We start from the raw sequence: 144179 nt of genomic DNA, 5'->3' as shown, positions 1-144179 counted from the left end.
CTGAGGACAATGTGAATGAAAACAAAACTAAAAGAAAATAAACAATAAACTTATCTCGTTGGAGAAATGTTGAGTTTAAAATCAATAGTAACTAGAGAGAAGCAAAATTTTTAAAATACAATAGATAAATATTTATTATTTATATTTATGGAAGTACCCATCAGAAAATTTTAAAAAGTTTTCATATAAAGAGTAAGAAGGGATCAGGTGGATTTTGTGGTGAACACTCCTCTTCATTGAGAGCTCATCTGTATTATTTTATTCCAAGCACATCATGTATTAATTTGAAAGGAATACAACTCTAATTTGCTATTTTATATATGCTAATATCCCTTAGATTGATCCTCTTTAAAATGTTGTGATTGTAGATCCTGTACTTATTTTAGTGGACACTTAAATTTGATGTTGGTCAACAAATAGGATATCAGTCAGGTATGCTTCCCAGAAACCCAAGGAGAAAAATGTTACAAAAATTCAATTTTGATTACATTACAAAGTCAAGGACTGATACTTCCCTCTCCATATCTCTGGGCCTTCTCCTTTCTGTGAACTTCTATTATCTTTTCCTCTCTTTCAATCTGGTCTGATTTCTTTTTTCCAACAAAGTTAAAGTAACCTTGACTTTATATGGCCTTTATAAAGTGTTGAAAGGAATTTGTGTTTTAATATGACTCATACAGTTTTTCTCCATTCAGAGAGCTTCACTGTGATTTTTAATTTCTTTGATGATGTGAATAATATCTTGACTTATTGGAAAATTTCCTTGAAAATTGACTTGACATTTTTTATTTTGGTGGCTGAAGTTATTCAGTTACTTTTTAAAATGAGCTCTTTCAAATTTAAAATATTATGTCATTGTATAGTGATTGTTAGAGCATCTAGGGTTACTTTTGCTCTATATTGATCTGCTCAGTGGGTTCTCTATGATAAATACTCGAAAAGTTGACCTAAATCATCACGTACAGTTTTTTCTATCTTTACCAGATAATTTCTTCAATAAATTGACTCTCCTGTGTGTCACACTGGATTTTGAATAACGCATCTCCTGAGTGCTACCCTTGTAGGAAGCCTATGGAACAGTATATATTGTTGAATTTGGAGGTCCCTCCTTATAATAACCATGAGGAAATTTTACCCTAGAAATTAACTTTTGTATGACCAAAACCTAAGTTTCACATCAGATATTTTATTTATCAAAGATCATTTTTATAATGGGCCATGAAAAACATACCAAAACACTAGTATGATACATTAACAGAGGATAGGTCTATAAAAGTCCATTTATAGTTTACTCAATGTAATTATACTTGTTTTTAAGGTGGTTTAAGAGGATAAAGTTATTCGATCTCACTTTTGTTTGTATAGTATGTAGCTGGGTAACTGCCTTTGTATTGCCTCATAGTCTCAATATTATGATTAAAATTAAAATTGTTAATTAAATTCATATTTGGGATGTCCAGGCTCAAGACCATGGCAGTTTATGCCTCGGTTATTTTCCCAATATTTCCTCAGAAAAACAATAGAACATAACAAGAAGGGTAAAATAAAACTACACAAACTCCAAATACTATAAGTAAAAAAAGAAAAATTACAGTTCTGTCATTCCCGATTTTTCCAAATTCCTATTCGTATCATTTTCCTTCTTTAGCGTTTTTTTAAAGAAAGGGCAGGTTTGTGGGAGTGAGCCCTTGACCTGTGGGATCTGATGCTATCTCTAGGGAGATAGTGCCAAAGTTGAGTTAAATATGGGGAACACCCAACTGGTGTCAGAGAATGACTTGGTGATGTAGAAAAACCACACATACTGAAATTTTGGTGTCAGAATTGTAAAACAGGTGAAATTATTTGTAATAATAGCTATCTAATCAAATGTAGCCAAAATAGTATGTTATAAAAATATTAATGAGATATTTTACATTCTCTTTCCACACTGAGTCTATAAAAGCTGATGTGGATTTTATACTTACAGCACATCTCATTTCAGATCGATTCACATTTCAAGTGATCAATAGCCATCTGGGGCTGGCGGAAACCATACAGGAAAGCAAATATGTAGGCCACTTTTATCTCCCCTGTGAGAAACTGAACGTTATTTTTTTCCCTCTTATATCAACATATTCCAAATATTCTCTTAGCTTGAATGACTACAGAATGTATATCTATAACCAACATTATGAATTCACAAATGATAGTTTTGCTGAATATAGAATTTTGACAAGTTCTTTCCTGAATACGTTGTACCATTTCCTTTTGGCTTCAACGGTTTCTGATGAGAAATCTGCAGTAATTCGAATCATCACTTCCATATACACACACACACACACACACACACACACACACACACACACACGTACACACCATGCCATTTTTCTCTGCTTTCAAGCATTTTTCTTTCTCGTTAACTTTCTATTTAATTTTGATATATCTAGACATGTATTCCTTTGGGTTTATTCTGTTTGGAGGCTGCTGAGTTTATTGACTTTGTAGGTTTATATCTTTTCAAAACTACATTCTTTTTCCTCTCCTTTTGGGATTCCATTGAGGTAAATGTTATATATTTTGTTTTGTCCTGTAAGACTGAGGATCTGCTTATGTTTCTAATCCTATGTTTTCTCTTTTTAGTTTATACTGAATAATTTCCCTTTATTTTTCTTTCAGTGCCTGAGACTCTTCTTTCTGTTGTCTCCATTATGCTATTTAGCCCATTCAGTGAGTTGTTATTTAATCATTCATTTTTTAATTCTAAAACGACTTTATTTCAATAGTATTTTTCATGGCTTATTGGAGCATTTGTAGAATGGCTGTTTTAAAGTTTTTGTCACAAAATCCCAACATCTGTGTCATCTCAGTGTTAGTATTTGCTGATTCACTTCTCCATGCAAGTTGGAATTTTCTGGATTCTTCATATCCAGACATATTTTGGATTGTTTACACTGGTTTCATAGTTATTTCAGGCTTCTCTAGGATGCATAACATCATACCACAGACCGGGGGGAGGTTAAATTACAGAAATGTATTTCTTATAGTCCTGGAGGCTGAAAGTCCAAGAGGAAGGTATTGGCAGGGCTGATTTCTGATGAGGCCACTCTCCTTGGCTTGCAGACAGCTGCCTTCTTGCTGTGTCCTCATGTGGTTATTTCTCTGTGCACACACTTCTCTGCCTCTTCCTCTTTTCATAAGGTCACCAGACCTATTGGATGAGGATCCCACTCTTAAGACCACTTTAACCCAAATTACATCCTGAAAGGCCTTATATCCAAATACAGTCACATTGGGGTTTAGGACTTCAACATATGAATTTTCAGGAAATACAAATCAGTCTATAAAAGTAGTATTCAGAATTCTGGTTTCACCCCCAATATTCCTATACTATTTACTTTTTAGAGTCCTCAAATAATTGACCCTTCATTCTATCCAGGCTTTATAGTTGTGATCAATAAAACAGAGTAGAGTATGCTTATCAAGAACAAAAAATATTCTCTCTTCCTTTTTAAAGGTGCTTTTCATAATAGGAATATTAGCCCTACATATGTGATATGGGATGTAAATATTTTCTTCCAGTTTCATGACTTAAATAAAAAACTGTTATGAAGGGGTTCCTGAGTGGCTCAGTCCGTTGAGCATCTGACTTCAGCTCAGGTTGTGATCTCAGGGTCTTGGGATAGAGCTCTCTGTGGGGCTCCCTGCTTGTCCCTCTGTCCCTCCCCCACTAGTGCGCACTCTCTCTCTCTCTTTCTCTCAATAAATAAAATCTTAAAAAAAAACTCTTATGAAAAGAGATCCCTGGATCTAAGAATCACTTATGTAAGTGACCTGTTCAATATCCTGCTATCTCAGTTGCTTGAGCTATTGACTCTATCTTTCCAAAAGCTCACCTCAACCACATAGTTCCATTGTCATGTCCTGGAACTATAGGATACACATTACAAAATTTGATTTCAAACATCTCCCTCTATGAACATCAGCACCTCTAGCCCACTTACTCCTGTGATACTAACCTATCAATTCGCTGAGCCAATTGAGATATTCCTTTACCTATCACTAGTTTATTATTTTAAAAAATTGACCACCCTGTCCTTATGTCATCACCAATTCCCTCTCCTGACTTGGAATCGATAGCTCAGCACTATAATTAATCCCTCTGGAACAGTCTCAACTTCCTTGCCTTTCTCCCCTACCAACACAACTCTGCTGAAAGCTATCTGCTTCACCTGTATGAATCTCACTTCCTTTTTAAAACCAAAGGTTTCAAATCATCATTCATCACAATCAGAGAAGCTTCCTATAGGTCCAGGACACTTGTTCCATTTCCCAAGATGATTATTCCATTCCTAAATTCCTTTCCTCAAAACTTCAGCAGCACCTCCCCAACGCTCAGTGTCTGTTGGTGACTTTGCCTCCTTATTTGTAGAGGAAAACAGTCATTAGTACTTTAAAATACCTTCCTGCTATCACTAGTAACTCTACTCCACTACCTACATCTGCACATACATGCCCTTCATTCCCCTTCTTGTTACAGGGGACATAGGTCTACTCCATCTGAAACAAACCTTCCATTTGAACTATAAAAACCCTACCTCTTCCCAAAGCCTAGTGTATTTTTATACATTATAAACCCCTGTTTAGATTCATTATAAATTTAAAGGAAAAACCTTTAATAGCATCTATAAAACACAAAATATCAATGAAACTAAAACCCTCCCTTGCTGATTTAGCTCTTCAGCTCTTTAGTTTATCTTCTGTTCATCTTCACAGAAAATTTTTCTTAAAAAAGATACTTATTTTTACTGTGTCCTCATCCTAAGGGGGGGAGGGCTAAGTTTCCCACCAGCAATAGTATGTAACTTCCATTTAGTTCAAATCGTTATTTTTTTTTTTTTAAGATTTTATTTATTTGACAGAGAAAGAGCACACGCAAGGGGAGTGGCAGGCAGAGGCAGAGGGAGAAGTAGGCTCCCTGCAGAGCAGGTGGAGCCTAATGTAGGGTTCAGATCATGACCTGAGCCCAAGGCAAACACTTCACAGACTGAGCCATCTAGGCACCCTCAAATAGTTATTCTCATTTTTCCTGCAAATGTTGGATTTACCGTGACATTTGATGTTTTCTGATCAGAGACACAGGACAGAAACTGTGTTTTGACATGTGGAATTCCCTCAATCTACTCAATTTACCACATAACCTAAGCCCTTAATTCTCATTACTGTCCCAAAGCATCTCTGATTGGGTTACCAACTGTATACATCATGTAAACACAATGCTCAATTTGCTACCACCATGTTACTCGACCTATTTACCCATCATTACAATAAATAAGACATCATAAGGATACAGTCTTTTTTCCCCCCAATTTGTATTGAGATGCCTGGCACATCATAATCCTTCATTTTATTGTGTTTTTTTTTTTAAATCAAGATGTAAAAGAGGTTATCAGCAACATTTGAAATGAATGATCATTCTCATTTTCTTTAACTCTAAGGTTTCTCTGATCCTATACTTTCTTGTATGTTTCCTATTGTACATTGATTGGCTCTTCCTTTATTTTGTCTTTTATAGGCTTCCTGTTAGACTTTTCCAATATACATATTTAACTTATGTCCTACTGGAAAATCTGTTTTCCACTATCATACAGCTCATGCCCTATGTCAAAGCCTTACAGAAGTATACTTCAATTTTGACCTCATCCCATTAAATGTTATAAACATAAAATTCACTGTTTTTATTTTTGTTTAAAAAGATCAATTATCTTTTTAAAAGATTCAAAATTAATATCTTTCAACATTTACTCACTTATTAACCATTTTTGGTAATTTTCATTTTTTGTTGATGTATATCCACACTTCCCTTTGGCATAATTTTTCTTCTTCTTGAAGAGTTTCCTTATTTTTACAGTCTAGATTTGTTGTCAATTATCTTAACTTTTATTGGTCTAAAAAAGTTTTAGTTTTCCTTCAATTTTGGAAGACATTTTCTCTAAGAGTATAGTTTGACACATTTTATTTTTAAGAGTTTAAAGATATCTCTCCATTTTCTTCTGGCTTGATTCTGAAAATAAATCTGCTGAAAAGATTCTGAAAAAAGTTGAATGTTTATGCCTTTGTATGTAATACATCCTTTATTCTCTGGAATATACACATACATATATACGTATATATAATTTATCACTAGTTTTCGAAATTTTATTAATAAGAGCTTTATTGTAACTTTTCATATCTTCTCTTAAAGTTTATTGATCTTGGAGTTTTATTTTTTATCACATTTGGAAAAAAAATTGTCTATTATTTCTTTAAATAATTTTCTGTTCCTATTGTTTGGCACTCCGGTTTCATGTATATCGCATTATTCTATATTTTCCCATCAGTATTCAATATTCTCTTGTTTTTTCAGCCTTTTTTCCTTTATTTTTGTACTTTTAGATGGTTTGTCTAGTAATGTTTTCAAATTTACTAATATTTCTTTGGCAGAGTCTAATCTACCATCACTGCCATTTGTGATATTTTTCATTTCAGATACTGTATTTTAATTTCAATCTTTTTATATTGTCTATTTTCTCATCATGTTCATGTTTTTTCTATATTCTTGATTGGCAGTTTTTATAACAGGTGTTATTGGTTTAATTTCATCATTTCTGCCATTTCCAGATCTATCGACCAAGTTTATTCTGAATGTGGATCATATTCTTTGCATGGCTGGTAAGTTTTGATGGGATGCCAAACATGAATTTTATGTTATTAGGTGCTGGATTGTGTTATATTTCTTTAAATAGTGTAGGTGTTTATTGGTCATATAATAAAGTGATTTGTGATTAGCTGGCTCATTTTCATAATTTCTTTAAGATTTGGTAGGATGATTGCTAAAGAGATGCCTACCTGATGTCTGTGGATTGTAAGGTCTCTCCGTGTAGGCTGATGGGGACGGGAATACTTATGTCCTTTGTGAGATCTAGGAATTTATGGTTTATTACATTTTGGCAATTCTTTCCCCACCCTCATGCAGTTTCACCTCATGCATGTGCAGATCATGCCATTCAGCCAAGGTATCAACGACCCTTCTGCAGACATCTAGAGCACTCTTTCTGAAACACTCTCTTCTCTAATACTTAGCCCTGCAAATACTAGCTGACTCCGTTTCCCTGAAATGCAATCTCTGTCCTCAATTTAGCAAAATTTCTGGGCCCTGTTTGAGTTCCCCTACTTATTGGGCAGCCTGACAACTGCTTTCAGGTGGTAAGCTGGAAAGCTAGTAGGGTTCAGTTCATTCATTTCCCTTTTGGTGGGGATCACATCCTTGTAATTAGGCATTGCCTATTGTGCAATGTCTGAAAATAGTTTTGTATGTTTTATTCAGTTTTCTAGTTATTTATTGGCAGGTGGCAATTTCTGTAACAGTTAATCATTCATGGGCAGCAGAAGTCCCCCTACCAGATCTTTAAATCTTGGGACACTCCAGAGCAATGCATTTAATTTTCTCTACTTTCTTTTTATACTGTTTCTCCTAAATGATCTTATGCAGCCCACTTGCTTGGAATATTATTTATATATGACTCAAGTGTATATTTCAAGTCTTCTCTCTTCTCTCTGCTACATTATATTCAACTGCCTATTTAACAGCTCATCTGTTAACCCTCTCAGGATTATTCTGACCACAACAGAACTATTGATTCTTTGGCCTACAATACACTGACCCACCATTCACACAGATATTAAGGCCAAAAACCTAAGAGTCATCCCTGATTTCTGTCTTTAATTCTCACGTCCACCCCATCAATAAATTCTGAAGCCTCTGCCTCCAAAACATATTATTTTTTACATTTCTATTTTCATTGCTATAGATTTAGATCAAACTCACAAAACTAATCAGATAATGTCATCCCCTCCTTAATACTCTCTTTCAAAATACAATGAACTCAATTTTTTTTATGGTCTATAAGGTCCTCTGTGATCACCAAATTCTGTTCCTTCTCCTCCCATTTACTATGATCAGGCTACACTGGCCTACTTTCTGTCTTCTGAACACAAAGTTGCTCCTACCTCAGAGACTCATTCTTTATCTCTTTCAAAGCCTCTTCTATATTTTGGTATGAACAACACTTAGGGGACAATTTATATATATATATATCTTCCCTCTGCAGAGACCAAAAGAAACCATACCTGCCACTTTCCATAACAACACCACTTTTATCCTCTATATTTTCACTGCATTTATCAATGCTTCCTTTTATGTTCATTTGTGAATTTATTTTCTCTTTTCTTCAACCAGAATGAACATTCTTCAAGTGTTGAGATGATTTATTTTACAAATCAATAAATTATCAGTGCTTACAAGAGTGCCTGGTGCATAGTAGGAACTAAATTCATACTTAGTGAATACATGAATACATAATTATGTTTTATTGTAAAAGTACAATATGTGGATGCATAAAGCATTTTGACATAAAAAATCTGCCTATTGTGGGGTAAGAGTTGTGTTGGGAATTTTCTTTTGATATACAAAGTAATTTTTCTAAAGATGTTATTCTGACTTTTGATTAGAACTAAGCCAGGAAATGAAAAGGCCTTGTTCCAGTCAGGCTTGTGGAAAGAATATTATTCATGATATTCTCACATTTAAAATGTAAAGAAAATTATTTAAATATACAGTATTTATTTTCCTTCCATTATTTCCTGCCCTACAGCATAATTATAGAGACTAAAGAATAAAAACCTTTCGGGAATGTTTTCGAAAGAATATTTTATTCATGTCTGTTACATAGTAATGCCAAATTATAAGAGTTCGAATAAGAAGTGTTTTTACAACTTATTTTTATAACCTATAGAACTATTATTAACTTGGGTGCTTTCTCTCTATTCCTACATCTTGAAGACTGAGTTTGCCATTAGTTTTATTTGTATTGCAATGTTTCTTATTCTGACTTTACCATGTTTCTTTAATTGGCTGAACTGAACCTTTCTTAGCTCAAATCACAGGGAACACGGCAAGGTTCTGAGTGAAGTGAGAAGCTTCTCTGCTTGACCCTTTTATGATTTTGATAAGTTTATTGACATTTCTAGTGGACATGCTTATTAAGAGGCAACTCCAAGTGAAATGAGCAAGCACTACACACGTTAAACAGTCACACTGACTCTCATCCTTTTCAAACAAAATAATTTGTCAAATAGCATGGAAAGAATACGAAGTGTCCCCAGGAATTTAGAGGAATTCTTTTTTCACAAATATACAACTTCAACTATTGCTACCATATATATTGAAATAAGACCTATTACAGCAGAAAGAACAGACTTTGGAGTTAGAGAAAATTAGGATAAGAAATGGGGATTTGCTATCATTAGAATTTAATTCAGTTGCATAATTTCTTTGAGTTCTAGTGTATGTAAGTGTAAAGTATGGGAGAATATCTAGTTCATTGTATGGTGATGAAGATGAAATGAGTAATGAAAGCAATCAGAAAACAGCCTGACACGCAGTTAAATAATCAATAGTTATCTATATTATCACTTTTATCCATCCAAAGTTTATAAATGTCTTCCTTTCAAATCTGTTATGTGAAAAACAGAGAAGCATATGTTATTGAGTACATAGTAACACTTCAGTAAAATTAATCAATTTTTATGACACTAGTAAGTGTCAGAAGAAGTGTTAGAATAAAAAGTATCACAGGCAGAAAATCTGACTTCTTCTTGCCTAAAATTTTACTTTTCCTTGTTTGTTTTTGTTCTGTACCTGCTAAGGGCTGACATCTGGGGGCATTCTGAAAATATCCTTTTGACAAACATTTATTAAATACTCATTACCCAGAAAGATTTGTTAATATATCCAGCATCCATTCATCTATCTATTCATTCTCTTTCAACACATACTTATTGATTTATTTAGTAATTTACACCAGGAACTGGGAGGGGCTAGAACTGCTTTGAGGGACAAAAAGCAAACATCCCTGCTTTTTGAATTTTATATTCCACAATAAGAAACAATCTTTATCTCTATCTGGTATTAAAAAGGGGTCGAATGGCAAAGGAGTGGGAATGCTACTTTGGATAAGATAGTCAAGAAAGACCTTTCTGGGACAGTGACATATGAGTGATAACCATATAAAGTGAAAAAGAGAATGGGACATAGTCCCAGCTTCTGGTCTGGTGCAAAACACAGGCATGGATCATGATAAATTATGTGACCATCATCATCACAAAATTACTGTGACAAAATGTTGAATGGAAAGTTTTGACCAATGTGCCAAGATACGATAAACATCAGATATCAAATGAGTTCTGAGATGGACCAAAATGCAATTTTTAAGGGAAATATATATTAACAAGTTGCAAAGGCCCTTAATCCTCTCACTCATCTCAAGGATGGGGAATTACAATAAATGTTATGAGGATGAATGTAGGAATAGGAATTTCATAGAATATTATGGAGATTCTAGCTAAGAACTTTGGAGAAAGAAAGTGTCACAAACAGGGCACTGAAGGATAGCAGTTTTTGTTTTCTTCTTCTTCGGTAGGAAAGCAAGGAGAGAAAGGGCGTCTCAAGCAGATTCAACAAGTCATACGAAGCCAGTCATATGTAAGAACTGGTTATGTTGCACCACGATAATTAAGTGTGAGGTCCAGAGGCTCAGTGAGAGGCCTGAATGGGAGGCTGGAGACAGATCTCAGAGAGAAATCTTAAGAAATTTTATCTACAGGTGATGGGAAGCCAGTAAGAGTAGTCATGTGGGTGACAGACAATTTCAGGGTATGTAGCACACCCCTTCGAGAGGGTCTTAAATATCCATAGAGCTGAAATATTCTCTCTAAATGAAACATCCTGCAACCTTCCGGCCTCATTTTGTTCTCCAGTCGTATTGACCTAAGGCTGGCATTAGGGATTTTGAGAAATTATAGGCTTTTTCACAGAACTTTCAGAATGAACCTACCAATGCAACAGGCTTCAATAAACACACTAAAACAGGCTCCGCGGTGGTCCCCTCCTTCACTGCACCTTGCCTTCCCCTGAGGCTCAAGGATTTTCTTCATATCCCTCATTAAAATACAGTAACAGTGAATGGTGCACAACCACAGAGGGCGGTGGAGGTAACCTGAGGGCTAGGGTGATATTCTAATGATGAACTGCAAATACTGTTGCCAGGCACCTGGCATTCATATTCAAGGATCTTCTTAATCCAATTTCAGAGATAGGTAATTTACAGTTTCACAGCAGTCAGTGCAGGTTTCCATTTCTGGTTCATCCTTCCTTTTAGGAGAATTTAGCTGTTCAGTCTCATGTGAAAAGGCTCTGTAGGGCTATTCCCCAAACCTTAGGGAGACCTGAACACCAATCCCTTCACCCTGAACCTGGAGAGACTTTCACAACATGTCTCAGACTCTGGACTTGGGTTCCATGCTAGAATTGGCCTCAGGGACAAAAGCAGCTCCTCAAACTTGGTTCCATGCTGCTATCATCTGAATGTCTGTGTTTTCCCAAAATTAATTTATTGCAATCATACCCCTCCTATGATGGTATGAAGAGGTGGAAAATTTGGGAGGCGAGGAGGTCATAAAAGTGGAGCCCTCGTGAAAGAGATTAGTGCCCTTATAAAACAGACCCCAGGGAGCTCCCTAACACCACCCACCATGGGAGGACACCACAAGAAAATGGTGGTCTTTGAACCAGGAAGCAGGTCCTCACCAGAACTGGACTGTGCCAGCAACCTGATCTCATAGTTCTGGCCTCCAGAACTGTTAGAAATAAATTTCTGTTGTGATAAGTCACTCAGTCTCTGGAGCTTTGTTACAGCAGCCTAATGGGACTCTGGACTTGCACCATTCTAATCCCAGTAACTCCTGACACTCTTATTAGCGTGGTTTTTTAATTTTGTCCAGCTTTTCTAAGTTGACCAGCTTATTAGGATTGGGCCACCCTACCCATTCCATAAGCTGCATTATCCTGAGATACCTTATGTTAAATGCAAATATGCTTCTCTGCTTAAATCTATTCAATTACTACCTATTACTTTTACAAAAAAGATCAAATGTTTTTAGATCTATAGAGCTTTTCATGTTCTGTACTTGCAAATCTCACCAGCTGTATTTTGTGCCACTTTCTCATTGTGTCATTGAGCAACGCAGGTCATCTTTCAAATTCTTGGAATAACCGTGCTTCCTAGGGCCAGGGCCTACGCACTTGGTGGCCCCTAAGCCTGTGACGTGAATCTCTTTTTCTCCATTTAATTAATTAGTATTTACCATTCAGATGTCAGATTAGAATGCTTCCTCAAAGAAGCATAACCTCACTCCCCAGATATCTTTTATTACATCCTCTTAAATAACCATGTGTTTTGTTTCAGAGCACTTTTCACAACTGTGGAATTGTGTTTATACTATAGATCTCCCATGCTAGAGGCATGCTCTGAACCCGTATGTTTTTTTTACTATCATGTCTAATGCTTCGTATCATACATTCCTTAGCAAATGATCAATTCGTATTTGCTAGATGGCATTACTGGGGACCACCTTAGAGACTGTTCACCATACGGTGATGATTACAAACCCCCAGATGTTGAAAATTTGTTTAATAAATTATGACATGAGCACCCAAACATGAAGAATTAAAATCAACATCTGAATACATATGACACAGTCATGATTTTATGTAAAGTACTGGATAATATAATTTATGCTAAAAACATTTTGGAAAGGAAAGCTCCAGAACATCAGGCTTTGCTTCACAATGCTGTTTTTTGTTTGCTTGTAATATTTCCCCCATTTTCCAACTCATTTATGATGCATTATTTGCACAAGTTCAAAAATATGAATTTTATCCCTCTTCCCCCCAAAAAAGCCCAAATTGGCTTTTTCTAGAACTCTTCTTTATTTCTTCCTCTTCTGGATGGCAGAGGATTGACAGAGATCCTGTCAATCCTATGAATCAGCAAGCCTTTCATTTGTGTTTGTCAAACGTCAAGAAAAGCTGAGTACTTGCAGGAAACGCAGTGACCCTTGACAGCTCCCTGCCTTTGCAGCAAAATCTCAGTGGGGCTGAGAGAAACCTTTCTGGGACAGCCATCTCATTTCCATGGCAATTAAAAGCATTGAATACAGAACCAAAATATCCTTAGGTAGAAAAACTCCACCCAGGTACAGGATCAAGAAAGTACTGACTTTTTAAGAGGGTCCATACTGTGGATAAACTTGAAACATCCTTTTTAAAGTATTTCCCTATTTAACATGTGTCTAAAAGACATACATAAATTCATTAGATACAAGCTGAGTTATTAGTTTTGATGGATATAAAAGCACACAAAAATTACTTCTCTAAAATGAAGAAGCCTGTGGGGTTGTAAGAGTTAAAATTCATTTTTAACTAACAATTATTCTCAAAGTTAGTGACAGTGCTGAGCCCCTGAAAATTATGGAGCTCATTTCACAATGTTGTGAAATGATGATATACTTAATTCCCCAACGGATTGATTAGAATGATACATTTTATATTGTAAGTTGCCTAGAAGTAGTAAGGGAATCAAATCTACATACAACAACATATATTATAAAACTTAAAACTTTGGGAGTTACTGACTGGACATTTTCAATCTGTTCTCTGGAATGTTCGTGTGTGTGTGTGTGTGTGTGTGTGCATGTCTGTGTGTACATACTGCTGGTAGTTTTCTTTTACAGTTTCTAGTTTAGTATGTTTATTAATTTTTTGTCCAGATTGAAGAAATTTATATCAGTTTCCACTTAATTAATATTAATAATGTTGGGAAAGCTGGATGGACATAACATGCATCTCATCTATCTTTTCCAGTCAGTGGGAGAGAATCACCGAGCAGACCTGCAGAGGCTTAATCGGATGCATTGTGCTCACGATGGAAAAGCTCTGAGAACCCATATTTTATTAGGCTGCACCATGCCTGCCATTTGCCACAGGTCAATGAGCTGAATTTCAGGCTGAAAACTGGTGTACACTGGTGATTTGGGGTGGGGGAAACATTTTGCTCTCAGAAATAGGTTTTGATTATAGTTGAATGTAAAGAACTGATAATTTTCTCCTCAGAGGCTCTCATTACACAGCACCATGAGAAAAATGTCAGGAAACAGCAGATAAGAGGAATAATTTCTATCTGACTTCCCATGCAATATGTTAGAGTAAATTCCCAGCAATAAAAAAAATTATTATAATCTGTTCGATAAGGAGCATGAAAATTACTGTTCCTATTTAGTCAGTGGCCTTTTCCTTGTGTCTAATCTGAAAAACATGACCTTAAATACTATTTGGGAAGGAAGCCGGGTGTATTAGTTCCTGCATTTACTTTGTCTTACCAATTTTGTTTAATGATCTCGATACATTCAACGGTAGCAATCCTCAAATTTTACTTAAGCTCCAACTGATTAAGTTCATAACTTCAAAATTGTTCTCCTTTGCGTATAGCCAGTTAATATTCTCTGTTTTTAATTGGTCTTATGTTGTAAAGGATCATCCACGGATGGATATTTCTCTTAAGTAAGAGATGTTCTGAAGCCCGCAAATACTGCTCGGTGTATTGGAGCTTTGAAAAGGCAGCACAAATATCTCGAGCCACGTAGACAGGAGAGGGAATTTACTATTACCTCTATTTCACATGTGTGGCTTTGAAGAGTACTTAAAGGGAGTAGGAAGGGATGAAATTTAATAGCGGATATTTGATGAGCGCCGACGTTTGCCCACATACTTTGACAGGCTATTATAGGTTATATTTAATCACCAAACCAACCCCTAAGGTGTTGTTTTGTGCCATCATTCCACATGGGCGAATGGGGACACAGAGACGTCACAGAGTTGCAAGCTGTAGGAACGGGCTTCAAATCGATGTCTGTCTTGCCTTCAAGGCACCAGACCAGAGTTTGTACATGGTGTCAGATATCTACAAGAATCTCTTCATCTCTCAAAATCTGATTGATTGAAATGGCCCACACGCTACTGAAGCATCTCTTTATAAACCTTCCACCCTTTGCCTCCCACCCATCTATATTCATTTAAAAAGCTAAAATATAATGAATCATCGAGCCTTACATTGGAAACCGGGGATGTACTGTATGGTGACTAACATAATATAATAAAAAATCATTAAAAAAAAAAAAAGCTAAAATATGCCACACTTTTACAAACAACTGATAGTAACCTACATTGTGAATATTTGGACAGATGACTCATCAAACCAATTATTAAAATTCTGTCTTGAAGTATTATATATTATGCATCTGGTTCAAAGTGTTTATGGCAAAAGAAATTAAAAGCTATCGTATCAGACTGATCACACTTCCTTGGGCTAAACAAACAAACAAACAAACAAACAAAAGCAACGATGTTTACAGGAAACCGAATTTACAAAATTTGTCCTGAGTATGGTGGCATTCAAATCTGGCATCTGTCCTTACGTTAAATAAATGAAGCAGTAATATTAACAAGTTAATTTATGTAAAGTAAAGAAATGTATTTAATAATAGAAAATGGAATAAGTACTAAAGTATCGTCACTTGGTCTTTTGGATGATTCCAACTTCAAGTACCTTCTCTGTTAGCTGACAGTGGTTGGAAGAATAATGCTAAAGGCAGAGAAAGCCTTCCTAGGATGGTTGGATCTTCACTAGAGCCTTAAAATGGACAGAAGTGAAACATGTAACCACACTTCAGTATTATTAATTTGTAGCTCCGAACGACAATGACTATCATTTATTGGCCACTGTTTTGTATGTCAATAACTTTCTCTAGAAGAGAGAAATGGAACTGATTAAAGGATGCTTTCTTCCATAAGGTAGCATTAGACCTACCTGGAGAGCAAAGCGTCTAAATATTTAAGTGAAAGTAAAGCAGATAAATAATTTCTCACTTAATTCTTGCCGTACTGTGGAAACTCAATACATAATTATAAATAATAAATTATCAAATGAATTGATAAAATATCTCTTTGGACCATCATGGGTGAATACCATATGTCAGGGGCTACCTAGAGTCCTACTATCTAGTTCCATTACTGAATGTCCTATCAGAGAAAGTTCTATTAGTTATTTAAAGGGAAAATATGTAATAAAGTTCCTGATGACTGTATGTACACTCTAGTTAAACCACGAACTCATAGTTATTTCTCCTTGCCTCTCTGTATATTTTCCTGTCTTCAGAGTGAGGTCCAATACCTATCCTGATTATTCTTTAGTTTCGTTTTGTCGCTGAGTTTATCACAAAGGAATTTATAACCTATTCCATAAAAAGTTTTTCCATGGGAAAGAAATAACATTGTCTTAATAAAGAGACCAGAGTTCACTGAAAGAGTAGGAGGGGCGCCTGGGTGGTTCAGATGGTTAAGCACCTGCTTTCAGCTCAGGTCACGATCACAGGGTCCTGGGATCGAACCCCACATCAGGCTCCCTACTCAGCAGGGAGTCTGCTTTTGCCTCTCCCTCTACTGCTCCCCCTGCTTGTGCTCTCTCACTCTGTCAAATAAATAAATAAAATCTTAAAACAAAAAAAAGAAGAAGAAGGAGAAAACGACTTGCAGAAATCCCTATAATCAGTTCAAGAAGGTTGTCAGAATAAAATATTCCTGTTTGCTAGGTTTTAAACAGTACTTCATGTCAACCTAGCAACAAAACACATCTCGTCAAATCTAAAGTTTGACACTGACTTTTGTTGTCAAAGTGTTAGAAAAGTTTTGTGCTCCAGCTAACACTGTTGATTCTGTATATGTGTGAGGATAAAATACATGAAAGGGGCGCCTGGGTGGCACAGCGGTTAAGCGTCTGCCTTCGGCTCAGGGTGTGATCCCAGCGTTCTGGGATCGAGCCCCACATCAGGCTCCTCTGCTGGGAGCCTGCTTCTTCCTCTCCCACTCCTCCTGCTTGTGTTCCCTCTCTTGCTGGCTGTCTCTATCTCTGTCAAATAAATAAATTAAATCTTTAAAAAAAAAATACGTGAAAGCATTAGTGTCCAGATGAAGAACAATCTTCCTTTTGTAAATGAAAAGAGGCCAAAAAATCAGACCACAAAGTATAAACCAGACCGTGTGGTCAGTAGCTATTTTGGAGGGTTATTTTTCTAACAAAGGGACTTTTGGTCTTTAGAGTCACGTGCAGAAAGAAGACAAAAATCTGAGCCTCCCTGAGACACAGAATTGGAAATAAGACCCAACATTAATCTGAGATAGTCAAACATTTTAAACTGAATGAAAATATTAACTATGAAGGAAAGCTGTTCACTCTATTCAATTTACAGAGAGAAATACTTTTTGGTTTGGCCTGGACTCTGGGTTAAAAAAGGGGGGGGGGGTAGGGGCGCCTGGGTGGCACAGTGGTTAAGCGTCTGCCTTCGGCTCAGGGCGTGATCCTGGCGTTATGGGATCGAGCCCCACATCGAGCTCCTCTGCTGGGAGCCTGCTTCTTCCTTTCCCACTCCCCCTGCTTGTGTTCCCTCTCTCGCTGGCTGTCTCTATCTCTGTCGAATAAATAAATTAAAAAAAAATCTTTAAAAAAAGGGGGGGGGCAAAACTACTAAATATTTCTAAAAATGGGTCTATACTCATATGGGCTACAAAACTCAAATGGATATGTATTAAAATGAGAAGGTTTATATTGTTCATTATTATTACTGTTATTACTACTTGTGGACATATAATGAAGTAGTTGCTATTTACTGGGGCTGTATCACAATGATCCTGTAAAAATAACTGTGTTTAGTTTGCATATGCAGGAACTTAGCCTCAGAGATCAGTGAGCAAGCATCATAAAGCTTGTCATCTGTGAACCCAACAGCTTGGATTAGATCTTGTCCAGAGCACATATTAGTGTGAATTTGGACATGCACTTTACCTTTGTAAGCTTATATCTCCTCAATTATAAAATGTGAATAAATAATACCTAGCTCATACAATTGCATGGCTAGTTACCTGGTTGCCTACGGTTACCAATAGCATAGGGCACATAGGTAAAATCCAAAGCAGACCTCTTCTGGAAATACTCCCAGCATTCATCATATGAACAACTGGGTATTAACAATGACTCATATGGCCAGAAAATCCCATGAGGAATATGATCAGAGAATGAATTTGGCATAAAATTCAAATAATCAAGGCAAAAGTTCTATGCTTTAAATATATTTAGCTATAGGTACCAAACTGCAACGACATCGAGTCATGTTCTGAAAAATCTTTACAATGTATGTAAAAAAGTTCTGCCTGAAATTAATAGTACAGGAGTCATTTTATAAACCTATGTTAAGTAGGCGGAGTGAAATATCATTCTTTCATTAACAAGATGTTTGGATATGAAAGTGTGCTGGAACAACTGTATTGAAATATCATGTGTATTTGCCATACATACTATAGAAGAAAAGTTCATCTATTACATATAGAAAAGTATAAAAAGGAAGTGGGTCCAACTACTCACATTATACATTTTACTTCCTATTTTAAATTGCAGATATTATTTTTCATTATGTAATCAAAGATTATTTCAAATTTTGTAATTTTCCCTTAATATTAGAGTGGGTTTTTTGTATATTACAATATGCGTTAAGTAAACACTATTTTAATGGGTACATATTCAGGTGGATATAACATATTTGCATACTACTTTATTTTTTTTAAAGACTTATTTTAGAGAGACAAAGAGTGAGACAGAGAGAGCGCATGCGAGGGGAAGGGCAGAGTGAGAGAGTCTCCAGCAGACTCCGCCCTGAGCACAGAGTCCTACATGGGCCATCCCACCACCCATGAGGTCTTTACTTGAGCCGAAACCAAGAGTCAGGCGCCTAAGGGACTGAGCCACCCAGGTGCCCCTGTATACTACTTTCAAGTTAGTCTTGCTTTTCTTTTTCTATTTAATGGTTTTCTGGTTTATTATTACCTATTATAATATGTATTTGTATTTAAAGAAAATGTTTATATATAAAAATTGTCAGGTATTTCAGATTGCTTTCTCAGGATATGCTTGAAGAGCTGAAAACCCAGGTAGGTTGAAGTGTATGAACATCCTTAATACACAGTACCAAAATGCAAGGTTTTATCTGTACCAACAATCAGTAAGAAAGTTCAGTATTAAGTATCAAACACTTAGATAATTTGCTTAATCACTTGACCACAGTTTCTTTTCAAGTAAATTAAGGAAATCAGATTTGTACAGTGGCTCCTAAGGTCCACACTTATGTTAAGCTTTTTAAATTTTTATTACACTTTTAAAACATATCTAATTACAAGTAAAAAATGCCCAGAATGAGATCATTAGCATGACTACAAAGAGTTAATGTAAATAAGTTCAACTCAAACAAAAAGCAGGTTTAGGAATATCTGTCTTACATTAGGAATGTTACTATGCAATTTTATTTGGGCTTTTGGTTTGTGGAACAACACTCTTAAATCCAGTTCATGCCTTTGGAGACACTTAGGATCTCTGAACCCTCTGTTGGTACTTACTAGATGACATAACCCTACACTTTCTTCCAGAAACAAGATTCTGCAGCACAAAGAAAAGTGCAAAATAAAATAACCAGAGAAAGGAATGATTCTATGCATCTGTAAAAGGTCAGAGAAAATGCCAAATATAAGAGAAATTCATAGATCTTAATTCTTGTTATTTTGACCAAACTCAAAAACTGCCTTTTAGATTCTTAGGGAGACTAATGCAAATTATATATGCTGTAAAGAAATAAGAATCTATTACAAACCATCAGGAAATCATTTAAAAACTGGAACAGAATAATCTTTGATAAATGGTAAGGAGTATTCCATCTTTAAAGGAGTTAGCGTATGAACTTGATTTTAGTGCTCTTATAAACATTAATTTCATTATGAAAGGTTGTAATTTACTTTCCCCCTAGGGAAGAAAACTCTGTTTGTCTTGGATTATATTTGCATTTCTTTTTTAATAGCCTCATTTCGTTTTTGACATGTAAAATATTTATAGCGCTGGGAGGTCTGGTACTTTTGTGCTGGCTTAGTAACAGCTATGAAATCACATCCTATTCATGTTCACACCCAGGAATGCAGGGACCCACTCAGTGGCCCCAGATCAATTATGATGATTGGATAGCCACACTCTAAAGTTTCATGTAGATATTGGCTTTTCTCCAGAAAGTACTAATTCTAAGAAGGAGTTAGCACTTTTTATTGGGAGACGGGGTTATTTTGTTTTATTTTAACTTTTAGAGAATTCTCAAATTGGAACCACCTAACGTTGTCATTTTGATCATAGAGTGGGCTTCATCCCGGAGTTGGGTCCCCTCTTTTCATTACTACTACTGCTGCCCTACCTCGGGCTTGATTATTTCTTGTCTGGTCAACTACAGTTCTTGCTAGTTCCCTAAATCCCCCTCCCCCAACCCTGTCCTACATCTGCATTGTTCAGCTATTGTCACAAAAAGATGGTGTAAAGAATCACCCAAAAATGTGGCGACTGAAGCTGCAATTTATTATTACTCATCTGTCAACATTAGGCAATTCATAGCACCTCCTCCTTGCAATCTGTTCTTCCTGCCCCCCACTCCCATCTTGCCAACTGCCAATGCTCCTCAGAAGCTCTTCGAGCTTCCTTGTTGTGCATGTTTCTTTCAAAGCATGGATTAATTCAAAATATTTATTTAATGCCTGCTGGAGTAGACATTTGGGATAAATTGATAAAAAGAGCAAAGATTCCTGCTCAGTGCTTTAATTACTGAATTTTCTGTCTCTCTTCTACTCTTACACTAAAAACTTCTGAGATTACTTACTTACCTTGTATCTGCAGGGCCTAGCAGAGTGCTTGGAATATGTTTGGTGCTCAGTGATTGAATGAGTGAATGAATATATGTCTGAATAAGTAAATGTGCTACGGGATCTTGATTAAACTCTTCCGGCCAAGTTCCTTTGAAAAGTTTTTCAATATCCCATCTATGTTGTGATTTACCTAGTGTATTTCATGCTGGGGTGGACCACTTTTTAACCCTTTATTATATATTAAGAAAATTAATTTCAGTAATCATTCCAGAAAAGATAAAGTTAATCAGTAAAATACATTATAGAAAACAAAGGGGGAAAACTAATAAGTTGAGACTTAACATCCATTAATTTTTCAGAAGAAAGTATATATTTAATGGTCTGTCACAATAATGAGTATAACAATACAATTTCTACTTACTTTTTCCCTAAGTTTTAAAATATGCAGTTACTTAAAAAGAATTTTCTATTTAAAAGGTATTATTCCAGTTCAGTAAAATATTTTACAAGTTAAAATTTGCACTTAGCAAAGACAGTATATCACGATTTGCACGTAACACTATTGTAAGCAAGTTGCTTTTATTATTTTTTTCAAATTCTCTACAGACAACGCCCTCAACATGTACACGTGAAACAGACTACGCTCACCGCCTCTGCTCTCTTGGTATGTCATGGTGCCTGTGTAAGGATGAAAAAAATTGTATATACACACCCAATTACCTGTTCTACCATAGTCAGGGAATGAAGAAATGACAAAGACACTTCTAGAATAATGAAACAAAGTTATCCTCTGAAAATAAAACTGATCAAATCACCACAAAATGGTGAGAAAAAAAAGGCCCTATAGGGAAACCCAGTCCATCCCAAAGAATGAATTGTCAAGCCCTCGTGAGACTCTGTTCCATAGATAGAACCCAGAGAAACCCCCTTTCTTCTTAGCGAGTCAGTTGTATTAGGCTCTATTTGCATGAGGTTCTCTGAGGATGACTCACAGAAAAAGGACCTGACAAGTAAGGGCTCGTGACCATCTATTAAGCCTGGTCAAAACACCTCGATGAAACATCATTAGAGTCAGAAAAGGAGAGACGTTTAACTGCCCACCTTGAACACCTGTTTTAACGCTTTCAGTTGATTGCCCGTCAGAAGGGGAACTCAACGCGGGGCAGATTTCTGAACAGAGAGGCCATCGGAGTGTGGAACAATCACAAGATGACCGATCAAATGTGCATGGTGGAGAGTGACCCCTGCACCCCTAGTGGACAGAGGAATGAATTAAGGGCATGGATTTAAGGAGGCACAAAGCAACATCTGAAAAATCAGGAAGATGTGAGACTGTGGCTTGTTTTTACTGAGTTGTTCGTTGAGGCTGAGCCTAGAGGTGATGAGAGGTGATGAGAGCCTGTGGAAGACGACCTGGAGTGCTGCTAGGGAGCTGAAGATGCAGGAACCTATGTGACAGGCCAAGAAATGTGGATTCTCCCCTAAGGCTAGTGGAAAGCAATGAGTGTTTTTAGCCAGAAATGACACGATGAGATTTTGTTTTCCTTAGCTGGGTGCATCTCCAACTGTAAATCAACTGGTGTTCTAGTTTCTAAGTGAGTAAACACTGACAATGTGCGGCATGAATAGTCACTCAGAGCCTAGCTCATGGCCGGGTTAGCAGGGGGAAAAGTCATGTTTCTGATTACCCTCCCTGAGGCCTTACCTGTCTTTGACATTTCTGTAGCTGTAACTATATATATTTCAAAATCATTCAGTCATGTCAAAAACTCCTGCATAACAATGACTGAGATAGAGCTGTTTACTAAAATGATTTCTGAGGGAGCTTAACACTGACGTTACCTACGCAACGTCTTAGTTACCATAAGGATTTTTTTCTTATAAACGCTTGGTGATCGTACCTATGTAAATAGATTTTGAGATCAGTTTGAACAACCTTCTCTTTTGGGTATTACAGATAATTCCATAGTCAGACAATTTCTTTACATTTTACTACCAAGTGAAGAAAATCCTGGACCCGACATCCTCAGGAATGAGCCCTTTTCCAATTTTGCCAGTATGATTTGTGCAGGTCCTACAGATCCTTGTAATAGTATTCCTTCCTTCCTGTAGTAGGCTTAGCAGAACCTTGTCAGATGATGTTGTGACTCAATCATCGTCATTAATCTGGGGTCGTATGTTGCCTTGTATTGCCCTGGTCTCTAAATCATCTTCATGAAATGGCTATGTGTTAGCCTCCTACCAGAAAGAAATGGGCCACTCTTGCAGGACTAGAGGATCTAGAAAGATTTCAGGTTTTGAGGTCTTTGGGTTTATCATTCCAGGTATCCCAGCTTCAAGTCTCAGATCCACCCCTTCCCAACTAGGACCCTAAACCTGACCTTAGGTCCTAAACCTGACATTATGGACTTGGCTATGACTGAGAATTCACCTTCTGTGGGATTCTGCTATTGGTATAATTAAGGTTTGGACCTCATCTTCAGCTTTTCCTGCTTTCTGATGTGAGATATAGTCTGTTGATGTCCTACTAGGGAGATCCTCTGACTTTCACACTTTGCCTTCAACTGTTGAATAAGCATTCTTAGTTTTGCCTTTTCTTCCTGCAGTGCATTAATGGAACTCAGTAACGGCCAGCAGATTCCACTTCCCTTATAATTAGCCCTTTCCCTTAACCCTTCAAAAGCCTTAGATATTCCACTGGCCAGCTCACTGCTGCTAAAGATGTTAACAAATGCAATGCTGCAGAATGGAAGGGACTACCAATGCTCCTCCTACCAGTGGTTAAGGAGTCCCCACTGCAAACCTGCTGGCAGGTGATCCAACTCTAAAATATCCTTTTCAAGTCTGCTTCCTCAGACACATTCAGGAACCACTGCTGGGGCACGTGGGTGGCTCAGTCGTTAAGCATCTGCCTTCGGCTCAGGGCGTGATCCCACGGTCCTGGGATCGAGCCCCGCATCGGGCTCCCTACTCTGCTGGGAGCCTGCTTCTTCCTCTCCCACTTCCCCTGCTTGTGTTTCCTATCTCGCTTGCTGTCTCTCTCTCTCTCTGTCAAATAAATAAATAAAATCTTTAAAAAAATAAAAAAAGGAACCAATTACTAAAAATCTGGTTCTCTGGGTAACAAACTCAGGTTGAGATATTTGTGTGCTGGGTGTCTGTTCATTGAAGAAAAAAAAAAAAAGGAAAAGAAGTAGGATCAGAAAGAGAAGCTGAACTGAAATGCATTTGCAAAAAAGGCCCCAGCTGATTCCAGGGAGGCAGTGCAGCAGTGCCTAACCTTCAAGTTACCCCACTTTGAGCAAGAGGATATTCCTTTATACCCCCATCCTTCTTCATCATGGACTAGTCAGCAGGGTTACTATGTCCCCAGGAAGCAACTCAGTCTTGGCTGAGGTGGTATATTAGGGAGCAACGGCTCCCCAAAGCAGATTCCAGCTGGTTCCAGCCAGTTAACATCCCCAGAAACTGAGAGAATGTGTGTCTCAGTCTTGGAATGGAGTTTGACTGGTTCACCACAGCATCCACTTAGACTGTATAACAACTTAACCCACTTCGATAAACCTTTTAGAAAGGAAGGGGAAAAACTGATGTCTATGCAAACCTGGTAATGGAAATAAGTAGTAGATAGTCAATTATTTAGAATGGATGAATGTTTCCTTTCTGAAGATTTTTTGAAAGAGATTATCAATTCTGAAACTAGGAGAAAGATAAATTTCCGAAGGGAGATAGATGGATGGTGGGTAGATATCTAGTTATTTCTATCTTTCATTCAGTTAATATCATTGACTTCAGAGAATGTTTTCCAAATTGCAGGATTCTGTGAGTTTACTATCGTCAGTATACTATTGGCAAAGCTATTCATTTTGTCAACAATTAGCTTTCAGTGGTGTCTACCTATCCCTTTAAAATCCCATTTTAATAGAGGTCTTCAAAACTGTTGCCTTCTATAAGCACTCAGTGGCACCTTAAAATGATTAACATTTTCAATACCCAACAGAATGCAGTGGTTTCTGTATTTCCTGAATCTATCACACTATTAGCACTGACACATTTTATTATATCACCTTCATGTAAAATAAAACAGTACCTTGTCCACAGTCTTCTCAGACACAAATCCTAACCAGAATGCCCTTAAGTGTTCTTCAGCTCGATTAATTTTAAACCTGCAGCTTCTTTGTACCTCTCGGCCACTGATCTCCCTTTTCTCACTTCTGCTCTTACAGAATCCACTCGCTCTAAGCACAGAGATTCCACCCTCTCCCTTTGCTTAGATCATTTATTCTAGAAAACTTGGGATTGAAAATTCTCTGTCCCTTTGAGATATAAATCTTTAAGAAACACTTTTGCTAGTTTTGTGACCTTAGGTCTGTCTTTCTCAAAGACCTGAGAGCCATCTCTTTAAAATGTAGTCATTAAGGGGCACCTGGGTGGTTCAGCTGGTTAAGCGTCCAATTCTTGATTTTGGCTCAGGTCATGATCTCAGGGTTGTGAGATCAAGCCCCACGTTGGGCTCTGCACTGGCCATGGAGCCTGCTTAAGATTCTCTCTCTCCTTCTTCTTCTTCCCCACTCTCCCTTAAAAAAAAAAAAAAAAAGTAGTCATCGAAGAAAGTAGCACCCCTGTCTCCCGGGTTCTGTGGTAGGGTTGGAGCCTAACTACACTGGAGATTTGCTTAAATTATAGAACAACCTCCTATCATTTAAAATATGACAAAGTTTACTTTTCCTTTGAGTAACACCAATAAGCAAACAAATGTGACCCCCCATCCCTTAAAAGTTCTCCCCACCCCTTTGCTCCAGCTGAGTTGAGGTAAGACTGCATTCTGGGCCACAGCCCTGAAAAAAAGTACCTTTCGTCTTTTTAATATTGACTAGTACAAGCTTTGCTTTGACAATCTATAAAATTACCTAATTCTTCCCATAATTTATGTCTTATCTACATTTCTTATTTCTCTATTTGTTTTACTCTTACAAAACTCAAAATTTTTAAACTATCTTTGGATTATTAATTTAATCTAATTTAGTCATATTCATTTCCTCTTTAAATAGATAGCAATATTAATGTGCTTATGCAATAGATTCCCATTCATAGATATTAATGTAATTTTAAAGAAAATTCATGCAATTCCCTTTTAATTCACTAATCATCCTATCCATCAAGCCATACCTGTGAACTTTTTTTTATCTTACACAAGATTAGTAACAGATTGTTTTATATTCCTTTATTTAGACACTTCTATTCAGATCATGACAAAAAAAAAAAGACAAGAGGTAACGAGGTCACTAGAACTACTAATTAACTACTGAAAAGAAGGGCAGTAACACAGGAAATGCTGGATATTAAGGGTTGACTGAACTAGAGCTAAAAACTAAATCATGGGATTTTAATTTTGAAAGAATTTGAGAGATCTGGTTAAAGTCTATCTTCTTCATTGTGCAGGTAAGAAAAGTCAAAATTATGATAATGAAATTTGAGTATTCCAATATCAACAAACTATTGATCACCATGGGAACAAAACCTGACCCTGAAATCTCTGATCTTTGCACCACACCATTTCCATGAATTTTCTTTCCCCACCCCTCAAAGCGTACCTAATGAAGCAGCTCTAATAAAAGTAATTAAAAATACACATGTTTTCTAAAACCTTCAAACCAGGACTAAATTAGAATGAATAAAATCATCAAAACACAAGGTGACTGTTATCACTGTTCATTCTCTGCAAGAATCACTATCATTCTCAGTGTGAATTCAATCAAGGTAATGAAGGGACTCATCCATGCATTATTTCCATTGCCTCTCTCAGACTAAGACATCTTAGTCTTACTGTATCTTATTTCTATAATCTCTCAATATAACACCAAGAACTGATGAAAGAAAAACAATCGTTTCTCCTTTTTCTTGCATGTGTATTGAATGTTATTGTACACTTATTATGTGTGAAGCACTCTACTAAGTGTTACACCTAAAAGAGTGAATTAGATATATACTCCACCCTGATGGGACCTGACCATCCCACGGGGTAAATAGTATTCATGCAGATTGTGTCATAAGTGATTGCTTAGTCATAATCTCCATAAGATCTATAAAATAAGAGCACAGAGTGACACCAGATTTGTGTACCTGAAGGGTGGACATTAATTAGAGTAAATAGTGAAGGAAATACTCCGAGAGATTTGGAGGATGTGAGAATTAACAGTAGGATAAAGCATGAAGGAGAAGCAATAGAAGACCTTGTGTTCAAGGTCCTTGAGAAGGGAAGATGGTCCTTGAATCACTGGAGGAATGGAAAAAGGCCAACGAAAGCAGAGTTAAGGAGAGAGGGGAGGTAGGCAGATGTACTGAGTGAAAGTGGACAGAAGGCGGGGAACAGGTGAAGGAGATTTCTCACTATGTAAAAGATTTTGGTCAATATAAGAGCAGTTGAAAGTATGATCCAGAGTAGTGTGTTGAAGCGCTGGGCTGGAAGAGACATGATCAGATGTTTCACCCTTTTTAAAGTATTGTTTTCATTCCACATGGGTTATATTAGAACTGGGCAAAAACAAATGGCAGTGGGGGGGGGTAGTTAGGGAGAAATTGTAGTGATTCAGGTAAGGTATCCTTGTTGATGTTAAATCTGCAAAGTGTTACATTACTGAAAACAAACAAAAATACACACTTGTACTCTAAGAGCTCTTAGTGTTGTGATATATTTCATCCTAAGCTTGTATTTATTAACCTCTCTTTATAATTTTTGCATTCTCATAATCTTATTACACTTAGTATACTTGTTTAATCTGTCTGAATCAATTAAGTTCTAAGTGTTTTATCATGGGACTAAATAAACACAAGGGTTATTCTGATTTATATATAGTCTTGGAAGTGTACCATTCAAAACACGCATATGCACTGCTTACTGAACATTTCTATTTGGGTATCTAAAAGACCTTTCAAACAGACTGTATTCAAAACCAAATTCTTAATTCCTTCCCTGACACTTCAAAGCTGCATGTATCAAAGGCCAGGAAAGGCCAATTCCATCCTACCCACTGCTCAAGTTAAACCTCTTGTGGTCATCATCATGTGTTTTTCCCTCTTACTAAAAGCATCAAAAAGTCCTGTCAGCTCTAACTTCAAAGCATATTCAGAATCCTACTACTTTTCACTATTGCTACTAATACCTATGTCTCTTGCCTGATTGGTTTATCACAATATTTTCTTTTTTTAAGATTTTATTTATTTATTTGACACAGAGAGAGAGAGAGAGTGAGAGAGCCCAAGCAGGGGAAACAGCAGAGGGAGAGGGTGAAGCAGGCTCCTTGCAGAGCAGGGAGCCCGAAGGGGTTCAATCCCTGGACTCTGGGATTATGACCTGAGCCGAAGGCAGAAGCTTAACCGACTGAGCCACCCAGGTGCCCCTATCATGGTATTCTTCTTAGAATCCTAGAGAAACCCAGAGGAAATATGGGGGTCAAATACCAACAAAAAGCAACTACATAACACTCTTCCCTTTTCCCTTCCAAGACCTACTACTGATGGTCAGAGGTTTACCGATTTGCTCGTATTAAAGTTAGTAACATAATATAATAAAAAACATTAAAAAAAAAGTAAAGTTAGTAACAGGGACAAGATTGAAAAGAAAGTCTTATTTTTTTGTCTCTACTTTTGTGGACTTTGAACTTTCTCACATCCCCATTTTTCAAGAAACCATGACCACATTAGTAGTGAAACCGAGACAGAGCTATACTAAATGAGGTTATTGTCTAATGCTTATTTTTCAATTTAATGAAATTTAAGATAGTGAAGAGCTATTATCTCCCTTTCTAACTTTCTTTCTCATCTGGCTGCACTGTTCAGTTGGTTTAAGTGACCTATTAGGTCTTTGCCATTTATTACAGCTTTCAGTGATTTACAATATTTCCCAACTGCATGCAATCCATTTTGCTTTAAAATTATTGATGAAAATAGTCCAAATTAATGTGGCATGCAAATTAATGGAGTGGCATTCAAATTTTATAAAATATTTCTAGACTTCAAAAGAGATGTTTTTGGTATTAAATAATTAGATTTACTTAGGATCTAAGAGAATGCAAATGTGGGGAAATGATTTTTTTCCCTCGTAATTTTGACAGCAAAGAAGAATTACAACTTATGATATCTTCTATCTTAATACCTGATCTCTGATGCCCATTGTCTTCTACATCTTGAATTGAATGGTGACATCTGAATGATTAAGCGTAAATTTTTATGGGAATATAGAGTTGAATGAATCATGTATTTCCAGAATCATCATTATAGATTAAGAATACAGGCTTTAAGCCTGATAGTTTTTAGCTCTTTTGTTTATAAACCATAGTTCTTAGCAAAATTTAATTTTGAAGGTTCAGATTCCTTTTCTGTAGAATCTATATCTTAAAGGGTCTTGGAATTAATTAGACACTATATGCAAATTGCATTGCAGTGTCATGTGCAAAGTGATCCCTCAAACTGTGCTAATTATTATTATTATTCGTGTTCGGAGGTAAATAAAACTGAAACTTTCTTGAAGAAAAATATCAAAAGATGTTCTGCTATGCAGCAAAAATTATAATAAATTCAATAGGGAAAATGTCAGTGTTTTCCCCTTCACCCAAATAGTAATTATGTATACTAAGAAAATATATCCCATTTTTTCATGCCTTTAGCCCAATTAGATTGTGAATTCCTGCACAACAAGAGCATTGTGCTTCATTTTTATATTACCTATTGCCTTCCCCCACTTCCCACCGAAAGCCTAGCCTCACGAACATTCAGTAAATATTTGTGAGAGGAAAATAATTAACAAGGAAATAAAGTATTCATACATTTCAAATTTTCTTCTGAAAACTGCTCTCACACCAAGCCTCCTTGCAGGGACAGGAGGTACAGAAACAATTGTCAGATACTTTCTGAAAGCATCCTCATTGTATTCTTGTCCTCAGTATTCAAGACAGACGTTAATAAACTAAAGGCTCCAAGAAATATACTGTTAAAGGACCTAGCATCTCCTTAATTTCCTTGATGACTGGCCCCCCTTTTTCATTTAATATATTCATAGAACTACACGTGACAAGCACAAATATAAATCTTCAATTGTGGAAAACATAAAATTGCATGGTCTGGATTGGTACGGTAAAGTAACTGCGTAGTTTGAAACAGGGCTAAAATAAAGACCTAGAAGCTGTCCTTCCAGATTTGACATTCTGATTAAAGAATATCAATAGTCTTAAATTTCTATTTTGTAATCAGGAAGCCTTAGGGTTTTTAATTTCATTTTTGTCACATATTTATTTACTGAACATGACAGCATTTTAAGTTGGCTTAAATTTTATTCTAGTTCTAAACTGTATTGTCTAAAGGGTAAGGAAAATAAATAAACACAATGGTGTAATCCATAGAACACTGCTCTGGAAGACCCAAGTTCCCATGGTTGTAATCTCGGTTCAGTCACTGAGCTGCTGTGTAGGCTTCGCCAAGTCCCCTCATTCAGGACAGCAATGGCAGTATTGTTAAAACTGATAGTCATTGTTCCGATTCCTACCTTTTTCCTTCAGAAACCATACGCATATCACAGCTTTGTGGATGCCCATCAAAGACTGCCAGGAACACAGTTACAGTCCAATAAAGTTGGATTTATTGACTTGTGATAATGAAGGGGGGGGAGTGCCATTGGAAGAGTGGGGTTCTCAGTAAAAGAAAGTTAAAAGGACGTATTAAAGATTCAGGAGTGTTAGATTAGGGGGAAGATTTCAGAAAGAAGACTTTTGCTCTTAAATGGGTATATTCTGGAATCAGGGTTATTTTTTGCTTATGTGTCTTTATTCATCTTAAAGGCAGGAGGAATAAAATAAGTCTAAAGCTATAACCATTAACAAACAAACAAAGAGAAGTAATCACTCACATTAGCCATGAAAAAGGATGTTTGGCCATTTGGGGGTTTTGAACAGTGTTCCTGCTTTTGCCCATATTCAGGAATGCTTATAGAATCATTTTGTTTTGGTCTTATCATCATAGCACAGAGTGGTCTTGTTTGATGTTACTGTTCTATGAAACTATTCGTATGCAACAGAAGAAAAGTATGGCCGATTTGAGAGTGCCAGGCCAGATTTTGGAAACACCAAGGTCTGTGCCAAACTAGCTCTCTGCTACCAGGGGGTGTTTTTCTCTTCTTTCAACACAGCATACTGCATTACATCTTTCATTACAACTGCAGTGTATGCTTGTCTCTTTCATTGAATTTTGAGACCATAAAACACCACTATTAATTTTTATTCTCCTTCATATCACCCATAACCTATGGTACTGGACCTTCCAGACACTAGGTGTTGAGAAATTATTAATTTGCATAGGAGTAAATTCAAAGATGGCTCTTTCTATTATGGTCCTATGAAAGTTTAGGCCAACTGTGAGAACTGGCCAACTACAAAGTTCAGAGGAATCACAGAAATCCACAGAAGAACAACCTCACTTCTGAAACCAACTGCAAGTTCAAAGGTTTCCCCAAACTACTCTTGGGTCTGATAATTCACTCCAAAGACCCATAGAACTGACTGAAAGCTGTAATACTCACAGTTATGGTTTATCATAAGAGAGGGATACAGATTAAGGTCAGCCAAGAAAAAAAAAAGAGAGAGAGAGAGAGTCATGGAGCAGAGTCCAGGAGAAGTACCAAACACAGAACTTCCATCATTATCTCCTGGTACGCTCCTGGCACTGAGGTGTGACCAGGCTGAGCTCCGACAACTAGGGAAGCTCACCTGAGCCTCGGTTTCAGAATTTTTACTGAGGCTTCATTATGTAGCATGATTGATTGGATGTCGATGTGGTTGACCTGTTTCTAGATCGACTGATACTTCATCACCCCACCGAAATTATATTTTTGGTCTTTCTGGCATATCCAGCCCCAACTCTAAACCACACTGTTATGATCTGTCTACAACAAGGCCCCCAGGCAAACAAAGATTACCTCTCAGGAGGCAAGGGCAAAGGCCAGATTTCTTTGGGGGCAAGGTTAAAGTCTTTACTACACAGACTCTCATTTCAAATACCTATCATGAAAATTATTCTACCAGAGTGGATCTTTCTATATCCTGAGGTATCCCCATCCTAAAAGCAGACCACAAGAATGGCTAATTTCAACAAAATCATTGCTTATAGAAAAATAGATCAGAAATAGATCTGAAAAACATACTACAGATAAGGAAAGTACAATCCAAAGAGATAAAGCCCATTATCACCAACAGTTTGAGCATTTCCACTATTTTTCATTCCCTCTGAGTTTCATTTTCCTCCTCTGCACTTACTCTCAAATTTTAGCCATTCTTTCTTTCTTGAGTAAGCCATTAAGAGTAGGATTTTTCTGTTATCAATAGTGCTCATCTTTCTTGAAAGTAATGTTCTTTTTGAAAAATGCATATGACCATTCATAACATTAAAAGAGCCCAAGAATGTTCTCAGATTCTCCTTAGCCCTCCTCACATATATTTTGCTAGGTTAACATGAGATATACTTATTTATGCATGATCCCTGATTTCTCTGTACACCTCCATTGGGCTTTTTCAATACTATATAGGGATTGTTTATTTAGCTGAACTGGATATGAACTTTTGGATAAATATGAGCACTGTGTCCTGGCTGTCATTGATTAGACTGGGTAATACTGTGTTTGAAAACAAATGTGCATGTAAGGAGTAGAATGGTAAAGTGGTTGTTCCAGAAACGTAACAGTATGACATCATTCATTGAGCATTTTTAATATCTATCAATTGCTGGATGCTGTGGTCCAACTATAGTCGCTATAAAAATGGGGCATGATCATTTTACTCCAAGTTCAGGTTATAAAAGTTACATATCTACATGTTGGAAGTACATGAGCCATTTAAAATCAAGTTCACCAGCCATTTCTCTTGCAGGAAAAGGTTATGATTAAATCAACTTTGAGAAGTTATTCTTGAAATTAATAAGAATTTGAATGAAAGGTGAAAGAACTAGGCAGTGGACTCCCAGTCCCTCACTCCTGAGCTCTTCTGTGTTTTTCTTTAAGAGCAGGACAGACTTCCAGATGAATGGCTCTTTCCTTAGGCCAATTCTGAGGGTCTCTTCTTGGTTGCACCCAACATTGCTTAGTATTGCATGTTCATAGCCATTCCTCTCAATCTTTCCTCAATTTCTCACTGAAACTCTGCTACACTTTGCTGATTTTAGGACTCTAATATGTACTTCATGTCAAATTATATCAATGCAATGAAGTTAGACACATTCATCAAAGGTTTCAGGAATATTAACACAGTAAAATAAGTCATGAATTTAAATTTGTGATTAAATATTATCAGAGGAGTCAGATGGCATTTCCAGTTAATAATCATCCATAAGAATTTCCAATAGACAAGTTGTCTCTACTAAGGGGTTGCATGATGAATGAAAAGAACAGAGTATGGATCTTGTGCTTGTTCAGATTTAAGGTCCAACAGTTACTAACTATATGAATTGGACAGATTTACTATACTCTTAAAGTTACCTACAATAGGAAGCAACTCTTTTCATAATACTCAGAGCATTATTTTAAGGCTCATGATAAAAATGAATAAATGTTTGTGCAGTACTTTGAAGCTGCTAAATATTCTATTTCCATTTTAATTATTTTAATGCAATTTTCACTAATTTCACAATTATGAGTCCTATGAATAAATGGGATTTTAAATTGGGTGGGGCAGTCTAACTGGCTTAGAATAGAATTATCATGGCTCATAAAACTAACAATATTAAATACTCATTGAAAGAAATGATGAACAATGAACATGTTCTTAAAGTACTACAAGAAGTGATTAGTTTAATTTTTCACTACCTTTGACCAGAAAGAAGTATATCAGAAATAATCGCATGAAGCATTAATTTTGGCTTTAATTAGATATGTTGATGATGCACAAATTTCAATGTAAATCATCACACCCTAATTCCTAAAGAAAGTTGCCACGCATGCATGGTTTTACATAACAGAAGAGTTAAGATTAAGGAAGTTAAGATGAGTGGGAGATACAGGTCTCCAGTTATAGGAATGAAAGTCACAGAAGGAATGCCGTCAATGATACCGTAATAGCATTACATGGGGATAGATATTAGCTACACTTGTGGTAAACAAGGCATAAGGTACAAACTTGTTGAATCACTATATTGTATACCTGAAACTAATGTAACATTGTGTGTAATCTATACTCGAATGAAAAAAGATTAAGAAGTTAAAACAAAAATCAATGGAATTCATTTTATTCCTTAAGTGGGTAGGATTGTTGGTGATACTCGTGATAAACAGGATGCAGAAAGTTGACCTTTCACTTGGAAAAGCATTTCAGTGGGGGGCTGGGGTTAAAAAGGCTAATCATCACCAAAAGAGTAGTTGAAGTGTTCTACTCAATTTAAACAGTGGTCTACTCTAGAGCAATACAGTCTTTGGGTAAAGAATAAAGTAGAAAGGGATACAGAAGGAAAGAAGAATTGGAAGGGTAAAGGACAGGTTAGTGGGACAGAGTCTGACTACAAAAAGAAGAGAGAGAGCAGCATTTCTCTCCTAAAATGATCTCCTTTATACTGGTATCTTAAATCGCCACTTAATGTTAATGACCTCATAGCTCCAGTCCTGTTCTCTCAGGAGCTCTTCATTCAGGCATAGAAGTACTTGCTAGAAGTATATAACATGGAGCCACAGACATGCCGTATATTCCAAAACCAACGTCTATCTAGCTCCCATAAATCTACTCTCTATCCTCTATTATCCAGATCTGTAAATTTCACCACTGATTCATTCAACAACTAACTATTCATTGATTAATATATTCTAGGCACTACGGTTAGCTTATAGATAGAACATAGGCTGAATGCCCTCAAGTATAGCATAATGTAATAAGAGATTTGGGACGTTATAGGGAAGTCAGGAAGTCATTTTATTTGCCTTATTTTTACTTCAATATTTCATCATTCCCAGCATCTAATTAGACAACAGGCTCTATTAATATTGGCTCATTAAAAACACACACAAAGCTCTGGTATTAGAGGTATATATACTCCTTGTTCATTTACCATTAACTCCCTCTGGATGCCATTGACTCTTACCTACCTTGACTGCAAAAACCTCAATAGCAATCACCCTATTTTTAATTCACCAATCTTCCAAACACCTGTTACCAAATTTCCTGCTGTTGAAATCATCTTTTGATCATGCAAATATAATCATGTCATAATACTGACTGAAGTTATTAAATAACTCTCCCTTAACAGGATCAAGCCTTAAATTCATTGGTCTGACAAATAAGTACTAACTGCCTAATTAGTACTAAAGCCTGCCACTTAAGTTCCAATCTATATTTTACAGCAAAAAACAAGCTACTTGTTCAAAAGCATGAAAGTATTTCTTACACTTCTTAGATTTTGCATATGTTTTTTCCTCTGCTCAAACTTCCATCTTCAAGTTTGTAAAAGTGAGAAAAGAATTTTCAACTTTTAAGCCTCAGATCAAAAGTCCTTGAATTCTGAAGCCTTCCCACATTCTGCCAGGCAAAAATTATTTAATTGCTTTCTCTATGCTATCGTTGCCTTTTCTCTATTTCAGGCAAAAAAAAAAAAAAATTACTGTTTTTTCTTCTAAACAGTCTATCTCATGATTCATTTATTTCTTATTTATACTTTTTTCTGCTATTGTCCACATGCATTTGAGGTGACTTTTATCTCTCTTGAGGTCAAGAACCATACAATAGTTTTTCTATCTCCATATTGCTTGATGGATATAAGGTACAAATAAACATTTTTGAAAGGAGATTTAAAAGGATGGAAAACAATCAGAAAAGAAAAGAAAAAAATATCTCAGCTTAGGAGAGTCAGTAATTATTTTTTTGAAGATTTATTTATTTTTAGAAAGAAAGCATGAGCAGGGGTAGGGGGAGAGGGAGAGGGAGAGAGAGAATCTCAAGCAGAATCCCTGCTGAGTGCAGAGCCCAACAGGGGGCTCAAACTCACAACCCTAAGATCATGACCTGAGCCAAAATCAAGAGTCAGATGCTGAGCCAACTGAGCCACCCAGGTGCCCCAAGTCAGTAATACTTTAAATATTTCAATAACTCAAGGGATAACAATTACAGAGTGCTTATTAAATAATTTTCCTCAATAGCAACTGAGATCATAAGACTAGTAACTATTAGATATCAGAGTGAGGATTTGCTTAAAAACAGCATAATCTGAGAAATATATGAATGACAGAAATATGCATATATAATTCCATACCCCCCCCCACACACACACACATCAGATGTATTACATGAACTCTAAAGTGGCCTTTATTCAGTCTGGACTTTTTTGTCATTAGTCTGGCTTCCTTGGAACAAATAAGCTATATAAGTAGTGAATTAAACCTCGATGCTCATCCTTGATTTAAAAAAAAAAAAAAGCAATGAAAAGGAATCATCATGTACGGTGAACTATAATTTTCTAGGCACCTTCCCAGTTGCTTTGCATTTGTATTTCAATTCATCTTTCTACCAAATCTGTGAGGGAGGAATCACGACTCCCATTTCACAGATGGAAGCATGGCTGAGACCTGAATAAGGAGACCTCACTAGCACTGACGGATATTCTATGGACCAGAAAATACACATTGGTCTAAGGCCTCAGGGCATAAGAAAAAAGTAATCACTCTGAAGTGAATTAAGCAGCCTGTGGTGATAGAGGAGACGCCATTTTAGGAAATTTTCACAGGGAAGGTACTACAGACCTGTCCAACAACCTTTAGCATATGTTCATTTTCTTCCCCAGTGCGAAGAATCAGAGTTTGGCAAATTAGGCATCCTGATTGGTTGCACATCCCTGGGTGATTTAGAAGTATCTTGAAGAAAGAGTATGGAATGTTTCTGAATCCAATAACAGGCACATGTTTCATCTTGATTACCTAATTGATTCTACCAACAAGGAATAAAAATGGCCGTAATAAGCGGACTGCCCAACGCAACAATAAATCCCAGGCCTAGCCGTAACACAGAACCAACAAATGAAGCATCATTCTTTATATCCTAAAAATATTAAAATGGAAAAAGAGCATTTTTCCCTCTCTAACGTGGCCCGCCAAGGAATGAGCATGACAAGATCTACCACCTTAGTGCTTTAGAAACTGGTCATCTAGTCAATGAATATTTACTGACACTCTTGGGCCAAACTCTGCAAAAATCTGGGGGCACAAAAACAAATAAGCAATGTCTCTTCTCTCTGAGAGGCTCACAGTTTAGTAAGGAGAAAGGAAGGTAGGCAAGGACATAAAATTAAATCTTAAATGTTAAATATTGTAATGGAAGCCAGTATTGTGAAAGCAAAGTCATAAGCCAGTGGGAGCCTTACCTTAGCACTCACGAGCTACCATGCCTTCTTTATGTGCTGCCTTGCATTAATTCGCTCTAATTTTCACAGCAGAAGTTTGCAAGGTGAGTATAATTACCCGGATGCATAGATATAAGGTAACAGAGACTCAGTTTAAGCAGTTGGCACAAAGTCACAACAACCAAAGTGGAGAAGCTAGAGTTTGAAAACTCTTGTATGTGGCCTCAAACAATTGGTTTAGGGGCATACTGCCTCTCAAAAGCTGCTTAGGACTCTTTCCTGCTTTACAATGTGCTTTCGCACATATGACAACAGTTATCTCTTGATTTTAGTGCTGCAGTCACTTTAATACTAACTCCTGCACTTCACACCTTTGCAACCGTGCCCATGTTACGAAACATCTCTGTGCTTCAGGTCCCACACGTGTAAAATGGGAATAATAACAGTACCTACCCCATGGTGTTACTTTAAGGAATAAATAGGTTATGTGCTATAGATTGGAGGTTGGCACACCTTTTTTTTGTAAAGAGCCAGACAGTGAATACTTTAGATTTTGCAGGTGATGCCGTATCTGTAATAACTACTCAATTCTGTTGCCATAGCATAAAAACAGTAATAAATAATATGAAAATGAATGTGTTTCTGCAAGTGAAAAAAACACAAATTTTTATTTGCAAAAAAAGAGAGCAACATTTAGCTTGCAGGCTGCTAAGTGCCTTATTCAGGGTCAAACACATAGTATATTTATTAGGGTTGAAGCCTGCATCCAATTTTCTAAATTTAAATCTGGTGGTCTCTCAAAGGGTGACTTGAATAAGTCCAGTGACCTTTTTGATTGGACTATGAAGAGCATCCCGTCATTACAGTATGTTGCATGAGAAATAAGTGCACCTTTTCCATTTCAGGCTCCAACTGCTTACTCACTGAGGCAGAAAAACAGGGTCTCAGATGGAAAAACTCTGATATGTTGATACAAATGTATGATCACTCACTTTTGCTGACTCGAGATTTCAATACAGAGAAAAAGCATAAAAGCAAACTCATTGTCATAGGTTGCCGGCAATTTTCAATTAAACCTCACATAATATGGTCTCAAGTGATCCATCACTTGAGAATTCTGATCTTTCCCACTTTTATGCCTCTAAATCCTGTGGGAAATGTTTGAAATTTCCACCAATCTTTGGTTATCCTACCCAACCTTCAGGCTGTATCTCAAACCCCACCATTATTGGCATGTCTGGCCATTCCTCCAAGCACTCTTGCCCATCATTGCCCTCATCATTAATAATATCTTGTATTTCTTACTTAGTTTTACTATTTACAAAGCCCTGAAGTCTCTCAAGTACTCTGTTGCTTTGACATCAACGGCACTATTGAGGTTAATTATTTTACGGTCAACTCTTCTCCAACCAGAAAGAAAAGTCCATGACACATGGCCCCATGTCAGGGATGATCCCTAGATTTTCCTCTAGAACCCCGGGTTTGAATCCAGCCTCTGCTTGGAATCAGCTTGGCTCTCAGCAAGTTGTCAGACTTTTCTGATTTTGCTTCTTTGTCTGTAGAACTGAAATAATACCCATGTCTCAGTATTATTTTTAGGATCTGTAAGATGAATGCTAAGAAACTTGCTCTGTGCCTGTGATCTCGTTTTTTTCTCATGGAATATCTCCTTTCCTCTACTTTGTTTCCTTATGTTGCCTTGCGGAAAGTAGATCCTTTGGATTTGTTAATTGTTTGATAAACACGCTATTACAGATCTGACCGTTCACTGTACACTTGTTCATAAGAAATGACTTCGTAAAAAGAATTCTTTCTGGGGCGCCTGGGTGGCACAGTGGTTAAGCGTCTGCCTTCGGCTCAGGGCGTGATCCTGGCGTTATAGGATCGAGCCCCACATCAGGCTCCTCTGCTATGAGCCTGCTTCTTCCTCTCCCACTCCCCCTGCTTGTGTTCCCTCTCTCACTGGCTGTCTCTATCTCTGTCAAATAAATAAATAAAATCTTAAAAAAAAAAAACCAAAAGAATTCTTTCTGTACTCTATCTTAATCAAAATACAATGGTTACGTGCTAGCTATCAGAGAGATGCTCCGAATGGCGCGCATTGCCTTATGTGTCCTTTAAGATACATTTTAAAATTCATTCTCTTTTACTCAAACCACACAATTTTTATACACATCATTTTATTTACAGCAAAACTGCATTCTTTTGGCCTTTATGACTAAATAAACAGATTCTCTAGGTTTATCTACTCTATTTATTATTGCACATTTCTCAAAGTAATTTCTCTTTTGTCTTCATAAAAACTCACTGAAATAAGCAGGGAAGGGATTTATCAATCCGCTTGCCACACAAGGAAACATGCTGATGGAATTACAGTGGCGACAGAAACGTGGACAATAAAAACAGAACTTGGATCTTCGGACACCCAGTTCTTAAAATATGTACCACTCACTGTTGCCACAGCAGGCACAAGTCAAGGAAACACAGAGAAGGTAGAGGAGAACATGTGTTCGCAAAGATAAGAGCTGCACTAACCACACAGAAGACGCGGCGCTACTTTTAAGCAAACCGCCCCCCCCCCCCCCCGAGCCGCTTCAATTTTCTGAGGTGGGTGATTTTGAGGAGGTAAAAAACACAAATATTTAGAGAAGACGCAACAAAGAAAAACAAATTGCTGGACAGGTAGATGGTTTTCTTTCATTTTTTTACTACAAATTATAAAATTGTTTCACAAACACCAATTCCTACTGATACCAGAGGGCTGCTCCTAATATTAGAAAATATTTATAAAACACGAACCATATTCCAACATTGTCTTATCCAGTGAGGAAGACGCCATCCCCATTTTACAGATAATAAAAATTGAGACACAAATTGGTTAAGTGACTATCCCAAGATCATATCGGGTAGCAAATATACCCAGGATTTGAACCTAGGAATTCTATCTCTGGGGCCTACAAGTACTCTACTGTTTTGATTCTCCAGAAATGTCCTTTATTATTCAAAATCCCCAAACTAATTCCCAATTGCTAGATTTGGGACTTATGATATTACTCTGAGGACAGTGAGTCTCCTCACTGTGGTCTCTCCTTCCAAATAGCTGAGAGCCTCTCAGTTTGCCCCAGTTTCTGTGAGAAAACAGTGTCCTCTCACAGAGGAAATAGTGTGGAATGTAGTTAAACTAGAGTTTACCAATTTGAGGGAAAATGCCCATATTGCACTCATGTCTTTTCTTCTAAACATCATCAAAGTACTTGAAAGCATATGCCTGAAGGTACCGACAGAAAAATAACAGAAGGGAAAAGTACCACATTCCACAAGACAGGGCCTCCTGAGAAGAGTCCACATTTGGGCCTTCACTATCGGACCTGACCCCAGTACTGAGAGAAAAATTGGGTCTGTGGAAGCGGGTTGCATGGCGGATTCTCTCCTGTTTAAATTCTTTTTCTTTCAGTTCTAAAAATGCTGAAATAACCAGAGTTCGTTTCTCCATATGTAAAATGGGGTTAAAAATGGAGTGTCAGTTAGAATCGATAGAAGAAAGTTGTGTTACTGTGCCAAGCATTTATTGAGTGCCTAATAATGGTCTATATGTATGCAAATATATAAACACATATTCTCAAGTCTCACCAGTAGGTAAAAAATGCTTCACTCAACTTCTCTGGGGAGGCAATAAAGGAATATGGTTAATATCAAGAACACTAGCATTAGAGAAATCTGAGTTTGGAACATGGCTCTCCCATGACCTGATTGTTTATCTTGGGCAAGTTACTCATCAATTCTCCTTTAAATATTTTTTGTTTGTTTTAATTTTTTTTTTTAAGAGAGAGAGCACGCATGCAGGGGGGTTAGAGGGAAAGGGTGAATCCTCGAGGAGACTCCCTGTGGAGCCCGATGCAGAGCCTGATCCCAGGACCCTGAAATCATGACCTGAACCGAAATCAAGAGTCGGACGCTTAACCAACTGAGCTATCCAGGCACCCCTCTCCTTTCAAAATGAGAAAATTATTATAATTTATCACTGTGAACATCAATGAGAACATCTGTAAGGGTTTAGAATTGTGTATGATGCACAGTAGTGAAGTCTGTGACCTCTTTTATCCCCTACAACATAACTACTTTCATAATTCACATTTTAGAGTTGTAAGTTCCCACTTAACGATTTCTAGGTTCCATGTATTCCTCTCCCAAACATTTCTGCAAATATCGAGATGTGCAGGAAAAAATTAAGTTCCCTTTAGAAATGTATGGGACCAAGAGGGGGGTGAGGCATGGTAAAGCATTTCTCATTGATAATCAACAGTCCAGGCAGATTGTCACCTTCTCTGCTTTGCTCCCCCTTGCTTGAGAAGTTCAATTCTGATGACTGTCTGATTCTGCTGCTTTCATTAATTTTCTTTAGACTCCGCGTATCTCTGGGTTATTTATGGCCCCTGTCTGTGCCACTGCTGATTTAATATTTCCTCTCCTCTAGGGCAGAACTTCTCAAATATCTGTGAGAAAGGACTGGTGATTATATTTTTACTTTTCAATTCATAGCTGTATTAGTTTCCTTTACTGTCTTACAATTACAAGGCTTAGAAGTCCAAAATCAAGGTGTTGGCAGGGCTATTAACTCTTAAACCTGTAGAGAGGAAGAGGGGAATTCTCCCTTGTCTCTTGCAGCTCCATTCTCCCTGTGTGAGTCTGCCCTCGGATGGCATTCTCTTGTACAGCTATGCTCAATGTTACTTTTTTTTTTCCTTAAGATTTTATTTATTTGACACACACACACACACACACAGAACACAAGCAGGGAGAACAGCAGGCAGAGAGAGAGGGAGAAGCATGCTTCCTGCTGAGCAGGGAGCCCAATGTGGGACTCGATCCCAGGATCCTGAGATCATGACCCGAGCCGAAGGCAGATGCTTAACTGACTGAGCCACCCAGGTGCTCCTCAATGTTACCTCTTCTTATAAGGACAAAGTCACATCGGAGTAGGGCCCAGCTTAATAACTTCATCTTAATTTAATTATATCTGCGAAGATGTAGGTACAGATACTGAGGTAAGGATCTGACATCTTTTTGGGGGTGTGTGTGGGGTTGGGAACACAATTCAACCCATGACAATAGCAAATGGATCATTTTTGTCAGTATCCTATTCAAGGAGACAAGGCCACTCAGCCCCTGCTTGAATATCACAGCAATGCAAATGGTTATTAAAATCTTAAATATTAATTGATTTCTGTCTCCTCATCACTATCCGTTAACAGTTTGTAGACTGACACCCCAACCACATTTTGGAAGCACTGCTGAGGGACAAACTGATGGGGCAAAAACACTAGTTGGTGAATTCTACATTGGAGCAAAGAGATTGCATATGCTTAAGAGGAGCCCATTCAAGCATGCCAGGAGGACAGATGGGGTTGGTAAGTCCACACACCGTGCCATCCCATCTCTGAATTGTTCTTCACCTTATTTTCAATGTAGACGGCTCTTGTTCATCTTTTAGGACTCAAAATAGGCCCCAGCAAGTCTAATATAGAGAGGTCTCCTCTATATTCCCAAAGTAGCCTGGCACACTTCTAGGCTACCACTGTAATAGTCAACTTACTCCCCTTCCCCTCAATAAGGTCAATCAGTGTCTTTTGAAGGCAAGACTCAGGTCTTACTCTGATTATCCCCAATGTCATTTTGGTGCCTGGCTCATGTCATGTGTGTTGTTTACATTAATACATGGATAAATGAATTCATTTCCTTTCCTGGAAAAAGTACTGCCCATCAGACTGGACACATCTGGTGAGATGTTGGTACCATCATGAACAACACCAAATTTAGAGCAGTCATCTTCAGATTCTTAGGGACACAAGTCTTCCACGAAAACAATAATGAACACTGAAGACCTTTCCAAGTATGTTTAGGGAGACCATATTTCTCAATACGAATTATCTCGCTGACTTGTAAGATACCCTGGTGTTTGTTATATTTGAGAGATATGCTACACCCAATTGCTTACTTTCAATGATATATCTAACATAATCTACACTCCTAACCTCTTGTTTCCCAGTATTTGGTATTTAAACAGTTACCAGAGCAAAAGTAATGATTTCTTTGTCCTCAAGTTTGGAGGATATACTATTGGCTATTGGAGAGTACATATGGGGTTTTTCATTTTTGGTACACTGACTAGAGGTCCATTTACCTTTATCCTAGGGAGTAAACCTCAGCACTGAAATTGGTTGTTAGATATGATGGTTTCTCACATCAGTGATTCGTAACCCCAAGTCCACGGAGAATTGTCCACAGGAGCAAGGAAGTTGAAGCTGCTGTGCCTTGAAAACAGTTGGCATTCAATATTTGTGGAGCTGTTTTGAGCTGAATGTAATAGACTTGCCTACACTCTCATTAGGCCTTTCTTTTTCTAAAATCAATTTGTCATCATTTTTTTATAAAGCAGTTCACTTCAGGAAGTTGCATTCTAAATTTGTATATTGCCAAAATTATTCTATTCATTCTTCTCAACGGGCAATTATGAGCCATTAAGAGACTAAAGAATGTACTATTAATCAAGTCAGGGACTGGTTGATTTATCATTGTCAGCTTCAGGTGCACATTTATCAAGTTTCTTTTCCAAAGGTCACCGGAAAAGGTGAGTACCCTTCTCTTTTCCATGATAGTGTGGTTGTAAGAGGCACAATAAAACCTTTGCCTAGGGATCAAGTAGGAATTAACTTCTGCTGATTGGTTTCATCCTAGCAGGACAAATGATGGACACACCTGACTGCGAGCACACATTCTGCAGGTCTAGTTTTCCTCCCAGTCCTGTCTGATAACCTTGATCCTCACTCTGACTTCCTCCTCCCCCTGATTTTATCGACTGTGCTGTCAATTGTTCCTGGGAACAGTTTATTTCAACAGAAGACAGTGATTAGAGAAAAAGGGACTTAATACAGGAGGGAGGGAAATAAATTATGTTTTTTTTATTAAGAAGCTTGCCATTTCTGGTAATGCTAAATAGTTCTGTTTTGCTTTCCATGAAGGTCTTGCTTTACTACTCTCTTAATTTCATATAATAACCATGTCAAAAAATCATTGGCAATTTATGGCAACTTTAACTTACTTGTGTATACTAATTCCATTCATAAATTGCTCTGAAAAAAATTTAATTGATAAGTAAAAGTTTTTAAATCACAGGGTAAATTCTTGGTGGCCATTTTCTGAATTTTTCAGAAGTTCTTTCTATATGCAATCTTCTCTTTTTTCTCATTCATCTGCAAATCTGAATCCTAAATGCCCCTGTTTTCAACGGTATAGGTAGTGCCAGTGGAATATTATTCTGGTGACTAGCAGGGGATCATTCTGCAATCCACTTAGCTCTGGGTTAAGAGGATTTCAAGAAAGCAATCATAATAAAAGAGATGCAGTGCTGTTAAACCTTTCTCTCTCTCTCCTGCTCAAATGCTCCTCAGTGTGCTAATCATCTCTCATTTCCAATACTGTAACCTTTGCTCTGCTAGCCTGTCTTCCTGTCAATTCCGTCTCTCCTGTCACTTGAAAATTGCTATGTGAAAATCGACTTTTACTGATGCCAATTCACAATCTGTGTGGTGTGTGCCTGTGTGTGTCCAAGTATGCCTTTCTGAGTGTGGATTTTTTGTCAACGAATGCTATCCTTCTGTACTTATACATTGTTACCCATTCTCTCTCTCTGCTTCCATTGGAATAGAGAAGGGCTTATCAATGGAAGCTTTAGACCCACTGAGCCCTGGCCAACTCATGCAATTATACAGGTGGTGGCTTCTGGAAGAGGGCTTGGTCATGACAGTGAAGGGGACCCACCCAAATCCAACCCATGTGTCTCTTGTCAAGTGTTTCCCTAGGATTTTTGGTCAGGAGTGGCTCTGTGTCTGAAAATACCCAACTAAAACCGTTACCTTTTTCTTCTAGTTTATGCAGAGACAGCATATAAGCTAGCAGTGTCCCTCAGTGAGGGCCTAAGACGGAATTCTAGATGGAGCAAGTTTTAAAAAGTTAAATTATTTCAAAGTTCCCTGGTTCCATTTGCATAATGATCCAGATATCCTGCCCTTGTATCCTACTGATAGATATTTTTTATGATGGAAATGCATTCCTTTTTATTAGTTAATAACCTCATGTAATTCATATTTTCATTTGATTTGCATTATTTATATGTTTCAACATAGACTATTAGAATTTGGTAAACAGATTCCATTAGCTAGAATAAACAAATAGCTCTCCATGTGTGACAGGCATGTAATTAGGGCAGCGTTCAGTTTTCATTTATGAAGATACTCCTCCCTCTTTTGATGTCACCAAATGTAAGGATTACTTATACTTCCAGATGTATTTGAAAAGATTACTTTATATTTCCAGATATATTTAAAAAGAGCAAAGATTCATTCTGTCCTAAATATCTGATAGTATTCATTCTACAGAAAAACATCTTCAAAATGATCTCTTAAATAGACTGAAGTATTTGGATTCTGATGTTATAAGTTTATAAATATATAAAATATAGGTTTATAAATCCAAATTTTATATACATATATATATATATATATATATATGGCATAGCTATAAGTCATATCTAGTTGTTTTAGCTTACTATAAATCATTTTCCTTCAACCTTGCCTCAGCAAGATGGCAGAATAAGAGGTTCCCCACTTGTATCCCTCATCAGCAGTAATTTGGCAGCCATCCACAGGCAAAAGCACCTTTGAAGGAGCTTTGGGATCCAAGTAGGAGATTATGAAACTCTGGCGGAGTCCAAAACTTAGCAGGACTGTTTTAAGAAGGCAGTCTCATGACCAGGTGGCTGACTCACTACAAGTGGTCCCAGCTACAGACTCGGAAACAGCTCTATGCCCATGAACCTGGCTATAGCCCCAGCTGTCCTTGGTCTAGCCAGCAGCACCATGCACCAAGGGACCTGGGAGAAGTCACACCTGCAAGTGAGTTGGTACTAGGCACACAGACCTGAATCCCAGCTGTGGACTCTGAAGTGGATTATGATCTGGTCCTTAGCCCCTCCTGGTTGTGGTTCGGGAGCCCTGGAGTCAGGCCTGCAAACTCAAGCTGACTGTAGATTCTAAAATGGTCCCATAATTGGACTCTAGCCCCTATGAGCCACAGTCCACAAGTGGTATAGGTGGCTCAGGGTCCCAGTAGGAGATACACCCAGAAGCGTCCCCAAAGATCCTAAAATAGCTCTATGCTTGACCGTAGTCTCTCCAAATTGTAGTCTATAAGCAGTTCTGGAAGCCCAGGATCTCTTCAGGAGACATGCCCTCAGTGCCCCTGGGGTTGGGCCAACCAAACTCACTCTGTTAGCAGATCCTGAAATGACCCTGTGACTCAGCTCCAATGCCTTCCATCTGTAGAGTCCACGAGCAGTTCTACCCACCCATACAGCCACCAGAAGACACAGCCATCCAGGCCCCTAAAGGTAAGTTTACCAAAATCGTTCTGACAGTAGATCCTGAAACAACCCTATAATTCAGCTCCAGCCCTTCCCAGCCATGGTCAGGGAACATTCCCAGCCAACTTAGGGACCTGACAGGAAACACACCTCAACCTAAATTGTGGACCCTAAAACAGCCCTGGGATTCCAGCTCCTGTAGGTCACATACTAGGGCTAGCCCTGCCCACCCAGGCATATACCCAGTGGCCTGGCAGGAGTCTTTCGAGAGCTTAGTGGGAGTCACACATATCCACGAACCTCGAGGCAGGCCTAAGACCCAACTGTGGAAACTTGCCCCAGTACCACCATACTGAACAAGGTCAGTACTTTCTATCCAATAGCCAGACAGGAATCATGCTTACCTAAGCCCCTGGTAACAGGCTCCCTGACGGCAGATCTGAATGCAAGCCCAGCAACAGCCTCATGACCCAGCTCTAACCCAGCACAACTCTGAGATCCTGGAGATGATCTCATTAGTCCAGGAACTGGCTAAACGAAGTTTTTACTGGCCAAAACTAGTCTGTAAAACCTGAAAGAGGTTTGCTCCTTCATATGCATAGACACAAACCGAAGTATACATAGATCACAAAGAATGAGGCAAATATGACACCAACAAAAGAATCGAACAAAGCTCCAGTAACTGACCTCAAAGATCTGGAGATCTGCAAATTGTCTGAGTAAAACTGCAAAATAACCAACTTAAAGAAGCTCCATGAAATGCAGGAGAACACACATAAACACCCAAATGAAATTAGGAAAACAATGCATGAACAAAAAGGGGATGTTTAATAAATACAAACCATAGAAAGAACCAAATACAAACCCTAGAACTAAAGAATGTCATGACAGAACTGAAAAATTCAATAAAGAGCTTGAACAGCAGACTCAGTTAGGCAAAAGAATTGGAAAACTTGAAAAAAGATCATTTGAAATTAGTCATTTAGAGGAACAAAAAAGAATAAAAAGGAGTGAAGAAAGCTTTTGTGAATTACTTGTGAAGTATGGAATAACATCAAGTGAACAAACATTCACATCATGAAGTTGCCAGAAGAAGAGAGACAGAAAAAGGGGAAGAAACCTTATTTAAAGAAATAAGAGCTGAAAAATTCCCAAATCTTGGGAAAGATGTAGACATCCAGGTACATGAAGCTCAAAGGACCTAAAGCAACATTAACCCAAAAAAAGATTACGACAAAATACCTTACAATCAAAATGTTAAAAATCAAAGACAAAAAGAGAACTTTGAGAGAAGAAAAAAATCACTTGCCATGTACAAAAACCCCTATCCATGAGGCTCTCAGTGTATTTCTTAGCAAAATCTGTGTAAGCCAAGACAGAGTGGGAAGATATAGTCAAAGAATTAAGGGGAAAAAAAAAAAAAAAAAGACTTCCACCAAGAATGCCATGCCTGGCAAAAGTGCCCTTCAGAAATAGAGGGATAAATGCATTGCCATACAAAAGCTAAGGGAGTTTCTTCAATTTGAAATGGACACTAAAACAAAAACATATAAAAGTATAAACTCACCGGTAGAGATAAATATAGAAGTCAAATTCGGAAAACTCTACTAAACTAATGGTGGGGAATGTATCATTTATGTCTAGCATAAAAGTTAAAAGACAATAGCATTACAAATAACTAGCTACAATAGCTTGTTAATGGATGCAAAATATAAAATGTGTCAATTGTGATGTCAATAACATAAAATATGAGTGGAGTAGCAGAAGTGCAGAGTTTTGTGTACAATTGACGGCAGGTTGTTATCAACTTAAAACAGAATATTACAAAATGTTTTATGTAAGCTTCGTGGTAACTACAAAGAAAAAAAAATTCTATTACATACACAAACAATAGGGAGATTGAAGCACACCACTACAAAACTGAATCACAAAGGAAGACAACAGGAAAAGAAGAAAGGGACTAGAAAAAATAAAAAAATGGCAATTGTTAAGTCTTTAGCTATTAATGATGAGTTTAAGCATAAATTGATTACATTATTCAATTAAAAAACAAAACAAAATCAACAATATGCTACCTTAAGAGACTCACTTTAGCTTTAAGGACACACAGAGGGTGAAAATAAAGGGACGGATAATAGCTTCCATGTAAATGGCAGCCAAAAAAGTACTTATATCAGGCAAATAGACTCAGTCAAAATGGTCATAAGAGACAAAGAAGGTTGCCATATAATGGTAAAGGGATACATTCATGGAAGAATAAAAATTATAAACATATATGCATCCAACATTGGAGCACCTAAATATACAAAGCAAATAAAATTAAGGGGGAAATCAACAGCAATACAATAGTAGGGACTTTAATACCACAAGTTCATCAGTGGATTGACTATCCAGACCTCCCCACCACAACCAAAAAAAGAAAAAAAATCAGTAAGGAAACACCGGACCTGAATTACATTTTAACATTTTAGACCAAATGAACCCAACAGGCATATACAGAACACTGCTCCCTAAAACAGAAAACACATTCTTCTCAAGTGCACGTGGAACATTCTCCGAGACAGATCATATGGTGAGCCACAAAACAAGTCTTAACAAATTTAAGATTTAAGTCATATCGGCCATCTTTTCTGACCACAGTAGTATAAAACTAGAAATCAAAACATGAGAAAAAGTGGAAAATTCACAAATATGTGACATGCAACCTGCCAACAACATTGAATCGTGAAGAAATAGAAAATCTGAACAGACCAATAGTGAGTAAGGCAATGGAAGCAGTAATCAAAACCCTCCCCCAAAAATTCCCAAACCAAATGGTTTCACCGGTGAATTCTACCAAACATTTAAAAAAGAATTAATGTCAATCCTTCTCAAAGGCTTTCAAAAAACTGAATAGGGGGCAACACACCCCAATTTTTTTTACAAGGTCAGTATTCCCCTCCTACCAAAGCCAGATAAAGACACTTTAAAAGGAAAGAAAATTACATGTCAATATCCCTGATTAACATAGATGCAAAAATCCTCAACAAAATGTTATCAAACCAAATTCAACAGCACACTGAAAGGATCATACACCATGATCAAGTGGGATTTATCCTTAGGATACAAGAATGATTACACATCTGTAAATCAATAAAAAATAATGCACCACATTTTTTAAAAAAATGAAGGATAAAAATCATTGGATCATCTCAATAGAAGCAGAAAAAGCATTTGACATTCATCATAAAACTTTACAGTCTTTCATCATAAAAGTCCTCAGTGAATTAGGTACAGAAGAAATGCACCTCAACATAATAAAGGCCACATATGATAAGCCCACAGCTAACATCATATACAATGGTAAAAGATTAAAGGCATTTCCTCTAAGATTAGGAAGACAAGGGTGCCCAACACAGTACTGGAAGTCCTAGCCAGAGCAACAAAATGAAAAAGCAACCTATATAATGGGAGAAAATATTTGCAAACCATGTATCTGATAATACTGCTATTTTAATACCCAAAATATATAAAGAACTCATACAACTCAATAGTAAAAATAATAATTAAATGAGCAAAAAACCTGAATAGACAGTTTTCCAAAGAACATACAAATGACCAACAGAGACCTGAAAAGGTGTTCAACATCACGAATCATCAGGGAAATGCAAATGAAAACCACAAGGAGAGATCACCTCACACTTCTCAGGATGGCTATTATCAAAAATAAAAAAGACAAAAAGTGTTGGTGAGAATGTGGGAAGAAAGGAACCCTTGTAAACTATGGGTTAGAATGTAAATTGGTTGAGCCATTATGGAGAAAAGTATGGAGGTTCCCCAAAAAATTAAAAACAAAACTACCATACAATCCGGCAATCCCACTGCTGGATATAGAGCCAAAGGATATGCAATCACTATCTTGAGAAGTTACCTGCACTCCTATGTTCACTGTGGTATTATTCACAATAGTCAGCCTGTAGAAGCAGCGTAAGTGCTATGTGTCTGTCAGTGGATTCATGGAGTAAGAAAATGTGGTGTGTATGTATACACATACACGGGAATATTATTCAGCCATTAAAAAGGATATCCTCCCATTAGTGACAACATGGATACACCTAGAAGAAATGATGCTAAGTGAAATAAGCCAGACATAGAAAGACAAATACTGTATCATCTCACTGATATGTGGAATCTATAAAAGTCCAATTCTTAGAATCAGAAAATAAACTGATAGCTACAAGGGTCTGGGGAGTGAGGAAAATGGGTAGATGTTGGTCAAAGGATGTAAATTCTGGGTTATAAGATGAACAAATGCTGGGGAGCTAACACACAGCATGGTGACTATAGTTAATAATACTATGTTGTATACTTGAAATTTGCTAAGAGAGTATATCTTAAAGTGTTGTAACTACACACACACGCACACACACACACACTGCAACTAAGTGAGGTGATGCGTATGTTAATTAGCTTGATGGGGTAATCATTTCACAATGAATATGCATATCAAAACATCAGGCGGTACACCTTAAACACATACTATTTGTATTTGTCAATTATACCTCAATGAAGCTGGAAAAAATTTTTAATTAAAAATTAATTTAATCTATAACAAATCTTGCTTCAGACTTCAGATTCAGGTTCAGCCTTTGGCTAGTTGTGCCATGTGGCTTACTTAACCTCACCAAGCCTGCTTTTAATCATTTAGAAAATGGAGTTTAAAACGGAATTCCTACTCTATGCATAATGCATACGACTGTCTATCACATGTCATAGATGTTTAATAAATGAAGCTATTGATTTTGAAAGTTTTTATTTTCCAAAACCTGGTTTACAGTTTAGATGGACAGATTGAGCAAATAAAAGTGGAGGATATTTGGTTAATTCAAAAACCAAACAACGAACTTTCAGTAAAAGTCAGTCATTGTGGTATGGAACACAGCCATACTAAAATATTATTCATGTGATTTGCGTTTCAAATTTAATTGTGCCTCCTATATTTTACCTGGCAACCCTACTTATATTTTCTGTTCTCCATGAGACTCTTTCAGATCCCAAATTAATGACATTGGCAGTACTAATTCCTTTCTTCCCTTCTAGCTATGCTTCCACTTACCCAAAACAAGATATGGTGCTTTTCCCAGGAGCATCGGTATGTCTACCTCCTTGTTTACGTTGTGAACCACCGAAGGATAAATCTGATGCCACATTCACTATCCCCCTCCTTAGAATGAGCAACTTCCCTTTACACTGCCTGCTCAGACCGTGTGAGTGATGCTAAAGTAATGAATTAACATTCATTCCTTTTTCTCGCATAAGTGACTTATTTTTTTAAAACAGATTCTGAAAGACATTCATTTTTGAGTACAGACACACTGACTCTGCTAAAGACTTTGTAAATCTGAATTTACAAAACACATGTTATGAGTTGTAATTTGCACTACAAAAGGATTCTTTCCATTATAAAAATATTCCTTTAAAATGCTATTCCCTGGTCGATTTAAAATTGTTCGATTTATTAAAATTCAATATGCTGTCAATTTCCAAGTTCAGAATAAAATGAAGTACAGCTAGAACATGATGATTTATTTGCAACATCCACTAAAAAACATCTGGATGTTTTTCAGTCCAAAAATCAAAAATATCTCTAAAAATTTTCAGAGCAAAAAACCAAAATATATTAGGATGCTTCTCTAACAGAGGTATATTCTTAATTTTTTGTTTTGTTTTGTTTGAATTCCTTGGTGTGCCCTTCTCTTACAATTTTTAAGAAGTGTAAGGCAACACATCCCTCTCTGTGCTATTTCCTCAACAGTCTAATTACTCAGTTATCTTTCCAGGTACAAAAGTGAAGCAATATCACAGAACTTTTTCAATGATTCCCTATTGCCTATCCTAAGCTCCTCAATGCCAAAAGAGAGGAGGGTGACCATGCCATTTATTCTCAAAACTAGGACACTGTGAGAATGAAAAGGGTCCTAACAATTAAAATGACATACTTATTAAATCACTTTGTTGTATGCAAATATACATGTCAGTTACATCTCAATTAAAAAAAGATGTGATTATTGATAAATTTGTTATTTTATCAGTGAACATAAAAAATAGCTTTATTCAAATTATATTTTCAAACTAATTTTAAGTAAAAAAATGTATCCATGATTAAGCAAATCAAACAACTTTCCATTATTTAGAACATAGTAGTAACAGAAGAGTAATCATCTTGGAACATGTTCAACATACTGTAATCAGTTTCTCAGTCATATCAGTCATTATTAATGGCACGTTATTGGTATCTTATTGAGCAAGGCACTTTTTATTCTATATGGTTTTAGTATTGTAAGCATTTTTCATAATTTTGCAATCTTCTTGGAAGTTGCACTTAATGGAAAAAATAATAATTTTTCCTCCTTCAGCTTAGTCTTTTCTGCAGATCGTACTTCTAATTGAGAAAATATTATTCATGTAAATGTTGAAATCATTGGTAAGTTCAAAGCATATATTAAAAGAAGATATTCTCAGTTCTATTATTTTATAAGAAATGTATATTTAGTTCCTAATATGTTCACGAGAACTATACTTTTACTTCTATTCAGTGTATATTTCTTTGAAATATACTTTTATAAAACAAAGCTTGTCAAATTAGTCATATCTATGAGTTTTTATACGTCTTACCAAATTATATGTTGAAAAATCATTGGCTTTTTCAATCTCATTTTACACAATGTAAACTTAACTATTAGGAATTAGAGTTCTGTCAGAAGATTCTTTCCAAAAGTCAATACATTTCAAAATGCAATTACAGAATTCCAAAATGAAACCCTCCATATCATTTTGGCTCAGAAAATTAAATTTATTCAACTTATTACTTGCTTTTGTAGAGATAATTTTCAATGTCTTCTTGTTTGCAAGCTCTATTTTCGATAATTACAATTTAATAAAACCATAAAAACTGAAGTTTTTGGCTCCTAAGGTTGATGTAATTGCTTCTTAAAAAACAAAAACAAAACAAAACAAAACAAAAAGCCTCAGTTGTTCTCTAATTTTTTAGTGCTCATGAATCATTTTGTTGTTATTGTTTTTTGAGGGCTCTTCAAATTAACTCCCTAAACTTTATCTTAAAGACTTATAGAGTAAATATAAGAAACAGCAAATATGAATACGTGTGATACCTTGAAAATAACTAGATAGCGTTTTCTGCTGCCTCTCACAAATGTAAATATGTTAAAGTTCTTTTTCACCTCACAAATCTCCTAATTTTCCTCTATAAGACAACGGATACAATGAAGTAACAGAATCATACAAATGTACCAATATTTTGGGTCTAAGGGATTTCAGGGATTGAGTAAAACTGAAATAGTTCTGTATACACATAGATCATGAGACTTGAATAATGCTCATAATTTCACACTATGTTTAAGCTGAAATTAATTATAACGATCATCCAAACCCAATTTTATCGATGAGAATTTGTGTAGCTTAAAGGAGTTGATTCCTTTCTACCAACAAAATAAAGTTGGAAGGCCCATTTAATGCACTGGTCTCTCAGGTCAAGGAATGGACATTCTGCTCATCTCTACTTTCACCATTCCTTTTTTTTTTTTTTTTAAAGATTTATTTATTCATTTTGGGGAGAGAGAGAGCACACAAGTTGGACGGGCAGGGAGAGGGAGAGAGAATCTTTGGAAGACTCCACACTGAGCGCAGAGCCCGACATGGGGCTCGATCTCATGACCCTGAGATCACAACCTGGGCCAAAACCAAGAGTCTGACACTTAATTAACCAACTGTACCTCCCAGGCACCCCTCTCCATTCCTTTTTATGGGTTCAGTCCCAGCACCTAAACCACTCAAACTCAAGCTGTAAAAACTCTGCTCTCTTCTTCCTTTATTTTCCAAATACCGTATCTGTGTTTTAACGCGATTCAAACCTTTTGCCCTACATGGTTTTCCTCACTTTCCTCTTGCTGCATGTCCATTCCTAACGTGCTGAGATTACAAGGATTATTCAAAGTGGTCTACACTCTGACTGCATATCCAACGACTTACAATTTTTTAAATTACAAATTTGTTTGGGACTCCTTACTCCTGGAATAAGGAGGCTTCTTCCACAAAGTAGATCACAGCCTGTGCAGAGCTCGTCTGTTTCCTAAATAGCTCTATAAGTGAATTTGACATAAACCCACTCGCTGTTCTACCCCGTATGTCTCCGTGTCTTACAGTCACTTCTACTTCCCTTCTTTAGCTTTTGTTACTTTCCTTTTTCGTTTCCCCTTTCACCAAAACACTTAAAATATCATATCTCCCCCTAAGACCCTGCAGTCCGAGGCATCTCAAGAAAAAATAAATCGTATAACCACACTGATTGTTGCCATCAAAAATCTATAGTCTTTCTCAAACACTGACAGAGCACCCACAGTCCATCTGTTTTTCTTGTCGGGTAAGTTGGCTCTTCTGTTCCCTCAACCTGCTTCTTCAGTTATTTAATCTCCACAAATGTCCCATCCAGCATGTTCCCTTTCTTACATCATTAGACCTTTCTCCAATCTCCGCACACCTAGCAGGGATTTGCAGCTGGCCCTCCTCTCATCCCAGCAGAGGGAGGAGACCTAGTCTTCACACCAAGACCTGTGCTCTGGGTCCTCTGTCACCTCACCTTGATGAAAAACTTACCTTACCCATCACCTCCTCTATTAGCCTCTATCCTCTGCACCTCTCGTTGCCCATTGTTTCTCATTGGCCCATAAGGATCTTTTCCTTCTCGAAACATAGCCGCACCGAAACCACCACCATGATACTTTGAGTCAGCATCCCACTCCAGCTTCCATCCTCTCCCCTCCTCACAAATTCTTAAATTTCTAGTGAAACTCTTCTGTTCAACTATCACAATAAACTCCTTCATTTAAAATCCTTATTATAGGGGCACCTGGGTGGCTCATTTGGCTAAGCATCTGCCTTCAGCTCAGGTCACAATCCCGGAGTCCTGGGATCAAGCCCCACACTGGGCTCCTTAGCCCCACACTGGGCTCCTTGCTCAGTGGGGAGTCTGCTTCTCCCTCTCCTTCTGCCTGCTGCCCCCCCTACTTGTGCTCTCTCATGTACATGCTCTCTCTCTCTCTCTCTCTGTTAAATAAATAAATAAATAATTTTTAAAAACCCTTATTATATTTTCCCTCAGTGCCATCTCATGGGCTGATTACCAACCTTTCCTACAAATCTTGCTTTGGCTCCCATGAAGCCACTACCTCCAGGCCTTTCCATTTAAAATCCTTATGTGTATCCCACTTGGAAATACAACCCATGTTCTCATCTCTCACATCACTTTACTCTGATTAACAGTCTGCCTCAGGGCGCCTGAGTGGCACAGTCTGTTAAGTGACCAACACCTGGTTTCAGTTCAGATCTGATCTCAGGGTCTTGAGATCAAGCCCCACGTTGGGCTCCACACTCAGCTCAGAGTCTGCTTGAGTTTCTCTCACTTTTCCTCTCCCCTCCCCCCGCCAATCAATCTAAAAAAAAAAAAAAGAGAGAGAGAGAGAGAGGGAGTCTGCCTCAAATAAGAGAACGGAATTTCTCTAAGGACAATGACACATTTTCCTTACATCTGTCTTAGACAGGAACTAGCAGGTTAATGCATTGTAAGAGTTCAGTAAATGAGTGTTTGCTCCAGATACAGTGAAGCCACCTTATTTACTATTTCTCTGTAATTTTCTTAAATTCTCTAGTTTTTTCCACCTATGGACTGTTGAAATCCTTTTTTTTTTTTTTTAAGATTTTGTTTACTTATTTGACAGAGAGAGAGAGACAGCCAGCGAGAGAGGGAACACAAGCAGGGGGAGTGGGAGAGGAAGAAGCAGGCTCCCAGTGGAGGAACCTGATGTGGGGCTCGACCCCAGAACGCCGGGATCACGCCCTGAGCCGAAGGCAAGACGCTTAACGACTGAGCCACCCAGGTGCCCCTGGACTGTTTAAATCCTTACGCATTTGTCCTGAAGTTTCAGTAAAATTATTTATGCCATGCATGGTGCCTGGCATAGATGAGAAACATAAACAATCCTGTTCAGCGTGTGCAATTCCTTTACTCCCAACTAAGAGTAGCACTGTCCCATGACACCCAGCTTCACAGACCTACCGGTGACAGAAGAAACAACTAGGCAGGGAAGGGAGGCGGTAATCTCTAAAGTGTAAGGAGGGTGGAAAGTATTTGAGGCAGTCCTCTTGACGTGTTTGCAAAAAACCCAAACATATGAAAATAAAGGATATAAACTATCATTTGGTTTGGACGTGTATTGAACAACTTTTCTTATAAAACTTCACCTGTTTTATGGAGCAATCTGGAAAGGACATTAACTATTGATGAGGTATTTAGAAAGCCAGGCAGGTGAAAAAGATAAGCTGTTGCTGATAAAAGGTAGCAGCTGAGAACGACGGGTTTCTCCTTCAAGTCAATAAAAATGCTCAATCACAGAACAACTCAAAAATCCAGATTGATTGGAACCAGACTCAATTTTAAGAAAAACAATCTTAGCAGGCTGAGAAGCTGCTCATTGTGTATCTTCTTATGAAGGAAGACAGAGGAGAGGAAATAGCCCTGCCCTGGAAGGGAGGAAATCATCCCCTTGATTTCTCCGGGTCTGTCTCCTATTATGTTAAACACTGCGGTTATGCCACACAATTCCAAAGATGCCCTACAGCTCCGAAATCATAACAGTATTACTACAATTAACCTCTTCCCAAAGTGAAACTCTTAATAAAACCGCTGTGATACTCTTACTTCACCTTTAGTCATTACCAAGGAAATCAATTACATGGAGGTATGTTTTGCTTAATATCAGAAATAAGACACTTTATTGGAAATACCAGGACACACAGCTTCCATATTACACTCCTACCAATTAAGTGAATATATGAACTACTTCTCTCCATATTTCAAATACAATAATAACATATTTTATACTTGAAATTTGCTGAGAGTAGATCACAAGATCTCACCACACACAAAAACATCATGTAATATTCTATAATGATGGTGGGAATCAACGTATACTTATATCAAAACATCACATTGTTTAAATATATACAATTTTTGTTAACCATACTCAAAAAAGATGGGGGGAATTAAAACCAAGAATGTACTGTACCCAGGGAAATATCGCCCCTTCTCATAAAGTTTTGCTTATAAATCAGTGTTTCATCCAAGGTTTCAATGGCCTTATCCAACTTTCTATCAGGCTGGCAGCTTCCACATCTCTGTGGCTAGAACATGCATCTTTGGACTCATGTGATATCACATACTACTGGAAAAAAAGTTCTTTCAAGTTCTCAGATAGTGGTGCTGAGTCCCTGAGGACTGGAAAAAAAAAAAAAGCCCAAAATACAGAAAAAGCTGGTTCTTCTAAGATAGAAAATGCCATCTTTGAAGAACTTGCCAGAAACCTATTGGTCTTTTTGAAAGATAGTACCATAGTGGGGACCTAGAGTTGTTCTCTGTTCCTCTATCCTGCCTCCATGGCTACTTAATATATTAAGTGCATTGTACTAACACTGGGGTGGTCAAGACAGGCTGACTGAAGTCCAATAGCTGTGTCATTTTACCTAGTTGGTGGTTGGGACCCCCGATCTTATGACTTGGCTGGCCTCACAAAACCCCGCCTATGACGGCCGTCTACATCTACATGACCGTCTGATGACTCCTGTTCAGACTCTCTTACTGATAGCATGGGCGTGACTGCATGCCAAGAGCTATGTTTCAAATGTGTATCATCCCTGATGCACTTGTCATGGTCCTGCTCCAGCATGCATTATGATTCTCCCACCCGTGCTTATAATACACTATTCAAAGCATCCTTTCCATGAATGGTATTTGTAACATCATGGCATCTGCTGGACCACACGGGCCAAGCATCACGGCTATTTATACCACAGCCTGCATCTGCTACAAACCTTTTCCTCCCTTGAGCTCCTTTCAAAGCTGGCAAATTTTTGTGTCACCCAGTAGGCAGGTCAAAACAGTATTCCCAAAGGTGAAATGCAATATTCTGCCTCAGAAACGAAGAGCAACTTACCAGAAATGGTGTCTCCTTCCTCCTTGTGAGATGCACAAGGGACAAGTTGCCTTTTACCTTAGGAGGACATTCCAGCATTCCCCCAGACCCCTGAACTCCCTTAAGATTCTATTTATGTGGCAGGCCCTTAAGTCTTTTTTCTCTCACACTTTAGAGGACAAATGTCTTCCTGAGACTTCCAACATGCTAGCCATTTCTTGCTCATTTGGTCCGAATATGTGATCTCATTGATAAGGTGCACCCCTTTGTTGTGTTAAGAATTGTCAGATAGTCCCGATCTCTTGGCACCATATTGAGAGAAGACTCAGGAGGCTTAAACAGACCTCTGTAGCAAAACTTAAAATGTATGCAACTGCCAGTTCCATGTGAATACAGATTTTAATCTTCTTTTCTGATAGGGATGGAACTCCTTTGCTACATCAATGGATCCAGTTCATGGATCAAAGGTCATATTAATCATCTCCAGCCAGTATGCTGCATCTGACACGACAGCAGTAATTGGAGCTACTAACTACCTGATGTGTCTGCAGGAATCTTCTATTACTGTCCGGGTTCCACCTTCCCCCTCACCCCCCAAGGACTGTTGAAATTCATGGAGATACGAAAGAACACAACTCTTGGATCTGTAAGATATTTAAAGGGGATACTAATCCCTGCCATTTAACCTGAGATGTGAAGTTGTTTTTCATTTTTATCTTCCTGAAAATAGGGAAGACCAGTGTAGAGGCTTCCCCTTGGCCTTAACTGAAATCACAGCTCTAAATCCAAAGACGAAGGAACGACTCTGGTACTTGTGTTCATGAACAGGTATGTCTACTTGGAGATTGTATGAATGACCAAAGGGTGGGCCTAAAACTCAAATGGACCCAGTATGAGCCAAACATGGGGCAGGACTTCCTTTATGACCTGACCCCAAAATGTTCCCTTTTTAGTAGCATGGCCCTGATGATATGGTGGTCAGTTTTCTTCCTGTGTTCAACTGTGCTGACAAGTTCGGAGCACTCCTCTAGTGCTACTCCCCCTGTGGGCAAGGACTAGGAAGCAATGTGAGGTACACTTGCAATGTTTTGGGTTTCTCCTCCTGGTGGCCTAGTCTCCTTAATCTAGCCATTCTGAGTCTGAAAGCTCCCTCAAATTTTGACTCTGAGAAAGGAATATTAACTTTTCACTGGGAAGATGGCCTTCGGCCTCTTGACTTTCCACCCTTGCTTTCTTTTGATTGTAAAGACTGACTTGTAGCTTTTTGATTGCCCATTTATTTTGTTCCTAGGGATACCATATTAACCATCTCTAACACTTTGAAGGTCAGGTCACTCAGCTGCACCTGCAATTCTGCCACTAGTTATGATCATTGGGACCACCAGGCTTCTGATGGTGAGTGATACGTCCTGACCTCTACTATTGTGCTGGTCCCATCGCATCCATTGCCAATAGTTGTTCTATGGCAGGATCTCCTACCATCAAGCCCTGGCGTACAGAGCAGAACCACCACTGAACTTCTAAGTGATGCTATTGACCTCTCACCAGAACGCGAGATGTTACTTTGGTAAATGGTATATTCTTTGCAACCCCCATGTGCTACTTCTACAGACTCAGAGGGTCCCAAGGAACCTGGGATTACATTATTTTCAAGAGAATCCACCTTGTTGTTTCCATCCTGTATGTCAGGTCCCAATTCCATCTTAACCAGCTCCTCAACCTTAGCAAACCAGCCTGTATTAAGAGTTAAAACTTCTTTGAGGCTCACCTACTCTTAAGTTCTAGTCCTCAAGCTTTCTCTGTCCTATCACCACAGGAGATGAGGACTCCTTTTACATGTTATGAAGGAAGCCTTCTGAGTTTAACGCTTAGCTTTGAATTGCCAGTTAATTGATCAACTTTTCATTATCTTTTCTTCCCCCCTTAACAGTAGTCATTGATTCCACTGCAACTGCAGTGGTATTCCACCCACATTCCTCAAATCCTTGATAAATCATACCAGCCAATGGATTTCTTTCCATTGGAATGCCATGTCCGTTCCCCAGTGGGGAAATTGAACAGTGACACTGCCACTTTGTGCAAAGGGTGACATGTGCTTTACTTACCACTTGCAGTGTGGTCCTCCTTACTCGCTGGACGGCAGATGATCCAGCCCCAAATTTCATCCCAGTGGCTGCTCTCGTATATCCTCCTTAGTTACAACCACAAAAATTTGGGTTCCCTAGGAAACAGAACTCCTGCATATTAGAATGAAAGAATGCCTTAGTCTGTTCAGGCTGTTGCAGTGATATCAAAGCTAGGTGGCTTGAACAATGGAAATGTATTGTCTCACAGTTCTGGAGACTTGAGAAATCAAAGATCAAGGTTCCAACAGGCGGTTCTAGTGAGAGTGCTCTTCCTGGCTTACAGAAGCCCACCTCCTCCCTTTGTCCTCATATGGCAGAGAAAGAGTCAGCTCTGGTGTCTTTTCTTCATTATGAGGACACCAATTGTACCAGGTCAGGGCTTTGCCCTTATAACATCATTTTACCTCATTAACCACCTCCGTAGAGGTTCCATCTCCAATACAGACATATGGGGGAGTTAAGGCATTAGCATATAAATCAGATCCTATGTGATTCCATACAAATCCATAAGCAAAGGGTCAGGTTTTTATACCCCCACATCAGTCAATAATTGGATGCAGGCCACTTGGAATGTATCATGGCCTTGGACAAATGGGTCTTCTTCAGTTGAGTTGATTTCCAAAGGAAACTGGCAACTAACTGAGGGCTACCTGCCATTGGCACTCTAAGCAGTACCAATCCTCTGCTCCCTCAGGGTAATTCCCCTCTACTGAGGAGAATCACCTCACAAAGGCCATGATTCCTTCCTAGAGAGAGACCACATTCAATGACTGGTTAAGGGAGACATAAAGGGCTGATCTCCTTGCCCCAATTCAGCACAATTCTGCAGGGCTCTCTTAGCTCTAGAGTTCCTGTAGGCTTCCCTGAATCCTTGCTATTTATGCTTCATAAAGCCCTCTCTTTCTGACAAGAAAGAGTAGTAGTCTTTCCCTCCCTACGGCAGATGCTAACCATTAGCATCTATATCCCAATAGACTTTCTGTACACTCATCTCCATCTCAAGAGTTTGCTCCCCAAGGAGCCTACCCATTGACATTGGACATCAATAAATATATTTTAAAAATTGAATTTTGAAGCAAGGAAATTTTCTTGATTTCACTTAGGTCTCTACATAGCAGAAAATTGCATAACATACCACAAAAAATAGTAGCCATAAGAAATACATCATAAACGTGTATGAAACAGACAACTCAAATGCCATAAATATATAATTATAATCACTATTTAATATGTATTGTGCAATGGTATCATTTATGCAATAGTCTTTTTTATGAACCAGCACTTTACACCTGAAAATGCAAAGTCAGTGAATTGCAATTCAGTGAATTACAGCTTAAAAAATGAAATTCAAATTAAGGAACCTCTTTTTCATAGCCATATATCCTGGGGAAAATCATCTATTTTTATTAGAAAAGAACAATTTAAGAAACACTTAGAAAATTGTTTAACCTAACATTTGCAAATGTATATTCCTCAAATTTATATTCAGCTATATCTCTCAGACTATATATAATTACAGTAAAGCTGTTTTACATGCCTTCCTAAATCTGATGATGAATATTAAAAATTGATTAGGCAAGATGATCAATTCTTTTGCAGCTCCAGCATTCCAGGAGTTCATTGTACACTATGAAAATATTTGAATATTTTAAAACCTTCCTATTAAACAGGAAGAAATGCAAATACCACTCAAGTCACTTAAATTCAGTGTCTTCTATTTGAGACTTATATTCTGGTTTAATTCAATCAGGTTTTTTTGTTGTTGCTGTTTTTGTTTTTGTTTTCTTTTTTAGCAAGTAGTACTGTTAGGTTCTTATGAATTCAGAAATGTCAGAAATTAGATGTTGAATTTAGACTTGTCACTTGTCAGTAGCCTCCAGTGACTAATTTATTAATTTCTTGTCAGCCTTTTATCAGAGTTGATAGTAATATGTCTACACCAAAGATGTTTTTAGAATAAAATGAGGTAATGGATGTAAGATTATTAGCACAGTGCCTGTCCTGTAGCAAGCAGTCAAGAAAGCTGCTGTTAACATGCCTTTTACTGAGCCTTTTTACAAATTAGGGATTATATATGAAAAGAGCTTCAGAAACAAACACTATATATAATTAAGGGGTTATTAAACTACCACCACCCAAGTCACAGCTCCATGACTAATAATGAAAGCCAGTCTGTCACTGTGCCAAGGACCAATATAATTAGTAATAATCTTCATAACAGCCTTAAAATTGGGCTTCATTTTCTCCTACGTATGTGAGATTTGAAAATCAGGGGCAAATGATTTGTCCAAAGCCAAACATCTGGCACATAATGGAAGCAAGTGTCAAATTCATATTGTTTTGAATTCAGTTTGCAGCTCCTTCCTGATATTGTATTAACTCTTTAAAAAAAAAAAGGTGAGAATAATGGCAATTAATTGCATTAGTTATTCTCTAAAAGCTCTTTCAATGTCAACATTTAAAGATGTTTTAATTGGTGAATCTCTCATGCCCTACATTCTCACTTAATCTCAGAAATTTTCCACAAAGGGAGGTTATAACTCATTGGCTTTGTGAGTTTTTATGCAGTCCAATTTATAATGTCCATGTTTTTCATCTCAAAATTACTGGCAATTTTATGGCTCATAATAAGACACTAAACTGTCCACTGGCAAAATACCAAAAATGATGAAACATGGATATTCGTGGGTCTCTACTTTCAACACAGACTCTTGACATGGTTTTCTGGTACAATAAAAAATAAAAGGTTTTAAAATGGTCAGAAGGAAGTAGCACTTTCTTAGTCTTTTTTTTTTTTCTGTTTTCACGATAAAGTCATTGACTAAGGAGGAAGAAGTAATAAATCAAATACACCTACTTTTTAAGAAGGAAGGCAGACATAGGAAAGTGAAGAATAATAAACTTCTTTTTTAAGAGGGGGGCAGGGAGGGAGAGAAAGAACCTTAAGCAGGCTCCATGCCCAACGCAAAGCCCAGTGTGGGGTTCTATCTCATAACCCTGAGATCATGACCTGAGCTAAATCAAGAGTCAGACACTCTGGCGTGCCTGGGTGGCTCAGTCGTTAAGCGTCTGCCTTCGGCTCAGGGCGTGATCCTGGAGTCCTGGGATCGAGCCCCACATCAGGCTCCTCTGCTGGGAGCCTGCTTCTTCCTCTCCCACTCCCCCTGCTTGTGTTCCCTCTCTCACAGGCTGTCCCTCTCTCTCTCTCTCTCTCTGTCAAATAAGTGAATAAAATCTTAAAAAAAAAAAAAGAAAAAGAAAAAGAAAACAAATTTTAAAAATATTTAAAAAAAAAAGAATCAGACATTCAACCAACTGAGTTGCCCAGGAACCCCAACAACAAACTTTTATCACCTAGTAGTCAGGCCCACTAGAAGTCAGGCATAGATGGTTTGGCAATTTGCCATAGGCTCTGAGGGTAGCTGGTACTGACATAACTGTTATGGGCTTTTAATGTACCTGCCAAACCCAGATCCTGTATTAACATTTTATAGACACAGTTTCTATCTCCCTATTATCTATCCCACAACAACTCCGTGAGCTGGGTGGTAACAGGTGCTTCACCACCACCACCACCAGTAAGGCCAAAATAAAAGAGGTTATTTCTTTTTGGTCACAAAAATAAGGGGTTAAGAGAACAAGGCCCCCCTTCTCTGTTCTTCCTCCTGCCTGTCCCCAGGTTATTTTCTGGGTAAATCTGTGTTCTGAAAATAAGAACTATTTCTCTGAATATAATGACAGGGAGAATGGGCCCATCCAGACTTTCATGTACTTGATTATTACTTATACTTACTTGAAACAGTCCCAGAAAACTCTGAAACCAAGTTTATCTAGATTCCTTATATCCTCTTAAAATTCATGTTTTCTCAGCTGTTTAACTCTGGATATGTAGTAAAGACATAACTCTAGAATAAAGGATAATTGCTAACAGCAATTACATGTATTTGGTAGGATGTTACACGTTAATTACTCTGCACTAGGTACTAGGGCACTGGTGAGCGGTCAGTTATGTTTTTCTTAATTTTCATACAAAAACAATCTTTTGGTGTCCTATTCTGAGTCTATCCTACACGGTCTGTATTTTTATATAACATTTGGACTAGATCTGGTCTTTTACTTCTGGCTGAAAACACTCATTTCTTAGATTAAGTTTTACAGTCTCTAAAATCATTACCCACATCTACAAGTTAAAGTTCAAGCTTTTCCTTTAGTCCAGGAACTGTACTACCAGATCCTTCTTTTTCCATCTATTTTCACTGAAATCTGTCTGGGTTAAGCTCCATGCAGCTCTTGAATCATTCATGACTAAGGCATTCAGTTTGTGAAGAATAGTGTATTTCCACAGGGTTTGGATCCCAAATTATTGTTGTCTTAGAACTGAAAACGTGCCCACCTTGCCTTTATCCCTCTAGTGTGCATTGCCCTTTTGGGAAGATGGATTGGTCTTTTCTCTTGGTTATATGTATAGTCGGTCATTGCTTCCTTGGAATGTATCTTCTCATATTAAGGCTGACAACTAATTCCTGGCTTAGGTTTGTCCCTATAACCCAGAAAGGCAAATACCTATCTTTCATAATTCCAGTTATCATCAGCACTTTTGCTGCCAAATGATCCTTCACCCAGAGCCACCATGCAATTAATCCATGTGAACTTGAATATCTGCCACTCTCTACATTTCTGCAATCTCACCCTTTCTCATACAGCCTGTGGAATAGAGCGTTTATTTTTCCTTTTTTAAAAGATCTTATTTGAGAGAGAGCAAGATATGGAGAGAAAGAGAGAGCATGAGCGGGGGGGGGGGAGGAGAGGGAGAAGCAGACTCCCAGCTGAACAGGGAGTCTGATGTGGGACTCGATCCCAGGACCCTGGGATCATGACCTGAGTCAAAGGCAGATGCTTAACCTACTAAGCCACCCAGGCGCCTGAGCATTTATTTTTCAATGTCAGGTCAGATCATGGTTACACCAACATTTTTGTAAAATAAAGGTTTTAGGTATGTGATTCTCATTTTGGTACTAATCCCAAATGCATGTTAAAGTTCACATTCAAATTCTCTTTCTATTCATTCCAACTCCCCTCCTGGCCTCTAACTTCGGTAATTTGAACCAAGTTGCATACTTTTCAAAATGTCTCTTGAATAATTTTAGTATCAGGTCAAATTCAGTAGTAAAACACAAGAATCTGCTTTGCCCTTCTCTCCTGTACTGTTTGCAAGATCCATCTGGTTCTCTAATTCTTTCTGCTCATTGGTGAAAGGATCGAGAGATGATGATAGATAGGTAGACAGACACAGACAGACAAAATTGTTTTCTCTATACTTAGAAAATCAGTTCAGAAAACATAAATGAAGGTTCTGTCTGCCCTTTGTAACTATTTCAATAAGTCACCCCTTTCTACCATAAATTCAATGGATATTCTTTACCATTTCACTGTGCCTTTAGAGTACAAAAAATATTCTTCTGAGGATGTAGTGATTGTCAGAACTCTGAAATTCTCCTGGAGAAATTCAAGGCAAAGTATTAAGAATGCAAAAAATGAAAAAAATTAAATTAAACTAAAAGAACGCAAAAAATAAGGCTTGCCCTGTTTTCAGGGAACTTAAGAACTATTGGAGTAAACAATAAATAGTGAAAATATGACTTTCTTCTAATTCCAGGCATACTTCAAATTTTTGTAAACTATTTCATCTACCCTAAATTGATGTATATTATCTTGTCTTTATCACACAAGGTTCAGGATGGATGTAACAAATGCCCACTACATAAGGAAGCTCAGCCCAGACTGGTGCCCCAGTAATGGAACTCTATAGGGTGAGGTTTTGACTCAAATAGCCAGAAAAAAAAAACAAAAAAAATAAAAAGAGAATCCTAGTCCCCAAAGATAGAGGAGAGTCAAACTGTGGAATGTGAGAATCTTCCAAAATCCAAGTTGTAAGTAGCTAAATGATGAGAGGCAATGAAAACAGTCTGAAGGAAGGAAACATTTTAACTACTGAAAAATCCACATGACAGGTCAAAAAATAAGAAAAGGCTCCAAGACAATTACCTCCACAAAAGCCCAGAGTGCCTCAGGGTTTCCTTAACTGGCCATTAGTCTCTATTCTAACCAGTTCAAAGTTCAGACCACAGGTCACAATTCTGCTTCTATTTTCTCCAAACATCTTTGTCTTACATTGACCAAAACAACTAACATACAAGTCTGTTCTATCCACGCCCAGAATACTGGAAGTAATTTCCAGATGGTTTAGAATCAGTGTTTCTCTCCTGTATTGAAAGTTGAGGAGACCCTCAGAGGATGTAATTTAAAGGTGACCCAATCTACTCCCATACTATAGATACATTCCTATCCTGCAATTTGTGGATGAGTATGGAAAGAAATGGCCAAGTCTCTTAACTTCACAAAATCACACATAACCAGAGTAAGAAAGGAACCTAAAACACTTATAAATTAAGTCCTTTAAAAAGTAAAGAATCCTGGATACATCATGCTAAAGGACTTTTGGTTATCCAACTTCTATTTGCCCATCTCAAGGAGCAGTTGTAGCTCACCACTTCATCATATTATATCAACATTTGCTCCCTATAATCTCTTCATGTGAGATTTATGGGATGACACAACACACAGTATTTTCTTATCCACAGGACAGCCAGGGATTTGAAAGTGTATTTAATGTCTCCCATGAGTCAACAATCTACACAGATATTCCAATACCTTCTATGATTCTACCTATCGGTGGGCTTCTCAATCACTTTCCCATCCTAGGCATTCCCCGGTGTTCTTCAGTGTCCCTGCTCTTACATTGTGTCACTACTCCTTCATGTATAAGATCTAATCACCAAGACTGATATTCAAGATCATGCACATCCTTTGTTTGTTTTGATAGTGTAAGGAAACACGGAAACATTTGTTCTCTGGAGATAATGTCAAAAATGGATCTGTACGCTTTTCTCAAGATGGGCTCATCTTTCTAATCCAACTCATTTATTATACAGAGCACAGGGAGGCAGAAAAAGAAAATTCTAACAGTTGTTGAAGAAGAGATGCTATCTCAAAGTAAAGATAATTTGCCTTAGCTCTAGCATACAGTATGAGAGGAAACTACTGTGGACTTCAGTGAATTGGGTCACAAACGGCACTTACTATTATGGCTTTATAGCTCCTGGTACTCTATATTTTGTTGAGCTGTAATAACAGTCTATGACCTTTAAGTGCAGAAAAATGAGAACAGCATGAGTTGCAGAGTCAAGTAAGATTGAGTTTGAGTCTCTACAAGAGCATTTTTTGGCTGCGTGACATTGGACAAGCTAATTAACGTTTCTGAGATTCACATACCTAAAATAGAAAAATAGCACTTGCCCGATAAGATCAAAATGCATAGAGTTAATATTTGCATGCCACACGAAATATGGCACAGAGTAGGGTGCTACCAAATTTGATGTTATTGCAATGGTGTTTATTTTTATTTATTTGATTATGTTTGATATACCTTTGACCATTCATATATATGAGTATATACAGACAGAAACAGTTATACGTAATGCTAGCACGCAGCATACATAGACGTAATAAAAGTCTAAAAATCAGTGAATAGCCCTTTACTGCAGAAAAAAATTGGAATATATTAATTCACATTTAAATTTACAATTTAAATAATTAATTTAAAAGCATAAGCCATAACCGTATGAGGGAACTAAGTTATACAAGTGACAAAATTATTCAGTTATAATTTGATGGCATTCAATGAAGAGATGTAATATGTCTATGGTAAATGAGGAAGTGAGAAAAATATGGCACAATGTAATAAATATAAGACTTAAAAGTAAATTTCCCTGATCAAAGGAGTGTTTCCTGTTTTTAAGAGCTGATCACACTTTTAAATAGTTCTACATTAAGACAGAAACCACTTCATCAACCGGATGAGGGGAATTGAGTGCAGACATTAATGGGATGACAAATGTTTCAGTCAGAGCTCATTCATATGAATTATATTCCCAATTCAGTTACTTAATTCAGTATAATCTTGAACAAGAAAGGTAACTGTGATGATCCTTAATTTCCTCAGCTATTTTAAGAAGATGATAAACTTGCTAGGACAACATCTCACTTAAATTTACTTAAAGAATATAACAAAATAATATAGGAGTATTGTGGATTTAAATTGGCTATAAAATATCAGGTACCAGTGTAATGAGAATAGAATATTCAATAAATGTGCTCTGATGATTGCTTATTCTTATGGAAAATAAATCATCTAAGATTCCTGCCTCACATCATTAACAAAAATAAACTTTAGTAATGTTAAAACTTAGGGCAAAAGGGAAAAGAAAACTTCAAAATTTCATTATACTAAAAGGAGTGTGGGCTTCCATTTCCAGGCAAGATAAAGCGAATAGGTATCTAATTGAACCACTTAGAAAAATACACAAAGACAAAATATAGGATATAATAGTTTTCAAGATGCTGGAAAGTGAGCAATACAGAATACTGATCTCTGGAAGATGGGAAACAAATCAAGTCAGTTGTATAAATGCCTTAGCTTAAGGCCTTAAGAGAGTTATTACACCACAGAGAAGAGGAAGCCAGGCAGAATCTAGCTTATTCCCAGAGTTGAAGAAATAAAGTCCAAGAGAGAATTGCTAGTGGCTAGATTTTGACAACCTCAAGAATTTTCATGGGCAGGCAAAAAATATCCAGCATTCTACTTGCGATGCATAATTCACAATGTATGTTTGGATCTAGTTAAAAATTACCAAGCTTGCAAAAAAGGTAGGAAAATGTGAATTGCAATAAGAGAAAAATCAATTGATTGAAATGGTCCGATATCTAGCACATGTTAGAAATAGTGGACAAAGAAATTAAAACTATTATAACTGTATTCCATATGATTAAGAAAGTTAAGTAGATATATAAATGTTATAGATAGAAGAGATAAAAATTAAACCTCTAGAGATGAAAACTAAAATGGGTGAGATTTAAAAAAAAATGGGCAAACTATGGAAAATCCTTAAGCATTCTAGAAGAGAAAGGTGAAGGAAATAGAACATATCTTTAAAAAGGCTAAATGTGTATTAAATTCAGTATATAAGAAAAACTATGAACACATTGATGCAGGATAATCAATGGTCTCCAAATATAAGAAAATTCCACAAAGAACCAAAGTGTTCTATATTCAAGTGATACTGTGATATTACAGTATATAAAATTGTGCATACAAATTTTACCATGTACCTAAAACTCTTCAAAAGTTAATCAAGTCTTAAAAATAATAATTCTTTAGGGAGGGCTACATAATGTATGTAAGAGCCAAGTGTATGTCAACAATAGCACAAAGCCTGGAATGAAGGGAAATAAATTATTGTAAGTTTCTTACACTATAAATGAACATATACATCACTTGAACATAGGCTGGCATAAATAAAATATAAGTTAAACTCATAACAACTACCTAAAAAAAATCAGTAAAACACAAAAATAAGGGATTATGGCCAATAAGCCCCCCAAAAAGATAAAATGAAACCAAAAAAAGTATCCTTAATTCAAAAGAAAGAAGAAAAAGATAGAGTGAACTAAGAACAGATGGCCCAACAGAAAACAGAAAGAGGATAGATTTAAACAATAATCACAGTAAATGTTAATTATCTAAACATCTCAAAAGACACTTTCACTGGATTATAAAACAGCCAAAACAAGAGACCAACTCTAGACTTCATAAAGCATAGCCACTTTAAATATGAAGTTACAAGTCATTTGAAAGGAAGGATAAAATGCACAATACTGAGAGAAGCAGCATTTTAAAGATCCCCCACCCACCCATGATTCCCACCCTCTAACTATTCAAATACTGATCTAGATGCTTCTATGAGAGGTTTGCCAGCCACCAGACCTTAAAACAGAGAAGTACATGGGATATCAGTGCAGGCCCTATGTAGTCCCATGAGTCCCTTGTCAGTAGAAAAGAGATACAGCGGAAGAGGGAAAAGAGATATGGCGGGTGGTCAGAGAGACTCAAAGCTGAGAAATCAACTTTCAATTGCTGTCTCTTACAATGGAAGAAGCTACAAGCCAAAAAATGCAGGCACCTCTAAGGGTGAGAACAATCCATCAACAACTGGAATGGAAACGAGGACTTCAGTCCACCAACCACATGGAACCAAATTTTGCTAAGAGTTTAAATGAGCTTAGAAGCAGATTCATCTCCAGGGTCTTTAAAAGGAACACAGTTCGGCCGATGCCTTGACTCTGGCCTAGTGAAACCCAAGCAAAACACCAGCTGAGCCATATTATGTCTGAACTTCTGACCTGCAGAACTGGGAAACAGGCGGTGTTGCATTAGAGCTAAATTTGTGGTAATTTAAGGTAGTGACAGAAAACTACTACACATATTAACACAAATCAAGAGGAAGCTGGAGTTCCCTTCATTAATATTACACACACACAAAGCCTGTAAATCAAAGGACATTACCAGGAGTAAATGAGATCTTTGCTAATGATGAAGTGAGTAAAAACTTGTGAGTAACAAACTTGTGAGCACCTAAAAGCAGGACTTCGATGGAGTCTCTTCTATTCCCAGTGTTTTTCTACTTGTTCTGTTATTGAAGAAATGTTTAATAGGATTATAATCTTCATTTGTCCACCTCTCCTAAAAGTTCTCTCAGTTTTTGGTTCATTTTAAAGATCTGTTTTTAATCGAAGGCCTTTTTTTTTTTTTTTGGAAAGATATTAGGTCCTCTAAGTATTTGTTATTTGAGAAAAAAAGGCTTGGAAAACAATAAAACAACCCAAATTGTTTTATGAGCTTTGCATAACTTGAAACCAGAAAACTCTTTAAGCCAGTAGCAGAAAGGAAAATGGTAGAGTATTATTCATGAACATAGATATAATCAGAATAAAATATTAACAAACTGGGTTCAGCAGCATAAAATAGAGAAAATACTTCTTGATCTGCCCGAGCCCTGAAAAGACTGTGCTTAACATCACTATAAAAATCACTATAATATACATATATACATATATATATTCTCCACATTAAAGAACAAAGGTAAGCTTTTCTCAGACACAGAAAAGTCAAAAACCAGTTAATACTAAAGATCCATTTATGACTTAAAAAAATATCAAACCTAGGAAGAGAAGTTAATTCCTTAATCTGATAAAAGTTATTTATAAAAATGTATAGCAAGTATATTTAATGATTAAATATTAACTTTTCTTATGAGAAAAAAAGAAAGATATCTGGTGTCATGAGTTCTATTTCATATGGGCTTAGAGTACCTAGTTGGCATGAAAGGTTGCAGTTAAAAAGGATGGGGAAAGGGGCACCTAGGTGGCTCAGCCGGTTAAGTGCCTGACTCTTGATTTCGGCTCAGGTCATGATCTCAGTGTCATGAGACTGAACCCCAAGTGGGGCTCCGTGCTGAGCATGGAGCCTGCTTAAGATTCTCTCTCCCCCTCTAACCAAAAAAAAAAAAAAAAAAAAGGATGGGAAAGGTAACAACAAAACTGATTTGCATCTTACGGGGTTATTATGTAGAAAATCTATAAGATCTTACAGGTCTATTTTTTATAGTTAAGAACAGTAGGGTTTTTTTTTTAGTAAAATCAACGCATAAAAATCATTGCATTTTGATGCATTAGAAATAAGTTAGAAAATAAAGATTAAATACACCTCCAAAAAATATCAAAATTTATGAAGTACTTAGGAAACCAAAGATTCACAAGATATACGAAGAAAATGTATTATGAAAATATATTATTAAATGAATGAGAGGTAAAATATCTTCTGTTTGGAGGAGCCAATATACGTTAGATGTAATTCTCCCCATATAGATTTACAGTTTCAATGCAATTCCACATTTTAAGGTATAATTTCATAATTAACATGGAAGTGAAAATGAAAAAAAAAAAAACTAGCACAACATTCGAGGAAAAGACTGAAGAGGAAGGACTTCAGAATTTATGAAGTCTTATTGTAAAGCTCTGAATAATTAAGACAGTGTGGTATTGGAAAAGGTATGCACAAACTGACAAATTGAATATAATGTAGAGACTTCCAAGATTACCCAAACATATATGACATACAGAAACAGGAGTGTGGATAAGTGAATAGTGGATGGTGGTAGGGCAACTGAGGGGAAATAATAACTAATTGAATCCTACTTTGTAGCATTAAAAAACTATTTTAAATGGATTACCGAGATAGTAAAACTATAAAGCTTTTGTAAATTAGTGTAACTGAATGATTATCTCCATAACATTAAATTACAAAAATTATCAACCATAAAGGAAAAGATCTATAATTGACCACATTTCAGTTCATCAAAAGTTACCCAGAAAGTGAAAGTCAAAGTGAAGTTACGTGCAACATACATAATCGACAAATTTCAAGTTTTCAGAACGTATAAATTCAAAAAAGACTTTAAAAAATCAATAGGAAATTGGGAAAATTAAATGTAATCACTTCATAATAGAAAAATGGCCAACCAATATGCATGTATTCTCGACTACAGGGCTGCCATATTTCATAACTCTGAAAGATACAGTTAACAATGTTAGTTCAAAGGACAGCCTGGATATGTGGTCACCTTCCATATCTGATCACATTCCTCATCCCCCACCATCACCGAGGTTCAATGGGATCACCCCGGCCTGCCCTCAGCAGGAATCCCTTGATGGCTGCCCTTAGTAATTTTCCATCCACTGGCTAATTCATTCTGCTAGTTGGCTCTAAAATCCCTACTTGCTCTTCTTGTATTCACAGTTGAGCCCCATCTCTTTGTTTTCATGTGACCATTCTGTCTTAACCACCAGCATAATTTTTTTCCTAATAGTTGCAACCATGAATTTCACATGCATGTATCCTTTGCCACACCTCTTATACTTGAAACAATTCACAAACTCAATTCCTCAAGTGTGCCTTCTAAAGAGACACCTACTAGGGGACTGAGCACTGCAGTTACTGTCTCCAAGAAGTCATCATACACATATCTGTGGTTAGTTACATCACTCCTGAGACAAAGAATTTCTGGATGACAAGGGGATCTAAGTAATGTAGAATTTCAAGTAGGAGGTAGGTGGAGAGGCATGGTAGCAGTTTTAATTCTTTTACTTTTTAATCCATGCCCAGATAAACAGGCCAATTCTCTTGGCTGGATGACTGGTAGAAAGAGAATAATTAGGCTGAAACATGAATGACGACAAACACAGACTGCCTATTGGAAAGTTAGACTTACATCCCAATTTATTTAACCAAGAATCTAGAAATGCAGTTTAATCTGTATGGCCACAGAGAAGAGAAACATATTTGGCTTGACCCAGTTCAGTTTCTCAAAGTTCTTCAGAGTTTCTAATGGAACTCTATAACTGGTTTTAGTCCATTCTGTGCAAGGGTGATCTTGCGGATTCTGACATGCTTAATTTTTTGCTGTGTCACAGTCCTGTTACGCTTTAGCTTATATCATCATTCAGGAAGGATTTGTACAAGCTAACAATGCACTTATTTTTTCTATTTAAGGAAATATGTGCAAATAGCCAATCTCAACATCAGCAAAATTACATTCTTTGCTTGAGTAAAAGGCAGCCGCTATTCTGATATGCCCAAATCTAATTAGTTATTGGCTGTTTCCTACAATATTGGCTTTCTGCTCCCCTGTTCCTATTACATTGACTGGAGAGCCTGGGAACATTTGACAAAGCTAGTCAAAAAGGAAATCTAAAACTGAAATTCTATGCTGATTTCACCAGGTACAGCTATAACAAGATATTTAAATAATTGTGTAAAAATAGTAAAACAATAATACACCAGGTAAAACCAAATAAAGTTCAGGTGATAGCATTTACATCATAGAAACATAAAAGAACATGAGATAGCATGAACTGGGTCAATCTACATTATATTTACAATTTATCTAATACGCAACTGATACCTGAACAATATTCAGGAATTTTTTTTTTTTTGCAATAATCTAGTAAAAGGTTAAGAAGTATCCAAAACCCCAGCTGACACTGGAAATATTAACATGCCCCTCTTAGTTGTTGACATTTCAAGCAGAAAATGCAAAAAAAAAAAAAATTTAATGGAGAGACCCTTACATGGACCACCACAAGGAATGTCTTGACATGAAGAAAAGAGAAACCGTAAGCATTGGGAGACTATAAAGGATGAAAAATTGGTCAGGAAATTAGATGCCAGATTTTAGCAACATATATAGAGGTTTAAAAGAAAAACTGTGTTCTAAGAATTTTACACCCTGCCAAGTTGTCAGTCACTTGTATGAAGGCAACAAAAAGACATTCACTGCTTCTATGGGCTTAAACAATTTTCCTAACGTCTGCTTTTTAAATGACAGAACACATGCTAGATTTGCTCATTTCTAACCAAAAGCCAAAAAATAACAGAAAAGTTATTTTACATGTTAGTTAATAAATATTTAGCAGCTATCAAATATATGAAAGAGAATTGTTCTGGTCAAGATACAGTATGGACACCCAGAAAAACTATAAAAGATACCACAGTCCCATACAATTCTACTTGGGGAAGCCAAATTTCACTGACCATTAAAAAAAAGCAATAAGCAAAATACTTATATTTTTAGAAATTAAATACAGATTTCTAAACAATGTGCTAAAAAGGAAATAAAAGAAGGAAAATGAAAAATATTTAAAACTAAACAATACTGATAATTTACATTTCAAAGTTAATGAAATAAAGACAAAATGGTATGCCAGGAAGATCAAGGAAAATGTACTCTCTTCAGTGAACTTACTAGAAGATAATACACTGGGGCCAGAATTTATACATATTAGTTCACGTGTATAAAAACAGCTTTCTTGGTTTTCTCCATCTTCCCGACTGGCCCCATCCTCTCCGATGTAATTAAGAATAGGAATTGGGAGCCATCTGCCCAATTTTGCACCCAGGCTCTGCCATTTGTATAAATTGTATAAATTGAGGAGTTTCCCTGTGCTTCAGTCTCATTTGCGAAAGGATAATTACAGTTACCAACTTCTATGGCAATTGTTGGGATGAATGAGTTATAGTATAAGTAATATTTAGAATCATATTGGGTCTATAGTTAAGTGCTATGTAATTGTTAGCTACTAAATCTTTTTACAATGGAGGCTAACTATTCTGAAGTTTTCCATTTAAATAGAAGGAAAGCCTTTCTGTTTTAAGCAATGGTCTTTTGGGACAATAATACGGTCACTTCAAAGATCACATTCCCTATTAAAATTATTCTATCACCTTGGGGTTTAGGTGTCAATGTCCAAGTTTTTCAGGGACACAAACATTCAGACCATTGTGGTTCACAAGTGAGACCTTCTGATTCTCAAGCTTTCAGCTTTCTTTTTTTGGAAGGCTTCTAATTATTGACTCATAGATATATATTTTTTTCAAACCAAATAATCTATCTCTTGATATGAATATTAACAGTGTCTCTCAAATAATTGATCCAGTTCCTCTATAAAATTTATGAGCACACTTTTGTTCATAATATTCCTTCAGTCTCTTTTGTTACCTTGATGATTCATTTATTGCCCAAGGAATCAACAAAAATGCCCTTTCATTTCTGATATTGGTCCTCCTTTTGGAGGGCTGGGGTGGTTAGCCTAGAGATTTATCACTTTCAAGGATATCTTCAAAGAAGCAGACTTTGTTTCCATTTTTTCCCTATTGCTTTCCTGTTATAACACTCAGATTTTAAAATTTTATAAAAAATCTTTTCATTTCTAAATTTGTATATGGTTTTTAAAAATCAATTTTGTTAACAGTTTCTTGAATTCTCATGTTTTTATCTTTGTATTTTAATCAGTTTCTGATTATTCCAAACTCTAATGCCCTTTGCTTACCAAAATTATTGGTCATTTCTTTTCAGTTTTGTTTTATTTCCCTAAAAATACCTTGGCCTGTTTAAATAGATTATTCAACATAAATTGAAACATAAGATCTCTTCCTAATCTAATCTCTAATATGTGGACAACATTGTCACAACTGAACTGAAACATTTTATTCTTTTCCAGTGTCCCTGGATTAATTTGGGATTTTCAGCTATAGCTACTATAATTTATAGCTAAAGATGTAGTTTACAGATTAAAATGCTTATAATAAGCATTTGTTTTCAGCCCAACTCCCTGATTTCATATATGTGTACTCCTCATTTCAGTTTCAACTCTATTTTTGTCACTGAAAACTCCCTTTATGTCTTGCAAGCTTAAAAAAAAAAGTATTGAAAAGTATATGTGTAGGGTGCCTCAAAGAATCTTGTCTTCCGTACTTCCATAATCAAAATCTCCCTTTAAAAAATATAAACTGCAGAAAATAAAGCTAAAAAATATTTTAGGAGATTGAGAGACTAAACAGAGTTAGAAAACAGAACAGAGAGAATAATTTATAAAGATGGCATGTTTACTAGATTCACGTCACAGGTATTTGTTATCTATACTCAACAAATTGCTAAAACATAGATGATAGATTGTATGATAGATTTTACAATTGCATGTCACAAACTAAACATTACTGATAAAATTGAAATCATTTTAAACATGAATATAATGCTATTGCTTCTCTAATGTAATTCAAAAATGGGACCTGAGCTCTATATTTTGCTTTGTTGTTCTTAGATATTCTCTTTTCTTCCATTTTTGAGGACATGTTCAGTAAGATCATGCAAATTAGAAGCCAAAAATTTTTAAAATCAGATCATTTACATTTGGCCTAATACAACAAATAATTAGTATTATACATACATACAGATTATTTACATATATACATTTTGTGGAAGAATGACTGAATTTTTGAGAATGGAAAGACTGTGTCTGTTTCCTGGATTATATTCTATTATAGTGACTTGCACATAAAAGGATCTTAAAATTATTAATAAAGAAACAAATACCATCACATGTTTTATTGCTCTAGAAGTTGAGCAGAATGCACTGTTATAATTTCTCATTTGTTCTTCTTCAGTTGGCTTGTATTCAATTAGCTGGAGAGAGTAGCAAAAAAAAAAAAATCAAGAAAAATTAAGTATATCTTCCTGTGAAGAGTGATGTGCAGACTCTTTAGTATGATCAATGTCTTTTATGTGTCATACAGTGATGTCAGGTAGACTTCCCAGATTAAAAGGCATTTGTGCAAAATATCAAGAAAATATCAAAACGTAGAGATTTTCTACAGAGTAAAATTTCTATAGCATAGATTATATAAAATGAGAACATATTATCAAATTATTAAAAAGGCTGGAGTTTATATGATAAATAATCCCAATAACCTTAGATCAATTAAGAAAAGGATAACATTTGCATTCTGTGTGGTATCAAAATTAAGAAAAAGGAGAAGACCCTCCACAACAGTAATTTTCCCAATTCCAAAGTAAATTATGGAATTTACAGTTTAAAGGGATATACTGAATCATGTTTGGAAAAATTTTTTTAAATCTCTTTTGTGAAAAATCTAGATCTGAAATAAATTTGAGACACTTGCACTGAATATTTGGAAGAAATGTTATTTTATTTAAAAAAAATCATAGTTAATACCAAAATTGATTTCGACTTTGAAGTTGTATCCTATTACTTTGTTGTTGCTGTTGTTTTTGTTTTGGGGTTTTGTTTGTTCTGAGTAAATGACCTGAATTAGAGGAAAAGAATGATTGAGCTGTAGAGGGGGGAACCCTCCATAATTCTGGGATTGATCATCTGTGTCTCTAGTGAAAATTCTGTAGGATGTATGGTATCATTTTATAGAAAAGAATCACCACTCAATATTTTATATCTTTTTATGAAAATAAAGAGCTTTGTCCTCAATGTTTCCTGGGATAGGAAAACATGCTAATACATGTGAGCCCAACTTTCCTATTGGTAGCATGTGATCAATTATATAAAAGCATTACAAGTGTTTCTAAAATTCCATTACATTGATTTCTTCCCAATATTTACTTTAAAATTCTAAACACACTTTGTACCTTTGTTTTTAAAAAGAGACGTCATAATAAGATTGAGAAAGTCTAAGATGGTGAGGTAGGCATTAAATGTCCACAGTTTTATGTACCATAATGATGTTTTGGAACTAACAGTAAACTATGAGGCAGGAGCTCAGTGGGTTATGGCAAGATGTTCATTACTTTGTCACTTTATTTCATTGTGTAACTCCCTGAGCCACTGTTTTTCTTTAGCAGCTGTAGAAGAATGTACTGCATGGACTGATCTCCAAGATCTGTTTCAGTTCTTATAGTCTATGACTGTGCTTTAAAATTAACCTTTTCCCATCTAATAATTTATATTAAAGTGTGAAGAGAAAGAGTATTAGCATGGATTTGAGGCTTGTTTGAATAGACTATATTTATGCTAAGTAATATTATGGGTGAGAAGTCTATAAATAATATAGTAGTACAAAAGTTAATTATACATTCACCTCGAAATGATGAAACCATTCATAAATTTCCCAAGCTAACATTTTTGTAGATTTTTATAGGATTATATAATGGTTTGGGGTTTTTGTTGTTGTTGTTTTGTTTTGTTTTTCTTTTTTTCTGGAGAACAGTTCACGATGGTGACGTCGTCAGAAGATCCTAAACTTACCTCCTCCTTCTCTGGACACCGTGAATCTACAGCTACAGCTATTACGGAACAATGTCCTCTTAATAAAACAAAACAAAACAAAAACAACAACAAAAACCTAAAGGCTGGCTGAGTGATGACTATGTATTAGACAAACAAGGAGAAAACCACATCGAATCAGGTAGAAGGGGCGGGGATAAACCCCCCCCTCAGGGCAGCAACCCCCAATTGGGAGGGAACTCAAAATCCAGTGCTTCTCTTTAAGAAGCTAAAGGTGCAGAATTCACGTTGGGCACCCCGACTTTTAAGACTGCACTTAAGATACAAACCCCCAAAACATCTAATTTTGAAAACAAACAGGGCTCCTGTCCTGAGACCCACAAGACTGTAGTGATCTGAGAAATGGCACTTACAGGTTTGTACACGCAGACTCACCTGCCCCAGGGCCTAGCTCAGAGGCAGCCAATAGCAGCAGGACTTAAAGGGGAAAAGGTACACCTGCTTATATGAAAGTGTTAGTCTGAGGGACAGGCATCCAATTTAACACAGGCACCTAGGAGCCTGCTGGAACACCGTCCCGGGGAGAGCTGCTTGTTTCATCTACCACAAAGAGACCAACACCGGGAGTCAAACAAAATGAAGACACAAAAGAATAGGTTACCAATGAAAGGAGGGACTTTGATGGGGTGGGGGGGATTCTTAATGAACCAGAGATAAGTAATTTCCCTACTAGAGGTCAAAGTAATGGTCACAAAGATGCTCGCCAAACTGGGGAGAAGAATAAGTAACTTGAATAAGAACATCACAAAGAGATAGATGATGTAAGAAAGTACCAAACAGAAGTCACAGAACTGAAGAACTCAATAACTGAGCTGGAAACTACACTGGAGGGGGTCAACACCAGATTAGATGAAGAAAAAGGATTGTGACAATATATAATGACATTATAATGACGAAGCACCCTCATGATTTTTGAGGTCCGGAAATGCCGAATTAGGTAAGTCTCATTGTCTACTAATCAAATATTTTCTGAAAAGAACTAAGGGCCAATTTGGGGGGATAATCATTTTTAATTCATTCACTTCAACTTCATTATTAAGTATATAAGGAATATATAATCTGTAGGTCAAAGATTTTAAAAGGCATTATAAATTCAACTGCATAATTCAACTGTACACAAAATATATGTACAAGAAGAACTTAATGGAGTTCTATTATGTAGGAGAAACTAGACCTAATTCGAGGAACGTGAAAATAATCACATATGAGCTTTTCCCTAGAGAAACACAGGGTCTCCCCCTTCACCAGATGTCGACATGGTGTTATTGCTGACAATAACGGTGGCAGTAGCCCATATACAACACACTCCAATACAAGGCAAACTTATGGAGACAGACACAATGCTATGAGAATTTAGAAGAGGAACAGATTATCCCCAGTGGAAAGGTATATATGTACACAGGTATGATGGTGAGATGGAGGAAGTGACTACTGCACTGTGTCTTAAAGAATAAGTAGTACATATGTATACAGGTAGCTTCCAGAAAGATGCGAAGACATTCCAAAAGAATTTTATGAGGGAATAAATAGCAAAGTATGGATAATAGTGATGACCTCAAAGATTAATAGTGCAAATAATCCTTACATAAATTACAAATTACAAACTTACATTACAAATGTAAGTTTATTTTAAAAAAATGTGAAACATATATGCATAGAATTTGGGCATATACAAAATTATAGAGAAACTTGCACATAATAGGTCCTAAATAATTATTGAATAAAATAATGTATAAATTGATTCTAAAACACTCTGTGACTCTATTATCTCGAGCTTTAAAGACCATGTACTTTTTAGGCAAGGACAGGGATTTATTCACTTTGTATCCCTAGCAACTAATACTGTCCCTGAAACATACAAGTCCTTAAATCAATGTTTGTTGAAAGTTGCTAAATGGATTAAACTTTGGTGTTTGACTTAGTATGTAAGCTAAAGCAACATAAAATATTCACTGATTAAACTTTATGTAAATAAATCTATAATTCATTTGTAAATATTGCTGAAGCAAACATTCACTCTGTCCCAGAATTTTTTTTTTTTTTTGGCCTTTCAAAATAACAGTTTTTGCATAAAATATTATTACATCTTTAATCACAATGAGTTGGAGAGAAGGCATTTCCATGGTCGGCTCCTGGGAAAGTGGGTAGATTATGTCTATCTGTAGAATATGGAAGCATGACTCCTAGCACTCTCTTATTTCTCTGATCTTATCTACAGTCTACATTCCTCTTGCCTCTCTGGTTTTATACATGTGAATTGAGACTACATTGCTTGGGCTATAATTGCTCATCCCTGCCATAATTACTTTATTAGTTTAGCTATACCACTGGGAAGATCATTTCCCATTGTGGTTATTCAGATCTGTTTTACAAGCCTATATAACTAGAATTTAAATTATGCTGCTGTGGGTAAAAATAATAACAAGTATTTTTTTTATAGATTTCTTCAGAGATCGGCTAAAAGGATGAATCAGTGAACCCAAGGAAATACGATAAAGTTTGCCCTTCAGAATTTTTTGTATGAAATCCTCAACCGCTTCAAAGGTTTGCCTCCTTATAGGAGGATAACTAACGGCAGACATAGAAACCAAATCCACAATAGTGCATTATTTCCAAGTACTGTTAATGCAGCCATCAAGTACCGGAGGCCTTACAGATAGAAGGAATGATAGTATCCATAGAATAAAAATAGTGAGTTCATGATACTTTTATTCCACAGCAACAAGTCTTTTTGGTTGGATGCAGGATTAAACAATTAAATGTGTTAAAATTTAGATGAGACATATATTCACATGAGAATACAGTTTGGCAAGATTGCTTTGTACTGGTGAAAACTAACAAAACCACAAAAACAAAACCAGAATAACAGCCCTGGATTTCCCCAACTCACTTCCTACCACTGCAGACATTATTTTTATTTAAATAGTTGACTCCATTTAAAGATAGGATTTCTTTTAGGATGTTTGTCTAAGACATGCTCTGAAATACTGGGGGGGGGGGCAGGGGCAAGGAGAGGGCTGACTGGTGGTGGTAGCAATGATAGGAAAGGAATATAATCAACAGACTAATGAGGAACACACATTCCAAATGGAAATAATCTGGGAAACAAAGGAAAAATCAACAAACACTCCCTCATGGTTGTAAAGAAATGAAAGGTACTTTTATACCAATTTAAATTGGAAGAAAAAAAGGTTAAAAACAAGTATCAGACAATCGAAGTGAATAGTAAATTTGAGGAAAAAAGGAAATTTAACCATTACAGAGATGAAATTCACATGAGTAAGCCAAGAGTTCAATACATACAAACAATCCCGATGTGAGCTATAGCACCAAAGTAAAAAAGATAAAAAATAAAAAAAGCAAAAGCACAAAATCAATATTCCTTTTCTACTGCTCTATAACAAATCATCACAAATGTAGTGGCTTCTTTTTGTGGGTCGAGAGGCCAGACACTGAGCCCTCTGCTCAGGATTTCACCAGGCTGCAATCAAGGTGCAAGGGGCACCACGGTTCTTATCCAGTTGCTGGCAGAATTCGGTTCCTTACAGCTGTAACACAGAGGTTCTGTTTTCTTGCTGGCAGCTGACCATATGGTATTCTCAGCTCCTAAAGGGTGACCTCTCACAACTGGATGTTTCCTTATTCAAAGCCAGCAGAAGAATCTCTCTGAATCTGCTATAAAACAGTCTCATATAATGTAATCTTGGAAGTGACTCTCCCATATTCATAGGCCCTGCCCTCTCTTGAGCAAAGGGGATTACCTACTACCTGTACACTAGGGGGAAGGAATCTTGTAGGTCATTTTAGAATTCTGCCTACCACACATTACAAAATGGAAAGATAATAAATTAAGAAAGTTGTGTTTCTCGAGTTTATAAGTTTGAAAATAGCAGAACATGAGTATCTGATGTTAAGATGGCAAAGAACTTTGGGCCTCTTTCTGCCCTCATAAAGCATAGAAAACAGTAAGATAGCAGGTGCCTGGGTGGCTCAGTTGGTTAAGAGTCTGCCTTTGGCTCAGGTCATGATACCAGGGTCCTGGGATCCAGCCCTGCATCGGGCTTTCGGGCTCTCTGCTCAGCGGGGAGTCTGCTTCTCCCTCTTCTCTCCCTGTGTGTTCTCTCTCTCTCTCTCTCAAATAAAATCTTAAAAAAAAAAAAAAAAGGAAGACAACACAGTAAGGAAACAGATGAAGACAATCTCTAACTTATGAAGGCAAACCCTGATGAGAAAATCTTATTTAGTGGAGTAGAGGACAACTGCAAATGTCTACAGTTACTAGCAAGAACAAGGGAAAGAGCCCAGCAGAACCAACAAAGCTTAGGAGCGAGGCACCAGCACCACAGCCACTGGGGGTGCTTGGGGGGGAAGTCCACCCAAAGAGAAGATCTTCCATTTCCCATCCACACCCCAGGAAGTCAACTGCCTGTTCTTTGCAGAACCACGGATATTTATTCTCCAGAGGAATTTAATAAGGAAAGTTCCAGGCTTGGTGACACAATTCAAACAGCACAAGAGTAGACGCCAGTCTGCAAAGCAGAAGGGTATATTCTGTACTGACACTAATTGTATTCCACCCTCATAACTGCCATTTGCTGGTGGTAAGCATTAGACCTCCACGCTCGAGTCGAAATGCCAAAATACCAACATTTATGGTTACTGAATATTAAAACCACCTAGAAACTTCTCCACTGAAAAATTTACCAACAGACGTATCACCTCCCACACATGGCCCCTCCAACAAGCAGTGTGGCTCCCCTCTCTTAAATATGAATAGACAGACAAGATTTGACAATGCCTTTAATAACTATGAATAAGTTCATAATAAAAGATGCACTGTAAGGAAGGAACAGAAGAAATTTCAGAAAATGATGTGTAGTTATCTTCAGAGACAGAAAATAGATGGCGTCATATACAGCTCAAAGCTAGAGGAAGCTATAAAAAATAAGAGTTTTTGAAAATTAAGAAATACAATTGCTAACAGAAAATATTCAGCAGGAAGAGTTGGAAGTCTAGCATATTCTTGGAAGAAACAGCCGAAGTTTTTGCCTCAGGGGTGGACTCTTCACAGCAACACTGGATGCCAAAAGGCAATGAGGCAATGAGTACAAAATTCTGAAAGAAATGGGACCCTGGAATTCTGAAACCAGTCATGTGTTCTTGCAAATGTAATGGAATAAAACACCCACGAGTTTTACTTTTAAACCTTACTGAATGATGAAAACCAGTCAAGCCAGACAGAAATTAAAAGACCAAAGAATGTGAAGATTTAGTAAAAATGAATGATGCCAGGAACTCTATAAATATGGAAATAAAATTAAAACAGAACAAACTTTGTGTAAATTATGGTTAAAGAGAGAATAATGTTTTAAAGCATTGACAATATAAGCTTAATAATAAAACCAAAAATATTAATCCATATGGAGAATAGAGGTAAAAATATCCTGTCTTCTATTAAATAAGGATTTGAGGAGACACATTTAAAGTTAAACCATAGGAAAAAAAATCTCAAAAATCTGACCTTACTTATCTTTATCATCTCATGTTTTTGTTGTTCTTAATTTAGAAATCTGTTTTTGGACTAAAATCTTGACAGACTATTAAAGCTTACTTATGACCCTATCACTTTATTTCTGGTTCATTTTATTCCATTAAATATTCTAAAAATAAAAACAGTGTAGGGTGATATGGAATCCAATTTGAGAAATCATTTGTATCAGCTTTTCATTCTTTTTATATATCTGTAAGTCTAAGAAATATCTGGAATAGCATTTCACAAGGAATAAAACTGTTTCCATATTGGCTTTATTTCCGGGTAGTTGCGGAGGAGGTCACTGAGAAGATGTGACCATGGGTTGACCCTGAAGCTGTACTCTGGCAATTCAGGCTTCTCCCCCCACCTCTCTGTCCTTGGAATGTATATTTCACCTGCCATTCCCACAGCTGGAGCTGACCCAAGGACATGGCTTTGAGACAGTGAGGTGGTGTTGAGACCATCTTAATGGACCGAATCCCATTAAGGCTTCTATATAAACGTTTAAGATTCTGGCGGGCAGGTATAGAGATCTACTCGTTTTGTGGCACTCAAGACAAGCCTCCTACAGAAGTTCCCTTGCTTATTAAACCTTCCACTTACCAATCTGGCATGGTCTGCCTCTTTCTTTGAGCTCTCCCTGCCCTCTGTGCACCGCAGCCACCAGAGGAACTCCTGAAGTCACAAACTAATGATTGGCAAGCCAGGCAGGAGACCAAAGAAATGGGTCTTGGGAAAGAGGCATCTGTGGAAGGAATCCTGAGTTGGCCATCTGACCTCTGTTAGATGCTTGTGGATGGCTACGTGAGTATGGGGATGTCACGAAAATGCCGCTAGCCTAACATGTTTGTTTGAGGAACTGCACAGAGAGCACTGCAGAAGAGAAGGGTTGCAACAGTGGGCTAGCCTCTACTGCGGGGAGTCAGCTGGCCACTGATGCCGACCAGAGGCTCACATTAGGAAACTGGAAAAGCTGAGACTAGTTTTGGGGCTGGCAGACAGGGTGGGAGAGCAGAATAGTAAATTGGAGACCCTAATGTGCCATTCTGCAAACCCAGGAGCACTCAAGTTGCCACGGATTGAGTTGTAAGAGTTTGTGACAAAGCTGGATTGAGACAGTAAGAAGTGGAATCCCTGGGAAAGTGAAAACAAAGGGGGGGATGGTACGGTGATTGATGGTGAAAGAGAAGTAGTTCCTCATACTGTCCAATCCCTACTACAAAGAAAAACAGCAAGACTTCTGATAGAGAAATACATCCCAAAATTCCTAGGAAAAAACTTACATCTTCAAGGGACAAAGAATGCAAATCATAGGTTTTTGAAGTGTAAGCACCTGGGAGATAACAAAAACATCGACCTCCACTGCTTGTGCCTGAAGAAAAAAAAAGGATGGGGGCGGTTGGGGGCGTGCTTTGTAAAATACACAGACGCTCCATTGCCCTAAATTTCGTCCACAGACTCCATAAGATCACTGGTCAATGGCAAATACAAATCCTAAAAGTTTCCTCCACAAATATTATGAAAAAGCTTTAGTCATTTGAGCAGGAAACCTTCCCTTGTTCTATCTGCCAGGGACAGAGTTTGGATTCAGTTTTTACAGTATCATTGTACCCGATTCATGGCTACAATTTTAGAATAAAAGATACAGGGTCTCTGTACGTTTATGTGTATATGGACGTATGTTATATGTATGTGATGTTTTTCTACCTTCAGATGGTATTAAAGATCTTCAAGTAATAGACTCACCTGTCTTAGTATGAAGTCTACTTGCTTCATGCAAGGATTACTTCTTGATGAACGCTCTTCCTTACCCAGTCTTCTGATCCCTCATCACCATCCTGCATTAGATAAATGCCTTCTCTCATTGCATCCTGTGCTTAACTTGACCACATGTATCAACATGTACAACAGTTGTCTTTTTCAGGTCTCTCTCTACAGTTAGGTTCTAAGGTCCCAGAGAAAATGGATCTCATTTATTAATTTCTATGACCCAATGTGTAACAGTGATTTTGGTGAGGTCATCGATAAGGGCTTGAATGAATTAATGGCATAAGTTGTCCTCCACTCTTCCTTCCTTAGTCTTTTTTTAAAGATTTTATTTATTTGACAGAGAGAGACAGCAAGAGAGAGAACACAAGCAAGGGGAGTGTGAGAGGGAGAAGCAGGCTTCCTGCCGAGCAGGGAGCCTGATGCAGGGCTCGATCCCAGAACCCTGGGATCATGACCTGAGCTGAAGGCAGACACTTCATGGCTGAGCCACCCAGGTGCCCCCCTTCCTTCATCTTAACCAGAGTCTGTGCCCACTTGTGTAAGGACAAATAGTAAATACTATTCCTACACATGGCCTTAGCTGCATATTCTTCTAAGTTTTTCTAAACAACCCTTTAGAGATGTAAAAACAAAACAAAACAAAAACCACATTCTTAGCATTAGTGTCAGCAGAAAGGCCATGGGCCACCACATTTGGTCCATGGACAATAGTCTGGCAATCACTGATCTTAAAAACCATAGATACCAATGAGCCCTTTATAATCCTTGCCTCAGGCACATTTACCCTGTTAGCAAAGGTTATTTCAGACTATCAAAACATTACTTGGGTTTCTAAGCATGCGGCTTAATCCCATAGGATAATAACTCCCTCCATTCAGAAGTAGAATCCCTGTTCACTCTGTTGATTGTCCTAATCTATACGTTTGGCCACATAGGACTGTTTGCACAACACACACAGTTCAAACTAATTCAGTGGGTGGAAACAGGGTTCTGATCTGCCACCAGTGAATGTGATGGGATACAAAGATGAGAATCCTCTTGCTCCTACACTCTTTAAATGTCATTATTTACACCTGTCTTAGATAGTACTAATTTTTATGGTTTACGTCCAAATGCTTATGTAGTGAAATGCAAATATTCTAAGATTATTTAGATTTCAAATTGCTCCTTTTGTTTTACTCAGATGAGTAATACCCACTAAACTTTTTGGTAGTGAATGAGACATTGAGTAAGGGACAGGCAGGGCTAGGTAGGGAGCTATGGGATCTGGCTCACAGAAATCCCAAAAATGCAGCCGTGTAAGGAAAACAGAGATAAGGAAACAAACCAGACCACCCTGCCCTAGGCATCAGAGGTGGGGTCTTGTTATAACAGTCACTGGTGACCAACAAAGAATTGCCAGACCCTATAAAGGAAGTAAGCCATTAAACATGTTATCACTAGTCCTTGCTCAAGGGTGCCAGCTGTTGAGATGTTAATAGAATTTCAGTTCTTTGGTTAGCCTTCAATAAAGACCAACCCTGAAAGCCCTCGGTGCCAACCCTCTGGACCCTGCCCACTCCTGATAGAGTTTTAAGCAAGGATACAAAAAAAGCTATCGCTTTACTCTCCTTTGTTCGAGAGATTCGTTCTTCAACTCTGAGACAAGAAGCTCGCTCTCCCACTTCAACATGATAGTTCAAGTTTTTAACATGGAATTGAACTTCGTCAAAATCCAAAAATAGTTAAAAAAAAAATCTAAGGTAGCATTATACAGAAGAATATTCAGGGGCTGAACATGATCTTCCTTTTTCCAAAAACAAAGACCAAATACGGTTACAGACCTCACATATATCCACTTTACTCTGCAAACATTTATGGAACCAGGTCATATAATTCGCATTTCATTAACAGCTGATAATCAAAATTTGATAAGTTCCAGATATCCTTCAGTCAGTGGACTGGGGGGTTAATATCTGTATTCAGAAATTTTGATGCAAAGCTTATTCCTCCAGTCCATTTCTCTCTGGGAAGGTAGTTATAAAAGAAGATACAAAGAGGGGCACCTGGGTGGCACAGCAGTTAAGCGTCTGCCTTCGTCTCAGGGCGTGATCCTGAAGTTATGGGATCGAGCCCCACATCAGGCTCCTCCGCTAATGAGCCTTCTTCCTCTCCCACTCCCCCTGCTTGTGTTCCCTCTCTCGCTGGCTGTCTCTATCCTGTGGAATAAATAAATAAAATCTTTATTTAAAAAAAAAAGAAGATACAAAGAAGTTTTAACTTTTCCTCTTTGGGAATTTGTTTTAGAACTACATGGAAGTGTTGTGGTCACCTCAGCTAATTTGGAGATCAAATGATGGCTTCGGAACTATTTGTTCTATCCCATTAAAATGATTAAAAGTCATTAGTTTACAATAACATGATATTTTCATTGCAATCAACATGACTTTATGCATTAGTAAAAACAGGACTTGAAATTGTGTGAGGGAAGGTTTATCTCTGTTCTCCAGCACCTAACCTGTAAAACGTTTTTCTATACATCATTTTGCCATTTCTAAAGAATGTTTAATATCTTAACATTGGAGTCTCAAAAACCAAGGGCAGAACGTATTTTCACTTTTTAAATGATCACTACTAAATCCCAGGATTAAAACCTATTTCCAGGAATTTCTGTATTATAGCTTGTTGGTCATTATTCTCATTTTTCTCTTGGTTGCAAACTCTAACAGGTTCCCATGCAGATGAGTGGTCTGAATGTGTCCTCCCTAGAATCATGTTGAAATCCTAATCTTCAGAGGTGATAGTAATTAGGTCATAAGGGTGGTGTCTTCACGAATGCAATCAGTGCTCTTATAAAAGATCCCACGAAGCTCCCCAGCCCCTTCCCTCCATGTGAGGATACAACCAGAAGTCTGTGGCCAGGAAGAGGGCCCTCACTTGACCATGCAGGCACCCTGATATTGGACTCCAGAACTAGGAGAATAAATTAGTTGTTTATAAACCACCTGGTCTTTCATATTTTGTTACAGCAACCCAATTAAGACAGGTAGCTTCATTTTCAACAGATGTCTAGAAAGTGGAATAGTGGTCATATTGGAACAAATATCTTCTGTGTTAGCATCTGAGTATTAAGCCATGTGCAAGTACATGGGGTGGTGAGATATTAACGTATTGGTACAACTCCACCTAGAAACATTCAGCTAAATGAACTTTTATGGATATGAACTAAGAGATCCAAAAATGCTGTCTATCTTCCCATCACTCAAATATAACAGTGAGCAATATTATTTTGGATTGGCAGAAATAGGATTTAAATGCTTTTCAAAATTTAACCTGTTGATAGGTATCATTTGATTGTTGTGATGGTTCTGATTCTTTCATGAACTTGCCTCCATGGATAGAAGAGCTAATGGCTGATTTCAAACAATGTTTTTTTGAAACCTCTAGGTTAATCTTCTAAAAAATGTGTTACAGAACAAAATAAAAATGCATATTAACGATCATTTTCATATAACTCTGTCTCCATTTTTTTAAAGTCAAACAATAGTTGCTTTATGACAATCAACTTGACCTACACAGTTGCTGCCTATGACAAGGTTCACACTTCTCTGCAGATACACAGACTAGTTTATGGGGAATTTTTTCAAAAGTCCTTTAATTTACTTGATGACTTCGCCAGGTACTTAGGAAACCCAAATGTTTTCAATATCTAGAAAACTAATTTATGTTCCAAAACAACCTACAGAAATGTAAACACTCATTTGTCAAAGGCTCTTGGGTGGATCTGCAGCCCACGTGGGCAGGCCATGCCTCAGGGCAGGGGTGTGTGTATGAGGTTAAAAAAAATAAAGCTTCCAATGTCAAAAAAACAAAAAGAAGCCAGAGGTCAGAACAACAATGATCTGAAGATCATTAGAATAATCAGGAAGCTGCAGCACCACAGAGCCCCTGCCGAAGTTAATGGATTAAACAGAAATTTCTAGGGCACAAAATATCAGATGAAGACATGCTACTTAAATGCTGAACTTTGGCCAGATGCGTTGGTGTGAAAAATAAGAGTTTGAAAGACTCTGGAGCAAGATCCAGATACCCCAAGTGACAGAACAGGAAATGAGCCCACAGGAACCATACACAGATGGCAGCAAAATCATCTCACCCAGCACAGAGCTACCCCACCAGCCACTCTGGGTAACAATCACTGTTTCAGGTAGAAGAACCAGAAATGGAGATCAAAACCCACTCAAGTCACTTTAACCATTTCCGTTTGGAATGTGAGTGTAGTCAACTCCATGTACCTCTCATTCTAGAGCGTGAATGGGACCATTCCCAACAAATCTTTTGTTGTTTTAATGAAATTCTGAATCAAGGAGCCCCTGCTGCTCTTTAACAGACAGATAACTCAGGTTTATGAAGTCTACCTGAGCGGTGCCCACAGTAGGCAAATGAGAAAAGTAGCCCAATTCAGAAACTATATTAACCAGAGCTTAACTGAGTGTTGCACGTATCTTATTATTGCAAGATATTTTTCCTTTGGAGGTCTTTATTTATTTATTTATTTATTTATTTAAGAATGGATCTGTATGTGGTCAATTCACTTTTCAACAATCCTCCTCTAGTGACAGGGCTGAAGTGATTTCACATTCAGGGAAAATGAGTTTTGCTGCTCTTCATAAATTGCTAATGAGCTTTTTGAACAATTGTAGCCCTAACCTGATTCACAAAAGAACCTTCTCAGATTTGCCATTAACATGTCTGTAACAATAAAAGGAGAGAAAAATACCAAGTAAGTTGATACCACTTGCTGAGAACTATTTTCCTCTCCTCATTTCAGCCCATTAGATTATTTCTCCCCGTGACACTGCCAAGGAGCCTGGATTCAGTTTGACAGTTAAGCCTTCAGATGTCTCTACCGCTGGCCCGTCTCACTTTGCAAAAGGGAAGAAAGCTTCGATGCTGGGTGGCAAGAAGGATGTCAGAACTAGATTTTATTTTCAGCTCTGCCACTCACCAGCTTGCGTGACACTGGGCAATTTATTCTTCTCCTTTGGAGTAGTTTCTAATATGTCAAATATGCGTAAAGTAGACCTGTTTCCAAAAGGCTAAAAGACCTCCAAAGTCCTTTTTATTATGAAGTTATGATGATGCTTGTAAACCATAGCTTCTGAAACGCTATCCTTTTGTTTTGTGCAGTGATTTCTCCCTGGGTGGTTTCCTGTTGCTTCCTGCCATTTCTCTCAAACCAACAACTCATGAGGTGTTGCATTTAAATTAGGATGCACAGAGACAAACTGGAAAGAAGCCTCAGTGTGTTCCTCCTTTTCCTTCTCTCCCTTTGTTTAGCATATGGACAAAATAAAGACTGCAACTGATACTTTCTGTACTCTCCCTGGAAATTTCCTTAGCCAGATTCCCGAGGCCATTAGGTATATTTTCCATCTTCCAAGAACTGCAGGTGGCAGTTTCACTAATCTGATAGTTTATCACTGAGGTGCCTTTTTCTCCACCTAACGAGTCTACTCAAGGTTCTTTAGCCCCATACCTGCTTCTTTTTTTTTTTTTTTTATTTATTTATTAGACAGAGAGAGAGACAGCCAGCGAGAGAGGGAACACAAGACAAGCAGGGGGAGTGGGAGAGGAAGAAGCAGGCTCCTAGCGAAGGAGCCTGATGTGGGGCTCGATCCCAGAACGCCGGGATCACGCCCTGAGCCGAAGGCAGACGCTTAACCGCTGTGCCACCCAGGCGCCCCCCCATACCTGCTTCTTGATCCCAAAGCCAGAGCTTCATAGTTTGAGTTTGTTACCGCAGCACCGATTTCCATCCATTGTAACCCACAGTACTGTTTCCATGTAACAAACTACCCTCAGAATTTAGTATGCTAAAATAGCAATCACTTGATTTTTATCCTGATTTCACACAAGGCGGTAGACTTCCCTGTTCTCACCTTGATGGCTGAGAGGGCTGGAACGTCTGCAATGGCTGGTTTAGTGCCAGGTCTCATGTCACAGCTAGGAAGGTTTGAAAAGTCGACGGCCCGCTAGAAGACCTACACTGAAGTCCTGTCTGGGTTTTCAGTTCTCCCTCAGGGAATCAGGGCCTCTGCCTCTTCACACAAGCTCTCCCTATTTTCTCTTAACATGGTCTCATCTAGAATTGTGACATGATTCTAGAGCTCCTAAAGGTTCAGAAATGAAAGCTTTATGAAGGTATATTGGGTTTATTTTTTTTTCTTTTTGAAAGCGAGCCAGCATGAGAGAGAGAAACAGACTCCCCCACAATACGGGGCTCAATTGCAGGGCCTCGGGACCATGACCTGAGTCAAAGGCAGACGCTTAACCAACTGAGCCACCCAGGCAACAACCCCCTCCACCCCCACCAAAAAAAGGTACATCTTCTTAAAATTTAGGCAGGAATTGGGACAGTAACATTTTTGCTATATTCTATTCTTAAAAGTATCTTAATTCAGGCTGCTCTAACAGAATGCCATAGATTAGGTGGTTTATAAATAACAAATTTATTTACGAGGGTTCTGGGGGCTGGAAATCAAGAATCAGGGTGCCACCATCATAGAATTTTGGCGAAGATCCTTGTTTGGGTTGCAGAGGTCTTTTCTCATCCTCACATGAGGGAAGGGGAGAGGAGGCTCCCAGGGTCTCTTTTATAAGGGCACTAATCCCTTCATGAGGGCTCCACCCCCCAGACCTAATTACCTCCCAAAGTTTCCTGCTTAATACCATCACACTGGGGGGTTAGGATTTTAACACATAAACTTTAGGGAGAATACAAACATCCAGCCTATGACAGTAAGTCGTAAGACAAGACTGGACTTAAGAGGTGAGGACAAATAATAATAATAATAATAATAATAATAATTATTATTATATATATATATATATATATATATATATATATATATATAGCTAGCTAGATATAAATACCAAAAGATTCAGTCAATATTCCCAATGCAACTGACTCCCATAGTGACAGAGAAAATTCATAAGACAAAGGATTCTTGGAAAGATTAGGAAAATTGGTAAATGTCTTGTAAGTTAAATTTAAAATCACAGAGAGATACATTTTTTTTTTAAATGAAAGAATGGCAATGGAGTTGGAAAAAAATGGATGATTTTGCAAGGTCCTTAATAAATGTTTCAAAAAATTAATAAAAACTTTAAAAATTATATTGATAGGGCTTGGCAATTTCCTGGATGTTAGAGTGAGGAAGAGAGGAGGTAAGGGCATACACAAAAAGTTAATGGTCAAGTCAGTGGCATACAAACACATAAAACATGGAAAGCGAGTTGGTTCCACTATCACACTTAAGTATTCCTTACATATGGCCTTACCTAGTACATAACTATCCCCTACATTTGGCTCTGGCAGAGATTGGAGGTCCACACAAAGCAAGTTGCATGTTGCCCCTCAAGGACTCAGATATAATAAGATAGATGCATCTGTGGATGTATATCAAGGGGAAACAAACAACCCAATCTACATTACATGCCACAGAACTACATTTTACTGATGGAGATAAGAGAGGACTAGAATGTATTTAATATGGGGATAGGTCAATTCTACTAACAGCCATAGAGATTTACTCATCCATCAAGATGGGGGAAGAGTTTTGTCAGATACATTAAGGGATAGAGAAAAGTAGAAAGGAGAGAGTGAAACCTTTAGCTCAGTGGTGATGCACATTAAGATGTGAGAACAACTCATTTAGATTAGAGACCTGTAAGAGTCATACCAAAGTTTCCAATTTTTATGTACAGACCTTTTTTTGGATTCTGATTTGAAGAAACTATAAAAATGTTTACTACATCTGAGAAAATGAACAAGTGGATGGATTTCAAATTTAAAAATTACCGTTCGTTTTTGTTTATCAATAAAGTAATCCTTTGGTTAGATTTAATAAGAATTCACAGCTTTTAGAGATACACATAAACATGTTTATAGAGGAAGTCATAATGATTTAAACCAAAATAATATAGGCCTTGTGGTGTCAGTAGGTAAGAATACTGATAAACACTATTTATCATGACTTGGTAATTGCTGTAGCTGGGTTTTGGCTTTATGAAGATTCACTATTTCTCTTTTTCTAGTGTTTGAAATTTTTCACAAGAAAAAGTAAAACCCTACAACAAAAATAAATTCCAATATCAGGAATGAAAAAAATGGATCATCAATATAGATCTTACAGATATTAAAGATTATGAGATCTTTAGGCCAGTAAATTTGACTTCCATATGAAATATACATATTTCTTGAAAATGAAAACTTACATAAAAACCGACATAAGAAAATAGAAAACCTAAATAGTCCTATGTAAAATAAACTCATTAATACCCTAAAGCATGCAAATTTTATGCACACATGATGTACCCCAGTGAATTATCCTAAATGTTAAGAGACAGCACCAATATAAAAAAAAAATTCTAGAAAACATAAGAGCATTTTCTAATTCTTTTTAAGAAACAAAGTGGTAGTCAATAGGAATTTATTCCCAAAATTCTGGAGTGGTTTAACGTTTTTGAATCAATATAATTCATCATATATTAAAGAAAAACATATTAGATATATTCAAAAAAGTATTTGATAGAATTACCATTAATAGCTTCAAAGCAATATAGAAGTAAATGGAAATTTATGAAACAGTATTAAACAAAAACCTACTGTAAATTTTATATTTTGGTGAGTTATCAGAAGTACTCCCTTCGAAATGATAAATGTCATAAGCATCCCTGCTCTCACCACTTGTATTATTTTACAAGAAGTCCTAGCCAGTGTACTAGAGCAAAAAGAAATGAAAAGCATAAAATTGAAGAGAAAGAAATAAAACTGTCATTATTCATAGATTACCTGATTATATATAGAGAAAAACAAAAGCATCCCCTGGCAAACTCCAGAAATTACTAAGCGAATTTAGCATTCTAGCTGTATAAAATTAAAAAAAAAAAAAAAAGGCAACTTTACACATAGATATTAGTAAAAAATTTAAAAATGGAACTTCAAAATGGTTTTCATAATAGTAATGTCAAGTAACCAAAAAGTATTTAAAACCTTGACACTAAAAACTGTAAAACGTTAATGTAATTAGAGATTAATATATTAATCTATATTAATCTCTAATTACATTATTTATATATATATACACACACATTCCCATGTATGTACAAACATGTACAAATTCATCATATTCAATTTGATTGGTTAAAAAATACTTAAGATTATAAAAATGACAAATTTGATTCAATTTTTTTTTAAATCTGGTATGATTTTCTGTTGAAATTGGCATAATGTTTCTAAAGTTAATTTAGAAATACAAGAGAGGGAGCCTGGGTGGTTCATTTGGTTAAGCATCTGCTTTTGGCTCAAGTCATGATCCCAGAATCTTGGGATAAAGTTGCATTAGGCTCCCTGCTCAGTGGAAAGCCTGCTTCTTCCTTTCCCCTTCCTCCATGCCTCCCCCCCATGCACACACATGCTCTAACAAATAAAATAAAATAAAAAATAGTAAAATGGCTGGGGCACCTGGGTGGTTCCATCAGTTAAGCAACCAACACTTGATTTTGGCTCAGGTCCTGATCTCAGCATCCTGAGATCCAGCCGCCACATAGCGCTACATGCTCAGTGTGGAATTGGCTTGGAATTCTCTTTTCCTCACACTTTGCCCTTCCCCCGCTTGCACACACTCACTCTTAAATCTTAAAAATAATAATAAATGGGGAAAAAAAGAATAGTAAAATGGAAAATAACAAGTATTGGCCAGGATGTGAAAAAATTAAAACTTTTATGTCTTGCTAATGGGAATGTAAAATAGTGCCACTTCTGTGGAAATAGTTTAGTGATTCCTCAAAGAGCTCAACATAAAATTACCATACAACTCATTAATTCCATGCCTAGGTATATACTCCAGAGAATGTCAGAACAGAGAATCAGATAGTTGTATATCAATGCTCACTGCAACATTATAACAGCCAAAAGGTGGAAACAACCCAGTGTCCATCAACAGAAGAATGTATAAACCAATGTGGTATACACACACAATGAAATATTCAGCCCTGAAAAAGAACGAAGTTCTAATAGATGCCACAACATGATTGACACTTGAAAACATTATGCTAAGTGATATGAGCCAGGCACAAAATGGAAAATATGGTATGATTCCACTTATCTGAAATTATCTCAAATAGGCAAATTCATGGAGATGGAAAGTATAACCAGTACCAGAGGCTGGAGGGAGGGAAGAATGGAGCGTTACAGCTTAATGGGTACAGAGTGTGTGTTCAGGTGATGGAAAGGTTTGGAAACGGATAGTATCTGCCCAACATTGTGATTGTAATTAATGCCACTGATTTGTAGGCATAGAAGCAGTTGAAAATCAAGTTTTGTGTTGTATATATTTTATCACATAAAAAATAATCTACTGGATGTTTCAATTTATAAAATCACTTTGGGACACTGTTGGAAACCATGATACATTCATACCCCATGACTCAGTATTTACACTCATTCCAAACAATGTGTACATACCTCCACCAAAAGACATTTTAAAAATTAACGCTCAACAAATGCATACGCAAGGAATACATGAATTATGGTATATTTATACTCCACTGCAATGAAAATGAAGAAAGCACAATATGCACATAAACTTGCAAAAAAACTCATAAACCTGCATCTGAGTGAAAGAAACCACGGGCACAAGGCATGTTCTAGGATTCCAGTCATACATATTAAAGATAGGCAATGTTTATCTATGGTTTGAGGTAAGAACATGGTCATCCCTGGGATTGGGGTTAAGGGTTTCAAAGCATCATGGATGGGGTTGGGGGGTTCTGGATCATAACATTCTGTGTTCTGACACAGTTGTGAATTTTTCCATATCCATGCTATGCTTCAATAAAAAATGTATGAAAATGAATAAAAACAAAATGTACTTTGTAAGCGAGCAAAATTATCGGTTTCATTTATTTAAATGTTACACCAGAGAAGCAAATGGGACTATACTGGCAACTACTAGCTACGTGAATTGCTTCCAGATTTCTTGGTAATGTTAGATTCAACTATTATAAGATTTCAAATTATGCTGACAAAAGAGAAATGGAATGATGAGAGAGTAGCTAGAGTTAATGGGCAGGCTGAAGGCATGAAATGTCTCTTGCTGGCAACCCATTCATGGGCACCAGATCTATGATGAACTTGCCACTTCTTCCGTTATGACCTAATGCACATTTCACCAAATCCTCTGAGTTTATCCCAAAGTCACGCACAGCATCTATTTACTGGATAACCATTTACTAATGTTTTTACACCTAAAAATATCCAGAAACATTTTGGTTCTTTAGGAAGACCCCAAGGTGTACAAGTTCATTTCTCCTTGCTGTTCAGATGATGACAGCCACTAAAAATGGTTGAACTGCAAAGTGAGTAAGTGGGACATGATGGGCATGTTGCACTTTTTGCTGCCTTATTGAGAGGCAAGTAGGATTGTTAACTCACATGATAATTTTGCATAGTACTTTGGTAATCTAAAGAGCCTTCAAACTGCTATTCTTTTTTGATCCAGTAATTCCTCTACTGGGAATCAAATCTAAAGAAACAGTATATGGAAAATAGTATGCACAAAGATCTCCATATTGATATGAACTGCAAAGGTGAAGAAAAGTATAAGTTATATAAGTTTCCAAAAAGAGGGGGATAATTAAAAAAAAAACATTAAGTCACTTGATAGATTTTCTTTTGTCATTAATAATCAAACCATAATGCTACTTTTTATTTGCCCATAATTAAAACAAGTCAGTAATATTAGGACAGTAGGAATTCCAATTAGAAATTACATACATCTTCAACTAAAATATTTCAGAAAATTATTTTAGTACATGTAGTTTGATATAAAAATATTAAATTACAACATGCTTATAAATATAGTATATTAGAATATAGTTTATTAGAATTCATCTCTGATCCACTACTTGAGTTCCCAGATACCCACCTCATCTGTACCTGCAGTTTACTTTAACAGCCTTGCCTTGATATAAAATACAGACTCTTATTTTACCACAATTGTCCTATTACTTTAGGAACAATTTTATATCCTGACTTGCCTAAGATTTGTAGATTTTTTTTCTCCCTAATATTTCAGGTCAACTGAAGGACAGAGAGTAGCCTGTAAGCTACATATCAACAGGGCCTTCATTAGCAAAAGAGTAGAAGGGCAAATGAATTAGGTCTCAGTGTTTTGGAAGAATGTAAAAAGAAATGTCTTTAAGCAAACAATTCCTTGCTACTTTATAAAATTTCGTTTACCTCATATAACACATCAAATAAATGACCAAGTTATTGCAACTAAATTCCTTGGTATCTTGGTATAGAACTAGCGTTCTAGGGGAGTTATGGTGGAAAAAAAAAAAAGAGAGAGAAAGGAGATTCCAGGGTTGCAAAATGGATTGTCAGGTGAAATGAATAATGAACCACTGGCAACTTGGTGAAAATAACAAATATGGATATCAAACTGCAATTGGTTAAAAAGTGAATGGGAGTTATAAAATGAAGATAACCAATATTGAAGCTTCCTTTAAGAAATCCGGTTCTCGATTTGCATCTTAAGTGGTATTTATATTGAAGACTTTTTTATTTTTTTGAGGTATGAAAAATCTAAACCTTATCTCAGGTGCCCTGGAAATCACGGGAAGAGAGAAACATGATAGAGTTCGGGCACTTGAAGTAGTGAGACTCTTAGCTCTTGTTTTCACACAGGAGGTCATTATTGTCATTTACTATTCAAAAGGGACTGAGTTTGAAACAGCAACACTGTTAGGAGTTTTTTTTGTATACCTACTACTGTCTCTCTGTACTTTTATTATCCCAAAGAGACCTATTTATGAACAATTTATTGCAAATTTAACATCTCAGGTTTATTACATCTAGAAGTGTATGTGGATGACAGCATTCTAGGCTTGCAGAGGTTCTGCAAGTGAGAATCCAGATGATCACTCTCACCCCATTTAAATGTTTTTCAGCCTCCTTCATGCACTGCAAATTTCTGCCTAATTGCTAACCCTTATTTATATTAAGGTTCATCAATATAGAACAAGATCATGGAGGGTAGAATTGGATCTGGCCTGGACATCACCAATGCCATTCATCTGCTCTCTAATCTAAGAAAATGCATCTAATCTTGTTGACCATATGTAAAAGGAGCTTAATATCTTCTTACAAGTTTATTTTGTGAAATAAAAGATATATATGTAATCCTTTGCCTGGCAAAAAACAGTGCTCATAAAGAAGTCCTCATGATTTTTAGTAATCTGAGAAAAGGTAAAGAAATTGTTTAAATTATAGAAAAGTTCAATGAGCTATCCCAACGTCGAAGTAAAATTTAGCTGATGTGTTAATTCACATTGACACAAAAGATATTTTAATTTGAATTCTTAACGGAAAATTTTTGAAAAGTAAATTCAATAATTAGCTGACTCCAGATCCAACTTTAATTCGAATTTATTTGTCTAAGGTAATTGGATTGCAGATAAAGTGTTTTCTAGAGATACGCAAAATACAATTCTCCCCAAGTCATAAATTATTCATTGTTACTACTTGCACACATTTCAGTTTTAATGAAATGGTATTAATATGATTTGATTTGATAGTGCATCAGTTTATTATTAAAACATTAGGAAATTTGGCTAAGTTAATTTGTGATTTACTAGCTCTTTGAGTGTTGATCTCTCATGTATTATCCTCCCAATTACTGTTGACTTTGCCTTGTCTCTTACTCATCTAGACTGACTTTTCCATACTAAAACTGCAAAAGGAGAAACTTTCATATTTTGACTTCTCATCTCCTGCCCATCTTTTACTCCTCAAAAATACGTATCCCATTATGAGAATGAGGAAACATGCAATCATTTTCATGGTGTGTCACTTTCTCCTTGTGTGATTAAGGGTATTTTATGACCTCTTTATAGTATTTATTAAATTAAGTTACCACCTCAGAATTGAAGTATGAAAAAGACACACCTAACTTGAAAAAACTCGCGTAGATCAAGAATGCTTCCTTCTCTGATAGGCAATGATAAAAATGCTATTTCTTAGGAGCATAAATCAAACCATAGAGGAGATACACTTAATACAAACATGGAAGCAAGATTTATAGGATCAAAGGGAATTGGACTTGTAGCTGAAGACTGTAAAGTATATTTCATAAAAATCTTCCTCCAAGAATTCACAATGGAAACAACCAATCTTTGATAGAGAGAGGGGAACAAAAGAATACCAGCAGCGATCAACCAGAAAAAGTAATCGCCTGTATAGTGTCCAAGTATCCACAAGCTTTAGCTGACTGCAATTGTATAGGACACTTAGCCAACCTCTGCACAGAAAGGCTAAAAGGGAGGAAAGGTGGAATGAGTGAGTGACGTTAAGTGGAAGTGCTGAAAATGCTCAGAAGTAAGGCATGCTCCAAGTAGAAAGCAAAGTGAAGGTATATATGCACTGGGATATATAGGCAAAAATTTCCATGCTAGTAGACTCTCCCTCAACAAAAATCTACATGCCATCGTATATTAAGGAGGTTAGCTATTTTGTGAAAACTTTGATTTTTAGGTTTTAATGAAAGAAATTTAGCCAAACCAAGTATTAGGGAGACATAGACACACAGAGCCACATCTAGAAGAGAGCAAGCTTCAGATAGCAAAAGAACCAGGGAGACTCCAGCATAAAGATGTAGTCTTGAGTAAAAACAGGCAGCTCTTGAACAATGGCGGGGGGGAGGGGGCGTTAGGAGTGCTAATGCTCCATGCAGCTGAAAATCCATACAAACATTCTGACTCCTCCAAAGAAACCTAGTAGCCTCCCGTTGACCAGAAGCCTTACTGATAAAGGCAGATTAACACATATTTTGTACATGTATTACATACTGTATTCTTACAATAAAGCTGATAAAAATTGAAGAAAATCAAAAGAGAAAATACATTTAGAGTACTGTAATTTTAAAAAGCTGAAATTAAGGAGTTGGAAAACACAAAACGAGGAGAACTTACATATTAAAAATCTGGTTCACTGAAAAAATTCCACTGACAAGTTTTTTACCTCACCAGAAGAAAGCAATCTATAAAAAAAGTATTTGGTCCAGATGGATTTTTACCAAATCTCTAGTGATAAAATAATCCAAATTAATTTAAATAACTGCAAACCATTAAAAAAAATTAAGCAAAACCAGAATGAAAGATTCTCATGAAGAATAAGACTGTTTCCAAAATCATGCAAAGAATATACAAAAACCAATGAGGCTATTTTCTATTATGAATATTAATACAGATTTAATGCCGGCAATTCCTGCTTGGCAGGTACCATGTTAACCCAAACAAGCACTTTTGCATACTCTTTGGGTAGCAGAAATTTCAAAGATGCTGTGGAAGATAAGGACTACCTGTACGTTATTGAAATAACAGAATGCAAAGCAGATTATTGATATCAAAATATTTATTTTTCATAATCAAGTGCTTTTTCCAGCTAAGCTGTTTCAGTATCAAACAGGTTAATATCCTCAGTCATAAGGAGGTTTAAAAAAATCATAAAACAAGCTCAACAAATGCTGAAAAAACTTGAAAAAATTTAACAATTCGTGTTCAGAACATTTAAGTCTTTCCTCAATGCAGACACAGAGATAGGTAGGCTTAGAGGTAGGCCTCTACCAAACGCCAGTTCTAACTGAAATGCCCACAGCCTTTCCACGGCTTCTAAACTCATTTGCCTTTGGAGATGGTCACCATCTCCCCAACTACTGAACATTACAATGGAGAGAATAGCCATTTGACAAGAGACAGGAGGTATAAGAATTAGAAGTATAGTTACCTCTACTTGTAGATTGTACCAATGTACATGAGTGTACCATGAAAACTTAACAGAATTAGAAAGTCTATGGCAAACAATAAGGAGATCTAGTAAAATAGAACATGAGGAACATCTAAAAACTACTTAGAAAACACAGTGGAAGAAAATAACCCACTTAATATAGGCTAAAAGTAAATACCTAAATAGACATTTAACAATAACCTTAAGCCAAGAAATAAACAAAAGACATAATTCAAAAAACCAAAACCTATAAAACATTTTTGAAAGAATGTATTGTAGTAGTGGTCTTGGACAAATGTCAGAACATATCATATTCTAAATGGAAAAAAAAATCAAAAACATATTAGTTTTCCTAAATTTAAAAGTTTTGAAGAATTTTAGTAAAAACACCATCGATTTTTATAGAAAAGTTGATTATAAAGCAATTTATAGACAAATTGACTATAAATTATATTTGGAGCAAATCAACTGTTATATCTAGGAGAATTATTCCACTGAAATAGCAGTATAAGGATTCTTGGAAGACTATAAGAAGTTTGTATATTTTATTTTGTTAAAGATTTATTTATTGGAGAATGCATGCAGGAAGGGGAGGAGTAGAGGGAGAGAGAGAATCTCAAGCAGACTCCCTGCTAAGCATGGAGCCTGATGTTGGACTCAATCTCAGGACACTGAGATCAGGCCTGAGCCAAAATTAAGAGTGGGACACTTAACGGATTGAGCCACTCATGTGCCCTGAGTTTGTATATTTTAATCCCTAGAGCTACTAATACAAACAAAATAGTAAAGTTACAACGAAATGCTTTTTAAAATGTTTAAGCAACCCAAACTGAATTCGGGAAAGGGAAAAGGGAGAAAGAACCACAGAAAACAAAAGCAAATAATTTAAAGAAAAGTAGATTTAAATCTCAACATCTTACTAAGCATATCAAATGCAATCTGTCTTAAAACATTAATGAAAAGACTGCATTTGAGTAAGGGATTAAATAACCCAATGCTATGCTGTCTGTAAGAAACTCAAAACAATGTAAGAAAATTAATAGGAACAAAGGGGGATATTACATAATGAGAAAAAAATCAATTCACCAGAAAGACAACAATCAAAAAGGTATATGCACCTTGAAGCGCTCTTTTTAAATTCAAAAATCAGGGGAACAGAAAGGAGAAACACATATATCCACAATTGTAATTGGAAAAAAATCAACATTCCTCTCTGTGATAGACTGAGCTAGCAGACAACATCAGCAAGAATTTGGAACTGAACAACAGCCATTAATCCAGTTGGTGGTTGATATTTATAGAACACACTACTGAACAATACAACACTGTCAGAAAAAAATGTAAACTATTCACCATGAGAGACCATATCTTGTATCCTAAAAGAAATTAACAAATTTGAAGGATCTGATTTCATGCAATACTGTTTCTCTAGCCACAATATAATTAAACTAGAAGTCAGTAACAAACAGGAAAATCTCCAAATCTCCTGAAGACTAAACAACACACTTCTAAATCTATTATGTTAAAGTCCACAACTGAATTACAAATCAGTAACAAATTCTATAAAATCTCCCAAATATTAAACAACGTGGAGGGGCGGGGGTGGGGGGATGGAGTAACTGGGTGATAGACATTAAGGAGGGCATGTGATGTAATGAGCACTGGGTGTTATATAACTGATGAATCACTGAACTCTACTTCTGAAACTAATACACTATATGTTAATTGAATTTAAATGAAAAAATTACAGATGCAATTAAAGCTACATAAAGAAAGTACCATATCAAAAGTTTATAGTTTTAGAAACTAACTTAAAGTGGACAAATTAAAACAATGATGCAAATAAAATAAAATAAAATAAAAGCAGAAACTGAAATGAAGATGATAGCCAAAACCAATGAAATAAATTGGTTCTTTGAAAAGATCAAAGAAAGTACCAAACCTTTAGATAGACTGGCCAAGAAATAATGAGAAAAAGCATAAATAGCCAAAATCAAAACAGGAGAAATCTCTATTTATTCTATGTAAATTCAGGGGATGTTATAAACTTTGTCAAGTAATTGGACAAGTTACATAAAATAGACACATCGAGGCAATTATAAACTATTGATACTTAGTATTTTTTAACATGAATAAGCCTATAAAAAAATTCAAATGGTAATTGAAAACTTCTCAAAAACAAAAAACCTAGGACCAGATAGCTTCATTGTGAATTCTATCAAGTATTTTTAAAAGAAATAATTACCCTTCACAAATCCTTTCAGAAAATAGATAAGGGGAGAACACTTCTCAACTTATTCTAAAATGTTAGTATTGACAACAAAGCTAGACAAAAATACTAGAAAACAAAACCAGATGCAAAAATCCTTAGCAAAATAGCAAAGTGAATCCAGCAACATTTATAAAGAAACATCATGACCATGGGTTTATTGCAGGAAAGATTGGTTTAATAGTTTTAAACACATAAAGGACAGAAACCACATGGTCATCTCATCTGAAACAGGAAGAAAAAAATTCAACACCAGTTCAGGATAAGAACAAAAGCTAACACCTTTTCATAATAAAACAAACAAAAAACAAAAACAAAAAACAAAAAACCCTCTCATTAAAGAAGAGCAGGGACTTCCTCCACTAGCAAAGAGCATCTTCTCCAAACCCATAGCTCACAACTGAATAGTAAATGCTTTCCTCCTAAGATCAGCAATAAGCCAAGGATGTCCTGTTCGTTCAAAACCTCAGGAGTTCCTTAGGTGAAGTCTAAAATCGGCCCCCATACACGGAGGGCAAAGAGAGACAGAGAAAGAGGCAAGCCACTCCAGATTGGCGTGTGGCAGTTGTAATATGCCAGGTAAATAGGTGACTGCAAGACAAATAGGTTTCCTCAACCACCTGCAAGAGTCTTAGAAATTTATATAGAGGTCTTCGCTGTGTTCAGTCACATACCATCCAGATGGTCTCAACACCTTACGCTCTCAAGAATGCATCTTTGAAATGGTTGCTGGTATAGGAATAGTATGCTGAATGCATATTCCAATGACGGGAGAGGGGTAAAGCACGTCCAATGGCTCACGCCCAGCTTGTGGGTCAACTTGTGGTCATGTCATATCAATGACCTCCTGCAACGCGTCCTCCTCACTCTTAACTTCCACTAAATATTGTGCTGTATGGTCTAGACAGTATAATAAGGCACATCAATTAATCAGGAAAAAAAAAAAAACAGTCCTCCTACTAGGAATGAAAGCAAAACTGCCATTCTCAGAGAATGTAATCTGGTAGAAAATCCTTGAGAATCCACATGAAAACTACTAGAAGTAAGAAAGTGATGTAGCAAAGTTGCCAGGTATCAGATCAATGTAAAGAATCGATGGCATGTCTATATACCAGCAACAGATAATTCAATATGAAATTAAGAAAATAGTGCATAATATCAGAAATAGAACAGGAATAGGTTTAAAAATTTCAAGATCTGACCAATGAAAACTACAAAAAATAATGCCAAGATAAAGTAGTTTCCAAATAAATGGAAAGCCATTCCATTTTTATGGATTGGAAAACTTAATATTGATAAGATGGCAATTCACCCCCAAACTGATCCATAGAATCGATGTAACGTCTGTCAAAATTCCAGCATTTTTTTTTTTTTTAAGATGAGAGACAGAGAGAATGCGAAGGAACATCCACTCACTGACATGAGCAGGGGAAAGGGCAGAGGGAGAGAGAGAAGCTAGCAGACTCCAAGCTAAGTGGAGAGCCGACATGGGGGTGGGGAGGGGGGCTCTATCTTGCATATCTGAGGTCACCACCTGAGCTGAAATCAAGAGTCGGTCACTCAACCAGCTGAGTCACCCAGGTGCATGCCCACCCCCCACCACAACATATATTTTTGTTGAAATTCATTAACTCATTCAAATTTTATATGCAAATGCAAAGGCCCTTAAATATCCAAAACTATTTTGAAAAGGAAAAACAGAGCAGGAAGACTTCTACTACGTGATTTCAAACTTACCCACGAAGCAGAAATAACAGTGTGTTACTGGCATAAAAATAAGCATGTTGATCAATAGCATAGAATTTAGAATCCAGAAATAAACCTTTACATTACAGTCAAGTGATTTTCAGAAAAGGTGTGAAGATATTCACTATGGAGAAGATGAGCTTCAAAAATTTGTGCCAGGACATTAGATAAATCACTTCTAAGGAAACATATTTTTTGTTGTCAACCCCAAAATTCAAACTGGTGTTACATTAGTATAAAAGGTACTGATACAAGAGTCAGGGATACCGGACTCCCAAACTAGAAATGATCTATGTAGCTGATCAATCTTGCAGGCACTAAATAAAGCAAGGGATAAGGGAGGGCCTGTGAGAGCCTATACTTCATTAATGAAAGCAGTGTTAGCTTCCTGTGCATTTCCTGTTACAAAGATCTGTTGGAGGTTTTTTGTCAATAGCACAGACTGAAGGAAAGCATCACCTAGTAGACTCGACTAGATTTGTATTCCTAGTATGTTGCAATCATTTTATTTTTTAAGGACACACCTACATATTTGGAATCAGAAGGCTATGGGTGCTGATTCTACTTCTTTCATGTATTACTTTATGAAAAATTATATAGGGATTATAACCCTTACCATGCCAGGTTGTGCATTTTAAATTAGATTAAATATACAAACCGATTCCTGCCATCCACACATGAACAGGCGTGTGTGTCTGGGTATGCACACACATACACGTGCAATCTTAAGCAGCATCTTCTAGGGAAAATTTAACAAAGACCGAATTCTCTCCAAACGTGGGGGTAGGAGAGTGCTGCCTCTTAGGTTTTAGGATTTCGAAGTCTACTGTCAGTGGCTGTCCTACGCAGGCAATACATCAGAAAAACGACGACAACCAGATTCCTAACTGGGTGAACCAAAAATGATCGTTTCCATGAAAATATTCACAGACAGATGCACAGTAAAATGGACCCCTCTTGGACAGTTCCCACCCCAAGGAGGCGGAGATTAAACCTCCTTAAGCTTGTCACTGTCCATCTTTACGTGACTAATACTCTGTTCTGCCTTTCTAACCCAGAGATGGCTCACCAACAGAGTGACCGTAAGACGGTGGCGGTAATTGCCTTTCTCCTGGAATTCGTGCTTCAGTGATACTTCCCTACACCTCATCAGTAAGGGAATGGTGGGAGAACACAGCAAAGCATCACAGAGTCATTCAGAGTTAACGAGGCTGAACAAATTCAGGTTTAAAGTCCTATGAACTTTTAGGACAAAGGTCTATGGAGATATAAAAGCAAAATCTAAATAACAAATTTGGGAAGAAAACTTACTGACTTGTAATGTTGTGAGCCTTCACAAAGATAGCACTTTTGTGGTCATGCCCAGGTTACGTGGTAGAGGTGGTATCCTCTCTAATGTGATAGCTTCTTTTAACAGATTTAATTTTTCTGAAACTTTAGATAATCTGGCTTAGAAGATTCTGAACGATATATCAAACCTAATATTGTGCTGGACCAAAATGAACCACTATACAGGCAATAGGAGACAGAGTTACCAGAAAACCTGCAAAAAAAAAAAAAAAAAAAAAAAATCAACCAACCATCCAGGTCAATACCTATGGTTCATGCTTGAAAACATCCCACTCTTTGGAGATCACAATAAATGCCCATATTTTTCATGTTTGAAAAGGACTAAACTATAGCAGTATTAAACCAACATTCCCATGCTAATAATTGTGGTAGGACATTATAATTTTAAAGTGCTTTTGTATATAAGTATATTAGGCACATTTTATTGATGTGAAAAGTGAAGTTCATGAAATTAAGGGAATGCATTTCATTGCCAGAGACTGGAACAGCTGGTCTCAAATCCACTTTCCCTAATTCTTTTTATTATACCTATGGTATCTTATATACCCATTATGAAAAAGAGGCATTGATAAGCATTAAAATCACACTTATGATAATAAAAAGAGTACTAGCAACATCCTGAAAACAGTAGAGAAAGCCGTGGAATATCTAGTTTCCTATTCCCCTATTACTACTAGCTACTTCTCATATGCATATTTCTAAATATTATGAATTATGAATTGGTCTACAGTTTCCTTCTGGAGCAAATAACCCCAATGTAGGCACTAAGAGGGTACCATAAATCAGGAACTGCAGCAAATGATTGTTTTCTACTTTCTAATCAACACTGCCTAAATAATCCAGCCTCATTTTTCTTATGCAACAATCTCATAGAATCATTACTCTTTTTTAAATTCTTATTCAGCCTACTGGAAGAAAGATTTATATTCTCTTACCATACACCTTGATACTGATATCATTCCCTAAGAAAAATGATGTATGAGTGGTGATATAAAGCTCTGTGTGGCACTAAGATGACGGAGTTTATTTGTAAAATGCCAGTTTCAGAAACAAGACAATTCCTTTTAAATAATAAGAGTCCTGAAGAGACAAGCCAGGGAATCAATTCAATGAAACCTCTTCCTCTTCAGCCCAGGACTACATGGAACACTTTGTACCTGTTGGCAATGTCCCGGCGCTGCCCTCCATAAGCGAGGGCTGAGAAATAAGGAAGGGACTTACCCAACACTGACTATGGGTCAGTATCCACTTCCGCTCCAGGGTTCAGTTACACTCCCAAATATGATGGGCAGATCACACAGATGAGACACAGAGATAGGATCTGAACTAGAGTTTCATGAGGATGTTATTTTATAAAATCAAAATAGAACAGAACTCAGATTTCTCACTTCATAAAGTAGAATCTGAGACCCCGTGAGCTGGAAGGACTCACCCTAAGCCACACAGGCAGGCAGTGGAGCAGTACTGATGCTTGTCCCTGGGTAATTTAGGCTACGGCTTATAGCTTGATTTGGAAGATCTCAAATGGTTCACTCAGGCTCATTACGTTCTAGTTTATACACAAATAGGACTGATAAATGACCGGATGTTACAGTCTGGACTTTAGACAAGTACAGTCCATCAGTAGATATTTAAAGAGTACTTTTATGGACAAGACATTGTGTGGGGTTTAGAGATAAATCGGTGAACTGCAATAACAAGATATAATTTTTATTCTCACTGAACTTGAACTCGCATTGAACTTGCTTGCCCACTCCCCTTAGAGTACTGAAAGTCCTCCATCGGAAATGTTTTCCTATAGGTTTAAAGAGGCTTCTGCTCCAGTTAGCTTGGCTGCAAAGCATCTTGGAACACCTTCCTCACATTCACATCCCCACATATATGCTATACATAACACGAACAATAGCTATTATTTTATCAAGCTTGTATATATGTTTTGGACATATTTACACAATAAATTCCCAGTGCTACCTTTCCTTTTACAGTTGAGCAAACAAAGGCAGGAGGGGTTTAAACAGTGAACCTAAGCTGTCATGGCCTGGACTCAAAGCAGCCCGGCTCCAGAACCAGCACCTGTTAACACTTGACGCAAGGGCTACATGCAACTCTGCCGGGCAGCCCCCCCACTGCCTTCTACTGAACACAGGTTTGATACAGGCTGGAGTGCCCTGCCTTCCCCCGGATTCGCAGAGGTGAACCTTTCCCTTCATGCAAGGCCAAGGTCAGTGCTGACGTCCTCCAGAAACCGCATCAGAACTCTAGCTACTCTTTTAGTGCTTGTGCCTTACGGCATTCGCTACACAAAATGATCATCTCCACTGTGGTACATTTATTTTACTCCGACTGTATACTGTGGCACATAGCAGATGATGGACACCTATTCGTTTTAATCTTCACAACACCCCTGTGAAACGTAGATCATCTCTATGAAACAAAACTATTTAGTAGATTAGTATTTGCCCAATGTCACAAATGTCTTATGTTGGGCTAGGATTCCAGAGCCATCTAATTTCTAAATTCACTGTATTTTCACTAGATCATACTTCCTTGGATATTGAAAGACATTGCACATGACTTCATCTCTGTTAGAAGGAGAAAACCTAGTTATTCATATACAGAGGAAACAAAACCCCTTATATTTATATTATGGTATATTAGTTTCCTATTGCTGCTAGAGAGAATTAGCACAAACTCAAGATTACAAATTTGTGTTGTATAATGCTGAACAGAAGTCTAACATGGGCCTCACTGGGCTAAAAACCAAGGTGCTGGAGGGTGTCATTCCTTCCGTAGGCTTGGAGGTCAGTCTGCTTCCTTGCTCATGCAGCTTCCAGAGCCTGTCTATATTCCTTAGCTCCTGCCCACTCCCATTTTCAAAGCAGCACAGCCAGCCAAGCCTTCCTCACACTGCACCATTCTGACACTGACCCTCTCACCTCCATCTTCCACTTAGAAGACCCTTGAGATTATATGGAGACTAAGAATAATCTCCCCCATCTTTATTCAGGTGATGAGAGCACTTAATTTCATCTGCAGTATTATTTCTCCCTTGCCATGTCAATGAACATTTTCACAGTTCCTGAGGATTAAACTGTGGACAGTGTGTGTGTGTGTGTATGTGTGTGTGTGTGTGTGTGTGTGTGTGTGTGTGTGTGTGTGTGTGTTTGGGAGGCTAGGGAATTGGACTACCTACCACAGCACTGTAAACACAACCCATTCACCAATTACCTACATGAGCCAACAACTGTGCTAAGTGCTAAGATAATGAGTCAAGGAACAGAACCAGAATGAGAAAAAGTCAGGGAGGAAGTCCAGTAGGACAGGACTTTTGGCTTGAGTCTAAAAGAATAAGCAGAGACCAGTATGCAATAGGGCAGTGGGGGTATAGAGCAACAATGGAAAAAAGGTTGGTTAATGGGAAGAGCATTTTCACTTAATTCATATTATTGTTTACATTCTAATTGCCATTTGCAATATGTTGTAAGAAGTTAGCACTGGCATCCAGATTTAAAACAATTTCATGGGCTTCCCGGTCTAGGCAATCAAGCTATAATATTTAATCCAACAGTTTATTTTTATTTGATTAAAAATATAGATTCTTAGATGAGAAAAATATCCTCAGGAATGATATGCTGTGTATGATTCAGCAAAAAATGTCCAGATGTTACTTGTCAGAACTAAGAACTACATAGAGCAAGTATTATTTCTAAGAATGAATTCAGCAGGGGCACCTGGGTGGCTCAGTCATTAAGCATCTGCCTTTGGCTCAGGGCGTGATCCCAGGGTCGTGGGATCGAGCCCCACATCAGGCTCCTCCGCTGGGAGCCTGCTTCTTCCTCTCCCACTCCCCCTGCTTGTGTTCCCTCTCTCGCTGGCTATCTCTCTCTCTGTCAAATAAATAAATGAATAAAATCTTAAAAAAAAAAAAAAGAATGAATTCAGCAGGTAAGGAAATATACAAATGCAGTGACTTCAAATCAGCAATGGACACCTAGTGAGTTCCTGCCATCTTGTTACCTCTTATAGGAGTGGGCAAACTCTCAAAACTTTGGCTGTCGTTCCTCAGGTTTTCCCCAAGGAAGCATTGATGGTGACCTGTAGAGACCAACTGAGTAAGGAGGACCATCAATCTTATAGACACAAAGCCCAGGTCGGGATATACATTATAAAATCATGCACAAAACAAATGCAGCAGGAAAACTGATTCTAATTCCTTCAGACTCCACAAGATGGCTAGCTGATACTGTTCCAGATCTTTTGTGTAATCTCCCAGCAAGCCTGACAAATACACTGCAGATATAGCCAAGCTTTATAATTTGCAACATTCTTTTAAAAACATTATCTTGTTTCATAGTCATCACTTCCCTTTTTAGGTACTTTATAAATTATTTTCATTGTTCATTTCTTTTTTTTTTTTTCCCCGATCTTCACAAAAACACTGTCAAGAAAGCAGGAAAGTATTTTTTTTCCCCAGTTCTTGGAAAATTTCACATAGAAAATGTGAAATAAATATGCACTGTATAATGAAGTTTTCATAGATAAATCAATGGAAGCTCGAAGTGACTAGATGATATTTCTCAAGTCCTATGGACACACATCTTGTACCTTACATTGTTTATATAGATATATTCAAAATACTTCACGTATTATAGTTGAATTACTCCCTGTCATCTCTGTCATTAAGTCATACAAAATCATTTTCCAACCAGAAATAAAGTCACCTATATTGCCTTTAATTTTTAAAACCAGGAGTAGCTAAGTACGTGCCTACAGCAGTTAGCAACCCAAAGGGAAATAGTTTTTACCTCATTATCAGGTACAGAGGGGAATCAGAATTGACCTAAAACCTGTTGCCATATGAATACTCTGAGGTCAAGAGAATTCAGAGCTTTCTGCAGTTTCATTTTTTTTTTAATCTTCTAATTTATGAGATTACAGTGGTGGCAGCCATTTCATATGATTTACTCATGGCCACCAACCCCAGTCATAGCTGATAAACCATAAGTCAAAAGTTGACCAAGCTAGTGAAATCAAAGACCTTTCTCTTAGAATGGGCAAAAAGCCAGGAGATTCAATTTCTGGATCAAGTGGGTGGTTATTTACAGGGCCACATAAAAATCCACAGCCGTGAGAAAGAATGTAAAATAATAATAATAATAATAATAATAATAACAATAATAAGTCAGACTCTTTCTGGATAGAACAGGGGAAAACAAAGGAAGGATGGTGGTCATTTATCTAGTTGCTGATTCCAGAAACTTCCTCAAGCCAATCTACACTGATCATTTGCTTCCTTTAGTTAGCACCTGCTTCTTTTTCTAGTTTCCTAGTTCCTGTTAACACTTGTCTACATTGGTATGCATTTGCAATCACTTGAATGTGAAATCCATAGTTTTGGTGGTGGTTTTGTCACTACTGTGTCCCTTAGAACCTGAAAGAATGCTTGCACAGAAGTCTCTCAACAGGTAGCTATTGAATAAATGGGTTGTAAGAACAAGAAAAAAAAATCTACACAGTGTCTTGAAGATTGTGGCTCTGATTTCAAAGGCATTTTAGTGAGAGAATGACAGGAATATAGAAAAAGGTATTTAAACTCTAAAATAATGACGTATAAGCTCTGAGCTCTCAGATAAAACAACTCCTTCAAAATCTGAGCCAATCAGCGAGGCCCTCACTGATGTGCCGTTTGGGCTAAATGCCAAAGGAGGTCATGAGAATAACCAAAATGGTGATTCAGCTTGGAGATCACCTGATACAAAGAAAACACAAAACATGAGGATTCCCAGAGGCAAAACCTAAGGTTAAGGGTTCAGATAATATTCATTAGGATTGACCTAGTATGCATATGGAAGCCTATGGGGAAGACTATAGGGAACTAGGTAGGGGATCACATCACTAGGGTTCTTATGATCATAAGAAGGAAGTTATAATATTCACACAAAAGCAAAGGCAAATCACTGAAAATCATGTCATCCCTATAGTAATTCCTGATCTCCCAATATTATGATTTGTTCATGTCTTGCCCACTCAACCTCTTGCCAGCATCTCACCACCCCTGCTTCTGAATGACAGAGAAGTTAAATAGCTTACATTTTCAGTTGTTAAGTCCATTATTTTCTTCATGGTACATTGCTTGGCTGATATATTTTTCTATAGTATTTCAAAATTCAAATTTTAGTCATTTATGATTTAAAGCCGAATAAAATGTCTCACTCTAGCACATATATTTAAATGAAAACCAAGTGTATTTTTCAGTTTTAAAAAACTGGAAAAAAATTGCAGTTAAGAAACTTGACTTCTCAAGTGAAATTAGACTTTCACAGATTAACTGCAAAAGGGCAGAGATAATTTGGTTGAAATTGGCATGAGCTATACCCCATGTTTGTCATCTCTTTGAAAGGCACCAAAATCACACCAGACTGCATCAGATTGGGAACAAAAACCATTTTTGTGGACTGAGAATGCTTGTTTCATTCCAACAGCTAGACTTGGAATTTTCCATAGAAGCTATATAAAAGCAAGCCATTTGTCTGATGTCCCAGAACTAAGTACCTCTGCAGGTTCCATAAATACCTGAGCTAATCACTTGCTATATTCCAAATATTTCAATTTGTTTCATTCCCTCTCCTAATGAAAAATAAAAAAATCTCCTAATGAAAAAAAAAAAAAGTAGAAAGCAGGGCTGGTCCATTAGAGGCAATACAGCAGAGCAGATATGAACACAAGATTTGAAGTCAGAGCAAATATGTTTAATCCAGGATGGAGTAGTCTTTTTTTAAATTTTATTTATCTGAGAGAGAGAGCAGAGGAGAGAGAGAGAGAGAGAGAGAGAGAGAGAGGACACAGGGGAAGAGGCAGAGGGAGGAGCAGACTCCCCTCCGAGCAGGGAGCCTGACCTGGGGCTTGATCCCAGGACTCTGGGATCACAACCTGAGCCAAAGGCAGACATTTAACCGACTGAGCCACCCAGGCGCCCCGCAGAATGGAGTAGTTTCCAAGAAAAGTTTGCGTTACCAAATTTCTCTACATTTCTGGCTGATCCTTATAATAGTGCTACTAATTATACCTATCATTTATGGCTAGAAGGATTGACTGACATAGTTGTAAGAACATCTGTCCTGTAGTGACCAACCAATAAAATGTTAGCTCTTTTCAGCCTTTCAGACCCTTTGGTTATGAGAGGATGAAGTGGCAGAGCCTCACAACCATGAGATCACGAGTGTAGAGCACCAAACTGTATCTTGTATCTAGGAAACCTACAGAATCTAAGGAAGAGAACATTGCCAAAATAGGGTTCTGGGCTTTGATGGCAGGGGGACACCACAGATGGCTTTAAACTTTATAATATGCATATACTGATATATATTCTTTCAGGAAATATACACAAAAAGAGAAAACACCAATAGTGGTGGTTACTTTTATGATTTCACTAGACCATGGTCAGTGGTCAATATTTGGACAATTATTCTGGGTACATTTGTGAGGGTATATTTTGACGGGGAAGGGCAAGGAAATTCCTCCTGCCTTGCAACGGCTGGGACATTAGTCTTCTCCTGGCCTTCAGACTCGAACTGAAATATTGGCTCCTCTATGGTCTCAAGCCTGCCAGCTTTTGGACTGGAATTTCACCATTATCACTACACACACACACACACACACACACACACACACATACACACACACACTGCCCACAGCCCTTGTTTCTTTGGAGAACTCCAGCTGATACATCAACGGAAAGAAGGTACACTTGATATTGGGCTCCAGACAGGAATCTGAAGTCAAGAGAAGGCAAACATAACCATCCTACACCTGGTACCCATGCAGGAACTATGCCTGCCCGTCGCATAGGATTAGAGTCCATCCTCATTGTTCATGGAGTCCATACTTTGAAATTAGTGCAGAAGCTAAAATTTGTAACCCCCAAAATCAATACCCAGTGCATGGACATATGCAGAGCTGCAAAACACTTGAGTCACCCAGCATACACATTCCCAGCTGATGTCAAACCAGGATGATCGGTCTTATTTTAGCTCTTAAGCTATAAACAAGTGTCTTTCATGATTTGGTACCTTTCTTCCATGTTTGCACCTGTTACTGTGATTCCACTGTTTAGAATGGTCTCTTTCAAGCATAGTGTTGAAGTGCTGCATCGTGTTACCAAGCACAAGGATGGGGTGATGTGTCTCATGGGGAAAATATATGTGCTAGATAAGCTTCATTCAGTCATGAGTTAGTGTCGTGAGCTGTGAGTTCAGTGTTAATAAAACATTATAATTAGCTATCACAGAAACACAGAAGACAAAGTTACGTATTGATCAGTTGATGAAAATGTGATCAGAGACTTGCAGAAACTTAAAGCCCTGTATTTCTACTAAGAATAATTCCTCAATATCCTCACTAATCCAGTGTTTCCAGTGGCCTTAAAGCTGAAACAATTATTCAGCAAACCATGGTTTACAAAGTATTTACCTCCCAGTACATAATATCATTTAATCTGTACCTGAGAGTAAAGTAAGACTTTGATGCCTGTTTTCCAGACACATGGATAGCTTTAGCAAAGGTCACAGAAATGGGAAAGGGTTGTTTAATGAGGACTCCCATAGTAAGTGACAGAGTCAGGATGAGAAACTGTACAGCTGTGATTTTTTCATGAAATCAGACTCTTCAGAGCCATCAAATGTACCATCCTGGGCTGTGAAGTGGGGCCAACTTGCTGGCATAAAGCCAGGGCAGAGCCACAGCTGCCACCAGACAAAGACCAAAGGCCAGGGCACTGCAGTGACCAGCGGAGCACTGCCGATGGATAATTGATGAAAAACGAGGTCGTGGGCAAGACTGTAGTTCAGAAAACTACCACCAAAGAAAAGAACCGTTGTTTACTGATGACCTCGTATATCGTAAGGATCCTGTTCCAACACTTCACAGTTAAAAAATGATAAGACTTTGGAATAAATTTTATTGTAAATGTGTTTTTCCTCCATTATTTTAACTTATTTTACATGGGAAATGTCCATTTTTTCTTGTAGGCAAACTTACAAACATAAATGTGAAATTGCGTATTTTATACCCAAACACATACCAACTTTTTTCACAGAACATTCCCTGTTTCTTTTAATTTCTCTATATTCTTCCCACCCTTATTTCCCTTTATAATGGTGTTCTGTGTACTGTTACTTTGTCCTTCCTTAAGGGATCAGAGTCAACACAGATTACCATTGATCATTTAGCGGGCCATTGCTGTACTGCAACAACAATTTTTGGTAATATAGAGAGAGATTCCATCGTTGTACAGGATAAGTGGTTACAATTTAACGATCAATTTGTTGAATGTGGGGTGAAGAAAGGTGTGAAAGTATGCTGGGTAATGTAAGGATAATGTGGTCTTGGCAAGTAGCGGAGTTCAACTTGGGAAGATGTACATAATGAAGTCTATTTCATTTACAGAGGGGAAGGAGAAGAAGGAATTATTGACCAGTGAGAAGCTCAAAGTGATGTAATGGAACATGGGACATTACATGCCATGGTAGGATTGGAGGAATTGGGGCAGGGATAACAGACTCTAGAAACTTCTTGATAGCAGGAGATATGTTCAATTGTACCACTGTTTCCTGTAGTGCTCTACAAAAAAATTATCCCAGAGGGAACAACATTTTATTCAGTTATCCACCCCTTCATGTAGGACTCTAGCAAAAGTGCCCAAATTAACAGCTCCAGAATTAGACCCCGATTAGTTGATGAAAATTAAAGTCTATCCTTTTCTTTTTAAGGTAATTAAAGTGGCCTGAGCGTCAATGCTGGTCAATTAAATTCAAGAAGAATTCTATAATAGATTCTCTTTTCTAAAAGACAAGTTTCTTATCCCTCTAATTATTGACATTTTGGAAAATAAGGCTTGGAATTGCTACCACCCCGAGCAGGAAGCCAATACACAGAAAGTCCAAAGTCAAGAGAATCAAAAAGCAGCAGAGCAAAGAATTGAAACACTGCAAGTGAAGAAATCTTCGCTATTGATCTTACTGAATACAAAGATCTAACCCATTTTGAACTGGATTCCTACTACTTGCAGCAGGAAAGCAGCTCAGAAGAAAGGATCGGTTGGATCCTACAGAATCAAGGTGGTAGGACTGGTATCTAGCAAAAATGGTGCTAATGCATATAAAGTTTGGCAATCTTTTCTGACATTTGCACCCTGCAGGGTCATCATGGTAAAAGCTATTCTCCACCCCTTTTATGCAATGAGGTGATTTAGCCGCATCTAATATTTCATGGGGAAACATAACATGCACAGATACACTTTTATGAATATTTTAAAAACCTAAGGCAACATGGATGTGTATGAATTATAATGTTCCAAGGTAATCAACATACATTCAAGTTATATCCATCTCATATAATGCCCAGGTATAGGAGAGAGTCACTTACAGCCCAATTTTATAGGTGACATCTAGTAACATGCATGATAGGTATTTTTATTTATTCTTTGATCATTAGCATAGTCCCCTTTCCCTCTCAATGTGGCATAAGAGTCTAGAGAGGTTAGGCTCCAATTCAGAGGGCTCTATTGAATACAAATGCAGGTTTCTTAGTGGAGAATCACCCTGGTGATGGATCATCTTTAAAGATGCAACCAAATACTTCTGACCCTAGGGAACTTTTAATCGCTACTCAAATGGTCTTTATTACCCTTTGTTGTGGCTGGACTACTCGACACTGAAATGGATGAGGAGCATAAATCCACTCGCATTGGAGCTCGATCAGGCTTTCATAAGAAAGACTGAACTAGCTTGTTAATATACCATAGCTATTCATTGCTCTGGAATTCTACAGACTCAGAGGAAATGTCATCCATTTGAAAAATGGGTTTTCTTAGTGTCGGCATCCCCTCACTTGGATTCTGTGACAGTATGTATAAAGGAAAAAGTCACATCCAAATAGGTCCTGTGTCAGTGAGAAGTAATTGAATTATTTTCTTGAGGTTTTAACATATATCCTTTTCATGTACTTAACAGAAAATAGAGGTAAAGGGCATCAAATCCTTTACGTTATTTTTGGTCCTTATTTATCCTGGCATAAAGAGACTTCTTTTTGCTGTTCAAAGTTAACCTTCTAACTGCCTTCCTGATCCCATCCTTTTTTCTCTTCTTTCTTCCACAACTTCACACATGATCTTACCGAATACTAAATCCTGAACCTTTTTCACTGGTTCATTTTCCTTAGCACATGAGTATGTTGATTTTTTAAAGAACATTTTTTTTTTTTAAATCTAAGATGTTTCCAGGGGCACCTGGCTAGCTCAGTCAGTGGAGCCTTGATCTCAGGTTGTAAGTTCGAGTCCCACGTTGGGTATAGAGATTACTTAAAAAGAAAAATAAAAAAATATTAATCTAAGATGTTTCCAGTGATCCTTCACAAAAGAAAAAAGGAATCCTGATAAAGATATTATCTCTTGGCTTCCAATGAGACTGGAAGAACATTTATTGAACCAAAGTACTAGAGCATGTTTTGTTTTTCAAAGCATTATTTTGCTATTATCTCTTCATTTTATCCCATTATATCTTGAAGTAATTGGAATGTGGGGAGTGAGTTTTCTTAGCTTCCAAGGGAAGAAAGAAAGGTCTTGAAACCTAAACAGAAAGGGGTTGGGGGTTGATGGATTAGTCCTTTTATTCTAAAGAAAAAAATTTTTTTGATTCTTAGGCACTGGATTCATAGGGAACTGATGTCATGTGGTAGGCATAAAACCAAAAACATACTGCTCAGCAAGTTGACTCTTGTAGCTCAGGAATGGCTCTAAATGTCCTAGCCTAGCTCCACTGGAGACTGCCTTTGATTCACATGAAGAGGTTTTTAGCTCTACGTGCACCATCCTTCTCCCTAAGACGGTGCTGGGAGTAGATCAGGACTAAAGACGCCTCGCCCTACTAATTGACGTTTCATGCTGGTCACGTTGCCTTTGATTCCAAATCCCTCTGCAGACCCTTTCAGGCTATTATCAACATGTCACTAAGAACTTCACTGACAGTAGCATTTTTCAGATCTAATCTAGTCTGATCTTTGGGGAGCTTCTTTTCCAAATTATCTTTGTAAGTCCAGTTGCTATGTTCTTCTCGATGTTCTCCTACCTCATGACTATTCCTTCTCTTTTCTCTGGCTAGATATTTGCTTACTTGGATTTTTGCCCTGGAAAGATTTTTTTTCCTCTTTCCTTTTTCCTTTTCCTTCCTCTTCCTTTTTCCCTGCTCCTCTTCCTATTTTAGGTGGCTGTTCCCATATTAGGTGCTGAGTTTTAGCTGTGCTAAAAGTGCCAATATCCCCTTAAGACTTTTTTTTTTTAACTTCTTAGCATATGCTTTTCTGAACTTTGACAATTTTTATTTTTTTCCCTTAAGAGGAAATTTAGTAGACAACATATTAAATACTTTTCTCAGCAATTTGGGAGTATTAGTTGGTGAGGTTAACACTTCTGTATATTCCAAGTACAGATCTATTAGGACTCAGATTTACCATATTGTTTTCATCCGTTCAATTTAACGTATCCTGCTTTTACTGCCTTTCCTAAATGTTGACTTATTTCTATCCACCCTCAATGTTCGTTATGCCTATAAAAGTGTAGGATTATTGTTCCATAGTACTTGTCCTCTTAACTTTATATACTTTTCTACGGGCCTCATCCAACCCCAAACATTTACTCATCACATAAAGTGAATGGGCTGTGGGTGTGTTAGAACCAGGCTACACATCGATATTTAGTTTCAACTCTGAAAATTGACCCGAACATTAACCTTCCATATTGCCATGAAATTCAAATTTAAAGTCCTCAAAGTGAAAACAGATGAAGGGGGGGGGCCCTAAAGTGCCTCAGTTTGAATCCTTTGCACGTCTCTCTTTTTAAAGTACAGTTGACATTAGCTTCAGGTGTAGGACACAGCAATTTGGCAACGAGATCTCCATTGACCAAGCTCCCCTCCCACATTCAGGCTTCAGTCAGGCCCCAGGCTTTGTAGATAAACACTCCTCACCTCAGAAATCCTAACGTTTATCACCTTTTCCCTGAACTAATGGGGCAGATTACTCGTCTTCCAAAACAAGCTTTTAAAAACTCTTATACATCGTTCAGGTATAGAATGATTTAATAAAATCACGCTGATAATTCCCAGGGCCAACAAATATTAATAAAATCCTTCTTTGGACAGGCCGGCCCCCTCTGCCCTGCAGGCCACTCGACTCTTCGACACCCACGAGCTTTATTAACTCCGTTCCTTACCACTCCTAAATATGCCGTATGCTTGAATGCCTGTTTATTTTCTTTGTTGCCTGGGATTTCTTTATCCTTTTTCATTTAGCAATTATATATCTTATTATATCTAGACTAATGTCCCTTTCTCTGTTAAAACTGCAAAGTACTTTTTGAACAGAATTATTCCTCCCTACTTGTCCTTGATACTCTGTTCTCACGACCTTTGGTTAACGTTCATTACAATGTAATTAGCTGTGTTTCAGTTTATCTTCTGAAGCTACATTATGACCCTCCTTAGGACAGGGACAATGCCTTAGCTTTCCTTTGTAGTATCAACTTCAAGGTGGGAGTTCTTGAATAAATTAAATATTACACTGTGTTACTGTTCTGAAGAATACTGCACACTAAACTAACCTGAGCTCTTTGTGTTCACAGAGGTCATGATGCAAAGCGACAGAGTGGAAAAAAGGTGACCTAGATCCAGACAGGTTTCCAGAAGTGTTTGTATTTACTCTGCTTAAATGTATAAATCTGCTTAAATATATAAATATATATTTATCACCTGTAATGTTCTGTACTAAAAATAGGAATAAAAAAAAGAAAATCATAAAATACCGTTCTGAGTTCATACACTAGAAAGTTTTGAGAGTAAGGTTATCTACTTCAGATTAAGTTCTCTGGGAAGTTGGTCCAAAGACAAAGATTAGCATGCAAAAGATTTCTTAGGGAGTACTTTTGGGATAACACTTGCGGAAATAAGAGTTAGCCATAAAAAAAATTGTACTTAAATGCAGTCTCAACTAGAAAAAAACAAAAGAAAAACTTACCTGACTCCAAGCAAAGCCCTCGATCGATCAGGGACGTCCTTGCAGAGCGGGGCTAAACTAGACGGAGCACTGGGCCTTTAAACCCTGATGCTGACTACTTATTGGATAGACGCTGCCCACGAAGTGGGGTTAACCTTGGGGTAGATGACTGTCTCTAATGGACGCTAACAGCTGAGCACTGTCTGCTGGCAGAACTCTAAACACCTGGGAGAATAAGGCCTTCATTCCTGAAGGAGCTAGTTAATGCATCAAAATATCCACTCAAGTCCAGCCTTTGCACCATGCAAACCTATGCACGCTCGCACACTCGTACACACACACACACACACACACACACACACACGCACACACACACACACACACTGGGGACAGATTACCTGGGATTCTGAGGGGCCCATTTTCTCAGCAGAAACTTAAAAGGTAAAGGAAAGTTAATGGAACAAATTACATCCTCTAGCTCGTTTTGGGCCACAGCTGATACTTATCATATTTATCCTCTTCTATATTTGTCTTCCTCAGCTGGTATCTCTGCTAACCTGGTGACATGACCCCCCATCCTGGGCCTCAAGGAAACTGAGCCAATGGTCATCATGCCCTTCTTAGCCCATCACCATTGCACTTGTCCTTTTACCATCAAAATCAGGCCAGGGAATACCAGTATACCCTAGTGAATCACTTGGGTGTAAACATCTTGCTTCCCGATGCCAACATTTAATGGCAGATCTACCGCCGATCGACCACACGCTGCTGATCAGTCCTCAGACTGTCCTGCAGGTGCACGCCGTTGGGGCCGCTATTTGGGTGAGTTTTCAGTAGTCCATTCTCATCTTGAATGAATCAGGGGCTAGACTGCTGGATTTGATGGACGTAAAATGGGGACCACCAACCCTCTGCGTGCAATACTGTGTGGGGTTTATTTTTTGGTCAGGGTGAGAAGCAGTTTCAAAAGCTTCTATTTCACCTTCCCCACCATTTTAGCTCTTACTCCACAGGTTTAAAAATCAGTGTAGAGGTTGTGGCAGCTCCTGCCACATGTATCCAAGGATACATGACAAAAATTAGGGGTATAAGTACTGGTGAAGGAGGCATCCAGGACAAATGGTCCCACAGAGGCTGAAGTGTGACTGGACTCCATTTATTACCCAGCTTGGATACGCCCATGATGATACCTCAAGTTTCTAGGTATCACTTCTCCTCAGAACCCACATGCACAACCCCCCCCCCCCCCAAAATGTTAGGTCCCCTTTCTTAAATATGTAGTTAGTTCAATGAAGTGCCATAAATTCCTTTGAGGAAGGACCTGAAGGTGTCATTATTTGCATAGCATTACCGGGTCCTTCTTCTTGGGACCCACTCTCTTCTTGGGACCCACCTTCTTCTTCAATTAAATGGTTCTGTGTCCAAAATTGGCTTAAGTACAGAAACTAAGGGTGATGGTTTTGTTTGGTTTTTATTGAAACAGTTGCTCACAATCTCCTAACATCCATCCTTGGGATATCTGGTCACACAGATTAAGCGGTAGCCTTATTGGGGGCCCATCAAACTTACATCTAAGGAACCTTAGTCCATTAGCCATTCATAAGTCTCAGCAAGTCAGATCCCCTCAGCAGCAACTACTCCAGATTCAACTTTTATTGTGATAATCATATCCCCCGGTCTCCTCACAGTTAACTGATACCTCCATTTCTGTGTTTAGTTAATGAGACCAATTCTATAGTGACAAGTCATATAGTTAGTCATGACCAACAGCAGAGACCTACCACCGAACTTCTTAGTGATGTTGGGGCCCCTGCTGCCAGCACACTCTTCAGCGCACTCCAATGGAAGAGAGTAATTCGGTGTTTCTAATTTTTCCAGTTTATGTATTATATCCACTCTAGCTTGCCCATGTGTTTCAGTCTTTTATGCCTCTTGCACATCATCTAATGACAAGTCTAGCATTTCTACCTCACCGAGTATGGGTGAAAAACTGAGTTTTTCCACACTTCAACTCTGTGTTTACAGTTTTTTCGAGGGGGCACTGAACCCTTGGATAACTCTTCAAAATGGATCAATATTCCCGTATCGAACTTCACATGCCCTACCCCATAATCCAGCCCTTGACGATGACCTCATAATCTAATCTCCTGCATCCTCTCCTGGCCATTGCTGGTAAGTGTTGGCTAAACCTTTAAAGCCTTGGAGTGGTGGGCATTTCACCCTCCTGTTAGGCCCAGCATGTCACCACATGGTTATGTTGTGACTTCACTCTGGTTACTGACCTCAGGTGAGAAAGGATATAGAGGCGGATCCTAAGGTGGACTCTTTCATCATGCAAGGGAGAGAGCTCTGTGTCATCCTGATGCAAAGAGGCGGGCAGGTGTTACCTCTCAACAGGAGTGTGTTGACCACTTCTGCAGGTGCAGAGGGAGAGACTCCAGGGGATTATGGGGGTCCAATATTTTCAGATGCATTAACTCAGATATTCTCATTTCACGGAACAGTTCCATTCTTCCCAACTTCCAATGATGTCATAGCAGACCTACTTAGATTGAGAAAGTAACTTTCTTTGTAGCTCTGCTACTCTGTGTTGAGACCTTTGTCTGGTTTTCAACATTCTTTGCTCTAGCTGCAACAAATGAGATCCTTTTTATATATTAAAACATATCAACTTGCATTCCTGCTTAGATTTTAAGTCTAGATTAATCAGTCATATTTATGTTTTCTTTTCCAGAGCATCCATCAAGCTTAGCAACGCTACTCAATTCTGCTCTCTTTATCACTATTTTCCTCCCAATATTTCTCAAATATTTAACACATCATCTGGTGAACTTCCTTACACTGTTTTTCTGAATGTATACCATTTCAGTTCACCACCACTGAAAGGTTTTTTTCTTTGTTTTGAGAGAGAGAAGAGTGCGTGTGGTGGTGGTGGAGGGAGTGTAGAGAGAGAGAGAAAGAATCCCAAGCAGGTTTCACACTCAGCATGGAGCCTGATGTGGGGCTCGATCCCACAACCCTGAGATCATCATCTGAGTGAAACACTTAACTGACTGTGCCACGAGGCACCCCACCACTGAAAGTTTTAAGAACTACTCTCTAACTTGTACTAGGGACTACATGCATTCCACCTACCACCAGTGATGGGTTCCCTTTCCCTCTGAGCAGTAAGCAATCCAACTGCAAAACATCTTTCTCAGACCAACCTGGATACCAGCCCCTTTTGTTCGGGTTCCCCAGGAAGAAGGGCCTGATGTGGAGATCAGCATGCAGAAGATTTATTAGGGAATTATTTATTTTGGGTACGCCACTGTGCAAGGGAAGGACAGAAAACAAGATTGGGCACAGCAGAAATTTCCAAGCTCAGTGAACACTTCCTCCAACTCAGGGAGAACTAAATCTGGAGGGTCTCTCAAATCTGTTCTGAATCTAAGAAAGAAACTGGGCCTTTATTACCTGCATGGACCAGCTCTTGGATCCATGCTGCCCCAGAAGGGCAAAGTGACATTGAGTAGGATGACACTCTCCAACTGAAGAGTTCATTGCAATGAGGACAGCAAGCTGAAAGCTCTCTGCTGGCCGTATTTCCGGCATGTGTGGAATTGGAACCTGGGTAGTTTATCATAGTATACACTACAGCAACGCAAACCATAATGTTATTAGCTCTGTGTTTAAAGGGGTAAGTAGTGGATTTTGTCAGTTCATGGTCTGGCTGCAAACGGATGGCTCTGGACCCAAGAGCTGATCGTTATATCAATGGTTCTCAACTGAGAGTAATTCTGCCCATTAAAGGACATTTGGCAATGTCTGGAATGTCTTGGTTTTTGGTTTCTGGGTTGTTGTTTGTTTTTCCACTACTGATAGAGGGTGCTCCTAGTATCTGATGGGTGGACAACCGAGAGGCTTCTAAACATCTTACAATGAATGTGTACAACAGAACAACAAAGAATTATGTTTCATAAAGTGCTGGCATTACTGACATTGAGAAAACCTGGTTTACAATCTGTGATGCTCCTTTTTTTATCTTTGTTAATGTATTGATCATAAAAGTAACATTGCAAGACAATTTCTTTCTTTAAAAACAGGAAATTCACTACTTTTAACCAAAATGATACACATTACCTCAGAAATTATGTCATTTTCGTCTCTTATGATACCGATAATGCCTTGGTTCTAGTCATCAGAAAATCAAATTTCCATCAGAAAATCATGAAAGTTTCCAATCTTCTACAAAACTAGACAGTTTTTAGGCACAATAGTCCAGTCATTAATTCAACGGTTAGACCAGGTATATAATGCATATTTTCTCCCAGGTGACACCGAAAAGAGAAGGGGTGCTGAATCTAGCTGGTTGCTAGATTTCACCTAATATTTCCTATTTGGCTACAGGAGATCAGGAGTTAAATAAGGTTTGAAAGAAGAATATAGGCATTTTGTTTAATCCTTGAAGTATCCCTCAATATCTCTCTAGGGTAAAACCCAGGGTGTTCCTCCCATTTCCTGTGACCCAACTTAGGAAAAAGAGAAGATTAGCACTTGTCACGAGCACTTACGATGGCGATGACAAGCTGTTATAGTGTATGTATGAATGTGTGTGCTCTGCATTAGAAAGAGGCGTGGCAAATGACTACATGTCCTAAAGAAAAGGTAGTAGAGAAAGAGCTCGGGATGTGGTAACTCAGGTCTGAACTACTCCCGAGCCACTTGCAGGCTCTGTGTCCTTGGTCACGTCACCTGCTCACTGACCCTTCTCCCCACTTCACTATGGGGATGATGCATACTTTACAGCCTTCACATGTGCACGGAGGTGTGTGTGTGCAAGCCCAGGTCTGAAGTTTAAGCTCAATTACATGACCAAATGCACATGAAAACACCTAGCATTATGCCTGGCCCATGGCAGTTGCTCAAATGCCAGGTGAATCTTAATGACTAGCGCTCAGCCCTACCTAAAAAGACAAGAACATCTTGCAAGTAATTACTTCTGTCTTCTGAGATAACCACCGCTGTTTGGCAACACAGTAGGGTCTCTCAGTGGAAGCAACCTTGTTCTCATTGCATCTGCTCCAGAGAAATCAAGAAATAATTACCTTTTTATTTGGAGACTTGATTGATGCAGCAACCTTCCCCGTGGCTGGTGGAAGATAAACTGGGCCAAGGAGAATAAGCTGGGTTTTATTCTGCCCTGATTACTCCTGTTGCAGGGATAATTTGAGTTCAGGGTGCAGCATACTGAGGCTGATTAAAGAGAAAACTTGGGCACATCAACTCTGAGACATCTTGATTTCAGAGACCGGGGGCTCTCGTGCCACGTTCATGAACACCAGGAGGACGCACCACCCTGCACTGCCAAGCCAGCTTTCTGTCTTCTATGAGTACAAGGAGAAAGCTAATTTAAGAGTGAGTGGCAATGTCAAAGGATCAGAATCCTAACAAAAGCAAGTATTGTTCCCCTAATAGACACTTCTTTGCCCTAGGGTAAAAATCCAGAGTAACAATTATTTAGAGTTGAAAACAGAAATTACCTCCGTTTTTACTGATCAAAATGAAATTCTTTTTAAAAGTGCCTATGTTATTTAAAAATGTATGCCTCTCTTAGCGAAAATGTTGGCTACAAGCCTACCTAAAATTATCAACTGGAAATTAGCAATAAAAATACCTTCCCACCCACATACTTTTTGGAATGGATTTTTTTTTTTTTTAAGTCAAACCCCCAAAGATTATAAACATGTCAATCAGGCCTAAAGCTCTCATTAATTTGGCTAGCTTTCGTATTTAAAAAAAAATACTTAAAGATAAATGGAAAGCTAAGTTCTGTACACATTAATCAGGTAAACGGGAGGTAGGAGAAGAGTGGAAGGTTTTGGGCGGGGAGCTCAGGAAGGCTGGTAAATGTCAGTGAGGTATAATGAGAGTAAGTCTCGTCACAAAGCAGAACACCCAGGTTCTAATCTTAACCGTCATACCCAGCTGCCCGGAGTTCTGCAAATCATTTTATTACTCTGAGTTTTCGTTTACTGCTTGCAACGTTGGGATAACAAACAGGTCGATCCCTTAAACATTTCTAGAAATTTACTTGTGATGGTAAACCTAATACACTCGGTAGATTATTTTAAAGCACGGTGAAAGTGTTTGCCATTATCATCGATAAAAATATAAGCAATTTACCAAGGAGTGAATAAAAGGTGTAAAACTCAGCGTGTGGCCTACAGCAGGTCTTCAGTGATGGTGACAGGCAAACGTGGGGTGTGGATAAAACTGAAGAGAGATTGCTACTCGTGAGTTGCATGGTACTATACACGCTGTTTAACCTCCGTCTCAGCTCCCTGATCTGCTAAATGCTGAATGATGATTAATCTATATGAAATACATAAACACACTTACATGGTCAAACGAACGTGAAGAATAATAGATGGTACTGATGATAATAAAATGTGTTTAATATTAGTAGCGGCGAGAGTATAAGTAGAATTAATAATGCAAGTATTTTGTGACACATGGCAAATGAACACCTTATGCTGGTGCAATTCAGCATTTAGACTGGTTCAGTCAAAAAATAAGCTGGGATTTTTGTCTATCCTGGTTTATCAGCTATCCTGTGTTTTATGCGTATAAGAATATACACTTACAACACATGGGATTCTGGAGAGAAAAATCTTGGTTTTATTCTTGACTTTCCCTGTTGCAAAGAAACTGAGTTTAGGGTGCTGTGTGTGTATTTGATTATAATGTTTAAAGTCATTATAAAGTTCAAAGTCAGAATAAAATTTATGACAAGGTGAGGAAGAAAGATTATTGCATATATGCATATCGTGTTATTATAAGTATAGAATTATTTTATGGATATATGATAGTTACAAATAAATGTCAGTATGTATAAAAACCTTAAACATTACAATATGAAAAATGATTTAATACCATTTACATAGTTACACGTGTGTGTTTTCAATCTCTTTTACATCTCATTTTACCTTGAAAATTAGATTATAATCTATTTACTACCAATCACCCCTCCTCCCACAGAACAATCTATGCGATTCAAGGATAGCAAATTTATTTATTTCACTGGCTGGTAGAGCAAGTGCTCAAGATACAGAGTGCATTTGTCTGGGCCATGTTCAACATCAAGGCTCCAAATCAGGGAAAGGAGTCTCAGAGGCTAGAACACTGCAGGCTCTGCAGGATGCTTGGGTTTAAAATTTACATTTTGCTACTTCGTAGCTACGTAGCTTAGGAAAATAAATTTAAAAACACATATAAAATAGTATTAAATGGCATAGAGTTGTGAGGATGGAAGAAAATGATACATGAGAGACTATGGACTCCGGGAAACAAACTGAGGGTTTTAGAGGGGCAGGGGGTGGGGGGATGGGCTAGCCCAGGTGATGGGTATTAAGGAGGGCACGTATTGCACCACAGAGCACTGGGTGTTATACGCAAACAATGAATCACGGAACTCTACGTCAAAAGTTAATGACGTACTGTATGGTGACAACCATATCATAAAAAGTAATATAGTTAAAAAAAAGAAAATGATACATGTATAATTATGTATACACTTATGGTCCTGCATTTCCTGCATTTGATAAGAGTTATGTATCCCTGTTGTCATTATTATCAAAGTATAAAAGATGCCTCACGGAGCCCAGTCTTAAGAGCAGTCTATTAATCCTTTCCCCCTTTTTGTTTGCTTTGTTTTGTTTTGCAAATCTTACTCAAAAAGGAAGCTGTTTCCATTCTGTCTGTAGTTGGTGGAAAAGCAATAGGGAATCTTAGCTGAATGTCTCTGATTCTTACAAAAAACAAAGGGGTGATTTGAGGTTCTTCATAGTAATCTCACAAAGAGACTTGGGAACTACGCAAAGACTAAAGGAGAGATACCTATTTTAAGAATATGAACTAAATGGGGAGCATTCTGTTCATTTTAGTTATTGATGTGTCACTAAATCTAGAAGAAGCCTTTTCACATAGTAGGTGCTGGTGAGTTGTTCTTTAATGAACGAACCAGTGCCCGATCCAATAGCCATTAAGAAAGAACAATTTCGCTCATGCACATTTTCTCATTTAATTCTCTCAAAACCCTGTCAGATAAGAAAGTATATTATAATTTAAAAGAAGAAAATGTGAGGAATAGTAGAGTCATCCAGTTTGATTTTTTTTTCCGAGTAGAATTTCCATTACACCACAGTTATCAGACGGTACTTACTACTCACTGATGATGTCTTTGTAAATTCCCATAGGGATTAAGACTTAGCTACATAGATCCTTCCTCAACGCAAGTTATATTTGAGCTGTTTTACACTCGTCTTTAAGACCTGAGACAAAACGCACTCCAGGAAGACCTTCCTCCGTTCACATTATGATATAAGTGTCTTTCTTCTATGCTCATCTCTATTTTAGCCATTTCTACACTGTATTACAATCCAATATTCAAATACCCCTGGCCCTAATTTGAGTGAGAGCAACATGAGTTGGTAGAAAAACAACAAGAATCCATTAAGACAGGGTTGATTCTACATGCAAAAGCATAAACATGTAACTTATTAAAATAAAATGTGTCCATAACACATTTATATCCTGAACTTAATTTTTTAATTCGATTTTCAGTTTTATTAAAATTAAATGAATACATTTGTTGTCATTTTTCATCTAAAAATTTTTGTTTTCTGATTATTGAACACGCAGTAAAGATGATGCCTTCTATTTCACATCCCATTTAATTTGTGACTACTTTGTCGATTCATTAATCCGAACTAAACTACTGATTTGAGCAAGTGCTTCATCAATGACTTCTTTCTCACCTCTAGAAGAGTTTTTAATTAGAACAACCTTTCACAGCATTTTTAGTTTAATAACTGCAAGCCTAATAATATATTCACTCCACATAAAAACACTTGTCAATAGAGTCCGTGGGATGATTGAACATGCAATACACACCTCTTGTCCTTCACCATGATGTGTATATAATACAGACCCACCTCTTCATTACTTCCAAAGACCAACTATGTCCTTTTCAAAAATACCACTTTGCAATCCTGATTTTCAAGGAGAAAGCCTTTATTTTCTCACATCTTCCAGTTTATCTTTAAAATTTTTCCACTGCTACATGCTCAAAATGTCATTATTGATAATTTATTTCTGTCCTTAAGTGTCATTAATTATGTCAATAATCACCATACTACTATTTTTATGGTTTTCCAGACTGTTCCTCCTCATACTTACATATCCAGGATGCACTTCCTATCTCTACTTATTTTATAAAAAATTCTTTATAAGATTTGTCTATACTGATCATTTGTAACATTTAAGTTTTTATTGTGGTAAGAGATACATTTAGCACAAAATTGGCCATTTGAACCATTTTTAAGTGTATAATTCAGGGGTATTTTAAAATCACTATGTTGTGTTACCATCACAACTATCTATTACAAAGCCTTCCACCTCAACCAGACACTCTGTACTCATTACCCAATAACTCCCATTTTCCACTTCCCCCGTCCTTGGTAACCTCACAATAAACTTGCCTATTCTGAATATTTCAGTAAGTGGAATCATATAATATCTATTCTTTTGTTCTGGTTTCTTTCACTTAGCATAAGATACCCAAGGTTCATCCCTGGTGTAATGTATCAGAACTACATTCCTTTTTATGGCTGAATAATATTCAATTTCACATATACATGAAATTTATATATTACATATTAAGTATGTATTATATATAATATATGCATAATATTATATACATACTATATAATATATAAAATACATATATAAATATATAATATGAAACATATATGAAATATATATACATATTAAGATTTATTTATTTTAGAGAGGCAGCGAGTGCACATGAGCAGGGGGAGGGGCAGAGGGAGAGGGAAAGAATCCTCAAGCAGACTCCCTGCTGAGCACGGAGTCTGACATGGGGCTCAATCCCAGGACCGTGAGATCTTGACCTGAGCCAAAATCAAGAGTTTGCTGCTTAACTGACTGAGCCACCCAGGTGCCCCTAAATGAAATTTATATTATATGCATTATATATAGATCACATTTCATTTATCCATTCCTCTGGTGATGGACAATTGCACTGTTTCCAGTAGTCCATATTTTTTTCTTCCACATCTTTTTGAGTCCTATCCATTTGAGCTTTGGAAATTGATGTTGTCAAGGTCCTCAGTAATCTCCATACTGCTAAAGTAAATGGTCAATTATCAGTCTACACCTTGTTTGATCATTAATAGCATTTCACAGAACTGACTACATTTATATCCATGAAATACCTTTTTTCACTAGATGACAGTACACCATAATGAGATTCAGAGGACAGGATGGCCTTGTTAAAATTCAGTACAAAACAAGAGATATTTAAGGCTACCCTCACCTCTCAGAAGTACAAGAGGGTCCTTTCACAGAAGCTCTGCTAAACCACTCCGGGTATCTTAGATAAAAACTCTCAGATCATGTGGTCGGTATTAGATCATGTGGCCATTGTTGATTCAAATATTGAAAAGGAACATATAATTATTCTTATTTTCTCAAACTATTCAATGGAGCTGTGAATTGCTTTTGAATGAGATTGCAAAGTTGTTGGAGAGGTGAAGATCTGAAGAACTCTGAGATTGTGCTGAGAAGGAGGAAGATGAGAATGATACAGGATAAATGAGCAGTATCCGCAATATGTCTGAAAACACGTTGATGGAATTATTTTTTAAAATATCATTTCTAACTCAAGTACTGATATTAGCATCTATAAAATATACTTATGTGCTTATTTAAACATTAAAACAGTATAAAAATAGAATATCCTCTAAATGTTCTCTACGAAGGATCAAAATAAATAGAAAAAAAATATTACCTCCTTTTCCATATTAAAACAGAATTTCTTTAATGTTTGAACTCCTTCCTTGAAATGCACTTCAAAACAAAAATGATGTGCATTCCGCTTCATGAGGATTACAGATAAGATTGAACAGGTAGCCATCCAAATAAATCCTGCAGGTGGTAAGCAATGGCCCATGCATGAAACGAGCAGCTCCATTTTCAAAGGGCTATCAATTAAATGAGAAGGACTGTTGAACTGATCTGCTGCTCCCCAAATGTTAATTAGAATTGCAATATTGCTGTGGGGCAGCCAAACATGCTGGAGCTCTTGGACAGCTGTGATGCCACATCTCAGCATATTGTAATCACAATGATATATTGCTTTGATATCATCACTAAGAAACACAGTATTATTCTAGTATGTTTCAGATTACTCAAGGCCTAAGGCATGTTTTTGTTTCATAACACTGTTATTTTTTTTTTTATTCTTTTAACACCTCTGTTTAATCCATCTACCTTGTATCTGACCCATGCACCTCTGATACTAGGTTACAGACACGTTTTCTTCCAGTATTGGCTTTGCAAATACACGGCGCTGGGAGATGTCACAGCCATGGCTCACACCTGACTCCAAATTTGGTGCAGCTATTTTCAGTTCTCTTTTCTTACATAAGTATTAGGCTCTGCTTGAGTTTTAATTTTTTTTAATCCCCCAATCTTAGCATTTCGTCTTTCATCATTAAGTACAATGTCAGCTGTAGGTTTTTGGTAAATGCTCTTCATCAATTTGAGGAAGTTCTCTATCCCTAATTTTCTGAGAGTTTTTATCATACATTGATGTTCAGTTTGGTCAAATTAGTTTTATACGTTAATAGATATGATCATGTGATTTTTCCTCTTTAGTCTGTTGATACTATTGGTTATAATGATTGATTTTGTCATGTTGAACCATCCCCGAATCACTTGAATAAATGCCACTTAGTCACTGTGTATAATTTCTTTCTATGTGTTCTTTCCAGTAGTACTTAGTAGTATCATTTTAATCCTTTGGGACTTTATCTTTGACCCATGGATTCTTCAGAAACTCACCCATTAGGAGAATCCTCTTGTTACTCTGTTAGCTTTGCTTCCCTTGTATTATTTCTAGTTTGATCTTACCTTGGTCAGACAACACAATTTGTATCATTTGAATTCTTTGAAATTGTTGAGGCTTGTCTTAGGGGCGACAATGCAGTCTGTTTTGGTGACTGTCCCATGGAAGGCTGAAAAAAAAATGCTGCATTTTGTTACTATTGAATTAAGTGTTGTATATTTGACAGTTAGATCCTCTTAGTTGAAAGTATTCTTCAAACATTCTAGATCCTTGCTGATTTTCTAATAGTCCTATCTGTTGTTGTAATGGCAGGTGTTCAAGCCTCCCACTGCAATTGTGGTTTTCTCCTTTCAACCCTATCAGTTTTTGTGCTGTGTATTTTTCAAATCTGTGCACATTTACAATTGGTATGTCTGGTTATTGGATTGATCCTTTTATCATTACGTAATGAATTATGTAATTCTTTTATGTGAGCATGCCTTCCTTAGCATGAGAGTCTAGTCCTACTTTGGTGGGCTGTAATTGCAATAGTGGGTTGATTTCCGGTCTTTGCAGCGTGATTTTAGCGTCCTTGGTTAAGCTCGCGCTGGGGCTCCTACTGGTCTCTATCGTACTGCCTGGGGTGGCAGAACGGGTTTCTCCACTGCAGGGAGAAGCGTCTTTGGACTCTCTCGCTGGTGCCAGTTGGTAGTTGGACTGGAAAGTCTTAGTTCTGTAGGTCTTAGTCCTGTGGGTCTTCCATTTCCATCAAGGTTGTCAGCTGGAGTTGGCTCTCTCCTACAGGCTCTTCCCTCCACCCCCGGTATCTCTTGGTAGCAGAAAAGCAGACTCAGAGGTCAGGTGGTGAAGAAAGAGTATATCCCCTGTTTCTGTCTCATCCGGTGTTATCTGGACTACTGTGTGAGCTGGGACAATAATGAGCTTCCTCAGACCACCTTCTGCTGCTCTGTCACAGATGGGAAAATATGGGGTGTGGATGTCCTTTCTCTGTTACATAGAAAGACACAAGAGAACTCAGTGCAGTGCTATTGCTCAAACCCTGAGATCCATATCAGCTCTCTTTATTCTGACCACGTTTCGCCTTTACTTGTCCCCTGCACCATTTCCAGTGTTTGTTTGTGCTTAGTGGGGGGAAGCAAGGAGAAATGACAAGACTTCTCTGAGCAGCTGAAGAGTTCACTTGGATGTTTCTAATCTCTGTTATCTCCTATACAATGATTAACTTTAAAAATTTCTGCATTATCTGCATATCCCCATAAACTTCATGAAGACAGATGCATATTTCATCTTTGTATATTCAGATACCTTCCCTAAACCCTACACAGAGATGATGCTTGATGTTAAGTGAAAGGAGAATTAATTAACACACAGATCATTTCTTTAGAAAATAGTACAAATTTCAATTATTTCTGCATTTGTCCTAAGTGGAGCTTCAACCCACCAGGTGCCTTGGGTGGCTCAGTCGGTTAAGTGTTGGACTCTTGGTTTCAGCTCAGGTCATGAACTCAGAGTCCTGAGATCAAGCTCCAGCTCTGTGCTTAGCTGGATGTCAGCTTGGGTGGGATTCTCTCTCTCCCTCCCCCTTTGCGCCTCCACCCTCTTGTGCTCCCCCCCTAAAATAAACAAATCTTTTTTTTTTTTTTTTTTTTTTAAGTAGAGCTTTAACCTTTTTACTATTATCTCAATAAATATAAAACTCTTGGAATGGTCAGTGTTGCCTACCTTGTATCTTGATATTTGGATATGATCCATTTAAGCTATCTAGAAAAATGTCAAGATCAATTTTTTGTTTCACACATTCTTATTTTCAAGGGAATGGTTCTAGAGATTTCTATGAATAGATAGAAGTATCTATATAAATATGTGTTCTGACTTGAAATAGTCTATATATTATTTCCAATTTTTTTAACCTTCTAAGATTTTTTTGTTCTCTAAATGAAAACATGTTTTATGTTTTTGTTGTTATTTTCTGTTCCTGTAGTGACATTAGAGGAAAACTGTGGGCATTTGACTAAATGATCTTCATGTTTCTATCTAACACTATTATTCTTTATAATTCTTAGAAAATGCCTATAATATAACTATAATACTTCTGTTTTATAGTAACTAATTTTTTTTAACAACAAGGTTATCTCTTTTATTATCTCCCAAATCAATGCCAGGAGAGTCGACAGCAAAAAAAAAAGAGCAGAACACAAAGTTATATGATCTACATCAGAATTTAACGAAAGTATTTCTAAACGAGAAATTCTAACTCAGGGAATTCTCTGGGTACCCTACAAAATTTTTGTGAATGTTGATGACAAATCATTTACAACCCAATTAAGCAAAAGGAAACAAATACAGTTTCCCTCTATCAAAAAGAGATCATTAATTTTTTTTCATCTAATAATATTTTCCTTCCATAAGGAATCTGTTAGAACTCTCTTCTAACTATCTTTCAAGCTCTTAATATATATTAAATTACCACAGTGCATTATATCTATATCTGTGGACACTAGGTATTGAGATTTTATCAGAAGTAGAAAAAAAATCTGGCAATAAAAATGCATGTGAGGGGCGCCTGGGTGGCTCAGTCTTTAAGCGTCTGCCTTGGGCTCAGGGCGTGATCCCAGGGTCCTGGGATTGAACCCCCGCATCGGGCTCCTCTGCTGGGAGCCTGCTTCTTCCTCTCCCACTCCTCCTGCTGGTGTTCCCTCTCTTGCTGTGTCTCTCTCTGTCCAGTAAATAAATAAAATCTTAAATAAATAAAATAAAATAAAATAAAATAAAATAAAATAAAATAAAATAAAAATGCATGTGAAATTTGACAGACAGACCTGCAAAGACTTTTTCATTTTAAATATACCTTGCTGATTTCATCATTCATGGAGTTTTCAGAATGAAGAATTATTTCCAAAATGTCACTCTACTTTCTTTTTTTTTTTTCCCAAGGAGGGTCCGGATAACATGCAAGTGGATTGTTTAACAAAGAAAGTACAGAACTTCAAATAGTACCTCTAAGCAGCTTCAACTACAACCTTGGAATATTTTTATGACATTTCAAAATGATTTCTGACCCCAATACTACTCTCTAAAAGATGTAGCTTAAGTCAAAAACAAACTATAGGCCATACATTAAAGGAATGAAAATTTTAATTTCTTTTGTTTTTCCCATTTGACTTCTTAAAATTAACTATAGTTTTCTTTAATAGATATTGCTGAGACTATAGTTTTAATAACTTCAATTCAAGCCATGGCATGAAAACGCTTTGCCTCATGTATCCTAATTTGATGAAGTTTCCATAAATTCAAACTTAATTCAACTTATTTGAGTGGAGAACTACTCAAAATTTATTGGTCTTTTTAAAGAAAGAAAAAGAAACAATTTTACTAATTTTGCTATGACACAAATCAACCTAGATACTGGGTATTACATAATTAAAGTACCTCAAACAGGTTTCATGCTCTGTGGTTTGAGGTATTGCCCCCATCTACAGACACATCGATTCAGAAGAAATTAGCAAAGGAACTGGAAAGGAAGAAGTATTTTCAAAATACAACAGCCATATAAGAAAAAAGCACATTCCTGCCCCTCTCAAAGCCCACTGCATTGCATTAGGGAATATGTAATATCCCTGGTTTCTCTGAACTATGCAGACATAAGCAAAGATTGTGACATGCTTGTCACAAGTCGACCATGTATGTATTGGTATAATCACCCTTCCCTAAGGGAGGTCTATTACTAACTTACACTCTAATAGATCTCAGACAACTTTCACCAAAGTTCATGCGGCTGCATTTCGTAGGACATCAATGCCCACAGAGACTCCCAATATCTGATCCTATGCTTGGAAGTCACTGGATGTAAGGAATGCATAGAAGCTAGCAGACAATTTGGGATACCTATCAGCTCAAACTCTTACATGAAAGGAACAGAGATTTCCAGGGTCTTCAGGAACAGTCTGACTTTATGGACCCAGTCGTATGATTCCAACTCCACCTACCCCCCCTGTGACCCTTCAGTTCCATGTTGAACTCGACCCTCTAATAAGATGTAGAATCTTCAGGACATTTGTAAAGACTATCCACAAATATACAAATTGTCTCAATATGCTATCCATACTAAAATCCCTGGTAACATCCTTTTTTTTTTTTTTTTTTTTTAAGATTTTATTTACTTATTTGAAAGAGAGAGAGAGAAAGAGTGAGAGCATGAAAGAGAGAGAGAGATCATGAGCAGGGGGGAAGGGTAGAGGGAGAAGCAGACTCCCCGCTGAGCAGGGAGCCCGATGTGGGACTCGATCCCAGGACCCTGGGATTATGACCTGAGTCGAAGGCAGACACTTCACTGACTGAGCCACCCAGGCACCCACATCCTTTCTTTTTTAAGATTTTACTTATTTAAGAAAGAGAGAGAGAGACAAGGAGCAGAGGGGGTAGGGGCAGAGGGAGAGGGAGAAGCAGACTCCCTGACAAGCAGGGAGCCTGATGCAGGACTCCATCCCAGGACCCTGGGATCATGACCTGAGCCAAAGTGACAGAGCCACCCAGGCATCCCCCTGGTAACATCCTTAAGAATAATATTTCCTGAATAAAATTACTCTATTTTAATGTGACAGAAAGAACTATAGGCACTCAAACCAGCCTCTGGAGTGTCCTATTGTTTACTTCCAACCTATGTGAACTTGGATAAGTAATTTTACTTCTAGGACCATCAGTGTCCTTTAGCTCTTAAAGTTAAGAGGCTTAACTAGCTGATCTACTAAAATTGACCTAAGTAATTCTGGCACAAAGCAGGGACTTTCCACCTCTGTGTTTCTCTTTTCATTGACTCATGATACCCTCAGGCCATCATGTCTGTTCTTAACACTGGCTCATCAATGGGTTAGCAGGCTTCTCTCTTCAATTGAAGATAGGAACAAAAATTAAAATAAGTAAGAGTTTTCCACTATTCTTGATTTCAGGCAGGATCCGTTTGAATAGCTTGTCTCATCAAATACTCATTACACTTAATAAGTTGTGTAACACAGTAATGCAAAGATAAACGACTGTCACCCGGCTGGGGCCAGCCTTGGCCTGAATGATAACAGGCTGTGGCAGGATTTCCCTCTCATTTTATTAGTGAGACAACATTTCTAGTGAAATTGTGTGCTCATAAAATTGAGTTGGCCTGAAACTGGACAGTATTTTATGCTAATATTTTAAGGACCAGAAATATATCTAAATAAGAGAACAAAACAGAGAGGTTTAGGAAAATTAACTTGACTCCTGAGGGGCTGACTCTACCTGTGAAGGACAGATCCCAGGACCCAGTGGAGGGGCAATGACAATAATCCACTCAAGATACACACACACAAAAATTTAAGTTAATTTAAAATTTTACTTGAATAATTAGCAAGTGGCATAACTTCTTCGTATCTGTGTTTCTTCACTGGTGAAATGTCAATGTATAAATTAGGATGTTATTCTGTGTATGTGTATTTGAATTTTGTATTTTTTTCAAGATTTCTTATTTATTCATTTGAGACAGAGAGAGACAGAAAGAGAGCGAGAGCATGAGCAGGGGATAGAGGCAGAGGGAGACGGAGAAGTAGACACCCGCTGAGCCAGGAGCCGGACGCAGGGCTCCATCCCAGGACCCTGAGATCATGACCTGAGCCAAAGGCAGATGCTTAACTGACTGAGCCACCCAGGCGCCCCTTGAACTTTGTATTTTCAACTTTGTTGCAAATAATTTAAGTGTAGTTGTATTAATTTTTTGTGTTGAAACTGACAAACTGAATACAATCATTTTAAGGAAGTCTCATTTAGGGGCTCCTGGGTGGATCAGTCGGTTAAGCATTTGCCTTCGGCTCAGGTCATGATCTCTGGGTCCTGGGATTGAGTACTGGGATTAAGCCCTGCTTTGGGCTTCCTGCTCAGCAGGGAGTCTGCTTCTCCCTCTCCCTCTGCCTACATCCCCACCCTGCCCTACTCCTGCTCTCTCTCTTAAATAAATAAAATCTTCAAAAAAAAAAAAAAAGGAAGTCTCATTTAAAAAGCTGCACTGAGATAAGGCTTTAGTCCCAATATATCAGCTAAATTACATTTATAAAACAAAATAAAACTAATTTAGAATAAATTCTATAAGCTAAATGTTTTACCATTACAACTAGCATATCTTATATCAAATAGGGGACAAACTTTTCTTAAAGATTTTTTTTTTTAATTTATTTATTCGACAGAGATAGAGACAGCCAACGAGAGAGGGAACACAAGCAGGGGGAGTGGGAGAGGAAGAAGCAGGCTCACAGCGGAAGAGCCTAATGAGGGGACAAACTTTTCTACTTGTTATTTCTACTATAAGTAATTCATATTCTGAAGCATGGTAAATTGGAAATTACACCAATGTAGCAATCAGGAAACGTTAATTACATTCCTAAATCAGATTGGCTGTTGGCCTTCAGCAAGTTATTTTACTCCCTTTTATCAAAGTTTCCTCATTTGTCAAATGGGCAAAAAACACTTGACCTAATAATAGCAAATCATTCTAAACTTTTCCTATCACTTTTTATATAATGCATATCATCAGTTTTAGGATACACTTTTTTTTGCACATTCGAACATCATTGAAATCAAGTGTCTCCCAAAATTGAATGCATCTCTTCATAAATATTGGCAGCATTTGCATTTTTTGTTCTTAGTGGTACAAAATATAGTGGTTTATCTTACAACTGACGGTGTATTAGATTTGATGAAATTTGGTATTAACAAAATTAATCCTCAGAGAAATTACATGAGTATAATTATTAACCACATTCAACAGATAAAGAGATTGAGGCGGAAAGAACTGAAGTAATTTGCTCACGATGCAGAAAAAAAACCTTTACTATTGATCCAAAGCCTAGGGTCCTGTCCATAACGTGGTATTGTCTTGACTATTAAGCATACATTAACAGGATTTGAAAAGCACATTGTACAATATACACAAAAATAATTTAAATTGTTCATGATAGTAAGCAAAAACTTTTTTTGAGAGATTGAGAGTGTGTGAGCAGTGGTGGTGGGGGGGGCAGCAAGTGGAGAGGTGGAGAGAATTCTTAAGCAGGCTCCACACTCAACACAGAGCCTGACGCTGGCCTCAATCTCAGGACCCTGAGATCCAAATCAAGGGCCAGACACTTGGGGCGCCTGGGGGGCTCAGTCGGTTAAGCACCTGCCTTCAACTCAGGTCATGATCTCAGGGTCCTGGGACCCAGCCCTGTGTCGGGCTCCCTGCTCAGCAGGGAGTCTGCTTCTCCCTCTCCCTCTGCCTCTCCCCCATGCTTCTGCTCTCTCTCTCTTAAATAAATAAATAAAATCTTTAAAAAAATATATTTAGACCAAGAGCCAGACGCTTAATCAACTGAGCTATCTAGGCATCCCAGTAAACAAATCTTTTCCAATAGAAAGCATAAAATCTGACTAATTCCTACTGAGATATATATTTTCTAATGGAAAAATGCAGTGACAATGTGTATGTATATATGAATATATGTATATGTGCATCTATTTATTCACAATGACAGAAGTTCATAGTAGTAAATATTTCCTTGCTTGAGGACCCTGTCACCAAATTGCATCTTTAAGTCAATTTATAAAGTCATTCACTAACATAGCTTAGATATTGATATCTACAAATGGGTGTTCTAACATCCTTTTCATAGTTTGACGCAAGAAACATAAGTACCTGACTTGCCTAAAATGCTTACTAAGACAAGGGTAGTCAGATGTCTGACCTCTCACATGTATGTGCACCTGGACATGCACACAGGGGTCAGAGATACAAGGTTACAGATCAGGATCTGCGAAGTTTGAAAGGGGTTAACGCCCCCCATCAGGTGATTGCCAAATAAAATCATTGCAGGCATTATGGATGTGTGGCTACCCTGTGCTCAATGGGTCACAAATTCACTCATCAGGACTATTTATTGGGCATAGCCAGTCCTATAATTAGATTTGTGTCAATGTCCCTACTCTTCTGGAAATCTCAAATTGTCTCAAAATAAAAAATTAAAATATAAAATTAAAATATAACCACACACACACACACACACACACACACACACACACACACACACACACAGCTTCTGGCATAGATGGTAAATGATTAAAATTTAGAACAAACACTTAAATTTGCAATCCAACGTTTGTTTTTAGATAAAGTGTAAAAGTGATTGAGATACTAACGCCATCAGCTCTACTAACCATACTCTGTACTTGTGAGTTTTTCCTCCTTAAGCAGAGATCAGTATTTCTAGAAGCTTAGTATGCATAAGAATCACCTGTGCAGACTGACATATTTCCAATTCTTGGCTACGTCTAGAGATTCCTGGGGTTGAGGAACCCTTGGAAGGGGAGGGACAGGGAAGGGGAGGGAAGGGGAGGGAAGGGGAAGGGAGGGGAGGGGAGGGGAGGGGAGGGGAGGGGAGGGGAGGGGAGGGAAGGGAAGGGAAGGGAAGGGAAGGGAAGGGAAGGGAAGGGAAGGGAAGGGAAGGGAGGAAGGGAGGAAGGGAGGAAGGGAGGAAGGGAGGAAGGAAGGAATGAAGGAAGAAGAAAGAGGGAGGAAGGGAGAGAGACAGATGTAGGGAAAGAGGGAGAGGGGAAAGGAGGGTGGGGAAGAGGAAGGAAGAAAGAAAGATGCATGTATATGTTATGATTATATATATGCACACATATTTATTTATAATATATATGTAAGTAAGTATGTGTATATATAAAATGTGTCTATATATGTGTCTCTCTATATATATACACACATTGGAAGATGAAAGAATAATATACAAAACTGCTTCATGTTAAATATTTTATAGATACTATCTATCATATCTTATTAATAGAGTATTATTTTGGTGGGCACTAAATATTCTTCTTGTATGTTATGAATTAAAGCAAAAATTTCCAAAACCGTGCATTCATACACCCATTCCTGCCAGCAGATCTGTGTGTGTGAGTTTTACATTTGAATTTATTATCAATATTTAAAAGTCATAAAATTCCACATTGTTGTTCGGATAGCTAATCTCTTGAATGAGAGAACTGTCTGGCATCAGGAGTCCTGCATTTCTCTAAAGCAGTGATAGGCCCTGCCCCCAATGGATGGAACATGGATTTCCTATGGTCCATGGTCTCTGCCACAGTCTATTGTCCTTTTGACATTGAAGCTGATGCTATTCCTCAGACCTGCTTTATAAATTTGTGGTATGTCCTGGGGCCTGTGGGCATTTGACTCTGTGACTCCTGTTAAATAGTATAGTGATTCTTCTCAGATCTTGTCACAACTCCATCACAGAATATGAGTAGCTTCCCATTGCCGACAGAGAAAAATGAAAAACCTTAACATTGTATGAAAGACCATTCATTTCCTGTTTGTTTCTTCCTCCCATACCTTCAGTTAGGTCTTGCACATAAGACACTTGCACACAAGACAAAGGAAACCAGTAAGAGTTTTGCTGGAACTTTTCCATTTTTTCCCTGACTATAAGTCATGCTCTACTAAAAATAGTCTATTAGACTTCATCCAACTAAAAATGTACTCATCCATCAAGGCCTTTCAGTGAGCATATTGCCTGCATTCTAAGTTATATATCAATAAACTTATAAAAAGTTATAAACTGTTATGTGCTACACCCCATAGCATTAACATGATGTTTAGAACTGTAGAACTTTGCAAAATCATCATTATCCAAACCAGAGTTCCATATATGTAGGCTTTCCAGAGACCAACAAATCAAACTGTTAAGGCTGCATGCTGAATATGGTAGAACGAAAAGGGGATCATGACTTGGGAATCAGAAACATTTGGTTTTGGATACTAACTCTACCACAAAAGATCATGCCACTTGACTGTTTAAACCTCATATTCTTGATCTGTAAAACATAACTAAAAATAACTCCAAGCCAAAGGAGTTAGAGGAAGTAAAATTATGCCTTTGAAGCACTTAAGCATGATGCTTGGCAAATAATAAAATTTTCAATAAATAGCAGATATAATTAGTATTTTTATTATTACTCAACCATAAAAAAGAATGAGATCTTATCATTCACAACAATCATGGAGGGACCTAGAGGGTGTTATGCTAAGTGAAATAAGTCAGACAGAAAAAGACAAACACCATATGATTTCCTTATACATGGAATCTAAAAAACAAAACAAACAAACAGAAACAGACTCATAAATAAAGAACAAACTGGTTTCCCAGAGGGAGGAGTATGGGGGGATGGGTGAAATAGGTCAAGGGGATTAACAGATACAAACTTCCAGTTATAAAACAAATAAGTCATGGGGATGAAATGTACAGCACAGGGAATAAGTTAACAATATTGTAATAATTTTTCATGGTGACAAAGAATAACTATACTTATATTGCATAATGTATAAATTGTTGAATCTACTATATTGTGCACTTGAAACTAGTATAACGTTGTATGTCAATTATACTTCAGTAGTAAAAATTGTTTAAAAATAATTGATGCACAGTTGAATTATAAACTAAATTTATTAAAT

The sequence above is a fragment of the Ursus americanus genome, chromosome 7 (assembly GCF_024610735.1).
Source record: "Ursus americanus isolate L20-20 chromosome 7, mUrsAme1.1.p, whole genome shotgun sequence".
NCBI lineage: Eukaryota > Metazoa > Chordata > Mammalia > Carnivora > Ursidae > Ursus > Ursus americanus.
This window is presented reverse-complemented; position numbering follows the sequence as displayed.